This window comes from Bos indicus x Bos taurus, chromosome 16 (genome assembly GCF_003369695.1).
Source record: "Bos indicus x Bos taurus breed Angus x Brahman F1 hybrid chromosome 16, Bos_hybrid_MaternalHap_v2.0, whole genome shotgun sequence".
Classification (NCBI taxonomy): domain Eukaryota; kingdom Metazoa; phylum Chordata; class Mammalia; order Artiodactyla; family Bovidae; genus Bos; species Bos indicus x Bos taurus.
The window spans coordinates 1,364,778-1,508,956 of NC_040091.1; the positions used below are offsets into that span (position 1 = coordinate 1,364,778).

At 39.5% G+C, this 144,179-nt stretch overlaps 3 protein-coding genes across 5 annotated transcripts; all 3 read left to right on the top strand.

Annotated features, from left to right (window-relative positions):
* The first annotated feature begins 15,282 nt into the window (after positions 1-15,282).
* ZC3H11A (zinc finger CCCH-type containing 11A) lies at positions 15,283-60,163 on the top strand. 3 transcript variants are annotated; one of them, XM_027564187.1, is made up of 19 exons: positions 15,302-15,445; positions 21,372-21,425; positions 22,764-22,823; positions 29,651-29,850; positions 30,943-31,062; positions 38,304-38,427; positions 39,525-39,728; positions 39,852-39,968; positions 40,243-40,323; positions 42,517-42,627; positions 43,432-43,494; positions 44,768-44,866; positions 46,385-46,453; positions 51,996-52,499; positions 53,313-53,392; positions 55,243-55,573; positions 56,104-56,270; positions 56,697-56,764; positions 57,180-60,163. In XM_027564187.1, exons 4-19 carry the CDS (start codon positions 29,797-29,799, stop codon positions 57,436-57,438), a joined length of 2,451 nt encoding a protein of 816 aa, XP_027419988.1. In that variant the 5' UTR covers positions 15,302-15,445; positions 21,372-21,425; positions 22,764-22,823; positions 29,651-29,796; the 3' UTR covers positions 57,439-60,163. The 3 variants fall into 3 exon arrangements, with proteins under 3 accessions (XP_027419990.1, XP_027419988.1, XP_027419989.1); XM_027564188.1 differs by lacking the exon at positions 21,372-21,425 and having other exon boundaries at positions 15,359-15,445; XM_027564189.1 differs by lacking the exons at positions 21,372-21,425; positions 22,764-22,823 and having other exon boundaries at positions 15,283-15,445.
* On the top strand, positions 16,025-21,448 carry ZBED6 (zinc finger BED-type containing 6). The gene has a single exon (XM_027564186.1). It carries the CDS (start codon positions 17,227-17,229, stop codon positions 20,167-20,169), a length of 2,943 nt encoding a protein of 980 aa, XP_027419987.1. The 5' UTR covers positions 16,025-17,226; the 3' UTR covers positions 20,170-21,448.
* Positions 60,164-69,747: 9,584 nt separating the features above from the next.
* On the top strand, positions 69,748-75,768 carry SNRPE (small nuclear ribonucleoprotein polypeptide E). Its single transcript, XM_027564190.1, has 5 exons — positions 69,748-69,880; positions 70,604-70,630; positions 72,094-72,156; positions 73,082-73,160; positions 75,552-75,768. Exons 1-5 carry the CDS (start codon positions 69,827-69,829, stop codon positions 75,605-75,607), a joined length of 279 nt encoding a protein of 92 aa, XP_027419991.1. The 5' UTR covers positions 69,748-69,826; the 3' UTR covers positions 75,608-75,768.
* Positions 75,769-144,179: the final 68,411 nt, after the last annotated feature.

The window sequence follows — 144,179 nt, forward strand, 5'->3', positions numbered from 1 at the left end:
CCTGGAGTCACCACATCTAATTAATTCATAGTCAAAGCCAAGGCAATGAATGAAATAACACATGGAGACAATACAGAGTGAGAAAAGATGGGAGTTGAGGACTGAATCCTACGGAATATCAACTAAACGAGAGATAGTGAAGAAACCTACAAAGGAACTAGAAACCAGGCAGCCAGAGAATTTGGAAGGAAATTGAGATAAGATTTTGTCCTTTAAACCAGGGCAGGAGGAGTTTAAAGAAAGAGAAAATGTTGAGTGAGGCCAAATGATTGCATCATGATTAGGAGTTGGACAGACCCAGGTGTAAATCCTAGCTTTCCCAGTTACCAGCAATGACACCTTGGACACACACCAAACTTTATAAGCATTTGCAAAAAAAGATGAATAATATTACTTACCTAATAGAGTCATTTGTTTTTGTTGTTCAGGCGCTTATTTGTGTCTGACTCTTTGCGACCCTATGGACTGCAGCACGCCATATTTCCCTGTCTTCACCATCACCCGGAGTTTGTTCAAACTCACGTTCACTGAGTTGGTGATTCCATCCAACCATTTCATCTTCTGTCATCCCCTTCTCCTCCTGCCGTCAATCTTTCCCATCATCAGGGTCTTTTTCAGTGAGTCAGTTCTTCCCATCAGATGGCCAAAGTATTGGAGTTTCAGCTTCGGCATCAGTCCTTCCAATGAATATTTGGGGTTCATTTCCTTTAGGATTGAGTGGTTTGATCTCCTTGCAGTCCAAGGGACTCTGAAAGGTCTTCTCCAACAACACAGTTTGAAAGCATCAATTCTTCAGTGCTCAGCTTTCTTTATGGTCCAACTCTCATATCTATACTTGAACACTGGAAAAACCATAGCATTGACTAACATGGACCTTTGTTGGCAAAGTAATGTCTCTGCTTTTTAATATGCTGTCTAGGTTTGTCATAGCTTTTCTTCCAAGGAGCAAGTGTTTTTTAATTTCATGGCTGCAGTCACTGTCCACAGTGATTTTGGAGCCCAAGAAAATAAAGTCTGTCACTGTTTCCATTGTTTCCCCATCTATTTGCTATGAAGTGATGGAACTGGATGCCATGATCTTAGTTTTCTGAATGTTGAGTTTTAAGCCAGCTTTTTCACTCTCCTCTTTCACCTTCATCAAGAGGCTAGTTCCTTTTCACTTTCTGCAATTAGGGTGGTGTCATCTGCATATCTGAAGTTATTGATATTTCTCCCTGCAATCTCAATTCCAGCTTGTACTTCATCCATCCTGGCATTTCACATGATGTACTCTGCATATAAGTTAAATAAGCAGATGACAACATACAGCCTTGATGTACTCCTTTTCCAATTTTGAACCAGTCCATTGTTCCATTCCTGGTTCTAAATGTTGCTTCTTGACCTGCATACAGTTTTCTCAGGAGGCAGGTCAGGTGGTCTGGTATTCCCATCTCTTTAAGAATTTTCCACAGTTTGTCATGATCCACATAGTAAAAAGCTTTGGTCAATGAAATTGAAGTAGATGTTTTTCTGGAATTCTCTTCTTTTTCTATAATCAAATCTTGCTTTTTCTAGAATATAAATCTTGCTTTTTCTATAAACAGATGTTGGCAATTTTATCTCTGGATCCTCTGCCTCTTCTAAATCCAGCTTGTACATCTGGAACTTCTTAGTTCACATACTGTTGAAGCCTATCTTGAAGTATTTTGAGTATGACTTTGCTAGCATGTGAAATGAGTGCAATTGTGCGACAGTTTGAAATTCTTTGACATTGCCCTTCTTTGGGACTGGAATGAAAACTGACTTTTTCCAGTCCTGTGGCCACTGCTGAGTTTTCCAAATTTGCTGACATATTGAATGCAGTGCTTTAATAGCATTAACTTTTAGGATTTCCAATAGCTCAGCTGGAATTCCATCACCCCCACTAGCTTTGTAGTGATTCATCCTAAGGCCCACTTGACTTCTCATTCCAGGATGTCTCATTCTATACAACCACTATTGTGGCTATCCAAGTCACGATGGCAAGAATACACAGAAGAACTGTACAAAAAAGATCTTCACGACCCAGATAATCACGATGTTGTGATCACTCACCTAGAGCCAGACATCCTGGAATGTGAAGTCAAGTGGGCCTTAGAAAGCATCACTACGAACAAAGCTAGTGGAGGTGATGGAATTCCAGTTGAGCTATTCAAATCCTGAAAGATGATGCTGTGAAAGTGCTGCACTCAATATGCCAGCAAATTTGGAAAACTCAGCAGTGGCCACAGGACTGGAAAAGGTCAGTTTGCATTCCAATCCCAAAGAAAGGCAGTGCCAAAGAGTGCTCAAACTACCGCACAATTGCACTCATCTCACACGCTAGTAAAGTAATGCTCAAAATTCTCCAAGCCAGGCTTCAGCAATATGTGAATCGTGAACTTCCAGATGTTCAAGCTGGTTTTAGAAAAGGCAGAGGAACCAGAAATCAAATTACTAACATCCACTGGATCATGGAAAAAGCAAAAGAGTTCCAGAAAAACATCTACTTCTGTTTTATTGACTATGCGAAAGCCTTTGACTGTGTGGATCACAATAAACTGTGGAAAATTCTGAAAGAGATGGGAATACCAGACCACCTGACCTGCCTCTTGAGAAATTTGTATGCAGGTCAGGAAGCAACAGTTAGAACTGGACACGGAACAACAGACTGGTTCCAAATAGGAAAAGGAGTATGTCGAGGCTGTATATTGTCACCCTGCTTATTTAACTTATATGCAGAGTACATCATGAGAAACACTGGACTGGAAAAAACACAAGCTGGAATCAAGATTGCCGGGAGAAATATCAATAACCTCAGATATGCAGATGACACCACCCTTATGGCAGAAAGTGAAGAGGAACTCAAAAGCCTCTTGATGAAAGTGAAAGTAGAGAGTGAAAAAGTTGGCTTAAAGCTCAACATTCAGAAAACGAAGATCATGGCATCTGGTCCCATCACTTCATGGGAAATAGATGGGGAAACAGTGGAAACAGTGTCAGACTTTATTTTTGGGGGGCTCCAAAATCACTGCAGATGGTGACTGTAGCCATGAAATTAAAAGACGCTTACTCCTTGGAAGGAAAGTTATGACGAACCTAGATAGCATATTCAAAGGCAGAGATTACTTTGCCAACAAAGGTCCATCTAGTCAAGGCTATGGTTTTTCCTGTGGTCGTGTATGGATGTGAGAGTTGGACTGTGAAGAAAGCTGAGCGCTGAAGAATTGATGCCTTTGAACTGTGGTGTTGGAGAAGACTCTTGAGAGTCCTTTGGACTGCAAGGAGATCCAACCAGTCCATTATAAAGGAGATCAGCCCTGGGATTTCTTTGGAAGGAATGATGCTAAAGCTGAAACTCCAGTACTTTGGCCACCTCATGTGAAGAGTTGACTCATTGGAAAAGACTGATGCTGGGAGGGATTGGGGGCAGGAGGAGAAGGGGACAACAGAGGATGAGATGGCTGGATGGCATGACTGACTCGATGGACGTGAGTCTGAGTGAACTCCGGGAGTTGATGATGGACAGGGAGGCCTGGCATGCTGTGATTCATGGGGTCACAAAGAGTCGGACACGACTGAGCGACTGAATTGAACTGACCTGAACTGAAGTCATTAGTATCTTTTGTACAGTTCTTCTGTGTATTCTTGCCACCTCTTCTTAATCTTCTGCTTCTGTTAGGTCCCTACCATTTCTGTCCTTTATTGTGCCCATCTTTGCATGAAATGTTCCTTTGGTATCTCTAATTTTCTTGAAGAGATCTCCAGTCTTTCCCATTCTGTTGTTTTCCTCTATTTCTTTGCATTGATCACTGAGGAAGGCTTTCTTGTCGCTCCTTGCTATTCTTTGGAACTCTGCGTTCAAATGGGTATATCTTTCCTCTTATCCTTTGCCTTTCACTTCTCTTCTTTTCTCAGCTATTTGTAAGGCCTCCTCAAATAACTTTTTTTTTTTTTTTTTGCATTTCTTTTTCTTGGGGATGGTCTTGATCACTGCCTCCTGTACAATGTCATGAATCTCCATCCATAGTTCTTCAGGCACTGCATCAGATCTAATCCCTTGAATCTATTTGTCACTTCCACTGTATAATTGTAAGGAATTTGATTTAAGTCATACCTGAATGGCCTAATGGTTTTCCCTACTTTCTTCCATTTAAGTCTGAATTTTGAATAAGGAGTTCATGATCTGAGCCACAGTCAGCTCCCAGTCTTTTTTTCACTGACTGTATAGAGCTTCTCCATCTTTGGCTGCAAAGAATATAATCAATCTGATTTCGGTATTGACCATCTGGTGATGTCCATGTGTAGAGCTGTCTCTTGTGTTGTTGGAAGTGGGTGTTTCCTATAACCAGTGTGTTCTCTTGGCAAAACTTTGTGATTAAATTGGATAATGTATACAAAACTGTTAGTACAGTGCCTGATATACAATAAACTCATTAAATGCCTATTTCTAATAAGAAGAAAAATAAACACTGAAAGAAATTTATTCAATTTAAAACTAATGACTCTATCACAGTAATTTCAGAGAATCCATGCAGATATAAATCCAAATTAAGTATACTGAGGAGTATATGAGAGGAGAAAAAGGATTGAAGGAATTCGATATTGAAGATAAAATGATAAAACAGGTGTTTCAGAGGGAAGCAAGGAATTGAGCATAATGTTCCCTTACACCCCCACCAAAGACTTTTCAGAAAATAGAATGTATATATTATTAGGCTTTGGGGGACAACTTGCTCTTGTTCTTTAGTTGCCAACTCTTTCACAACCCCCTGACTGTCTGTAGCCCACCAAGGTTCTCTATCCATGGGAATTTCCAGGCAAGAGTACTGGAGGGGAACAACTTAGAGAGGGACAAATTAAAAATATAAGACATAACTTGGGTTGGAAAAATTAATATTGTTAAATGGCCATTCTGCCGAAGGCAATCTACAGATTAGGTGAGATCCCTGTCAAATTACCCTTGACATTTTCCACAGAACTAGAACCAATAATCATAAAATTTATATGGACCCAAGAAACACCCAGAAGTGCCAAAGCAATCCTGAAGAAGAATAAAACTGGAGGCAGAAACCTCACAGACCTCAGACAATACTGCAGAGCGACGGTAAGCAAAGCAGTGCGGTATTGACACAGAAACAGACAAATGGATTAAAGGAACAGGATGAGAGCCCAGCAACAAAGCCACACGCCTGCACTCAAGTAAGCTTCTACAGAGGAGGCAAGGGTATACAGTGGAGAGAAGACAGTCTCTTCACCAAGCGATGTTTGCAAAGCTGGACATTTGCATGGGAATCAATGAAGTGGTAACATACCCTCACACCATACACAAAAATAAACCCAAAATGGCTTAAAGACATGATACCATAAAACTCCTAGAAGAGAGCATAGGCAAAACATTCTGACATAAATCATATCAATGTTTTCTTAGGTCAGTCTCCCAAGGAAAGAAATAAAAGCAAAAGTAAACAAATGGAAACTAATCAAATTTGCAAGTTTTGCACAGAAGGGAAACCATAAACACAACAAAAAGACAACATACAGACTGGGAGAAAATATTTGCAAATGATGCAAGTGATAACGGCTTAATTCCCAAAACATACAAACAACCCATACAACTCAATAACAAAAAAGCAAACAACCCAATTGAAAAGTGTGCAGAAGACCAAAACAGACATTTACCCAAAGAAGACACAAACAATCAATAGGCCCATTACTACGTGCTGCATCACTTATGTCCGACTCTTTGCAACCCTAGGGACTACAGCCTGCCAGGCTCCTCTGTCCATGGGATTCTCCAGGCAAGAATACCGGAGTGAGTTGCCACGCCCTTCTCCAGGGGACCTTCCCAACCTAGGGATTGAACCCGTTTCTCTTATGTCTCTGGCATTGGCAAGTGGGTTCTTTACCACTAGCACCATCTAGGAAGCAATAGGCACATTAGGAGATACTTAACATCTCTAATTATTGGAGAAATGCAAATCAGAATGACAGTGAGTCAGAAATTACAGTCAGACCATATCACACTGGTCAGAATGGCTATCATTAAAAAGTCCACAAATAACCAATGCTGGTGAGGGTGTGGAGAAAAGGGAACTCTTCTACACTGTTGGTGGGAATTTAAGTTGCAGCCACTATGGAAAACAGCATGCAGGGTCATTAAAAAACTCAAAATAGAATTGCCATATGATCCAGCAATCCCACTGCTGGGCATATATCTGGAGAAAATTATAATTTGAAAAAGTACATGGACCCCAATGTTCATAGCAGTACTATTTACAATAGCCAAGACATGGAAACATCTTAAATGTCCATTGACAGACGAGTGGATAAAAAGATTGTGTGTGTGTGTGTGTGTGTGTGTGTGTTGGAATACCACTCAACCATAAAAAAGAATGAAATAATACCATTTGCAGCAACATGGATGAAACTAGAGATTATCACACTGAAGTGAAACAAGTTACAAAAAGAAAGACAAATACTGTGTGATATCACTCATATATGGAATCTAAAATACGACACAAATGAAATTATTTATGAAATAGAAACAAACTCACAAACATAAAAAACAAACTTACAGTTACCAAAGAGAAAAGAGGGTAGAGGAGGGGTAAATCAGCAATTTCAGATTAGCAGATACAGACTACTATGTACAAAATGGGTAAACAGCAAGTCCTACTGCATAGCACAGGGAGCTATACTCAACATCCTGTGATAAACTGCAGTGGAGAAGAACATGAAAAAGAGTATGTATGTATACGTGTAACAAACTCTTTGCTGTACTCTAGAAATGAAAACAACATTGTAAATCAACTATAGTTCAATAATTTTTTTTTAAAATACAAGACACAAGAGGTGGCCATGAGTAAGGTCAATACGGGACCACTCCTTGATACTCCCATTGACTCTTATTGCCATTACTCCTGCTGAACATTACCCCTAGTTTAGGCTTTATGAAACACAAGTCTGCAAATATCACGTCCTCGGCTTTGTTGTCCCTGTTTCAAAGCTATCAAGGAATTCCTGTGGTCCAAGGAATATTATTGAAATGTCTTCCCAACATTCAAGGCCCTCCATAATCTTGCTATGTCTACAATGCTATATGTATACAATCCCTATAATCTGTAGACTTCCCCAGCTGAATTTCTCTCCTAGCTCCTTCAGGGATCCCCTTAACAATGTCTTCACTTACCGCTTGCTCTGTCCTAATTGAAGGTCAGCTTATACCTCCAGAAAGTCTTTCCTGGAATACTACACTTTTCAATGATCCCCTCTTCCTTTCTAACTCTCCTAGAACTAGAGTGACAAGCCAGGCCACGAAGTGAGTTTTTTCTTTGTTTCATTTTAAGCAGTGTAATTAGAAGTTTTCACATAAAAATCTGAATTTTTGGCTTCTTTTGAAAAATCAGGCCTTCTCTCCTGGCAAGTCTGGACTGGAGTTGAATGTAAAGTGGGCCCGTCATCTAGGGTGTGCATTCTTAAGTTTTATTTTTATACCTGGCTCATCACTCTCATACACACTTGTGCCTGACTCATGTAAACATTTGAGTTTGTAAACCCAAGTCTAAACTGTAGCCGGACACTTGGTGTACAGTTCAGTTCAGTTCAGTCGCTCAGTCGTGTCTGATTCTTTGCGACCCCATGAATCGTAGCACGCCAGGCCTCCCTGTCCATCACCAACTCCAGGAGTTCACCCAGACCCAACGCCCATCGAGTCAGTGATGCCATCCAGCCATCCCATCCTCTGTCGTCCCCTTCTCCTCCTGCCCCCAATCCCTCCCAGCATCAGAGTCTTTTCCAATGAGTCAACTCTTCGCATGAGGTGGCCAAAGTACTGGAGTTTCAGCTTTAGCATCATTCCTTCCAAAGAAATCCCAGGGCTGATCTCCTTTATAATGGACTGGTTGGATCTCCTTGCAGTCCAAGGGACTCTCAAGAGTCTTTGCCAACACCACAGTTCAAAAGCATCAATTCTTTGGCGCTTAGCCTTCTTCACAGTCCAACTCTCACATCCATACATGACCACAGGAAAAACCATAGCCTTGATTAGACAGACCTTTTTTGGCAAAGTAATGTCTCTGGTTTTGAATATGCTATCTAGGTTGGTCATAACTTTACTTCCAAGGAGTAAGCGTCTTTTAATTTCATGGCTACAGTCACCATCTGCAGTGATTTTGGAGCCCAAAAAAATAAAGTCTGACACTGTTTCCATTGTTTCCCCATCTATTTCCCATGAAGTGATGGGACAGGATGCCATGATCTTCGTTTTCTGAATGTTGAGCTTTAAGCCAACTTTTTCACTCTCTACTTTCACTTTCATCAAGAGGCTTTTGAGTTCCTCTTCACTTTCTGCCATAAGGGTGGTGTCATCTCCATATCTGAGGTTATTGATATTTCTCCCGGCAATCTTGATTCCAGCTTGTGTTTCTTCCAGTCTAGCGTTTCTCATGATATACTCTGCATGTAAGTTAAATAAACAGGATGACAATATACAGCCTCGACGTACTCCTTTTCCTATTTGGAACCAGTCTGTTGTTCCGTGTCCAGTTCTAACTGTTGCTTCCTGACCTGCATACAAATTTCTCAAGAGGCAGATCAGGTGGTCTGGTATTCCCATGTCTTGAAGAATTTTCCACAGTTTCTTGTGATCCACACAGTCAAAGGCTTTCGCATAGTCAATAAAGCAGAAATAGATGTTTTTCTGGAACTCTTTTGCTTTTTCCATGATCCAGTGGATGTTGGTAATTTGATGTCTGGTTCCTCTGCCTTTTCTAAAACCAGCTTGAACATCAGGAAGTTCACGGTTTACATATTGCTGAAGCCTGGGCTGGAGAATTTTGAGCATTACTTTACTAGCGTGTGAGATGAGTGCAATTGTGCGGTAGTTTGAGCATTCTTTGGCATTGCCTTTCTTTGGGATTGGAATGCAAACTGACCTTTTCCAGTCCTATGTCCACTGCTGAGTTTTCCAAATTTGCTGGCATATTGAGTGCAGCATCTTTACATTTCTCATGTTTCCTGGAAAAGTTCCACATGGAACTTTTATGCCTACTTGGGATTCCCCACAATGCCTAGCACAGCAACCTAAACATAGAATATTTTGTATAAGATAAATGGGGTCCCATCACTTCATGGGAAATAGATGGGGAAACAGTGGAAACAGTGTCAGACTTTATTTTTGGGGGCTCCAAAATCACTGCAGATGGTGATTCCATCTGCATTTAATTCCATAAAGTTAAAAGATGCTTACTCCTTGGAAGGAAAGTTATGACCAACCTAGACAGCACATTAAAAAGCAGAGACATTACTTTGCCAACAAAGGTCTGTACAGGCAAGGCTATGGTTTTTCCAGTGGTCATGTATGGATGTGAGATTTGGACTGTAAAGAAAGCTGAGCACCAAAGAATTGATGCTTTTGAACTGTTGTGTTTGAGAAGACTCCTGAGAGTCCCTTAGACTGCAAGGAGGTCCAACCAGTCCATCCTAAAGGAGACCAGTCTTGGGTGTTCATTGGAAGGACTGATGCTGAGGCTGAAACTCCAGTACTTTGGCCACCTCATGTGAAGAGTTGACTCATTGGAAAAGACCCTGATGCTGGGAGGGATTGGGGGCAGGAGGAGAAGGGGACGACAGAGGATGAGATGGCTGGATGGCATCACTGACTCGATGGACATGAGTTTGAGTGTACTCCGGGAGTTGTTGATGGACAGGGAGGCCTGGCGTGCTGTGATTCATGGGGTCGCAAAGAGTCGGACACGACTGAGCGACTGAACTGAACTGAACTAACTGAAATGGGAATGAGAACCTAATCTGCCTTTTCTTAACTAACCCATCACCCAACAAAACTACAGTTATCCCATTTCAAAAATAAATTCCAAGGAAAAAATTCTGTACGTGGAAACAAGAAAGCACTGAGAGTGAGGAGGGGAAGGCAGTCCTAGAAACGTTGATTTCAGTGATACCAGCTCTGTCTTGCAGCTGGAGCAAGAGGTTTGAAATTTATCCGTTGCAGTTAGCAGATATTTGTGACTCTTATCAAGGCTTCAGGCTAGGAGACTCTGTTGATTCTTATTTCCTCACTCAGGTCAGATGGTTGAGACTCAAAGGCGGGAAGAAAAAGAGCAAGGATGATGGATAGTGGTGATCAGAACTGCTTATATGGTAGTTCCTCTCCCACTTTATTCTCTAATGTGGGAAATACAAACAGAGGGCTATTGCCAACTTGTACAGCGTACAGAGTTGATTAGAGCTTCAGGGGAGGGACAGGCCATGATTTGAATCCTGATCGTATGATGCCACAGTCAACACATCCTAACACTATGCCAAGAAAGGAGGATTTGCCATGAAGTTAACAAACTTTAACCTTCAGGACCACTTCCTTGCACAACCCCTTTTCAAGGCTCTGGGCAAGGCCTTAGCAATGTGCTCATACGATCATTATAAAATTCTATAAGTAAAGTATTCTCATAGCAATGATTAAGATCCCTGTATACTTTCACTCAGACTCTCTCTCCAATACCTTCCCCCTGTTAGACATTTCTGGGATCTGCTAAGAGGAAGTTGAGTTGGGATACAAATATTTTGAATTGTATTTATGTGGTATACAGTCATTTTCACTTAGAGTCATTGCCACACATGTAAATGTAGAAATGGCTCTCAAGAATGTCTCTATTACCTGCTATGTAGACTCATTTGGCGTTATGGCCCATAGTTGTAGGACCAGAGGTCACATCTTGATATAAGTGGCATGTAGATTGTGGAGGAGAGACAGGTTTGAAAGTTATGCAATCAGAAGTTAATTTTTGGAAAAATCTTCCAATCATCACATGTGAAAAATTTCTAATGGAGGATTCAGTTATCATTAACACATGATACAATAGCAAGCATTCAAGATAATAAGCTCTGTCTCCTGTTATTCATATCCCACTCCCCTCCCACATTATGTCAGTATTGATCAATAAAATACAGAAGAGGTGGTGGCATGTCACTTCCAAGGCTAGGTCAGGATACCCATTGCAGCTTACACCTTCTGTCTCAGTCTCCCTCTTTCTCGCCTTCTTTCTCTCTCTCTCAGGAAGGAGCCAGAAGCCCATAAGATGAGCTGCCTGGTGGAGTGGTCCATATGGTAAGAAACTGAGGTCCCCTGTTAACAGTTACATGAGAGAATTTTGAAATGGATCCTCTAGCCTCAGTCAAGTCTTCAGATGACTTGTAGAGATGGCTGACAAATCAATCACCACTTTATGAGAAAACCTGAGCCAGAACCACCCAGCTAAACTGCTCCTGAATTAGTGACCCACAGAAGCCATGGGGTGATAAATGTTTGTTGTTTTAAGTCAGTAAATTTAGGGATAACATATATAGCAATAGATAACTAATATATCTACCAAAAAGGACTCTTCTCTCTTGGCTAAGAATATATTAAATAATTCAATATTAACTCTACAAAGTTTTAGTGCTTATATATGTAAGAAACTTGATAGAAGTTTCCCTAAATTTGACAACAATCTAAAATTGTCACCAATTTCACCAGTAAGTTATGAAATACACTTTTCTAAACTATCATGGATAAAAACTATTTTTATTAAAAATGCCAGCGTGAGGGCTCCCTGGTGGCACAGTAGATGAGAGTCTACCTGCCGATGCAGGCAACAGGTGGATTTCTGGTCCAGGAAGATTCTACATGCTGTAGAGCAACTGAGTCCGAGCATCACAATTACTGAGCCCGCGCTCCAGAGCCCGCGAGCCACAACTCCCGAGCCTGCGTGCTGCACCCACTGCAGCCCAGGCGCCTAGAACCTGTGCTCCGCAACAAGAAGAGCCACCGCAGCGAGAAGCCCGCGCACGGCAACGGAGAGTAGCCCCCACTGGTGGCAAATAGAGAAAGCCCCTGTGCAGCAAGGAAGACTCAGCCAGCCAAAAAAATAAAATAAAATGCCAGAGGGAAGACCGGTCTACTTTTACACTCTTTATAGAAGATATTTTAATACTTTTTTTATAAAAAGAAGATACTTTTAATCGAAGATATTACAAAATTGTCATATGAAAAGACAAAGACTATGTAGCTAAACATATAGAAAAATCTATTATAGAAGATTATAGAGTCTATTGGTTAAAAAATGACTTTTTTAGTTTGTAGTGTATATGGTTTAAGATCATTTTTATATGCAGTTTATTGTTCCTCGTCTAAATAAATGTTCACTTTTATTTTATTCTTTTTTTGGCTGTGCTGGGTGTTCATTGCCACGAGGTCGTGTCTCTAGCTGTGGCAACTGGGGGGCTACTCTCATTGCAGTGTCTTCTCTTCTTGTGGAGCACACGCTATAGGGCGTGAGGGCTTCAGTAGTTGCTGCACGTGGGCTCAGTAACCATGGTTCCTGGGCTCTAGAGCATGGGCTCAATAGTTGTGGTGTACATACCTACTTACTCTGCTGTATGTGGGCTCTTCCTGGATCAGGGATCGAACCTGTGCCTCCTGCATTGGCAGGCAGATTCTTTACCACTGAGCCACCAGGGAAGCCCCAAATAATCACTTTTTAATCTAATTTTCTCACAGTTGTGTCCAACTCTGAACAGTCCAAATCCCATGGACTGTGACTGTTCATGGAATCCTCTAGGCCAGAATACTGGAATGCATAGCCTTTCCCTTCTCCAGGGGATCTTCCCAACCCAGGGATCAAACCCAGGTCTCCCACATTGCAGGCCACATTGCAGGCAGATTCTTTACCAGCTGAGCTACAAGGGAAGCCCAAGAATACCGGAGTGGGTAGCCTATCCCTTCTCCAGGGGATCTTCCCAACCCAGGAATCGAACCCTGGTCTCCTGCATTGCAGGCGGATCCTTTACCAACTGAGCTATCAGGGAAGCCCAGAGGGCTAGGCTACAAAACCTTTGCTCTGACACTGGACACCGTAAAATGTTTCATCAATTATTTACTAAAGAGGTCTTTATTTACTAAAGAGGTCTAAAAATTGAATTTCATTTAGAATCAAGCGGGGTGGGGTGTGAGTAGAGAAAATCTGGCATTGTGCCTTTGGTCTAGATAATTTAACTCTTTTTAACAAACCAAGAGCAAGCCCACATTCACCCCCTGGGAATTCTGTTTGTATATATGGAGTTGGGTGGGGGGTTCTCACCTGGACTTCAGAGGATCTCCTAACTGGTTCTCCCTCTTTCTAATTGCCCTAGCCTTAAACTTCTGACCCCTTCAGTGTCCCTAATACTCCATTATTTTTCCTTCCCGCTTTGGGAAAAACTAAATAATCATGATTATTTCCATCAAAAAGGAACTAGGGCAGTTTACTGCAAAAGCGACTTACTGTGTTACCAGAGCTGCTAAAAAAGAATATGGTAGGCCTCTAAGAATTGATGACCATTAAAAGATAAAGCTATATTGTAAAGGGGGGTGGGGTGGGGTGAGGGTGGGGGAAGCAAGTTGCAAAACAATATGCATAGTTGTAGCCTGTTCTTATCCTAAAATTACTATATTTCATTCATTCTAAGATACACACACATACTATCAAATTTTAACATCTCTGATCAATGGTCTATCAGTTTAATTGGCAGTTTTTTCTCTTAGAGGTCTAGAAAATAAAATACATAATCAATGATACCTTAGATTTGATGAAATACAACAATTGTTAAAGAACAAAACTTGAACTAAATAAGTTTAAAGATGAAATTTACTTTATTCAACGATTCATGAACCAGACAGAAGACAAATAGAAGGACAGAGTTGTACAAAATGGAAGTTTTGCTAAGAGGAAATAGAAGCTTTTTTACAGGCAGAAAGAGGGTAGGACAAGGAAGTTTAAAGTGGATTATTTGGGGAAGTTTACCTTTCCTTTGAAAGGTGGGTGGAATCTTAGTAGGCAGATTGCCTCACTAGTGCAGACCAGGACATTTCAGACTGATTGGTTTAAAATGTCTCACTCTTGGGAGAGGCCAAAACTACCTTAGGTATTAGGTCTTGGTGGTGCTTAGCATAAGTGACCCCATTTGGGGGCTCCTGCTTCTTTTTTAACACTGTATATAGCACACTAATCAGACCAGGATGCATCTTGAAAGCCCTAGTCTGGAAAACCCTTCAGCTGTTTAGAAAGCCTTCTATTAAACTGAAAAACCCTAGGTGTTGAGGCACAAACAGAAACTGGTTACCAAGAACCTGCTTGTAGGGCTGGTTGACATGGCAATCAGAGGATTGTCATGTAAGGGAGTGATTGGGGCTGGAATTCTAATGTGGCTTCTCACTTTGAAAGCAGATAAACGTCCAAGTGTGAAGAGACTCAACACCCTTCTGACCTGATTCATGCCCAGTCCTGGACTGGCTGGGACTCTCACATTAAGCTGGTAGCTGAAGGAACAAGACCGAGAGGAAATAAAAGGTGCCTGTAGTCTCAACTGCTTTACCATCAAAGGGTATCCTTTCTTAACAGCAGGACTGTATCCTTTATCCAAGTTCAGTAGAATGTTATCCTAAGCAAGTTCTGTTGAGCTTATAACCCTAGGGGGATCTTGGGTTCCTACTATATTAGTGTAATATATTCAAATGTATTCGCATACAAAAAAGTTAGAATACAGGATAAATTAATGAGAGATTATTTCTCAGGAATGAGATTAATAGAGATCTAAACTTTGTACTTTTATATTTCCCTATTATTACCTTTAAAAAAAACTCACTTAAATTATACCTTTATAATCGAAGAAAAAAGGTAAAGATATTCCATTGGGAAAATAAGGTTAATATTAATAATTAAGTGGGTAAGCAACGGATGTATTTCCTTTTCATATCTTAACCCTCAACTTTCTAATGAGCATGAATTGTTTTTTCCAATACGAAAATTTGTTTTAAAAAATAAAACTCCCTTCAAACACATTTCACTTCTGCAAATAAAAATAAAAGCACAAATTCTTCAACATCGCAGGAAAAAATTGTTTATTTCTAAATCAAATTTACACAGGATTTGGATTTATTCATTAAGCAAACACTGGTGAGAATAAACTGAGTGCCTACTGTCGGCTTAAAGAAAACTCTCGCGGCTTTCTCGCTTATTATGTCAATTTGATTTTAAAAATCTGTTTTTAATAAAAGACAGTTTCAAGAAACCTGTAACTTTCTAAAACTTCTAAAAGATAAGGGATGCTGCGGCTTAGCGCCTCCCGTCTCACGTGACCCTCCCAAACGGGGAAGCCATCTTAAGCATCGCCTCATAGAGGAAACTACATCTCCCAGAATCCTTACGGCTTGCGTCGTGCTGGCACTTTTACTGGCAGGGTCTTAGAGCTGAGCCTGTAGCCGGGCGCCATCTTTGACTCTGGCAGTCTTGGATTTCTGCTGGTGTTGCTGCTGAGAAGACGGCGGGCGGCAGCGGCTAAGAAAGAAGAAAGACGTGGCAGCAAGCGGGAGTCGGGGATAGTGTCGACGGTTCGGTAAAGTTTCTGTTCTCTGGTAACTAAACCCGTTTTTTTGTTTCCCGGGTGGCTTGGGGCCGGGGAGGTGGGGGAGAGGGCGAGGGGAGTGGCCGTGGCCTCCCCTCGCCCCTGGGTCGCGGCCTAGCCCGGAAAGTCAGAGCGGGTCCTTAGGTTTTGCGGTAACGACCCACTCCTCCACCTTCCAGCGGCCGCCGTCGCCAGGGTGGGCTGGGAGCCCCAGGTTCCCGCTTCCAGTTCCCGTCCACCCTGCCCCCACCCCGCCCCCGCCTCACTTCCCCCACCCCGCCCCCGCCTCACTTCCCCCACCCCCACGGCGCCTGCTCCTTTCCCAACCTTCTTCCCCTCCCCCACATCCGGTGTTGGCGAAACTGGGATCCTGGAGCAGCCCCTGGAAACAGACTTGTTACCCTCCTCCAGAGGAGAACTGATACTAAATCGGTTTCTTCGGGGGCGAGAGTTTCCCTAGTTTAGCGGACCCCTGCTGCGTAAATCGGATTGAGTGCTAGGAGCTGATTTTACCTACTCTCATTCCTCTCTAGGGCCCCACTACTTGGGAGATTTTCTCAAACTCCACACACAGAAAGCCACCGACCTTATTCCGGTATCCTACACCCCTTCCGTACTTTAATTACACTTCCCACCCCCAGCCCTCAGCATCGGAATCAAGAACAACAGGGACACTTCCGTTCTCCTTGTGGGATTGATGAAACCGTAATGAAGAACACCCCCTAAACTCCCATAATCGGTGCGGATTCCTATGGGGAAGGCTCATATTGTTGACATCTTCCAGCCCTTGGTTCTGGACCTTGAGAAGGAGGCTGAACTAGTGATAGCGATGTTTTTTAGGGTAAATGTGTGTAGGTACTGGGGGAAGGGGAGGGATCAACCAAGAAGGCATGAGAATGGTTTAAAGCTAGTATTTCATTTTTTGCTGCTTATATAGAGTCAAACTTAGGAGTTACTCGTTTATAGGCTGTACAGCTTCTCCAGTCTAAACATGTCTGAAAACCAAGCATGGATTAACTCTTGATACAAAAAATAAATTGAAAAATCGCTTGTGAGTAAAATTTTAAAGTTTTACTCTCAAAGCTTTTTTTTTTTTTTTTTGCTGCCCATATTTTTAAAAGAACTGTGTTACTGTTACTGTTTTAGAGTTGAAAGGGCTCAAATAGCATTTTGCTGTTAATGACCAGTATGTGGAGTCTGATTTAACTTTCCAGAATTGACGTTTTGAGTTATATTGCCAAATTGCAGCCCTAAGTGGTGAATGTTGAATGATGCACTATGTTTTTGTTTAAATGAAATTTACGGAAAATAATTAAGTTCATATAGAATTAGGGGAAATTGATGTTGCTATCCTGAGGCAGCATTAAAAAATACATATTTTAAAAGCTGAAGACATTTCAAGGAGGTTTAGTTTTTGTTGAAAGAGAAAGAACATGGACCTGAGATTTAAAAGACCTGGTTTCTAGCTGCTACTTATCAACTTTATTACACTGGGAAAGTGGGTCTCCGTTCTTTTTCTATAAACATGAATAAATTGGACTATTTGAATTCAGAACTCAAAAAGTTGGAAGGGATCTTAAAGCCCTCTATGAAAAAGTTTGGGAATGTTCTCCATTGCTGTCATTTTTCCTCCAAAAATAACCTGGCTTGGAAGTCATTGGTCCAAAGGGAATTTGACTCCCCATAGAAATTGGAGAAAAGGTAATGCAAGTAGAGAGGAACAGCTGTGTATATGTTTGAGGAGTAAACTCACTAACAGATTCTGGTACGAATTTTGGAGACTTAAAAAGGATGAGTGTATGTACCTTAAGTGTACCAGTTTCCTCACTTTCTCCTGGTAGAAGATGTAGCACTTTTAGTGGTGCTGGGATTCTGGGGTGTGTTCCTGTTACTTCTAATACAGATGAAGAAGATGTGGTAGAGGGCAAGATGGTAGCAGAAGGAATGGATAAAGAGGCAGAATTGCCCACTAAAAAGAAAAGAAAGAAGGGTTTGCGAATTAAGGGGAAAAGGCGGCGAAAGAAACTGATCCTTGCGAAAAAGTTTAGTAAGGATTTGGTATCTGGGAGGCCAGTTGCAGATGCCCCTACTTTGTTAGCTTCTAGTGCCCCTGAGCAGGATGAAGAAAGTCTGTTTGAAAGCAATATAGAAAAACAGATCTATTTACCGAGTACCAGAGCCAAGACCTCCATTGTGTGGCACTTCTTTCATGTGGACCCGCAGTATACCTGGAGGGCTATTTGTAACCTCTGTGAAAAAAGTGTTAGTAGGGGTAAACCAGGCAGCCATCTCGGGACATCTACTCTTCAACGACATCTGCAGGCAAGGCATTCACCTCACTGGACAAGGGCCAACAAATTTGGAGTTACAAGTGGAGAGGAGGATTTTACTTTGGATGCACCTTTATCTCCCTCTTCTGCTGGAAGCAGTGGAAGCTTTGAATATATCCCTGCTGATCCATTAGATAATGCAATGGGTAAGAAACGTGATAAATCAGTATCTGATGCCCTGAGGGCACAAAGAGGGAGATTTCTCATTAAAAGTAACATTGTCAAGCATGCCTTAATTCCTGGAACAAGAGCCAAGACATCTGCAGTTTGGAATTTTTTCTATACTGATCCTCAGCACATCTCAAGAGCTGTGTGTAATATATGTAAACGAAGTGTGAGCCGGGGTAGGCCAGGTTCTCACCTAGGAACTTCAACACTTCAACGACACCTGCAGGCCACTCATCCCATCCATTGGGCAGTTGCCAACAAAGACAGTGGTGCAGTTGGAAATGGATTAGATGAAGCTGAAACTGAGAGAAATGATCTCTTGAGTGACAGTTTGCATGGAGAGAGGTCTGCAGGCAGCCAAGATGTAGCAGCTGAGCACCTTAGTGACTCTGATTCAGATGAACCTCCTGTATTAGAGGTTGAAAATAGAAGATCTGAGAGTCCTACTCCTGTTGCAGAGCAAGACACTCAAATGCATGCACAAGAGCAAGAAACAGCATACTGTGAAAATTCAACCCCAAGTCAAATAAGTCAGGCAATTATTCAAATGATTGTGGAAGATATGCATCCTTACAACTATTTCTCAACCCCAGCCTTTCAGAGGTTCCTGCAGATTGTGGCCCCTGACTATAGGTTACCGTCTGAAACTTTCTTTTTCACTAAGGCTGTACCTCGATTATATGATTCTGTCAGAGAAAAAATTTTCTTAACTTTGGAGAATGTTCAGACTCAAAAGATCCACCTGACTGTGGACATATGGACCCATGACCCATCCACTGACTATTTCATTGTGACTGTACACTGGGTCTCTTTGGAAACTACACCTTCTTTCAATAATGGCAGGATCCCCAACTTTAGAAGGTGGGCAGTTCTTTGTGTAACAGGTTTAGCCAAAAACTGTTTGATAACCAACATTTTACAAGAATTAAATGACCAGATTGGTCTGTGGCTTTCTCCTAATTTCCTCATCCCTAGCTTCATTGTTTCTGACAGTTCTTCTAATGTAGTACACGCAGTCAAAGATGGCGGTTTTACCCACGTACCATGCTTCCTGCGTTGTTTAAATATAGTCATTCAGGACTTTTTCTGTGAGCACAAAAGCATTGAGAACATGTTAGTGGCTGCCAGGAAAACCTGTCATCATTTTAGTCATTCGGTCAAGGCCCGTCAGATACTGCAAGAGTTCCAAAATGATCACCAACTTCCATGGAAAAATTTAAAACAAGATGAAGCTGGCCATTGGATTTCTACCTTTTATATGTTAAAATGGCTCTTGGAGCATTGCTACTCAGTTCACCATAGTCTTGGTAGAGCCAGTGGAGTTGTGCTCACCTCCCTTCAGTGGACTCTAATGACATATGTTTGTGATATTCTTAAACCATTTGAGGAGGCCACCCAGAAAGTGAGTGTGAAGACCATAGGATTGAATCAGGTGCTACCCCTCATCCATCATCTACTCCTTTCCCTGCAGAAACTCAGAGAAGATTTTCAAGTTAGAGGTATTACTCAGGCCCTCAATCTGGTAGACAGTTTATCTCTGAAACTTGAAACTGACACCCTACTAAGTGCCATGCTCAAATCCAAGCCCTGTATCTTGGCTACTTTGTTAGATCCTTGCTTTAAAAACAGTTTGGGAGACTTTTTTCCTCAAGGTGCTGATTTGGAAACTTACAAGCAGATCCTTGCAGAAGAAGTTTGTAACTATATGGAATCTTCACCAGAGGTCTCCCATATTGCAACTTCAGAAGGTTCTGGCCCCTCAGCTATAGTAGGAGCTGATTCATTTACCTCATCTATAAGAGAAGGCACCTCCATTTCAGGATCTGTTGATTGTTCAGCTGCAGATAATGTTGCCATTGGAGGCAAAAGCTTCATGTTTCCTTCTGCTATGGCAGTGGTGGATGAATACTTCAAAGAGAAGTATTCAGAGATCTCAGGGGGTGATGACCCTTTGTTTTATTGGCAGAAGAAGGTGAACATATGGCCAGCTTTGACCCAAGTTGCCATTCAGTATCTGAGCTGCCCCATGTGTAGTTGGCAATCTGAATGTGTCTTTACTGCAAATAGCCACTTCCATCCAAAGCAGATCATGAGCCTGGACTTTGATAATATAGAACAGCTGATGTTTCTGAAAATGAACTTGAAAAATGTTAACTATGATTATTCTGCATTGGTTCTAAGCTGGGATCCTGAGAATGAAGTTATTCAAAGCAATGAAAAAGAAATATTACCTTAATTTCTTTTTCCTTTCTCCATTTAAAATGGGCAACTTATTGCTATGTTAGTGTATCCTAATTGCTATAATTGTTATATGTAGTTATACTAATTATTCTTTATGCACTATCTGGGGAAACCTGAAAACAGAAAGGGCAGAAAATTCCTCAGAGGTAATACAGTATCGACAAAGTGAAGATTAAAGATTTCATAGTAGTAATTCAGTAAGCTATCACCTGAAATTTTGTTTGTACCAATTGAGAGGGCAAAAGAGATATTTTAATTAGAAAAATATAGTGCAGCATTGAAAGGCCTTAGGCTATTTCTGGCTGGTAGATTGAACTAGTAATTGGTTTTAAATTAAAATTTCTCTCAACTTGGGAAGGTTGATTGCTGTGAAACCAATAAAATAGAGAAAAGGCAGGACTGTATAGTCCATGGGTTCGCAAAGTCAGATGGAGCTGAGCGACTTTACTTTCATACTAAACTGATATATCTCCCCTCCCCCCCACCAGTATTTTTCTATTTCTTTAAAAACCCTGATTCATACTTACAGCTTGGCAAAAACAAAAGTTGACAAAATTGTTTTATACTTTGGAATTTCTAATTGCCTCCTCATACTGGTCAATTTTACAATTTCAACTTAAGCGTGATAGAGTTGCCCTTTATATTTAAGATTGGTTCTATATAAAATGGAAACATTAGAAAACAATTAGGAAAAAATACTTTTAGTCTTTGAATTGCCCTATTTAACTTTTATTGTAAATACAATAAAAGATTATATAGGTAGTTTTATATAATTTATGGGTAAATGACAAAAAATTTACAGAATTGGAGAAGATTAAATGGGAATAGAAATGAAAGCCCCATGAGCATACTGTGACAAAACCAGTATCCGTTTCCCAAAGAATGTTTCTCTGAGTTTAAGTGATCGTAAATGTCTTCTTAAAAATTACACTGAATGACCCATAATACTGTATTCTTAACTGTGAGATTATTTTGGCCTTAACTCTTACTTCAAAATAAGCAGTCAGTATTTTCATGTGTTAGTAATCATTGCCTCACTGGTAAAATGAAAGAATTGATCTCAGTTGATCTTGTCCCTTTCCACTCGGAGAGTATGTTTTTGTGATCGAGTGGGAGGCCAGTTATGATGACTTTTAGTAAAAGTTTCAGACCAAATAACTAATGTAAGATCCCAATTTTTCCTTTTTTTCATTTTAGATTTGGGGATATTCCCTGCCCAAAAATTTCCTGGAAAATTGACTAGTATTAAGTGTGAGTAAAAGGTGTCCACTTTTTTTAAAGTTTTGATTTTAGTTTTGTCTTGGATAGTATTTGGCAAGATTTAGCCTAGAAATTATGTAGTATTTATTACATGAGAATCAAATTGCTTTGTTACTGGGCTGGTTTCAAAATCTAGAACTCATTTCTATGTATCAAAATCGCTCTTCATTTTTGTTTTTTTTTGAAATTCTTAAATGGTAAATGTACCATTGTGAAATGAAATTTGAACTCCCAAAGTTTACCCTTTTACTAAATGGAGTAAATGGATAATTACAAAGTCTTTAGTTGTAGCCATCACTAGTAAAGAATTTGGAACTAGATTGCATAAGCCTTTGCAGGGCCACTATTGAATGTCATGCCAGTGACACTGGTGTTGTAAAAGAAGAAAAAAAATCTTCCCTTAGATAGAAACTTCCTGTATTTTGACAGTGCCAGTTCAGGATGGCTATAATGCTGCTCTGCCTTCTACAGCTTGCTGCACCACTCTGTAGTTACTCTGTAACTATACATTTCTATCTTTTTTGGTTAAACACTCCCTGAAGATGATAAAAGATGATGTGACAATATACATACATCCATATTATACACATTGATATATGTGTAAGGATTTCCCTTCATTTTTATTTTGTCGGCTGGGCAAAATTTAGTGTAACATTAAAATACTTCATGATACTTTGGTATAAGAGGAAATTCACTATTTTTATAATGACCCAAATTTAAAGGCTTTTGTAGTGTATTTTAAAAGGGAAAACTTACCCAGATGTTTTATTTCTACACATTTGTGTACGTGTGTGTGTGTTTATAAGCCAGTTAGTATATATGTATATGTATATTATACATAAAACACTATATTTTTACATACAAGTATGTTTTTATTATACAGATAATAAAGATGGGGGAAGGTTTCTGTTTTTTTCTTAATAGGTGAAGAAATCTTGAAGACCAGAAATTGGATCTTATTGAATTTTGGTGTTTTTTTTTTTTTTTTTTTAATTTTTTCTTTCTTTTTTCTTTTTAAATTAATTGTTCGGCTATGGAAGATTGATCTTTTTTCTTTTTAATAATCCTTTGAATCTCAAGTTCATTTTTATATGAACTCTTTTTTTGTTGTTTTTTTTTTTTGTTTTTGAGGAGATAACTAACCCTAGCTGTCTCCAGTTTGACAAAGGTTATTTGAATGGACTTAAACTCTCAGTAGTTGAGAGATATTTTAAAAACACATCCTGTGTTTGAATTGTGGCTGAGAGGTTTCCTTGGCAATGTGAGGAGGAAAATTCTTTCTGCCTCATTATTATTAATTCATGGATTGAGTGTTGGTTCGACCTACAGGCGTAATAAATTGGAACTCAGTGAAGACCCAGACATTCCTGTTGAGATCAACCAGCTAATGTAAGTGTGGAAATGGGTTTGTTTTTTTTTTTTAATCATTAAAGGGGTAAACATTTTTGTAATTTACAGCATAATTTTCCTGAACCAGTAAGAAATCAAAAAGATAGTTGTCAACACATTATTTTTTTCTTGTAATTGTTTACAAGTTTTGGGGTTTTTTGATAGAAATATCACTATCCCTTCTTTTTTTCTTGATAATATGTACTTATAATAAAAGTAAAAACAATACAGACAAGGTGGATTCTTCCTGTAATTCTGCCTCCTCAGAGAAAACCACCATGAACAGTTCATCATGGCATAGTTCCGTGTCCATACTCAGAGCTTTGCCTCACCTCTTTTTAATGACTGTGTTTGTTGCTTTATAAAAATGGATATGCAATAATTTAATATATCCTTCATTGATGGACATTTGAGTTTTTACCATTGAAAACAAAAATAGCCCCTGAAAACAGCTATATATATATATATATACACACACACACACACACATATATGTGAACTATTTCTTTGAACCAGTTCTTAAATGTGAATTTGTAGAATTGTTATAATTCTCTAAGGAGGTTATACCAATTTACTGTATTAGTGAAGTCTTTTTGATTTTTAAAAGTTCTTAACACACCCCTTTTAGTGAAGGTATTAATCCTTGGCCATGTTGCTGATCTTCTGCTGTACGAAGGGTTTTCATTTTATGTAGTCACGTCTATGAGTTTTGTCTTGGTTTGTAACTTTGGTATCATGTTTAGGACAGGTTTTTTTCATCCTGAGCTTACTAAAAAAAAAAAAAAACCCATTCATTTCTTCCCAGTACTTAAGTGTTTACATATTTTATATTAAAATGTAATCTAAGGATTGTAGTTACATGACATTGCCTGTCTTCCTCGCCTTAACCATTGTCAAAAATGCTTTTTAGCTCCTCATAGTTATGAATTCAGAATCTTTCTTACGTGGTCCTTTTAGTGAGTTACAGCGTCTTTGTCATCCTTGCTTTTGTTCTCCTGAAACCTTTTTTGTATGATATAGAATTTATTTTTTTCAAATGGATGGCTAATTTTTTTGTTGTTGTTAATTTCAAATGCCACTTTTTCCAGAAATTGCCTGAATTCTGTTTATCTTGTACTCATTCATTTGCCAATATTACATTTAAATGTTATATTTCTCACCTGTGGTAATTACAGGAAGCCCAGGGCCCTCTCATTCTTCTTAAGATTTTCTTAGTTACTCTAAGTAATTTTGCAGTCTGTCAGTTTCCAATAATAAAGTATCATTGAGATTTTGAATTGAATTGTATTCAATCTACTTAAGATATTTAGGGGAAAAGTAAACTTCTTTAAGCCTCTACTCCATTATCTCTCCATTATCCAGGTCTTCTTGTGCCTTAGTAGTTTAATAGTTTTGGTTTTGTTTCTAATTTGATGGGGTCTTTTATATTTCTTTGTTTTCTTCCTATATATTTTAGTTTTATGGTGACTAGGACTCTTGTTATCATCTGAATGATTGTTGTTGGAACATAAGAAATTTACTGATTTTAAAAAATATGTTAGTTTTTAAAATTTATTTAATTGATTGTTAGATTGTATAGTTTGCAAGCCTGTAATCTACAGATACTAAATTTTTTGCTTCATCCTTTCTAATCTTGGTACTTTTTTCCCTTATTGCATGCATTGAACTCTGAAACGGTGTTGGACGGTAGTACAGACAGGCTTTTTTTTCCCTTGAGTGATTTACTTGTAATGTTTTACCATGTCACATATGATGATAGTTTCTGATCAATTAGTACACTTATGCTAAGAAGGTTCCTTGTAATTTACAGAGTTTTTATTGGGAATAGATGTTTGTAGCTTCTTTTAAAAAGCCATTTTAACTTTTAAAAAACTACAGTTTTAAATATTTTTTCACCATTTTTCTGTTCTTGAAATCTTAAGATACTGCAGAGTTTCCTTTTTTAACCCCTGTTTATTCTAGTAATGAATTTCCTAATGTTAAACCATTCTTAGTTCTGGAATAAACCTTCTTTGATCATGTTTTGTTACTCTATTGATATACTATATGGTTCAGTTTATTTAGGATTTATCAGCTGTATCATAAATCAGACACCCCCAAGTAGTTGCTTTAAAACTTTTTAAAAAAATAATGAGAAAATGCCTTTTCATTGTTTTGTTCTTTTTCTATTTATTTTTTCTAATTTTTTTTTCTGAAGTTAGACCGCTTCCTTTAGTAATTTTTAAAAGAATATGTGGAGTACATATATGATACATATTTTATGAGACTTTCTAAAACTTTCTTCCCAGTCCTGAGCTTTTCTTGAAATGTAATTTGAAAAGCTCAATCTAGAGTAATAATATCACCTTTAAATTCTGGATATTTTGTCTTTTGAAATTTTAGAGATTCAAATAATGTGTCAGATGTCAAGTCTGATTTTCTTTCCTTTGTTTTCAGTCTGCTTTTTCCTAGAAGTCTGTATAATTCTGCTTTACCATTGGAATTCAAAAATTTCACCATTATATATATGGTATATGGTGAAGTAGTGATGTCTTTAAAGAACATTTCTGCCTGGCATTTGATGAATCCTTTAGTTAAAAGACTTAAGTTCATCCAGTTTAGGGAAATTTCTTTGTATTGTTATTTTATTATCATTTCTACCAGTTCCATTCCAACCTTATATAATTTTCATTGTGTAGAAATTGAATCTTCTGGAATTATTTCCATGTTATGTATCTTTCCTCCCACATTGGCATCTTTTTGCATTCTGGGGAATGTCCTGATAGTGATATCCTATAATTCAGTTTTGTCTTTTTCATCAGTGTTTATTCAGATTTTTATTTATCTTGGGTACTATTTCTTTTTTTAAAAAAAGGGAATGTGCACCATGGTTTTGGACTTTGTCTTATGTAGTAATAATTACAGTGAATTTTTTACCTCTACATTTTTGGGGGCTATTTTCTTGCATAGCAGTTATAGCCTTCCCCCCACCCCCCAGTGAAAGTTTTAGAAGTTCAGTATGTAAAAGGGATATATGAAAGAACTGTTCTATTTAAACATTAGTAATGTGATGCATATCTATTCAGGATTCAGTCTCTCCATGCCTTGCCTTGCCTACCTCGGGGTGTTTTACAGAATCGATTTTGAAAAAATGGTGGGCAGGGGGGTGGGGAGTACAACTCATGCTATTCTACTATTTCATAAATCTCATTTTGTTTGATTAATATGTAGCAGTCTTACTGAAACCAACAACAGTTCATTTATGTTCTTTGGGATGTTGATTTCAGGGATGAAGGGGACACCAAAGCCTCCTTTCTGTTGTAAAATGTTTCCTTTCTTTTCTGACTAATACTTTTTCTTTTTGTGTGTGTCATTGTAGTGAATTCCTAGAGACTTGATCCCATTGGAGGCAATTTTTTAGTTTTTATTTTATGTTGTAGTAGAGTTGATTTACAATGCTCTGTTAGTTGCAGGTGTACAGCAGAGTGATTCAGTTGTGCGTATACATATATCCATTCTTTTTCAGATCCTTTTCCCATATAGGTTATTACAGAGTATTATAATATTCTGTGCTATACAGTAGGTCTTTGTTGATTATTTATTTTACATGTGGTAGTATGTATATGTTAATCTCAAACTAATTTTTCCCACCTCTAAATTTTCTTTCTTTTCTTTGGCCGTTCTGCTTACAGAATCTCAGTTCCCCAACCAGGGATTGAACTCAGGCCATGAAAGTGCCAAATCCTAATCACTGGACCCTCAGGAAATTCCCTCTCTCCCTCTGATTTTTAAAGTTACCTTTTGGTGTACCCTAGATGGTGGAATGCATTCTCTTTGTGGTCAGAGGAATGTTGGTAGTGGACTGGTGAAGTAGTGTTAAAGACCCAGTCCTTGTTCTGTTCTGTAGCATATCAACAATGGTCAGGTCAGTTAGGGTAGACTTGAATTCTCTGGTACATCTGTGTTTCATCATATTAGAAAATATAGTGTTATTCTCAGCATAAAATAATAAATAGCCACCTGTAATCCTACCACCGTGACTATAACTACTGCTAACATTTGATCTATATTTTTCTAGCTTTCTTCCTGCTACTATATCCTCACCAGCACTTGGTGGTATCAGTTTTTGGATTTTCGTCAGCCATTCTAAAAGGAATTTGCAACTCCCAGTGATACTGAGTGTCTTTTCATATGCTTGTTTGTCATCTGTATATTTTCTTTGGTGAGGTGTCTGTTTAGATCTTTTGCCCATTTTTAAATTAGTTTTTCTTTAACTTATTTTTTTGGCTGTGCCGCATGGCATGGGTGATGGGATCTTAGTTTCCCACCAGGGATCAAACCTGTGCTCCCTGCGTTGGAAGCGTGGAGTCTTAACCACTGGACCACTGGGGAAGTCCCTGATTTGTTTTTCTTATTGTTGCATTTTAAGGGTTCTTTGTATATTTTGAATACCAGTCCTTTATCAGTTATGTGTTTTGCAGAAATTTTCTCCCAGTCTGTAACTTGGCTTTTCATTCTCTTAATAGTGCTTTTGAGAAGTGGAAGTTTTTAATTTTAATTAACTCCAACTTATCAATGGTTTCTTTAATGGACTGTACATTTGGTGTTATGTCTAAAAAGCTATCACCACACCCAGAATCAACTGGATTTTCTCTTGTTTTATTCTCTAGGAGTTTTATAATTTCACATTTGTGATCCATTTTAATTTTTGTGAAAGGTTTAAGATCCCTGTCTAGATATATTTTTTTGCATGCAGGTATCCTCTTCTTCCAGCATTGTATGTTGAAAAGACTGTCCTTTCTTCTTTGAAATTGCCTTGCTTCTTTGGCAAAGATCAGTTGACTCTATTTTTAATGTATATTAGTTTCTTAGGGCTTCCATAACAAAGTACCACATACCTGGGTGTCTTAAAGCAACAGAAGTTTATTATTCACAGTTTCGCAGGTTAGAAGTCTGAAAAGGTGTTGACAGGGTCGTGCTCTCTTTGAAACCTGTAGGGAAATGATCCTTCTTTGCTTTTTTAGCTTCCGGTGTTTGCTGGCAATCCTTGTCATTTCGTGGTTTATAGAAGCATCAGTTTTTGAACATGTAGGTTTCTAGGTGTTTTTTCGTTGTTAGAAGATGGTGATGAACTTTCTTAGGCACTATTCTTTTGCATATTTGTTGAATATTAGTTCAGTTCAGGCGCTCAGTCGTGTCTGACTCTTTGCGAGCCCATGGACTACAGCACTCCAGACCTCCCTGTCCATCACCAGCTCCCACAGTTTACTCAAACTCATGTCCATTGAGTCAGTGATGCCATCCAACCATCTCATCCTCAGTCGTCCCCTTCTCCCGCCTTCAATCTTTCCCAGCATCAGGGTCTTTTCAAATGAGTCTGTTCTTCGTATCAGGTGCCAAAGTATTGGAGTTTCAGCTTCAGCATCAGTCCTTCCAATGAATTTTCAGGACTGATTTCCTTTAGCATTGACTGGTTGGATCTCCTTGCAGTCCAAGGGACTCTCAAGAGTCTTCTCCAACACCACAGTTCAAAAGCATCCATTCTTTGGCACTCAGCTTTTTTTATAGTCCAACTCTCACATCCATACATGACCACTGGAAAAACCATAGCCATGACTAGATGGACCTTTGTTGGCAAGGTAATATCTCTGCTTTTTAATATGCTGTCTAGGTTGATTATAACTTTTCTTCCAAGGAGTAAGCGTCTTTTAATTTCATGGCTGCAGTCACCATCTGCATTGATTTTGGAGCCCCCAAAAATAAAGTCTGTCACTGTTTCCACTGTTGAATATTAATCTCAGGATAAATTCTGGAAATGGAATTGAAAGCCATAGGATATTTAAATTTTGAAGGTTTCGTGTGTGTTTAGTAACATAACTCTTCTAACCTAGGTTGCTGAGTCAAAGGCTGGTTTTACCATGGCCTGCTATTCTTGGATTAGGAATTGTTAGTGGAAAATGTGAATTTGATTCATCTTAATTTCAAGTTGTAGATCAGTGTTTCTCTTTTAAGATCTTTTTGTTTTGTTTTGGCCAAAAGCTTTTGGTATGCGGAACTTCCCCAACCAGGGACCAGTTCCACACTCTGGGTGGTGGAATTGCGAGTCTTAACCACTGGACCACAAGGGAAGTCCCCAGATCCATGTTTCTGAAACTTTATCCTCTGATGTAGGGGTTTGTAGAAACCCCTTCCAGATTCTGACATGTGCTCTTGTCATGTATTTTTACTTCTGTAGAAGCTTGCTTTCTTGAACCCTTTAGTGTGAGAACTATGGTATGGCAAGAACTAAGGGGAGAGGGAATGCTGGTCATTCTGCATAAGCACTATTTTAGGGATAAGCCCGGAGAACTTCTTTTGCTCCTTTTGTGTAATTGGTGTGCAGCTCTTCGGTCATCTTCATTGTATTAGCTCGCTCTACAGATTTTTCAGGGGTAGTGGTTCACCAGCTATTCCAGTGAGATAGTTTTTTCCACATACTTAGAATTATATACTTTGGAAATAACAAAAATGCTTGTGAATAATTAGATGAAAAAAGTCTAGTTTGTCAGAAATACAGATTTAGCAAATTATCTTGTGTAAAATAGTCCAAGTTAATAATCTAAACTGCAGATCATTTGTTGAGTATATAATGCTTACATAATTTATGGTGAAGCACCATAGAGAATGCAAAGAAAGAAGCATGGCTGTTTAACAAAAATTTTGCATTGTAGATGAGAATATACAACATTCACAGATTAAAATATGAATCAGAATTTTCATAAGGCTCTGTTCATTGGTCAGGGTGATTTGGAGAAGATTGTTGAAAGAATTTACCTGAAATATTTTCATTCATTGTCTTCTCATTTTAGGATTAACATTTAAAAGACGATTTCTGTGATTGACTTGTCTTTTGGAAGATTAAACCCATATCAAGAGGACTTGGAGCTGGTCCTCGCCTAGAGGAAGCAGTGGCTTGTTTTCAAAAAGCCACTTCTCATCTAAGGATCTACTCAGCATGCCTAATCAAGGAGAAGACTGCTATTTTTTTTTCTATTCTACTTGTACTAAAGTAAGAATTAGCATCTCTAAATCAGTTCTTTCTATGATTTCCCTAATAAAATTGAATAAAATTTTCCCAGCATACCAAGGTGTCTTTTGTGTTTTGCTCAATGTTTATTATCTGCTGTCAATTTTTCGTAAAGGATAGCATTCCTAAGGGAATTTATTGCTCATCGTTTTTTTTCCTGTTCATTTTATGTTCTCCATACTCCAGAAGTAAAAAGATAGCATTTAGTCATCATTCGGTGTTCTTATAGCTATAATCAGTCTGTTCAGGGTGCTTTTAAGGAATTAGGAACACTTGACTGTGGCTTGCTAACTTTGATCTTTATCTAGTGAATTTACTTTGTAGTAAATGAATGGGTGGATTGTATTGTATTTATAGAATTGTCGTGGACTGAATTTGACTTCTCCCTTCAGATTTCCTGCTGAATCCTAAAGCCACTTTTCTAAATATGCTTTTGCAGGTTTATTAGAGCTTTTTTCTTTGTTGGAGCTTCGTGCTTTTCAGCTTGTTTCTTCTGCAGCTCCATTTAGATTTATCTATTATTTTCTGTTATTCCTTTGTGACTAATTCTATACATGTGTTTTTTTTTTCCCCCAAGTATTTTTCTTAAATCATTTTGGTACTATATTTTAAATTGTTAGTTTTGAGCAAAGCTTTAAGTAACAAGTTGCACAACAGTAGCATTTTGTTTCAAATAGTAGCATTGTATGAAATTTATGGTGAAACATGGAATTATACTTAAATTCTAATTACTTTCTAATTTTCCATTTAAAGCTAGTTATACAAGTCAGGATATATGAAATAGTTTTGAAGATTAACTGTAAAACATATTTTTTAAGGGTACCTAATATTCCCACTTGTATTTTTGAACCCCGTCTCTCAGCTTGTGTCATTCATGTTGTCAGATCAGATAAAGGATAGGTTTTAGGAAATTAAACATTTCTTGACCTCTGATTGTTCTTACCATCCCACTTCAGTTGTTTTCTCCCTGTCTCTCCCTGTTTGTCTAGGTACCGAGAACTTTACAGTGAGCGTTTTGCCTGGGGGCTGGTTTGATCCCACAGTTCTTTTCTGTATTATTCCTTCTGTTCACAGGGTGACAGCTGTCCATTCCGTCACTGTGAAGCTGCACTGGGAAATGAAACTGTTTGCACATTATGGCAAGAAGGGCGCTGTTTTCGACAGGTGTGCAGGTTTCGGCACATGGAGATTGATGTAAGTCTTCAGTTTGTGTTTTAGTAAGTAGTCTTGTGTCCTGATGGGACAATAAAAAATGTGGCAGTAAAAATCATCTTATGTAACATGTGGGTTAAATTCTTTTTTAATGACCTAGTGAAATTTCTGTCATTAGTGAAATGTTCACTTAATATCGAGATGCTTTATGGTATGAATTAGTATCATATTTCATAAAGGCCGTTTGGTAATTTTGTCTAAAGTGAAAATCATATATGTATATTTAGGTAGTGTTTATATTTCTGTGTTTATTTTAAAACAGTCTGAACTTAGAGAAAAGTTGCAAATATAGTATGAAACTTTCCACTAAACCATAACTGTGATAAACCATCAAAATTAGAATATTAACGTTTATATATTACTCTCATTGAATCCTCAGATCCCATTCAGGTTTTGCCCTTGAATTGGTAATGTTCTTTATTGCAATAGGAGTGAGTCCAGAATCATGTGCTGCATTGAGTTTCATAGTGATTTGGCCTTCTGTCTAGAACAGTTGATCAGTCTTTTCTTGCCTTTCATTGACCTTGACATTTTTGGTCGCTATAGGACAGTTATTTTGTGTAATGTTCCTCCCTTTGGGTTTATCTAATACTTCCTCATTGCTAAATTCAGATCTTATATTTTTGGCAGGAATATCACAGAGGTGATATTCTTCTCACTGCTTACCATTGAGTGGTGTACAATTTTAATTATCCCATTACTGATGTTAACTTGCATCACTTCATTAAGGTGGTAGCCACCAGATTGCTTCACTGTACATTTTTTTTTTTTTTTTTTTTGTAATTATGTTTTGGAAAGGTACTTTGAGACCTTGTAATTATCCCATTTCATATCAAATTTTGAATGAAATTTTTTTTTCCAAGTTTTTATGTGTGGTCTCAATGATTTCCTGTTTTATTCAGTGTGTTATATGCCATTACTATCATTTTTTCCTCCTCAGATTGATGTTTGGCCAATAAGAGCCCTTAAAGCTGATTTTTGTATCTTTGTGATGTTTCCGTCCTTCTTTGAACACGTCTTCACTTTCTGGCCTAACAAGGTTGTCCAGGTCCACATGCTCTACTCGTTTGCCCCCCCCCCCGCCCCCCTTCGGCTCATCCTCTGACAACACTAGACCCCCAATCAGGAAGACCCTGCCTTCCTCACCCTGCTTAGTCTCTGATGCCCCTTCTAGGCTGACCTCCATGAGTACACCCTCCTCACCCTATCATGAGATTGCTTCTGCACAGAAGCCTTCCTACCCTTCTCAGGCTCCAGCACTGTGCTGGCTATCCTCCTACACAAATGCTTTGCTAACCCTGACAACTTGTGCCAATTCTACTTCATCCCGTGGATGCCTTCCTCATCTCAGTCAGCCTCTACCACTGTGCTCTGGGCCACTTGCCCTTCCTCTCCCAGCATCTGTGCCTACCTCTCTCAGCCTCACATAATGACTTTTGAATTGTTTGAGAAGGGGTGGGGAAAGAAGAAAGAGCCTAAATACGCAGTTTGTAGGTCTGGGGTTACGTAGCCACTCCATTCTGGTTTCAGCTGAGTACCTGGTGGCTCAGTGCTAAAGAATCCACCTGTCTGTGCAAAAGACGTGGGTTCGATCCCTTGGTCAGGAAGATCCCCTGGAGAAGGAAATGGCAACCCACTCCGGTATTCTTGCCCGGGAAATCCCATGGACAAAGGAGTCTGGTGGACTGCAGTCCGTAGGGTTGCAAAGAGTTGGTCATGACTTAGCAAATAAATAACATTCTATTCTGTCTTCCACATAGATTCACTAAGTACGTTCAGAAAAAGAAATGCTCTTGCAACTTTTAAAAAATCATGCTGTAACATTGCAAGCAGAGTAAACTGGCACAACTCTTAGGAACGCTGTGCCAGTCTCTAAGAACATATATTAGATTGCTGCAGATGTAATAGCGGTTTCAGACTGCAAATTTTAAATCATTATAACTAGCTCGAAACACACCTTTATTAATCAAAATAGAATTAATTACAATCAACACATTTTGCCAATGAGAAATAAATTGCTTCGGGATTTGATGAATTCTTGGAAAACATTTTCTGCATCCTGCTGGTTGTGGAAGCCTTCACCATGCAAAAAGTTGTCCAGATGCTTGAAGAAGTGACGGTTGGTGAGAGGTCAGGTGAATATGGTGAATGAGGCAAAACTTCATAGCCCAATTTGTTCAATTTTTTGAAGTGTTGCTTGTGCAATGGTTGGGCGTTGTTGTGGAGAAGCATTGAGCCCTTTCTGTTGATTGGTGCTGGCTGCAGATGTTGGAGTTTTTTGTGCATCATGTTGATTTGCTGAGTATACTTCTCAGATATAATGGTCTTACCGGGATTCAGAAAGCTGTGGTGGGTCAGACTGGCAGCAGACCACCAGTGTCCATGACCTTTTTTTGGTGCGAGTTTGGCTCTGGGAAGTGCTTTGGAGCTTCTCCATCCAGCCACTGAGCTGGTCATCGTCAGTTGTATAAAATCCACCTTTTGTTGCTCATCCCAGTATGATCGAGAAATGGTTCGTTGTTGCATAGTATGAGAGAAAACAACACTTCAGAACAGTGATATTTTTGATTTTTGGTCAGATCACGAGGCTTCCACTCTTCAAGCTTTTTCACCTTTCCAATTTGCTTCAAATGCCGAACAACCACAGAATGATCACCTTTGAGTTCTTTGGAGGATCGACTTGAATGATTACTCTCAGTTGGTCATTGTCAACTTCTGACCAGCCACTCTGATCCTCATCTTCAACGCTTTTGTCTCCTTTGCAAAATTTCTTGGACTACACTGCACTGTATGTTTGTTGGCAGTTCCTGGGCCAAATGCATTGTTGATGGGAGTTGTCTCCACTGCTTTATTGACCCATTTTGAACTTGAATAAGAAAATCCCTTGAATTTTCTTTTTGTCTAACATCATTTCTCTAGTCTAAAATAAATATAAAATAAACAGCATGTAATAAGTCATTAGCAGAAAGACATAAAGTGAGAAATGCACATTAAAATTATGTGTAACGTAATCACATTTATTTAAGAATATATTCCAGTATGAAACAGCAACTTTCAACAATGGAAAAACCGCAATTTTGCATCAACCTAATACATTTGGAAATCTCTAGAAAACTCAAGGGACTTAGCATATGGTTGATGCATGCATTCATGCATGCATGTGTGTGTGCTCAGTCGTGTCTGACCTCTTGTGACCCCATGAACTGTAGTCTGCCAGGGTCCTCTGTCCGTGGGATTTTCCAAGAAAGAATACTGGAGTGGGTTGCCATTTCCTCCTCCAGTGGATCTTCCCGACCCAGCGATTGAATATCTATCTCCCACGTTTCCTGCATTTTATGTGAATTCTGATTTATTACAGTGATAGAGTAAGGATACACTGATTATAGACGACAGCCGTAGTCTGGAGTTATTCATATGTGTGTTTCTGTTACGATCTCTGCATGAGGGTTCACAAAGAACACACACTTCTCCCAAAGGTGAAAACGCAGCAATACATGTGCATGTTTTGCTCTGGGAAGCCCATTATATGGGGCTTCCCCAGGGGCTTAGTGGATAAAGAATCTGCCTGCAATGCAGGAGACTTAGGTTCAGTCCCTGGGTCCTTAAGGGACAGAATTGGTTCCGTATTTGTTAGTTAAATACTTACGGTAGTTTTATAGTGCATAAACTATGGCAGATGATGAGCATTCACTGTGTATCTTTGGACCAGCTGTATATCTTTGAACCATGTGTTATATATATGGCTTTTTTAAAAGCTAAAGAAATAATCATGTAGGAGAATGTTACTATGAGGGTGTGTTGCTAAGTAAAAATGTACAGAATTACATGGAAAACCTTTCTTTTAAATGTGAATCAATACATTTTACAGTTTTTTTTTTTTTTTTAAGAATTCTATATCAAAATAAGTGACTCACTGTGTAATGGCATAATAGGTATTAATTTTATTTTCCAAGTCATCTTTATTGTTTGTGTATTACTTTTTATTTTGAAATAAAATTCAGTAATGGTATTAAACATGTTAAATAAATGTCCTGTGACTTCAGTTTAAAGATAATGCTATCATATCCAGTAATTTGAAGGTTGCTTTTAGGAAAGAAGCAAAGACAGATCCAGGAGCAGGGAAGATTGGCATTAGGTGCTACCTCAAGAAATAATTAGATAGTTGTTATTTTAAAGAGCAATGGTAGCTTTTTTTTTTTTTTAACATTTATTTATGCATTTATGTATTTATTTATTTGGTTGCATTTCCCTGGTGATAACAGTGGTAGCACCTGGTAGCTTCATGGGTTTCCCTGGTAACTCAGCTGGTTACAGATTCAGTCTTGAATCTGCCTGCAATGCGGGAGACCTGGGTTCGATCCCTGGGTTGGGAAGATTCCCCTGGAGAAGGGAATGGCTAATCACACCAGTATTGTGGCCTGGAGAATTCCATGGACTGTGTATAGTCCATGGGGTCCCAAAGAGTTGGACAGGACTGAGCGACTTCATTTGGTTACTTGGGGTCTTTGTTGCTCCTCATGGGCTTTCTCTAACTGCAGTCAGCGGGGCTACTCTTCATCACAGTACACGGGCCTCTCGTGCGGTAGCTTCTCGTTGCAGAGCACAGGCTTCAGTACTTGCAGCACATGGACTCAGTAGTCATGGCACATGGGCTTAGTTTGCTCCACAGCACGTGGAATCTTCCCAGACTAGGGATTAGACTCATGTTCCCCGAATTAGGTGGATTCTTACCCACTGTACCACCAGGGAAGTGCAGTTGTAGCTATTATACCTAACTTTTAAGGGTAACGGGATACTAATAAATACTATAAAGTTCTTTCAAAGACTGAGTTATTTGCCATACTTTTTTAAAACATGTGGCAGTAAGTGCAGGGCATAATTCTTTTACATTGTTGTTGCTCAGTCTCTCCATCGTGTGTGACTCTGCAACCCCATGGACTGCAGCATGTCTGGCTTCTCTGTTCTTCACTGTCTCCCAGAGTTTGCTCAAACTCATGTTCATTGAGTCAGTGATGTCACCCAACCATCTCATCCTCTGTCATCCCCTTCTCTTCCTGCCCTCAATCTTTCCCAGCATCAGGATCTTTTCCAGTGAGTTGGCTCTTTGCATCAGGTGACCAAAGTATTGGAGCTTCAGCATCAGTCCCTCCAGTGAATATTCACAGTTGATTTCCTTTAGGATTTGACTGGCTGACCTCTTTGCTGTCCAAGGGACTCTAAAGAGTCTTCTCCAACACCACAGTTCTAATGAATCCATTCTTCAATGTTCAGCCTTCTTTATGGTCCAACTCTCATATCCATACGTGACAACTGAAAAAACAATAGCTTTGACTATACGAACCTTTGTTGGTAAAGTGATGTCTCTGCTTGTTAATACACTGTCTAGGTTTGCCATAGCTTTTCTTCCAAGGAGCAAACATCTTTTAATTTCATGGCTGCACTCACCGTCTGCAGTGATTTTGGAGCTCAAGAAAGTAAAGTCTGTCACTGTTTCCATTGTTTCCCATCTATTTCCCATGAAGTGATGGGACTGGATGTCATAATCCTGTTAGTTTTTTTGAATGTTGAATTTTAAGCCAACTTTTTCACTCTCCTCTTTCACTTTGATCAAGAGACTCTTTACTTCCTGTTCACTTTCTGATTAGAGTGGTATCATCTGCATGATTTTTCTCCCGCAGTCTTGATTCCAGCTTGTGCTTCATCTAACCTGGCATTTCACATGATGTACTCTGCATATAAGTTAAATAAGCAGGGTGACGTAATTTTTACCAAATTACCTTTGAGAGATGTTGAACTAGTTTACATTTCTGTTACCAGCGTGTGGGACTCATGATTCTTCCACATTCCTACCAACACAGTGTATTATCAATCTCCCAGTTATAGCAGATATTGGAATCATTGCCCTTCTTGATACCTTTAAGGTTCTTTCATTTCAGGCATTGTTTCTTTATTTATTTCTTCCATATTGAAAAATGGAAGTTTTTGAATAGTACTGTTGTTCGCCTTGAAATTTAAAGCTTACGCTGCTTTATTATGAGAGATCTAACATAATGCAGGTTATTAATCAGACATTAATTACTTTTCAGAAGTCCTTATCGGGACTTTTTTTTTTGAGTTATATAGAAATGTGCACAAATCATTATCTTACATGTTGAGTTTTCATTGAGCGAGTGTACCTAATAGACCAGCACCCAGATCATGAAATAGAACATTTCCAACCCTGTCTTCCCCCTTTATCTCCTCATTGTCATTCACCACAGTCCCAAAACTAGTCACCATCTTGACCATTCTGCCATAGTAAAGTTTTGACTGTTTGGTTTTTCTGTAAATAGAATCATACAGTGTGTGCTCTTTTGTCTGGCTTCTTTCATTTTGCTCCCATAGTATTGTTTATTCCCTCTCATTACTGGATAGCATTGTATTTTATGAATATACTGCAAAGTATTCCAGAATGTATATACTGGAATGTATCCATTCTAGTGTTGCTGTACATTTGGTTTGTTTCCATTTTGGAGCTCTTTTTAATAGTGTTGCTTTGAAATTCTTTATATACATCTAATATAATGTCTGTGTTAGAACTAATATGTATTTCTCTTGGACATATATCCTGTGATCCAGCAAATCATTCTATTCTTGTTTTCCTTGTTCCCTTTTATAAAAGCAAGGTAGCTTGGGAAGGAGACCTTTTTAGTGTGTTACATGAGCCTTTGAGAAGTCACGAATGGGAAGAATTTTTTTATCCAAATCTTGAACTCTCAGCTTCAGATAACAACTGCAGTTTATTGACTCTTCTATTGCTAAGTGCTTCTTGTACATTATTTCATTTATTTCTCATAAGAACCTGATTAGATAGCTACTGTATTCCCATTTTATAGCTGAGGAAAGTGAGACTAAGAGGTATTATTTGTCTGACGTTACATGGTCAGTAAGTAATGTGATAGAGAATCAAACACTATTATCTTGGACTCCATAATCTTACCTACTATATTACTCCCCTTTTCTAAATTATGGACATTTAAGAAGAGGGCAAGGAGAAAGAACAGCAAAGTTCTTCCTGCTCTTTGATTTCTCCATCATGCTAGGATATGTCACTTTCAGCAACCCCTTTTCCTCACACTCAAAATCATTTCACATGCCTCAGATTTTTTAACCTTGTGTGAACTTTGTCCAGAAAACACGACCAAGTGAATACAGGTCATACTGATGTCTTTTTCCTCTTACAGAAAAAACGCAGTGAGATTCCTTGTTATTGGGAAAATCAGCCAATGGGATGTCAGAAACTAAACTGTGCTTTCCATCACAACAGAGGACGTTATGTTGATGGCCTTTTCCTACCTCCAAGCAAAAGTGAGTTTCGTTTTTTAATTTTAAAAGGCTAGTTGCTGTATAATGAACACCTACGTGCATACTTTATAGAGTACACACTTACAGAGTACATTGCCGTCTCTGTAGTCTTGTGAGAAAGCAGTTTTATTTTCACTTCAGATGAGGAAACTGAACTTTATTACGGTTAAACGACTTGTGCACAGTCATAAGCCAATAAAGTAGCAGTCATGATTAAAACTTTGTTGACAAAGCTGTGCTGCTTCACAAATGTTTCTTGGCATGACAGTTTAGGTTGTTTAGCTTACGTCATTTCCCATTTTCTTACCATGCTTACAGAGATTTTTCAAAAGAAACTTGATTGTCCAGGCCAGGGGTTGGCAATCCTGGTCTTTGACCTGTATTGCAAAGTAAAATTTTATTGAAATGAAGCCCTGCCCGTTTGTTTACATATTTTCTATGGCCAAATTTTGTGCTACTGCTGCAGAGTTGAGTAGTTGAAACACAGATCTACAAGGCTAAAATATTTACTGTATACTTCTATATATTAAAAAACTTGCTTATCCTGCTCTAGGGTATAATCTAAAATAAAACTCACACTCTGTCAAAAGCTAGTATTTATTTCCATTTAAAATAATTTCCTAATGGAGTGATCAGCCATTTAAAAGCCACATCTGCTGTGTGATTAAAATCTGATGGCTGTATATTTTTATCTTCTTTAAGGGGAAAAAAGGCTCACTCCTTTCTGATTTGATTCAAAAGTATTACCCACTGTCTCTTTAAAAAGCTGTTTCTTGATCCTACAGTCTAGAATTTCAGTATTAAAATTTAATGTCTAGAATGTGTAAATAATTACTATGCATCTAGCTTTTATTCTCTGAGTGCCTACTTTGTGTTTACATGGAGTGAATAGTTTTTAGCTAGAAGCCACATTTTCCCTCCTGGAAGTTTAGAACCTAATTGGGAAAATGGGGAAATTAAAAATTAAATTAAATTTTTAATTAAAAGAGATAAATTAAAAAAGACAGTGCTCAAATCACCAAGCTTATTATAGATAATTGGAGTTTTTTGATGAATTGGAGCTTTTTTCTTTTAATTTATAACTAATTTTTTATGTCTAGCTGTGTTGCCCACTGTGCCTGAGTCGCCAGAAGAGGAAGTGAAAGCTAGCCAGCTCACAGTTCAGCAGAGCAAATTATCTGTCCAGTCTAATCCCTCTCCTCAGCTGCGAAGTGTTATGAAAGTAGAAAGTTCAGAAAACGTTCCCAGCCCTACACACCCACCTGTGGTGATCAATGCTGCAGACGATGATGAAGACGATGATGGTAAGCTTTAGCTCTTTCGTTAGGACAAGTAAAAGATCAGGGTAACTTAGTGAGTTAGCATCAGACTTGAAGCTCTACATCTGTTTTTTAATTGGAAATTTGCCTTAAATGTTGACAATATAGATCAGTTTTCTGAGGAAGGTGATGAAACCAAAACACCTACCCTGCAACCAACTCTTGAAGTTCATAATGGATTACGAATGACTTCTGCCCGGAAACCTGGGGTCAATTTAAAACAAGGTAAGAAGGGGCTATTTTGAGGCTAGTTTCTGCTCATAAATCTTACAGCACTATTGAATATGTCCAGACTGTCTTAAATACCTTTGAAATTTAATTCCTAATTACCAGCACCTCCCTCTTCCTTGTGGCCATTACACTTACTCACACACACACATTTACATATACTTTCTCGTATTCATTGAGAAGACATTTGAATGCCAGCTGTGTATGTACAAATAAAATGCAAGGGTAAAATGGTGCTAGTTCCTCACGTGGTTGCTATTTGTATTCCTAGGTGAAAGTTTGAATTTTGGAATAAAAACCCTTGAAGAAATTAAATCAAAGAAAATGAAGGAAAAATCAAAGAAGCAAGGTGGTAAGTTTTCAGGAGTTTTAACATGGAGAATTGAATGTTTCTAGAGAAGACTAAAAAGACACTTGGCACCAACTAAAATGAGCAAATAGATTTTGATTTTTGTGGCTTGTTTAAATTAAAACATAGTCTTATTTAAAACATAGTTGCTTTTTTAAACCGTTGCAGCTGTGTTTCTGTCCCTAACTATTCAGAGATAGGCACGTACAATAAAAAACCTGAAAGAACTTGTTTATTTTGAGAAATATAACTCTAAAGAATAGCATATAAACTTTTTTTGGCCACATTGCATGGCTTGCAGGATCTTGGTTCCCTGACCAGGGATTGAACCCATGCACCTTGCAGTGATAGCTCAGAGTCCTAACCACTGAACCTCCAGGAAATTCCCTAAACTATTATTAAAAGAGGAAAGACTTTATTTTGTAGTAGGTTAATTCTTCCTCAGGAACTGCTAGAATTTTCTTCTAGCGCTTGCCTTAGTCTGGTTGATCTGTATTTCCAACCATAAAAATATTAGGTTAGTGCAAAAGTAATTGCGATTTTACATTGTTGAACTTTGCTGTTTGATACTGGGATACATTGCTAAATAATGTGTGTTATACATCATTTTAATGTTCATTTCTGAGTTTGTTCTAGTGACTTATTACTTGCTATGTATTTTATATTTATTTTAGACTAGGGAAATGGTTTTAGACAAAAAGCACATTCAAGTGATTTTCTTAAATCATGTTCAAAATGAGTCATAAAGCAGCAGAGTCAGCTCTCAACATCAGCAACACATTTGGCTCTGGAACTGCTAACAAGCATACAGTGCAGTGGTGGTTCAAGAAGTTTTGCAAAGGAGACTTGAAAATGAAGATCATAGTGGACAGCTATCAGAAGTTGACAGTGACCAACTAAGAGCAGTCATTGAACCTGATCTTACAGCTACATGAGAAGTTGCCAAAGAACTGTGTTGATCATTCTGTGGTCATTCGGTGTTTGAAGCAAATTAGAAAGGTGAAGAAAGTTGCTAAGTGGTAACCTTATGAGCTGACCAAAAACCAAAAAATCGTCATTTTGAAGTGTGATCTCCTCTTATTCTACACAATGACAACGAACCATTCCTTGATCATATGTAACACATATGTACACATTCCTCGATCACATATAACAAAAATTGGATTGTACATGACAACAGGCTGTAACCAGTTCAGCGGTCAGACTGTTAAGAAGCTCCAAAGGACTTCCAAAGCCAAACTTGCACCAAAAAATGGTCACGGTCTCTCTTTTGTGGTCTGTTGCCAGTTTGATGCACTCCAGCTTTCTGAATCCCAGTGAAACCATTACATCTGAGAAGTATGCTCAGCAAATCAATGCCTGCAGCTGACTTTGGTCAGCAGAAAGGGCCCAGTTCTTCTCCACAACAACGCTTCAAAAGTTGAACAAAATTGGGCTGTGAAGTTTTGCCTTATCTTCCATACTCATTTGACCTCTCGCCAACTGATAACCACTTCTAAGCACCTCGACAACTTTTTGCAGGGAAAATGGTTTCACAACCAACAGGATACAGAAAATGCTTTTCAAGGGTTCATCAAATGCATGGGTTTTTACACTACAGGAATAAACTTATTTCTCATTGGCAAAAAATGTAATAATTGTAATGGTTCCTATTTTGATTCGTAAAGATGTGTTTGAGCCTAGTTATACTGATTTAAAATTCATGGTCTGAAACCGCAATTACGTTTGTACCAACCTAATAGATATCGTGTGAAATGTATTTAGAAAGAATCAGAGGATTGGTTCTAAGCGCCTTGTTGAAGCTTGTTCTGCAGCGACTTTGGAGTTCCATTTTGCAGACGATTGAGTATGGATGGAAAGAACTAGATTGACACACCTGATGGGGTGTGCTTCTGAGGTTAGGGTTAGTGTAACGTTAGCCTCACTCGTAAGTAAGTAAAAGTAGATTGAGTGCCCGAGGAACTCAGAACAGTTTATATTTTATTTTCACATTGTGCCAAAGGCAGACAAGAGATGAGATTATCTCCCTTTCCCTACTCCCATTTCACTGTAGGCAAACAGGAACAGAAAGATTGCTTGGCTTGTAGTCCAGTGGTCTGTATTGGACTTACCTGGTCTCAAAAAACAAAACTTCTTGATTTATGATAGCTTCATTTTTCATCGATTATTTACTGTTCGTTGACTTTCTTTATTTAGAAGGTTCTTCGGGAGCTTCCAGTCTTTTACTCCAGTCACAGCCCATGCCAGGTCCTGAAAAAGAGAATGTCCGGACTGTGGTGAGGACAGTAACTCTCTCCAGCAAGCAAGGTGAGGTACAGGTAGATCTGAGCAGCTGTGAGTTCCTACTTTTAAGTGGGAGAGCAGAATCCTTGGGTTTGGTGTATTGGTGGATTTGCAGGGAGATTTTGAGTATGTTGATTGGATAGAAGGATGAGAATTAGTGCATTTGACTCTACTGTTTAAAAGGTTGAAATTGTTACCATGCAGCTTTCATATTTATATATTTAAGTTTTACATTGTTTATTTTATGCAATGAATTTATTGACTGTCCATTATAGATAAAGAACTATAATAAACCCTTTCATTTAGAGACAAGTGTAAAAGTCTTTTCCTCTAGTAGTTTTTAAGTCTAATAAGGAATATGACAGAAGTAATTATAGTATGCAGATACATTTAAATGTTTGTGTCATTCAGACAACAACAAAAAAAAGAGCTCACTTCTTGCTGGATCAAGGAAGGTTATAGAGGAGAGTTAGCAGTGAAGTAAAGTATGATTTTATTTAACATATGGATGTGCGCAAGCAAAAATATAGCTTGGGTTTTGTAACCAGTTGGTTAGATACAGCGTGTCTTTGTGTTCTTGGTTACTGTTAATAATTAGGACTGTGTTGCTGCTTCCTTTGGACTGTTCATTTGGTTATTTGAATTATTACTCAATAGGTTGATTTTTTTTTCCTCTTTAAATGTCAGTAGTCTTTATTTCTCAAGACTAAGAAGATCTGATTTCCAAGAGACTTTATTAATATCAGAGCATACTTTGTATCCATTAGTAGTTACTGAATACAGGAAAAATTGGATAATGATAGAGAAATTCTGTTTTTGCCATTTTAGGGGATGAACCTCTGGTAAGATTGAGTCTAACCGAGAGACTGGGGAAACGAAAATTTTCAGTAGGTGAGATAAGTTTTATGCGTATTCTTTGTTTTCTGCTTGCTTGTGCATTACTTGATATCTTCTCTAAAATTCTCCTTATACGGATGCCCAATCAGTGTTGATATTGACTCCCTTGTATTTCTGGCTGAAAGCATGTATAAAATCTTTTTATGTTTTTAACATGTGCAAAGTCATACAGATTTAAAATTCAGTTAAATTTATTAGTGCTGTTGTGTACTTAGGGGAAGTATTTTACCAGGTAACTCAATTATTGTGCAGTGACTGTAGTGTGTCTATCTCAAGAGAGTTATTTTGAAAATCTTAACTGACATCAGAGCTTCTTTCATACTCGTTTAAAATGTGCTTATGCTTATGAGGTCTTACCTGTTTTGTGTTTTGTTTTATACCATTCTTGCTGCCTGAGAAATTTTAGGTAAAAAATTATGGAAATAATCTCTTAATAGCAGCATATGTGTTAACTTTGTGATTTTTTGGTTGTATATTTAAAGTATAAATAAGAGGAGACAGAAAAGTATACTCTGTATAGGGTCTTTAAAGTTTTTACAGAACCCTGCTAAGGTTTATCTTCAGTTAAGCTTTATCTTCAGTTAACTATCCAAAGAATAGTTTTTTAAGACTTCTGATATTTAAATAGCTTGTATTGACCAGTGTAATGTAATAAACCAGGAGTTAGGAATCTTGGTTTAGGTCCTGGCTCTATCACTGACTGACTGATAACTTGGGGGTAAGATACAGCATCTTTCATAATCTTAGCTTTCTTATCTGAAATTGAAGAAAGTGGGGTTTTGGCCTTTGGAGTCTTGTTGTCACAGGAAATTTTTAAATTTTATGGTTCTTTTGCTATACTCCTAATCATCCCAGTTGCATTTAATCACAGAATCTACCTAGATTTCAGCAGTTGGCCAGTTAAAGAGTTTTTTGTGCATGAAGATTTTTTTTCCATATATCCCTAAATCTTGAATTTCAGCTTGAATCAGGATTTATAATCCTCCATTTTTAGTTTTAATTATTTGGTAAATGTTAATTTGTGCTTTCTAATTTTTTGTCTTCCTTCTCTTTTTTCTGGTACATTTTTATTCCTTTTCTAACATTGAGTTATAAGGAAGCTAGAAGGTGAACATCATATACATGCATCATATACTTATCTCATATACATGCATCATATACTTACATCATATACATGCAGAAAACTTGCAAAATTATTCTGTATTGTATTTCTTGACCTTGCTGAAAGTTGACTTGAAATGTTAAGCTGAGTTCCCTCTGTTTGTAGGTGGTGACAGTGATGCTCCATTAAAGCGTAGCCTTGCACAGAGGCTAGGGAAGAAAATTGAAGCTCCAGAGGCTAACACTGACAAAACACCAAAGAAAGGTACCTGTGTTCTAATGCACTTTGTGTGTGTAATCCTGCTGCTTGTCTCTTGTAATGTTAACAGGTATGGTTTGTCGTTCTTTTTGCTCAAGTAGATTAGATTATTATGTTCTCATGTCGGTTTTTTCATTCAGCAAACATTTGAAGGTTTACTCTGCTAGATCTTAGGTCACCATTGGGTAAAAAACACCCTCACAGTCTTCAGGAGCTTGTAGTCTCATGGTAGATAGGAATACTTACATATATTGTGATAAATTCTGTGACAGGAAGTGCACAGTGTTACGGGAGCACATAGGAAGGGCACCTGATCTCACCATCTGTCAGGGTCAGGTTCCCAGAGGAAGTGATGTTGACACTCAGACCTGAAACATGGTTTATCCAGGTAAAGTTGAAGGGTTAGAGGCTGAGAGTGTAACACGTGCAAGGCACAGAGCTCAAGGGACTCACTTGTGGCTGAATCAGAATTGGAAAGAAGAGCATGACAATGGGAGAGGATGAAGGGACTGCTGGTCATACAGAGTCTTTTAAGCCTAATATGGCTTAAAATATTAGAGAGTTTGGGCTTATCCGAAGATAGTAGCAAACAATGGGAAGGTTATTAACAAGGATCAGGGTGCCCAGATTGGCATTTTGGAACCACCACCCTGTCTAAGATATGGAGAAGAGGGTTAAGAGTGTTCTCCAGAAAAAAAAAAAAGTGTTCTCCAGGAAGGAGTTAGCAGGCTTTCAACGTAATACAGGCAAGAGGAGGTAGTGGCGTAGATTTAGTGTTGTAGAAGTTGGTATGAAGAAGCGTGGACTAATTTAGAGGTAGTTGGGAGTTAGAATGATTTTATAGTTGAAGTTTTATATATGGAAAGAGGTAAGTGGTTAGATTTTAATTTTTTCCCATTGTATGACATGCAGTTGAAACAGTGGTGTTAAGTACTAAATAAATAAATAAGGTGTTTTTTCCTTCTTGTATTTAGTTTTAACTAAATACAAGATATTTAGTTAAGATAAGAAATTTCTTTCCACGTCTTCCCTAGCACAAGAGGCTTTGATAAATAGACCATCTCGTTTGGTCTATATTCTTTCTTACATTCTCAGACCTGTAAACAGAAGTTACTTTTTTTCTTTGCAATCAAATTTCCTTTCCTGTTGCCTATTAATTACATTGAAGACTCACAGCTAAAGAGCGTATTTCAAAAGGCAGGGTACTTTTTGATGCCAGTAAGATTTCAGAATATTGTACAATAGCAAAACTACGCCCGGAAATTAAGTAGTATTTGCTTTTCAATGTAAAGAGGTGACTTTTTTTTTTTTTGAGCTTTCCAAAGTGCTCTAGAGAATCCGTGATTTCCTATAAATCTTATCTGTACTGTGAAGAAGACAAGTTTTTTAAGACCTAAAGATATTTTTCAAAAGCATTTTCCTTAGAAAACAAGTATAATAAATCTGATTTGTAACCTTTGAAAAAGATTTTTGATCTCTAAGAAGTCTAACTTTTTTTTTAAATCTTTTTCCTTTTTTAAACAGTCCAAGTTTCCAAGTCTCTGAAGGAGCGATTAGGCATGTCAACTGGTCCAAACAGTGAGGAAGCAGCAGGTAGGTAAACCCTAATGCCAGCTCCTGATAAGTTTTCCTTACTTTAAGAATCTTTTTCTCCAGTTTACCTTTTGACTTAGGTTGAAGGTTATGGGGTTTTTTGTATGTGTATGGGTTTGTTTGTTTTTTAAGTAATATTTTTCTCACTGGTATGAATTCTCTTTTTGTGGTTAAAGATAGCAACATGATTTTTATTTTTATGATAGCAGTAATAACTGGAAACTAGAAACAATCTATTCAACAAAAAGGAATTAAGATAGTTATGTGTTAAAATAGTTGCTGTCATGAAAAGTCATATTCTGAACAATAACGATATGGGAGACTTAGCCCCCTTGTTTTGAATGAAGAGAGGTTATGAAGGAACACATAGTGCTTTTGACTTAGAGCAACATAAACTTTTTTGGTGAGAGGTGGGTAATAAAGTTTATTTTCTTATTATAGAAACATATTCCTCAGAAAATGTCCTTATGTATGAGATGATTTCCAGTTTTATAAAAATAAAACTAAATGCCTAGAAAGAAAAATACACCAAAGTGTTAACATTGGTTTTTATCTGGGTGTTGATAAAAAATTACTTAAAAGTAATTTTAATTTTTAATTTGAGTAATTTTAATTTTCTTCATTAATTTTCCTCCTGTGCTCTAATTTTTATTGTTGTTCGGTTGCTAAGTCATGTCCAACTCTTTGTGATCCCACAAACTACAGCACACCAGGATTCCCAGTCCTTCACTATCTCCTGGAGTTTGCTCAAATTCCTGTCCATAGAGTCAGTGATGCTGTCTAACTGCCTCAACCTCTGCCACAGTCTCCTTTTGCCTTCAGTTTTTCCCAGCATCAGGATCTTTTCTATTGAGTTGACTCTTCGCATCGGTTGGCCAAAGTATTGGAGCTTCAGCTTCAGCATCAGTCCTTCCAATGAATATTCAGAGTTGCTTTCCTTGAGGTTTAATTGATTTAATCTCCTTGTAGTCCAAGGGACTGTCAAAAGAGTGTTCTCCAGCACCACAGTTCAGAAACACCAGTCCCTTGGCTCTCAGCCTTCTCTATGGTCCGTTTCTCACACCCATACATGACCACTGGAAAAACCATAGCTTGGACTATACGGATCTTTGTCAGCCAGGTGATGTCTCTGATTTCTAATACATTGTCTAGGTTTGTAATAGGTTTCCTTCCAATGAGCAAGCGTCTTCTTTAATTTCATGGCTGCAGTCACCGTCCACAGTGATTTTGGAGCCCAAGAAAATAAAATCTGTCACTATTCCAGTTTTTCCTCTTACATTTGCAATGAAGTCATGGGACCAGATGCCGTGGCCTTAGTTTTTTGAATGTTGAGTTTTAAGCCAACTTTCTCACTCTCCTCTTTCACCATCATCTTTAGTTCCTTGTCATTGTCTGCTGTTGGAGTGGTATCATCTGCATGTCTGAGGCTGTTGATATTTCTCCCAGCAGTCTTGATTCTAGCTTGTGATTCTTTCTCCTTTAAGAGTTTTCTGTTTCTTCCTGTTATGCTGGGACTCTGGTATGATAGATCTAAACATGGATCTTTTTGTTCATTATGCTTAGTGTTCAGTGGGAGTTTTGAATCTTTAAGGACTTAATTTATTAGTTGTAGAAAATATTCCTCTGACTTCTGTAAGTATGTCCTCTCCACCCTTTTATGTTTTCTCTTTATGAAATTCTTACTAGATGTGGGAACTTTCGGACGTATACTCCACATGTCTTAACCTTGCCTTCATGCTTTCCATTCCTTTGCTTTTTGCCTCACATTCTGTTACTTTTGCTTGGCTGTTTTCTGGATTAAGAATTGACGTACTTTTTCTGTGAAGGATTCGATGGTAAATATTTTAGGCTTGAGGTCCACAGCCTCTCGCTGCAACTGCTCTTCCACTAATGTGAAAGCAGCCATTTGCAGTATATAAATAAATAGTATGGCTGTGTTCCAGTAAAGCTTTATTTATGAAATATAGATCATGACCAGGTTTATTTGCTGACCCTATTCTAGATGGCTGATTTTCTACTGGCCTTGCAGTGTTTTGATTTTTTTGTTTGTTTGTTTTTGGTTAGATTTATTTTGTCACTTGGATTTTTATTTTTCAAGAACTTTTCTTACTTAGTTCTCTGATTTGTCCTTTTCCATAGCTTGATATCTCGCAGTTCTGAGGTGTTTGTTTGTTTGTTTGTTTTTTAATTTGTTGAAGTATACTCGATTTACAGTGTTGCATTAATTTCTTCTATACAGTAAAGTGATTTAGTAACACATATATACATATCCTTTCCATTGTGGTTTATCATAGCATATTGAATATAGTTTCCTGTGCTACATGGTAGGAAGCACTTTGTTATTTATCCATTCTGTGTGTAATAGTTTGCATCTCCTAATCCCAGGCTCCCTGTCCATTCCTCTTCTACCCACGCCTGCACCCTCCCAGCCCCTCCCAGGCAGAGCCACAAGTCTGTTTTCTGTGTCTGTGAGTCTGTTTCTCTTCTGTGGGTAAGTTCATTTGTGTCATATTTTAGATTACATACACAAGTAATAGTGCATCAGTCCAGTTCAGTCGCTCAGTCGTGTCCGACTCTTTGCGACCCCATGAATCGCAGCATGCCAGGCCTCCCTGTCCATCACCAACTCCCGGAGTTCACTCAGACTCACGTCCATCGAGTCAGTGATGCCATCCAGCCATCTCATCCTCTGCCGTCCCCTTCTCCTCTTGCCCCCAATCCCTCCCAGCATCAGAGTCTTTTCCAATGAGTCAGCTCTTCGCATGAGGTGGCCAGAGTACTGGAGTTTCAGCTTCAGCATCGTTCCCTCCAAAGAAATCCCAGGGCTGATCTCCTTCAGAATGGACTGGTTGGATCTCCTTGCAGTCCAAGGGACTCTCAAGAGTCTTCTCCAACACCACAGTTCAAAAGCATCAATTCTTCGGCGCTCAGCCTTCTTCACAGTCCAACTCTCACATCCATACATGACCATAGGAAAAACCATAGCCTTGACCAGACGGACCTTTGTTGGCAAAGTAATGTCTTTGCTTTTGAATATGCTATCTAGGTTGGTCATAACTTTCCTTCCAAGGAGTAAACGTCTTTTAATTTCATGGCTGCAGTCACCATCTGCAGTGATTTTGGAGCCCCGAAAAATAAAGTCTGACACTGTTTCCACTGTTTCCCCTGTTTCCCCCTCTATTTCCCATGAAGTGATGGGACAGGATGCCATGATCTTTGTTTTCTGAATGTTGAGCTTTAAGCCAACTTTTTCACTCTCTACTTTCACTTTCATCAAGAGGCTTTTTAGTTCCTCTTCAGTTTCTGCCATAAGGGTGGTGTCATCTGGATATCTGAGGTTATTGATATTTCTCCCGGCAATCTTGATTCCAGCTTGTGTTTCTTCCAGCCCAGCGTTTCTCATGATGTACTCTGCATATAAGTTAAATAAGCAGGGTGACCATATACAGCCTTGACGTACTCCTTTTCCTATTTGGAACCAGTCTGTTGTTCCATGTCCAGTTCTAACTGTTGCTTCCTGACCTGCATACAGATTTCTCAAGAGGCAGGTCAGGTGGTCTGGTATTCCCCTCTCTTTCAGAATTTTCCACAGAAGGCTGAGGGCTCATAGAATTGCTGTAGTAGAAAAGCCTTGGTTTACTTTCAGAGAGCAAGTAACTGTTTTCTAGCTTTGCTTTTCCTTTTCTCCCTCATCTCTCCTTTTTTTGCTTGGCATTTGGGAAAGCCTGAAATTTCCATGTTTTACTTCTCTTCCACCCAACATCGTTGTAATGTGCTTCCTTTCCCTACAGAGTCTTCTCTTTTTAGAGAGCAATTCTTAGGAGAAGGTCTTCACTGACTCAACTGTTCTGAAAATCATGCTTTATTTCTACCACTGTTAGTTTTCATACTAGTTTGGCAGATTTTTTTTGTCTCTTTGAGAAAGAACAGATCTCACTCCTATACTTTTATCTGTTCTTCTGTTTCTGTAATTTCAGACATCTTTCTGTCTCAAATTTCTCAAGACTTATGTTCTGCCACTGGCATCCTTGTTTTCCATGGCTATTGTGGGTTTATTCTTTTAATGTCTTCTCTGTTGTTTTGATGAAATTTTGTAGTATAGGCAAATGGGGTCTCTGTCGCCATTCATGTACTTAAAGTGATAATTTTGAGATCAGACTACCGTCTTGAAATGGAAGAATTTTTATTTAAAAAAACCTTAGAAATATCAGTGAGTGAATGCTTCCCCTGTAATAGGTTCTATACTAAAACAAATATAGTCACTGTTTTCGTGATGTGGAAATATAAGCAGTTATTGTACTGTGTGATCAGTACCATGATCAGAGAAACAGACTAGACTGGAGGGTGTCAGGTTCTGAGCTGAGCTCACTCTAACTAGGCAGCAGCGGAAGTGTGCCCAGTAGGGACTGTTCATGTAGAAAGGACAGCATTTTCAAAGATTCAAAAGATGAGACAGAATGTGGTATGTTTAAGGTTATAAAAGATATTTTTTGTTTTTGGTGTTTCATTAAAAGGTATTATTTAGTATTAAATATGTGTGTGTATAATTTCCATATTCTTATTTTTCTCACATTACTTCATTATTTCTTTCTTTGACCCCTGCCAAATATGAAATTTGCTCTTTAGTTTAAACACATAAAGAATGATTAATGTATTTTGAAAAATAACTCTTCAGTGGCATGCCAGTCTCTGGGCCTTTTTCATTTTTCTTCTGTCTTAACCTGTTTTACCTCCTTCTCACTCTTTAAATATCACTTAAATATTACTTACTCTGCAAAGCTTCCCTTAACCAAGCTTTGGATGTTCTTGCTGTATACGTCTACATAGCATTATATAGTTGCCTTCAACTACATGGATTTGAACTGTGTGGGTCCTCTTATATGCAGATTTTTTTTTTCCAGTATAAGTACTTACTGTAGTACTACCCAATCTATGATGGTTGGTTGAATCCACAGATGCAGAACCATGGATGCAGAGCCCAGTTGTAAAGTTTTATATGGGGGTTTTCAATTGCACAGGATTCAGTGCCCAGATAATCCCACCCCAATCCCTGCATTGTTCAAAGGTCAACTGCACTTCTTTTATCAAAGCTGTTATTATTAGCACACTTTGTTGTTGCTTAATTATTGGTTTGTCAGACTGCAGACTACATGTGTGGGCAGTTTGTGTTTTGCTTACCATTATATTTCTAGTGTAGTATCTGGCAGATGTTTGTATCTATCCATGAATGGAAGAACTAACTTATTCTTTTTAGTAAGATTTATAATGACAACCCTCTCCAACTAGTAAAAGGCTTTCAGGATCCTCAAGAATAAACTTCTGAATAGATATCCAGATCAGTCATTTTTGCCGCCTCCATGTTTTCCTTGAGGACCACTATCTAAAATTGAGGTTGAAACTAACGTGCTTTTGTTCATTTTAATTTCTTGCCTAAATTATACGACTCTTATTGGACTCTGTCCTGACCCAAGAATAGAGAGATCGTAAGTTGTTAAGAGATGAACTCCACATACAGTGATTTGTTTTCCCCCCATGAAAACAGAGAAAGTTACTAAAGTTGGTGAGATTCATGTGAAGACATTAGAAGAAATTCTTCTTGAAAGAGCCAATCAGAAACGTGGAGAATTGCAAACTAAACTCAAGACAGAAGGACCTTCGAAAGTTGATGATTCTACATCAGGAGCAAGAACCTCCTCCACCATCCGAATCAAAACATTCTCCGAGGTCTTGGCTGAAAAGAAGCACCGGCAGCAGGAAGCAGAGAGACAAAAGGGCAAAAAGGACGTGAGCTGTGTCAAGCCAAAGACTGACAATGAAATGAAAAAAACAGTGATTTTGCCACCCACTGTAGCCAGCAGAGGACAATCAGAGGAACCTGCAGGTAAAGCAAAGTCTATGCAGGAAGTGCATATCAAGACGCTGGAAGAAATTAAACTGGAGAAGGCTCTCCGGGTGCAGCAGAGCTCTGAGAGCAGCACCAGCTCCCAGCCTCAGCCTGAGGCTATGCCAGCGGCAAAACGGCTTCTCCGGATCACTAAGAAAACAGGTAACAAAAGAACTTGATCTGTAATACCTTTTCCCCAGATAATATTTCAAATGGCAGTATTCCACACAATATTCATAGGATTTCTGTGAGAATTTTTTCTTTACTCAGATAACTTTGAAAACCACTGGATTAAAAGAAATTTTACTGGTCCAGTGGTTAGGGCTCTGTACTTACACTGTAAGGAGACACGGGTTCCATCCCTGGTTGGGGGAGTAAGATCCTGCAAGCCACATAGCACCCCGCTCCCCTCTCCCCGCCACACACACACAAAAAGTGAAGCTGTTTCTTTATAGCAGTTTATATAGAGCTTTGATGTCTTAATGTGCATTTTGAATCTGTATGAGAACTAAACAGATTTTGTCTACAGTTTTATTTGCCCTGTCTTTATTCTTTAAAAAAAATTTTTTTTTATTGATTGCTTTATTTTTAGCGGTGCTGGGTCTTCATTGCTGCATGCGGCTTTCTTTAGCTGTGGTTAGCAGAGGCTGCGCTAGTTGTGTGCGTGCTGCCGCCTGTGGGTGGCTCCTCTTGTTGCAGAGCACAGGCTGCAGGGCGCTCAGACTTCAGTAGTTGTGGCATTCAGGCTCAGTAGTTATCATGGGAGCTTAGTTGTTCCCAGGCATCTGGGATCGTCCCCAGGTCAGGGATTGAACCCGTGTCTCCTGCATTGGCAGGTGAGTTCTTAACCGCCTCATTAAGAGGATACCAGAGGAGTCCTTGTTACTTTTTTGAAGAAAAGTTTTATTTAACTTCATCTGTTATTAAATTGCAGCATGAATGAAATTATTAATGGTGCTTTTAATGTGAATGTAGGTATAAAAGAAGAGAAGAAACTTCAAGAAGAAAGTGATGTTGCTTCTCAGAGCAGTGTTTCTAGAACAGAAGCTAAAAAGGTGGGTTTATTTAGATTGATTTTATAGGTTTGTCCATGGCAGGCAAAGGTTAGATGAATGATAAGTGTTCTTTTAAGTTTCTGTTTAATACTTCACTGATATATCTTTCACTGTGCTTGTAATTTTCCTTCAGAGTTTTCTGTACTTTTATGTGTATCAATATTTAATGCCTTTTAAGTTGTTTTTGAAAAGTGTTAGTTGCTCAGTCATGTCCCACTCTGCAACCCCACAGACTGTAGCCCTCTAGGCTTCTCCATCCATGGGATTTTCCAGGCAAGAATACTGGAAACTTTTTAATTGGCCATTAATATTTTTTAAAGTAAGTTTTTCCCCTGCCTTTCAGAGTAATGCTGCTCATTTGTAAAACTAGGGATTTTCTTTTTTAAGAATGAGTAACCCCTTTATTCATTCTGGATTGTAGAATAATTCTACAATCCAGATGTTACCACAGTTAGTTTTTTTATGCATTTCTTTCAGGCCTTTTCCTTTATTAAAAAAATATTTACCTGTTTGGCTGCCTCTGGTGTTAGTTGTGGCTTGCAAGGTCTTCATTTCAGCATGCAGGCTTTTCGTTGCAGTGAGTAGGCTTCTCTTCAGCTGTGGTGCGTGGGCCCTGGGGCTCAGGGCTTTCAGCAGCTGTGGCGCATGGGCCCCGGGGCTCAGGGCTTTCAGCAGCTGTGGCGCATGGGCCCCGGGGCTCAGGGCTTTCAGCAGCTGTGGTGCATGGGCACCGGGGTTCAAGGCTCTCAGCAGCTGTGGTGCGTGGGCCCCGGGGCTGAGGGGTTTCAGCAGCTATGGTGCATGGGCACTGGGGCTCAGGGGTTTCAGCAGCTGGGGTGTGTGGGCCCCGGGGCTCAGGGGTTTCAGCAGCTGTGGTGCGTGCGCCCCGGGGCTCAGGGGTTTCAGCAGCTGTGGTGCGTGGACACCGGGGCTGAGGGGTTTCAGTAGCTGTGGTGCGTGGGCACTGGGGCTCAGTGGTTTCAGCAGCTGTGGTGCTCAGACTTAGTGCCTGCCCCCCCCCCCACCCCCGCACGTGGACTCCTTCCCCAACCAGGGATTGAACCCACGTCCTCTGCATTGGAAGGCAGATTCTTCTTAACCATTGGACAACCAGGAAAGTCCCTCAAGCCTTTGCTTTATATATTTATGTATGTGAATGTGTTTAATGTTTAACTCATATTTAGAACATAATTGAGAACTCTACAGTGTATCATTTTGCAGCCTACTTTACCATATTAATAATTCTTTCAGATGATAGCTTTTGCTGGTCATTTAGTGTCCTGTTACACAAATATAGTCTGTTTCTGAACTAGATTGTTTTACACAATTAAGATGGTGAACATCTTTGTACAGAATCTTTGAGCAAGTGTCTGATTAGGAAACATTTTGTATTAGACTTATGGTCAGGATTGTCTACCTATAGAATTTGGGTTTTTATTGTTCCACACATCTTCAATCTTTTACCTTGAGTTTTCTACTTAATAGAGGACTTCCCTGGTGGCTGAGACAGTAAAGAATCCGCCTGCAGTGTGGGAGACTTGGGTGCAGTCCCTGGGTCGGGAAGACCCCCTGGAGACGGAGATGACTGCCCACTCCGGTCTTCTTGCCTGGACAGTCCCACGGACAGTACAGTCCATGGGGTCGCAAAAGAGTAGGACATGACTGAGCAACTAGCACTTTCACTTTCACTTCTGTTTAATATAAAATAAAGAGCAAAAGCTCTTATATTCTGGATCGTATCTAGAAACTGCTTGACTTAGATGTTAGCCTGTTAACTTACAAATAATAATTATCATACACATTGTTAGAGGTACTGGATTTTTAATTCTGTCATTTAAATTTATCCATAGGCTTCAGATGAGACCACAACAGTTGGCATCACTAAAATTCAAGACAAGAGATGTAAGACAGTGAGAGAAAAGTATGTGCCCAAATTGCCAGAGAAGGGAACCTCACAGAAGGAAAAATCAATTTTGACACCCCTTCGGGGAGATTTACTCTCTTACAGTACCGAGTTAGCTGAGAAACCAGTGCTCACCACCATGCTAGGCATCACACGGCACCTGACTAAGCGGCTTCCTTCAAAGTCATCCCAGAAGGCAAAGGTAGAAACCTCAGGGATTGGGGACTCAATATTGAATGTGAAATGTGCAACACAGCCCTTGGAAAAACGAAGTAAAGGTGAGTATTTTTACTAGTGCATCTTTCTTTAGAATTTCAAAGTTACTGAGTTTCGGTGACTGCCTGGCAATAATTGGGTTGAATTTCATTTGCCTTTGTTTACTGGTCACACAGGTGGATAGTGATATTTCTGATAATTCTGTTTTTAAAAGACAAAAAGACTAGATGAGTTCCTTTCTCACAATTTAAAATTGATCTTTATAAAGCTTTATCTAAAACTTTCCATGGTGCATTTTTTCCCTCTGGTTTTGAAGGAGAGAAACACTGGGAAAATGAAGAGCAGTAGCAAATTCAAAAGCCATTGAAATGAATTGCTTCATGGAATAAATATGTGTGTGTGTGTGTGTTTATGGCTGTGTGTAGTACATATTGCTGATGGGTCATCTTTAATCTGGCTTTCTTGTTTGGTTGGTTTTTAAATTATTTGTGATGTTACTGTTGCTGAGAAGGAATTTTGATATTCCAAATTTTATTCTCCATGTAAAAAGGGGATTATTTTAGCTTTTAATCAGATATTTTCTGTCTTGTAGCTAAACCTAAAGTGAATGTGAAGCCATCTGTGGTTAAAGTTGTCTCATCACCCAAATTGGCTCCAAAACGTAAGGCGGTGGAGGTCCACCCTGCTGTCATTGCAGCTGTGAAGCCACTCAACTCCAGCAGTGTCCTGCTGGAAAGCTCAGCCAAAAAAGCAGCTGTGGTAAGAAGTGGATCAACTCAGGGGCGCTTTGGTCTGTGTGATAGGAAAGCAAGAAAGATTCTTTTTTAGCTCTCTCTATTACGTGTAACATCTTCTGTCACTTCCTAAGTATTTTTTTTTAGTTGTTCAGGTAGTTACTATATTTTATATTTACAGCTTAGGGGTTTGGGGTTTTTTTTAAGCCTAATTATAATATTTTGCTTATTTGTACATTCTGTCTTTGGATTATTGATTCTTGGATCGATCCTTAGATTCCTAGTCTTAAAGAATGGTAGACATGATTCTAGTGAAAAAAAGTGAAAGTCGCCCTGTCGTGTCCAACACTTTGCAACCCCATGATTCTAAGAAGGCAGCAAAAAAAAATGAATCTGCTCAAATTTAAAAGTCTGACTTTCCCACTGAGTTACCTTACTCTCACTTTTGTAGGCTATTGTCCCACTTCTCTCTGAGGACAAATCAGTCACTGTGCCTGAGACAGAAAAACCTAGAGACAGGTAATACCTTGCACTTCTTTTTAACCAACCTTTAGACCACTATTACCATTTTTGTTTTCTAAAGAATAACACTGCTAGATAATTTGAAATATTTACAATTTAGCTACATCTAAGTACATCTGTTAAACTTCAAATTAACTGCAAAAAACCCTGATATTCAGGGTTGCTGTTCTCTTTTGGTGCTATTGTTTGTATTTTGCCTGTATTATTAAAAAAATGTTTTTAAACACCTATCTGAATTCTCCTTTAAAGGGTGAAACTGGTTTATCCCAAATCAGTAAAACAGTTCTTTATCTGTTTTCTCAAAAACAACTCTTCACTAAAATTCTTTGTGTACCTGGGACCAGGTGATCCGACCTGCCAACCATTGACAAAGGGCAGTTATCTAATAACCTTTGGGGTTTTTTTCTTACAGTTTTGTACTGCCTCCAGCCCAGTCCTCTTCAGAGCCTCCCCCCCCGGAAGTATCTGGCCCTTCCTCATCCCAGATGGCCACAAAAACTCGCCGACTCAGCTCTGCCTCAACAGGAAAGCCCCCACTTTCTATGGAGGATGATTTTGAGAAACTAATATGGGAGATTTCAGGAGGCAAATTAGAAGCTGAGATTGACCTGGATCCTGGGAAGGATGAAGATGACCTTCTGCTTGAGCTGTCAGAAATGATTGATAGCTGAAGGTGGTAGTAGGACATTTAAAGCAAAACAAACAAAAAAACTCACCAAAAAACTGGACTTAGTTTCATCTATTATAACATTTATCCAAAATTATGATTTCTTTAGTCTAGAATTTGCCCCAAATCAGAAGTGTACGTCTGAATTATCCACATGAGTCCTGGATTCCTTGGGGTCAGATTTTTAAATCCCTTGGTAATCATTTTGTCCATTTGATACCATTGTTCAGCATCTTTGAGAAAAAAGTTCTGTCTTACCCCTCTCTCCACAAAAAGACTGAGCGGGAGACCTAAGTGAAAGGGTGCAAGAAAACTTAGTGACTCCTTGAGGTGTTTGTCAGTTTTTACCTTTTTTCCCTTTATTGTATAATTTCTTTTATGTATTGTCTTAATGTACCTATTGTTAACCTGAGTTCGAAAAGGGTGAAGACAGCTGCTACCATTAAGGACCAAATTTCATGCCACCACTAAAAAAAAAAATCCACTCAGTCTGTGTTAAATTGTATGTCTTTTTAAAGGTATTTGGAGACTTCAACTAAGCTTTTAGAAACAGCTGAGCAGCTCAGGAAACCTGTAATTTGGACATAACTTTTTGGACCTGATTTTCATGCTTCTGCTCTGTAAGCCTCTGAAGGGCAATAGCTAATTTATTATTACTGTAATTTTTTAAGGCTTTAAAGTGCCTCAGGGGTCCTCTGAAACTAATTTTCTATTTCTGGGGTTCCCTGGATTCTTAAAAAGAGATGGTGACATAATGATTACAGGAATTTATTTTTTAGCACGAAAGTTGTCCCTTCTCTTCTTTAGTACTTGCTTCCTTACTAGTGCTGTATTATCACAGGGATAAAAATTGGTTAATTTTTTTCATTTCTGATTCTCCTTGCAAACTCCTCTTGCCCAGTATTTATTTGGTGCCCTTTACCCACCTGAGGGGGAAGAACGAGCTCACTCAAGCTGCCATTATTTATCCATGGACTACAGCAGTACCCAGAATTGTACTGTAGCAGGAGTTACCGAGATGCTCTGGGGGTGTATTGTATGCCTTCCGGTTTTCTTCATTTCTGAATTGAGTTTTCTTTTCTTGATGTTGATCTCCTTCATATCACCTCAAGGTTTAGACTTGTGAAGGAGGAACAAGTACGATGGGGATAATAGTCTTGAAAGGAGACATATTGTACATAATCAAAAGGAAGAGGAAAGGACCTGCCCGTTTTGATACTTCGCTGTAGGTGGCCAGTTTTGTTTCTCAAAAGGAAATCTGACCCACCTGTCATGTTGGCTCCTAAGGAACTGCTGTTGTAAGCGGCTCATCAAGAGTTGAACCTCATGTAGCCTTGTTGGGAATATGAAAAGGAAGAAAGCCACAGGACTGCCCATTTCAGTCTTGGGAAGATCTGGATGATTCTACACAAGCAAAAATGACTTGAAATTTATGTATAGATACTTATCTACCAGTCCATCTTCAGCTGACTGAATGTTGTCTAATAGCCCTTCTCCAAAGCAGGGGTGAAATGTTCTGGTTTCACCACAGATTTTCTACTCATTTCATGTGTGGAATCGGCTTGTAGATTCCAGGTCCCTTTTGTATATAACCTTTATTCTTTTGCTTTTAAAAAAAAATTTTGTTTCATATTTAAAGCCTTGTGTTAGTGATTCATGTTCACCATTATTTGAACAGTTTGCCATTACAGCAAGATAAATACTTATTTGTGTTTTAAATAAAACTGGTGTAGGAATGTCTTGATGTTGTGAGTTAAGTAGTCATACATCACTTCGGGCTGAGATCTGCCTCAGTAGAGGCTCAATTAGAATGTTGTTGAACCTTTGTGTACGTGATCCAATCTCACAGATTCTACTTGTCTTTAGAAACCTTTTACAAGGATATGCTGCCAAACTTCCCACATGTGAGGATTTTTTTCTGACAGTGATGCTTACCCATTATTATTCTAACTCAAGTAATGTCATTAATTCTTTTTAAAAAAAGGGGGTTTAGAAGCGATCTCAGGTGGCTTCAATAATTTAGAATTTTCAAGCATGAAAGCATATATGAAATTTTTAGTTGAGGGAAGTCCAGTTTTTTGTTATGGAAATACACATAAATTTGTTAACCACCAAAGAATATAGGCCTTCCGAGATGGCACAGTGGTAAAGAATCGCCTGCCAGTCAGTGCCTGGGTTGGGAAGATCCCCTGGAATAGGAAGTCACAACCTGCTCCAGTGTTCTGCCTGGAAGATTGAATGGACAGATGAGCCTGCTGGGCCAGCGTCCATAGGGTTGCAGAGACATGACTCAGCACACACACAACATTAATTTTATCACATAGTCTAAAAGTCTTCCCCAACAAGTTGAATCAACTTTTCACAGAAAGCAAAAGATTGCATATTCAGTTTTGAGTGATGATGGTTTTCAATTTCAACAGGAAAAAGGTCCAAATGTACAATTTGGCAATAGCCAGAGATTTCAGAATAATGTGCAGCTTGTGTGTTTGTGTCAATAAATGATCCCTCAAAGTTCTGGCCTTAACCTCAAATTCCAGCGGTCCTCTCTCATGTGGCCAGAACATAGTTTATGTTCCTCAGGGCCAGTCTGTGGTCAGTGTTTAGATACAGTTTCAGAAATAAAGCTTATTCTCCATACTGATCAAAGTTTTATGATCCTTTTCGAAAATTGTGGCTTCATTTTGCCAGACTGTTTCTGCAGTTCTTTAAAATAAACTAGCTAACGTGTACTGAGATGTACTGAGTACTTCTTACGTGCCTGTGAATTCACATATCTATTTCAACACTAATCCTAGACTGCATTGGAAGATTACTGCTTTTTATCCCCACTGTAGTGTCAAAATCAGTATTTTCAGATATAACAATAAGAAAGTATATTTTTATGTGCAGTTGGGTTTGATTTGTTGAACCTTTGAAGAACTTGCTTAAATCAGATCTTTGAAAGCTGCTGAATAAATATATGGAAGTACCCACAGGTTATACATCTGACCATATTAATAATTCTCTAAACTCGTTGAATTTTTGAAGTAAAGCTACAGGCATCAATGCAAAAATACTTAATATCTTTTTAACATTTTACAGTAAAAGGGTCAGAGTATAAAAATGGCCCCAAATAACAGCAATTAAGAATTTATGTTTTTACCCAAATAGGCAAAAGCCCAAGGTGGCTCCATTCTTTTCAGGCTAAAAAAACAAAAAAAACATGTATTTTTAAAAACAGGAATCACTAAGTGGGCCCATTAGTAAAGTTTGCTTGGATATGACTGGGAAGGTGTTGCTGCATTGAAATCAGTGGGAATGAGCAAATAGTGGGTTAAAACTCAGTATGCCTGTTCCTGGCTTTTTGTTCTAGATTCTGTGACTGACTTGTCTTCAGATAGGAAGACAACAGCCTGTTAAGATGAAGGGTAAACTCACCCAGTGTTGAGAATGCAGAGGTGGAAAAATGCTCCAGTAAAAGATTATTGTAGGACTCCTGGTGGTCCAGTGGTTGAGACTACACACACCATCCGGGAACCATCTATAGATAGCATCATCCATTTAATACTTAGACCCACTTCATTCCTGTTACTTTTCCCTTAAAAGTATTTCAGAGCTGGGCTTTGCTTCATAAATTCACTACACACTTCCACTGCAGCAGGCACAGGTTTGATCCCTGGTCAGGGAACTGAGATTCTGCATGCCATGGCCAAAGAAAAATCGACTGTTGGCTGAATAGACATGACTGAGATAAGGCATTGGATGGAGGAAGAGAAGCTTCAAGGAAAAAGAGAAGTGAAATAGAAGGATCCCTTCCCTGGTAGGTGTATTTGTTAATGAGTTCACTTATTTGGCTTGAGAGGTCAAGGAAGATAGTCAAGTTTAGAAAAACTGAGGAAACGTGAAAGAAATACATTGGCGTAACTGCCACAGAAGTATTTTAGACTACCCTCCCTTGAAGAGGCTCAAATTAGAACACAGATTCTTACCTCATTAAACACTGCTGGCCGTTAAGGACAGAGAATTTAGGAAGCAAACCCCAGCTTTGACATACTTTTAAGGAAAAAGTAACAGGAATGAAATGGGTATAAGTATTAAACGGATGATGCTATCCATAGATGGTTCGCAGGTGGTGCAGTGGTAAAGAATCCATCAGCCAGTGCTGGAGATGCAAAAGATGTGTGTTCAATCTCTGGTTCAGGAAGATCCCCTGGAGTAGGAAATGGCAGTATTCTTGCCTGGAAAATTCGACGAACAGAGGAGCCTGGCAGGCTACAGTCCGTAGGGATGCAGAGTCAGACACCACTGAGCAGCCGAGCACACAAAAACAAACATCTATAGAGAGGATGATGAGAGATCAGTGAGCTCCAGACTGGTCAGAGCAGGTTTCCTTGTGATATTAGGTCTGGAATTTTGTATAGTTCAGTAAAGGAGATGATTTGGCTGTAAACAAAGCCAAAAATTTGAGCAGCTAATGTTTGTTTTTAATGATCTCTGATCATCCCATTGGTAGTCTCAGAGTCTGTCTTGTCTTATTCTTGCTCAGATTGCTGACAGCTGTTCCTGGCCAAAGAATAAACTTTTTTTTTTTTTTAAAAAGGATCTATTTTAAATGTGAATTGGAGTCACTCTGCTCATAAAATCCTCATGTGCCTTCCTCTTCCCTCCAAAATTAAACTCAAGTGCCTTAGCACAGCATGCAAGGCCCTGTTGTACTAGCCTCTTCCATCATTCACCCTTCACTCTCTACACGTGTAAAACTACTGGCAGTTGACTTCCCTTGTACACTAATCTCACTGTTTGCCTTTGTTAATGCTGTCTTCTCTTTTCTCATCTTTTTTTCTGCTAACTCCTACATACTATACGACTCGCGGATTACCTCTCCCTATACCCTGCTCTCCCTCTCCCAAACTGGGGTCTGGTGCCAGTCTTCTAGGCACTTACTTTGTTTAATCTTCATTGTTTTAAAAGTACCTGTCCATCTTCCTCAGCAGAATATGCACTGCTTCAGATAGAGGCTCTTACTAACCTATATATTCTCAGCACCCAGTACCGATCTGGCTCTGAGAAGAATGCCACAGCCTGGGTGGCTTAAACAACAGAAAGGTATTTTCTCACAGTTCTGGAGGCTAGAATCCCACCATCATGGTGTTGGCTAGTTTGGTTTCTTCTGAGGCCTTTCTCTCTGGCTTGCAGATGGTCCCCTTCTCACTGTGTCCTCATACGAGGCATAGTCTTCCCTCTATGCCCATGTCTGTGGCTTTTATTTATACTTATTTATGGCTGTGCTGGATCCTCGTTGCTGAGTGTGGGTGTTTTCTAGGTTCAGCAAGCAGGGGCCACTCTGCAGTCGTACGAGGGCTTCTTGCCGTGGCTTCTCTTGCTGCAGAGCTTTGGCTCTAGAGCCCATGGGCTTCAGTAGTTGGGGCACGTGGTCTTAGCTGCCCCATGACGTGTGGAGTCTTCCCAACCCAGAGATCAGACCCCAGTCCCCTGCATTGGCAGGTGGATTCTTAACCACTGAACCACCAGGGAAGTCCCACGTGTCTGTTTCACTCTCTGTAGAAGGACAGTAGCGACCTTGGATTAGGGCCCACCCATGGGTGTGTGCATACGCACTCAGTCATGTCCGACTCTTTGCAACCCCATGGCTCATCTGTCCATGGAATTTTCCAGGGAAGAATATTGGAGCAGTTTACCATTTCCTTCTCGGGGGGATCTTCCCAATCCAGGGCTCAAACCCACAACTCCTGAATCTCCTGTACTGGTAGATGAGTTCTTTAACAGCTGAGCCACCAGAAAAGCCCACCCATATAACCTCATATACCTGAATTTCCACTTTAAGGACCTATTTCTAAGTAGTCACATTCTAGAGGCACTGGGCATAGCTTCAATACATGAATTTTGAGGGCCAAACTTCAGGTCATAACAGAAAGCATTCAATAAATACTGCTGAATGAATGAAAAAGTTCTTGACCCATTTCAGGGGCTATTGATCTTTGCTAGACTGCCCCTATCTCTTCCCAACCCCATTCTTTGTCATGCTTCATTCAGCAAGCTGTGAGTCTTCTGGTTGAGATGCAAGAACTTTAAAGTGAGAGAAAGGATATTCTTTTTTTTTTTTTTTTTCTAACTTTATGTCTCTGTGGGCCAGTTGATTTGCAGATACCTGAAAACTTAAGAACATCATGACTAGTTGGAACACACAAAAGGAAACAAATGTGCCATAGTACTTTTCACTGATAAGTTCATTGAACCAGTGATAAATTCATTCACAAGTTTCAAAATTCAAAATTTTAAACAGCAAAAGTCCTCCCTGCTCCTGACCCAGCTCCCCGCTTCCCCAAGACCAGTTCTGTTTCTCAGGTATTCTAGAGAGATTTTAGGTTCATATAAGCAAATATATTTCTCTCTAATATTATATATAAAACATATCATCTTGCTTTTTATTATATCATGAACAGGCTTAAATTATGAATTACCAATTGATGACAAATCCTGTTTCACCTATACCCATACCAGCTATCCACCCCCTGTTCTGGCCCCCAGGACTAGGGCTAGAGTTAGGTGAGCAGAGTGGGCATAATTTAAGGGAGCGCTCACTCTCAGAGTTGTGCTTGCGCATGCAAGTGAGATGACTTAAATTTTGCTCCTTAGGCTTGCCCCATCTGAGATCCAGCTTTGCTGGCTCTGCTAAATTATTTTGAAGTAAACCTCAGATACATCATAGCTTACTTTTTATCTTACTGTATATTAGATATCTTTTCATATGAGGACACAAAGATCTTCAATTTTTACTATAATTGCATACATAGTATTACATTCTATGAACATGCAATAATTGAGCTAATTCCTATTGATAGACATTTAGGTTGTTTCCCATCTTGGTATTTTAAACAATGCTGCAATGATTATATCACATATGTAAGTTTATTTTATGATTAAATATCTAGAAATGGAGCTTAATAATTTATATTGCCACCACTTTTTGATCTTGGCCAGCCTAGTCAGGGAAAACGACTTCTTGGTAGTTTAGTTTGCATTTCTTTTCTAATGAGTGAAGTTGAACCTCTTTTCCTATGTTTGAAGAAATTTGTATTTCCTTTGCTAAAATTGCCCATTTTTATTTTGGGTCTTTGTATCAGATGAGAAATGGCTGCAAATTCTTTAGTGCACTTCTTTAAAGTGGGCTTTAGGGACTTCCCTGGTGGTCCAGTGGCCAAGACTCCCAGCTGCCAATGCAGGGGGCCTGGGTTCAATCCCTGGTCAGGGAACTAGATCCTGCATGCCACAGCTAAGACTGGCACAGCCAAAAAAAAAGAGAGAAAGATGGACTCTGTTTTTCCAGCCCTTGAATCTGGCCTGGGGGTGAACATTATATTAGTTCTCAACCTGGCCTTTCAGGGTACCGTTAGCTTCAGTCTTGGCTTCTCGGAGCCTTGAGCCCCCATATAATAAAGCATACCTCACGGCCAGAGAGATCATGTGGTGAGGCCCCAAGGCTACATAGACATGGAGGCTGATTCAGGTGGGGCCAGTCTTCCAAATACACATGCCAAATCCTTAGATACACCTTCTGAAGCAGAAAAATCACCCAGCTGAGCCCTATTCAAACTCTTGACCCACTAAGGTCACAATTTTTTTTTTTAAAAGGCTGTTTTAAGCCATTAACCTTCGTAACATTTCTTACACAGTAATTTTTTTTTATGTATTAGTAAAATTACCCATTTGTTTGATGTAGTATAAACATACTTTTCCCAGATCTTCTCATTTTGCTTATTTTGATAGCTTTTTATTCATGGAAAACTATATAATTTTTATATAATTGAATGTATTACTTTTCTTTTCAAAACCAATTAGAGCATACAAATGAGTAAAATACAAATTTTCAGAACAAGAGAGATGAACTATCTATGATTAAACTAGATGAACTACAAAGAAATTAAAACCAAAGAAAACTAATGCCTGTGTACTCAGTCGTATCCAACTCTCTGCAACCCCATGGACTAGCCCACTAGCGCCTCTGTCCATGGGACTTTCCAGGCAAGAATACTGGAGTGGGTTGCCATTTCCTTCTCCAGGGAATCTTCCCCACCCAGGGATTGAATCTGAATCTCCTGCATTGCAGGCAGATTCCAGGGAAACAAAACTAAAAATTTCTCAAAGACTCAAAATTTGAACAAATAGCCACCGTGTACTTAGATTTAAAAAAATTAATTCTAAGTTGTTCTGGGTTTTATATAATCACAGTAAAAATACCAACAGGACTTTTTAAAATTAGGTAAGTTTATTCTAAAGTTTTAAGGAAAAACAAAAATAACTGGAAAAATTCTATGAACTTTTTGTCCTGCCAAATAAAAATAACAATGATACTAGTCTAAATAGACACTAAGATCAACTGAACAAAATATAAACTCTATACATAAAAACACATACCTACACACACACACTTGATATACTGTAAATGTGGCATTTAAAATTGAATGAGGAACAAAGGGTTATTTTATTTTGTTTGTAATAGTGATGGACAAGTGGATAGCCACCTAGAAACTTTAAAGTTGTATCAGTTCTAGGATATACTGGTATAAATTCTAAATGGATCAAAGATTTAAATGGAAAATGGCAAAATCACTGAGAAAAAGTAAATCTCTTCTCATGGGTTATATGAGTCAACTGACTGGTTGTAAGGATCAATCCTTAAAAGTTAGGAATCGTGCCTTCAGAAATAGGAAAATGTAAAAACAAGTAGCTAAGCATTTCTGCATCTGAGATCAGACAGGTATACTGGTGTGTTCTATTCACACTGTCTTCAAATTCAGCAAATCTCAACTTTTCCACATGTTTTCTAGGTCCTTTTAAAAAATGACTTTCATGTCCTTTGATCTCACATTTTTATGAGGTTGTTATTACTATTATCCTCTTTAAACAGAAGATCTTAAAACTGAGCCAGGACTCTGTGGGGCCTTCCAGGTGACAGACCCCTTTGTATCCTTTTCCTCTTATTTATAGAAAAGCTTTAACCTCCTAGGCCTTCCCTGAGTGTCTAAGAGTAAATTTAATTAGAGAAGTGAGAAAATGCAGAAACAAAGGAAAACAGTCAAACAAGACAAAATAATGATAGTTTAGCCATGAAACAGAGTCAAGGGCTATAGATAATATCCTGAGCCATATCTTTGAGTTGTTTTGCAGGTACTAAAACTGCTAACTACCTCGTGACCATGAACACATAGCCTTCAGACTGGCTGGGGCCTGAAGATTTTAATACTGACCCCTGTGACCTCAGCTGGTTACCTAACCACCCAGTGAGAGAACTGTGCATGAGCTGACCATGTAGCCTCAACCTTCTCCCTTACTTTGTCTTTAAAGATCCTCTCGTAAAAGTCACCGGGGAGTTTGGGTCTGTTGACAGCGAGCTGCCTGTTCCCCTGGCTGTCCTTCACCACGAACCAGTGTCAACAGCTTGGCTTTACTGCTCCTCCTCGGAGCAGACCCAAGTTTGGTTTGGTAACAATCTCAGTTAAACAAGTTACGATTCTGCTACTTGCAGAAGTGTGTCTAAGTGGTGTCTAAGTGGTGTCCCCTTGGACGAGTCCCTTCAACTCTGAGTTTCAGTTTCCTCATCTATAAAATGGATATTCCAGTTAAAGGAAATTTCTGCCAGCCCACAGCCCAAGTCCGACCCCTCCCCTCCAGTTGTGTTACCCAGGAAAGGATAAGTTGGAAGGCTGAGACCTTAATGTGTACACACCTACACTACTTCTTCATTGGATCTTTAACGCCATGAGGAAGGAACATTTTTATCTCCATTTTGTTAATAACTTAAGCCAAGACAGGGCAAGGGTGAGTAACATTCTTGGTCACACACTATAAACGTGCAGGACTTGAGCCTAGAAATCAGGTTTTAGGGTTTTCATTCAACATTGATCCTCCGCTGCCACCTAACAAATAGCTCTCCAAAAAGCTGATGAGAGTGGAATCAGTTACTGGAGTAACCACAGCACCCGGCTTTGAAATCACATCGTCTGTGGCCCAAAGTGTCAGCTGCGGGAGCCCTGAGTTTGGGCTTCTTGGCGGCCCTACCCTGTCCCCCATGACGCAGCTGTTAAGCCTAAATCCCAGAGGAGCAAGCATTAGAAAAACCTCTGAAGCACACCATTTCAGAGGAGGTAACGCAAAAAAGCAAAATGGCTGTCTGGGGAGGCCTTACAAATAGCTGTGAAAAGAAGAGAAGCGAAAATCAAAGCAGAAAAGGAAAGATATAAACATCTGAATGCAGAGTTCCAAAGAATAGCAAGAAGAGATAAGAAAGCCTTCTTCAGCGATCAATGCAAAGAAATAGAGGACACAACAGAATGGGAAAGACTAGGGATCTCTTCAAGAAAATCAGAGATACCAAAGGAATATTTCATGCAAAGATGAGCTCAATAAAGGACAGAAATGGTATGGACCTAACAGAAGCAGAAGATATTAAAAAGAGATGGCAAGAATACACAGAAGAACTGTACAAAAAGGATCTTCACGACCCAGATAATCACGATGGTGTGATCACTGACCTAGAACCAGACATCCTGGAATGTGAAGTCAAGTGGGCCTTAGAAAACATCACTACAAACAAAGCTAGTGGAGGAGATGGAATTCCAGTTGAGCTATTCCAAATCCTGAAAGATGATGCTGTGAAAGTGCTGCACTCAATATGCCAGCAAATTTGGAAAACTCAGCAGTGGCCACAGGACTGGAAAAGGTCAGTTTTCATTCCAATCCCAAATAAAGGCAATGCCAAAGAATGCCCAAACTACCGCACAATTCCACTCACCTCACACGCTAGTAAAGTAATGCTCAAAATTCTCCAAGCCAGGCTTCAGCAACATGTGAACCGTGAACTTCCTGATGTTCAAGCTGGTTTTAGAAAAGGCAGAGGAACCAGACATCAAATTGCCAACATCCGGGGATCATGGAAAAAGCAAGAGAGTTCCAGAAGAACATCTATTTCTGCTTTATTGACTATGCCAAAGCCTTTGACTGTGTGGATCACAATAAACTGTGGAAAATTCTGAAAGAGATGGGAATACCAGACCACCTGATCTGCCTCTTGAGAAATTTGTATGCAGGTCAGGAAGCAACAGTTAAAACTGGACATGGAACAACAGACTGGTTCCAAATAGGAAAAGGAGTTCGTCAAGGCTGTATATTGTCACCCTGTTTATTTAACTTATATGCAGAGTATATCATGAGAAACGCTAGACTGGAAGAAACACAAGCTGGAATCAAGATTGCCGGGAGAAATATCAATAACCTCAGATATGCAGATGACACCACCCTTATGGCAGAAAGTGAAGAGGAACTCAAAAGCCTCTTGATGAAAGAGAAAGTGGAGAGTGAAAAAGTTGGCTTAAAGCTCAACATTCAGAAAACGAAGATCATGACATCCAGTCCCACCACTTCATGGGAAATAGACGGGGAAACAGTGTCAGACTTTATTTTTCTGGGCTCCAAAATCACTACAGATGGTGACTGCAGCCATGAAATTAAAAGATGCTTACTCCTTGGAAGGAAAGTTATGACCAACCTAGATAGCATATTCAAAAGCAGAGACATTACTTTGCCAACAAAGTTTCGTCTAGTCAAGGCTATGGTTTTTCCTGTGATCATGTATGGATGTGAGAGTTGGACTGTGAAGAAGGCTGAGCACCGAAGAATTGATGCTTTTGAACTGTGGTGTTGGAGAAGACTCTTGAGAGTCCCTTGGACTGCAAGGAGATCCAACCAGTCCATTCTGAAGGAGATCAGCCCTGGGATTTCTTTGGAAGGAATGATGCTAAAGCTGAAATTCCAGTACTTTGGCCACCTCATGCGAAGAGTTGACTCATTGGAAAAGAATCTGATGCTGGGAGGGATTGGGGGCAGGAGGAGAAGGGGACGACAGAGGATGAGATGGCTGGATGGCATCACTGACTCGATGGACGTGAGTCTGCGTGAACTCCGGGAGTTGGTGATGGACAGGGAGGCCTGGCGTGCTGCGATTCATGGGGTCGCAAAGAGTCGGACACGACTGAGCGACTGATCTGATCTGATCTGAACGCGGGGGAACGATCCGGCTCATAAAACCGACTCAAAAGCGAAGTCGCGATGGGCAGCCGCGGTCGCCGCACAATCGAAGCCGCGCTCCCCCTCCAACCTCCCTCCAGGTGGCGCTGCAGGACCAACCCGCCTTCCGAAACGGAGTCGCCGCCGTGCGGCCTCCCCGGGATGCTCTGGAGCACCGAAATAACCGACTCCTGTGGCTAGAGAGGTATTTCCCAGGAACCGCCCACGTCGCCGCCTGAGCACCACGCACTTCCGCTTCCGGCTCGTTGTTCCGGAAGTTGCTTTCTGAGAGAGAGTGTGGAGCACTGTGGTGCTTGTGAGCTTCCAGCATGGCGTACCGGGGCCAGGGCCAGAAGGTGCAGAAGGTGATGGTGCAGCCCATCGTATCCTGCTCGATGCTTGAGCAGTAGGAGCTTTGGGCCGGGAAATGAGGGGCGAAGGAGGAGACGGGGTAGGCCCGAGGGAGCGGAGTGCGGCCGCTTATCCCATGAGCCCCTGGGGCGTCCGAGGCTAGGAGAAAGCGCGGGGAGTTGAAGAACCAGTTATGGGCGGGAGGTAGGCTCGGGCAGACCCTGCGTTGGAGAATGCGGTAGTGGTGGGGTGAGCGGGGAAGACGATTTTAATTATATACTGACTGAAAGCGGGTGTTACTGCTTTCCACCGGGAGGGAGACCTCGGCGCGGAAGAAACTCCAGGAAGATGAGAGTGGGAGCTATTCCTTTATAGTATTTAGTGATGTCCTAATGGGTGTTTGGACTTACCAGGTGGCTCAGAATCCTTCTGCCGATGCGGGAGACGGGATTTTTGATCCCAGAGTGGGGAAGATCCCATGGAGAAGGAAGTGGCAGCCCACCCAAGACTTCTTGCCTGGAAAGTCCCATGGACAGAGGAACCTGGGGGGCTACAGTCCATGGGGTCACAAGAGTGGGACAGGACCTAGCGACTGAACAGCAACAGTGGGTACCTAGTTGGGCACTTTCTTTGCCTAGGCACAGAGTTCGCGTTCAGAAAAATGAGATGCGGGTAGATTTAACGAGTTCCAGGAAGCAGAGTCTATGCTTTGCGTGTGGTTTTTTTTTTTTTTTTTTCCTTAACTCCTGCTGCAGAATCTCATCTTCAGATACTTGCAAAATGTAAGTTGTTGTCTGTTTTGTTATTTTTAAGTTAAAGGTGAATTTATTTGGCTGTTTGTATCATCCTGTCTGATCATTGTTCTAGAGCCAAAAAATGAAACTGGAGATTGGGAGGGCACTTGAGGAGAAGGAGTGCCAGGAAAGCTCTAATGTGACAAAATGGTATGTAGCCATGCCATGAGCTTCCCTGGTGGCTCAGACGGGAAAGAATCTTCCAGCAATGCAGGAGACCCAGCTTGGATTCCTGGGTGGGGAAGATCCCCTGAATGGCAACCCACTCCAGCATCCTTACCTGGAGAATTCCATGGATAGAAGAGCCTGGAGAGCTACAGTCCATGGGGTCTCAAAGAGTTGGTCATGACTGAGCCCCTAACACAGCCATGCCAACTCCAAGCATGCAAAGAACTGTGTTGTTACTACTTTGCAAGACCAAAATTACTAATTTCGAAAAGTAATTACTGGCTGACATGATAGCGGCACTTGGGTATTGGTACTTTCCTTGGGATTATGGCAAGAACATTGGAACCTTTCCATGGCACCTCAGGATGAGACACTGGAAGAAAATTTCTGTCAGCTTTTACTAGGTCATAAGGTGGTGTGCTGAGCACTTTGGGAGGTGGAGACACACTTATCGATAGAAAAGACACTGGAAAAGGAAGATTGGAGGGATAGGTTCAGAGGATTTAGTGAACCCTTTCACTAAACCCTTTCACTCCCTTTCCTTTGGACGGATTTTTATCAACTCAAAATTTGATCTGGCAGAGCAGAGTATTTATCCCTGAAGGAAAATGTGTTTCCTGTGGTTCTGACAAATTTTAGTATGTGACAACTTAATAGAAAAGCATTAATTTCAAGCCGTTGTAATTTTTAATCACAGGAGTTGAGGGTCTCACTCCTGGTTATTAGGGCTTCCCAGGTGGCACTAGTAGTAAAGAACCTGCCTGCCAGCGCAGGAGATGAGAAGAGATTCGGGTTCCGTCCCTGGGTCAGGATGATCCCCTGGAGGAGGGCATGGCAACGCACTCCAGTGTTCTTGCTTGGAGGCTCCATCCCTTGGATAGAGGAGGCAGGCTACAGCCCATGGGATTGCAAAGAGTCGGACACAACTTACGCGTTCCTGGTTATTAGGTGTGAGACGTGGAAAACTGAGACGCTAGAGAAGACTGTCTTGCAGCTGGAGTTTGCTCTGGTAGATAAGAAAGAAGCCCCTTTTGCTATCTTGTCACATTTTCACTCTAAATGTACAGAGACTATAAGCAAAAGAAATATGATTGAGTCTCAAAAACACAGGAATATTATTAGTTCCAGTGTAGCATTTATTAAGTGAGAATGTTTCATGGTAAGTAACTTGTCTTGGCTTTTATTTGTCAAAGTTTTTTAGGAGCCGTATTTGTCTGTTTGACCAAAGTGGTTGGATTTTGTTCACTTAGTTCTTAACATTTCTGTTTTTCTGATTATTTCAGAGATCGCGGATTCAGGTGTGGCTTTATGAGCAAGTGAATATGCGGATAGAGGGCTGTATCATTGTAAGTCATGATATTTTACCTCAGAGCATGTTGTTCAAAGAAAAAAATTTCCTAAAAGATGGCCAACAGAGCAATATACAAAAAAATCAAAGACCCAACCCACGAAAAGTCCTTCAGGACTCACTGTCCTTGTCTCATTGTTCTACTTAATAGGGATTAGGTAATTCACAAAAGAGAGGGAAAATTAATTTTATAAAATATTTAAACAATGATATTAGTCTTTAAAGGAGGGATCATAAATAAAATGAGGAGGGAGAAAGATGAGAATTCTTGGTTAGTGATACCTGAATAGAACTGGATGTCCAAGGTAGCAGAGTAATTTAAATAATGTTTTAAAGAAAGAAAATATGGGTGGAAGTGTTATACTAAGAGTCTGGTATTTCTTTGAGACAGTGTAGTAGATTCCGTCGGTAATCTCCCCTTCCCCTGTTTGTTAGTTGAAAAAACAAGCTCGGTGGTTGGTAGTGATAGTGTATTTGTGGGAACATGGGAAAATTAATATATGTACGCACAGTGTACTGAGTAGGTTATAAAAGATGTGAATGATGACTTTTTGGCATAGTTAATGAAGTCTAAAGTCCCCAAAGTTCCAGAAGTAATTTGAAGTACATTCCCTCTTTTGTCGTTATTTAAAAAGAGACTTAGGGAGTTTCCTAGTGGCAAAGTAGTTACGATACCAGGCTTTCAATACTGTGGCCTGGGTTCAATTCCTGGTTGGGGAACTAAGATCCTGCAAGCTGTGTGGGGCACTCCCCCTCCCAAAAAAAAAAAAGGAAGGAGAGGCTTGAGATGTGGTGTTTCAGCTGGAAGATCAGTGGAGAGATGAATTTCTGAATTTGGTGTTTTTATATATTGCCATATTAATTTAGAACGGTTTGGATATGATTTTACATGAAGATGACAGTCAATTGACTTATTTTTCTAGGGTTTTGATGAGTATATGAACCTCGTATTAGATGACGCAGAAGAGATTCATTCTAAAACAAAGTCAAGAAAACAACTGGGTAAGAATATAGATGGCCTCAAAGAATTATAGAAATTTTTATTCACTTGCAGAATTGAATGAATTGCAACTCATTTCATGTTTAAATTTAGTTTGTATATGAGAAATTATTTGGGAGAGTAGTGTATTCTTAATCATCTTTTGCCACTTATTGTTTATCTCACTCCATTTCTACTTCTGTCTCTCCAGTTGGGAGCTTTCACCAAGGTTACCAAAGACTAATGGTGTTTAATCTAATGGTCCCCATTTTATTGAGCTCTAAATGGCATTTGGCTCTGTGATACTATAGTCAGCTTTTCACTTTTCATTACTAGTTGTTCCTTTTTGAGACTTCTATATATTCATTCTTTAGGACCCAGCCATTAAATGTTTGAGTTGCTTAAGTCTTGGTTCTCAGTCCTCCTGTCACTCAATATTATTTCCTAGGTACTCAAGACTACACTAACAGTTATATTTATATGTTGACTTGCAAATGTACATTTGTAGCTCTAGACCTCTCTCAGCCTCTTCAGTATTTCTACTTGGATGTCTCAAAGGCTCCTCAAAATTAGCATATCAGAATCAAACTCAGTTCCAATGCCTGACACACGATTTAGAGCTATATTAGTGTTTCCTGCCGTAGTAAATGGGACCAGTTCTATTCAGTTTACTAATAAATTTCTCTGCAACTCCAATTTGCTCTGCAGACTCCAGTCATCTTTTTAAAACACTGGCCTGAATTTGTTATCTCTTTGCTTGAAATCCTTTGGTGGCTTCCTGTTGCTCATAGGATAAGAAAATCTTTAATATATCCTTCAAAGTCCTTCATGATCTGGCTTTACCTCCCTCTGCTCATTTTGTATCACTCTGTACTTCATTTTCTGAGGATCATCCACACTTCTTTCAATTCTTGGAATCTGCACATTTGTCTCATCATAAATTTTTGTGTATGCTGTCCCCTGTGTCTTTGGGACTCAGGTCAGGTACCACTTCCTGCGAGGGTTAGGTTTTGTTTTGCCTGGGGTGGGGATGGAGGGAGGGTATGCTGTGCTGAATTTGTAGTAAAACGTTCATTATTGGGGTTGTTAATGTCTGCCACTGGACCACATGCTCCACTAGTGCATGAGTCCTCTCTGTTTTGCTCCCTAGTGTACTTAGTGCGTGCCACATAGTAGAAATTTTAAAATATTTGAATAGTGAAGTCAGTTTCTTGACCCATGTTCTTTAGGATTTATGGCTTCCTCAAGGTTTAAATAATTTCTGTTAAAATTGCATTAAGTTGAGGTTTATTTAGGCATTTTGTCTTTAACTGTTTAATGCCCCAATTGACAGCTCACTAGTATTTTTAAAAGTGGTAGTTTTCAAGTGCCTCTTTTTTCCAGTCCCTGAGGATTCTCTTGAGCCTTATCTTAGCTGTGTGCAAAGTAGATTCTGGGAGTGGTATAATGTTTTGCTTAGCTTCTTCCTGCCTAGGCTTTTTGAAAACCTGGATTTTTCAAATATAAACGTGTCTTATCAGGAAGTGCAAGCTCACCTTACTGACATTATTTATAAATTATTTGCAAAGTATTGATTGCTCATGGTAATATCAACTCTGTAAAACAGGTTAATATTACTTCTTGTGGAATTGCTGATGGTGTTGATTAACATTTCTCAAAGTGTTCTATTGAACACCAGTATTCCTGCAGATATTTATAGATATTTCTCAGGAAGAGTGCCCTTTGCTCAAACAGATTTAGACAGTGTTAGGTAAAACTCAAACAAGTTTGTATATCACAGAATGAAATCCTTATTAAGAACTCTTAAGAATGAGGTTATAGTATGCTGCTGCTAAGTCGTTTCAGTCGTGTCTGACTCTGTGCGACCCCATACATGGCAGCCCACCAGGCTCCACTGACCCTGGGATTCTCCAGGCAAGAACACCGGAGTGGGTTGCCATTGCCTTCTCCAATGCATGAAAGTGAAAGTGAAGTCGCTCAGTCGTGTCAGACTTTTCTCAACCCCATGGACTGCAGCCTCCCAGGCTCCTCCATCCATGGGATTTTCCAGGCAAGAGTACTGGAGTGGGTTGCCATTGCCTTCTCTGTATAGTATGCTGCAGTTCCTAAAAAATTCATTTCTCAGCTTCTGCAAAATCAGCTTTAGGAAATGTTGGGATAGTTCACTTAGTCTGCAGACACTGTACTTTTCATAAAGTAACATTTCTCTGCCTTCATTAGGTGATTGTTGGAAAAGTGCATATGGTCTGATATGCACAGCCTTTCAACATTGGAACATGTCACATAATTTCACAGACGAGAAAGCATTTTTAGAATCACTCAAGAACGACCTAAAATTCTGAAGCTAAAAGTTACAGTTTTCTGAGTGACTATTAATGGCTTTTTTTTTTTTTTTTTTAAATTTTGTGTTGCAGGTCGGATCATGCTAAAAGGAGATAACATTACTCTGCTCCAAAGTGTCTCCAACTAGAAGTGACAGATGAAGTGAGAAATTGTTTGGCAATACCGTTGGTTTTTTTAGGTGTCCTTTGTTAGAGATGTAGTTCTAAAACATGTATTCATATTGTTCTGCTCACCCTTATGTTATTACCAGATGACAATAAATGCTGTGGGACTGTTTTTATCAAAATATTTACCTTATTTTTTCTATCCAGTTATAGAGTTTTTACACAATGTCACCGTTAGCTGTTAGTGTTTATTTTAAAGTTTTCTGAGGGATGGCACTTGCCCTGAACATTTCTGTGAAAAACATTCTGTTTTTCACAGAACTGGGATTTGTAGATCCTTAAGGCAAAGACTAGGAATTCTGCCTGATGTGACTTCTGATACTGGGTGGTGTAGCAGGGGAGCGTTCACAAAAGTAAAGATTATGGTGCTAATATATGTTTTCATCATCAGTTCTAATTCTGGAAGCTGGGACACCAGGGCTTCTAGCCACATTATGTTGAGAACATTATAAGGGCTCAGTATCTGCTTAGCACTCTGTTAGAGTTACTGTGTGAGGTCTTTGTGTATTTTATCACTAAGATCAGAATGTGAGGAATATTTGGATACAGACATAGAATGAAGGTTTTAATTAAAAAGGAGTTCTGTTAAGAGTTAACCAGAGGGAGACTTTGTGAGATTGGTAATCTGAAAAAGACCCACAGGAAACACTGGTTAACTGTTAACTACTGTTAAGCAGAATAATAGAATGTTAGTTGAAGAAACACCTCTCATACTCTTATCTCCAAGGATTTTGGTTCCTCCCCCAGTAATTGCTTATTTCCTAATTAAATTATGTCATTAGTTCTCGCTTCCCCCAATATATCAGGGTTGTTCTGATTAGAATTCTAATAACCATATTAAATGGTTATTGAATATCTGCTATTAATTGAATACATATGTGAAACAGACTGACAAACATAGCCTCAATACCAGGTACTAAGTATTATTTAAGTTGAATCTTGAAAGATGAATAAGACCTGCCTTAAATTCTGATAATGGGCAGTGTTACTAAGGGTAGCTGAGGAAGAACCAGAAAGTCCAGTTCTTGTTTTTCCAAGTGCCTGTGAGGGTGATACAGAACTTTTCTTTAAACTGAGTAAAAGAATCACTTTGTGAGGTAGAGAAGATTTGTAGGTGAGCGTAGAAATCAGTCCAACTTAGAACTTGGCATTTTAGCTGTCCCACTCTATTTAAAGTTGTGCCTTTTTGGTCATGTTTTCTAAATAAAGGGCTGGTTTAGCTCTTTTAACATGTCTTAAGTTGGAAATTCAATTGAACCTGCTATAGCATGCAAAGAAAACCTCAAGCAGCAGAGGGAGTTGCAGCCCTGAGACTGCTTCAGCCTTTCTGGTGAAAAGCTTTTTGAGAGCAGAGCAAAGACCTCCCTGCAGCTTTCTTGGCACCAAAATAGCTGAGAAGAAGGATAAAAGCTGGAGCAACATAATCCCTAAGAAAACCCGCTGGCTGCTTTTTCTTTTCCCCATGCTGCCTTTCTGACCTGCCCACCCTATGTAAGCAAAGCTGTTCCTGCTGTGGGTTATTCTGAGTGGCTCAAGACATGGAAGTGTCTATTTTTGACAGAGCAAATGATGATAGTGAGAAATAAAGGTACAGTGAACTTAAAATTGAGCTCTGTATTTAGAGATCCCTGCTTGCTTTCCTGCTGTACTGGAGCCTGTGGTGTTTGCTTTTTAAGTGGTACTTTTCCACAATCTGCAGATCTTTTCTTCCAACCAGAATTTATATTATAGGCATTGCTCTCTGCTTCATTAAGGTTATTCGTATGTGCTGCTGGGAATCTGTTCTTGACAGCTCTTGGTATTTGAGCAGTTATTTTTCTGAAATGGTTGGTTTCTGAAGGGGTCTTGCTAACCACTCAGTAACTCATAATATTGTTGAAGTGAAGGATGGGAGGACAATAGCCTCTGAGACAGTAAGTGCTGATTCGGGCCTGACGTTCGTAGTAAGCAGGGGGAAAGAAGGGTCAGAATAGTTGGAAAACACTGGAATTCTGTATATGCAGGCACCAGCTGTTCTAGAGTCACATTTGTCAGTTTCAGGATTAGAGAGTGGGTCTCTAATTTAGACTAAGGCATTACTGCCCAGGAAATAACAACAGGCATTTGCCTAATAGCACCATCTCCTGTTATTGGTTGATCCAGGATCTTTGTCCTTATTAATTATTCCTTAATTTATTATTCCTATTAGAACTAATCATAACCACATAGGAAAAAAACACATCCAGTGAAATTTTTAAAACTTCAGACTACACGGAAAGATGTAGAGCAGAGAACAAATCCCCCCTTTCCCCATCAATGTTCTCCATGAAAAACCACGGTTAGGAGTTGGATGCCTTCTGAGCTCTTTTTTAATATGTATAGCTTGGTTTCTCATTTTGGTATTTGTACTTTAAAATTTCTTTTAATTAAAAATTTTAACTTTGGTAAAATATACACATATAATATTTGCTATCTTAACCATTTTAAAGTGTACAGCTCAGTAATGTTAAGTATATTCACATTGTTACACAGTCAATATTTGGAACTTTTTTATCTTACAAAAATCAAAACTGGACCCATTAAACAATAACTTGTCACCCCTCCCTCCCCTGAGCCCCTAGTGACCATCATCCTTTCTGTTTCTGAGTTCGATTAGGTACCTCATATAAATAGAGCGTGTAGAATGTGTCAGGATTTCCTTCCTTTCTAAGGATGAATGGTATTGCGTGTATGTATACCATATTTTGCTTATACGTTTAACTGGCAGTAGGCATTTGGGTTGCTTCCACTCTTTTACTTTTGTAAATTATGCTGCTGTGCATCTTTGAGACTCCACTTTCAGTTCTTCTGAGCATATGCTTACAATTTTTTTTGAGGAACCATCAAACTATTTTCCACAGCATCTTCACCATTTTACTTTCTCGTAAGTAGTGCACAGAGGATTCAATTTCTTCACTTCCTTGGTAAAACAACTTTTTTAATAGAGAAGTCTGTGACGTTTTCGGCCAGGCAGGCCACTTGAAGGGGATGAAGCCAGAGGAGTGGTCCTGATGCTGACCTGGCTGTGTAGGTGACTGTGTGAAGGTCTTGCCCTTGTAGATGCCCACCATGCTGCCCGTCTTAGGTGGGATGGCGTGTCCTGCAGGTGTCTTTGCCACCTCAGGCTTCTCCTTGGGTGGTGCCTCCTCCTCGGCCTTACATAGGTGCTGTAGCAGGGAGTGCCGCTTCCTCGCCAGGCCTGGCTCAGCAGTTGCTGGGGCCTGCACAGCTGTACCAGCTCCTCGGAGGGCAAATTGCAAAAGGGCTGATGCTTCTGCTACACTTGCGCAACCTTGTGGATTCTTCTTGGAGGAACAAAACTTGCTTTTGAGAGCAGTCATCCTAATGGTGGTTGTGAGGTTGTGGCTTTGGTTTTCATTTCCATAATAATTAGTGTTGTTGAGTGTCTTTTCATGTCTTTATTGGTCATTTGTATGTCTTCTTTGGAGAAATGTCTTAAATAAAGTGCTCTTCCCATTTTTAAATAGGTTATTTTGTTGTTGTTCATTTGTACTAGTTCTTTACGTATTCTTAAGTGATTTGCAAATATTTGCTGCCTTTTCACTCTGTTGATTGTCTTTTAATACACAGTTCCAAATTTTGATGCAGTCCAGTTTATCTGTTATTGCTTTTGTAGCCTTTTGGGGAGGGGGTTAGGGGCTTGCCACACAGCTTGTGGGCTCTTAGTTCTCCGACCAGGTATTGAACATGGGCCCTTGGCAGTGAAAGTACCAAGTCCTAACCAGTGGACCACCAGGAATTCCCTGTTGCCTTTGTAGTGTCATGGGTATCTTCATCTATGTACACATGTTCTTTGCAGCTTCACTGTTACCAACAAAACTTGTACCTAGTTCCATGTTAAACAGCTGTGATGTATTCTAATATATGAGTCTCAATTTAAGTAGTCACATCCTATTGATAGGTATTTTAGGCTGCTTCTTATTTTTTGCTGTTAAAAAAAAATTGTAATTGACATTTTTATGCCTGTTTTTGTCCACTTAACATTTCCTGAGATGAATTCTTAGAAGTGGAATTGCTAGATCACAGGATATGCACATTAAAAAAAACTCTGTAGGTATTTTTAAATTGCCTTCCAAAGTACTTGTGAGAAAATTGTTTTCCTCATACCAGGCAACCATCAGGCAGCAGCATTAATGAAACGCACAGGCTTATTGTGAGGATACTATGAGATAATGATTGCCAACATCCTAAGGATGCCAGAGGAGAAAGATGGAAGAATTTGATCTTTGATGAATTTGCACCACTGAATGAATCAACTCTGAAACTTCCCTGCCACCTAACTTCTTATATGAGAGAATAAAATTCCTGATTGGGTTTTCTGTTACTTACAGCTAAAGCATTGTAACTGAGTACAGTGTCAGAACAGGGTTACTTGTCTTCAGTACCTCTTAAACTTGGAGGGGACTAGTTGTTTTACTGAAGATTTGTCAAATGCCGTAGTTGAGAAGGTTGGCAAACTTGGACCTATATGAGAGAATACAAATGAAGTGATGTGACCGATGTTATTTTGTAAAACAGTAAACTTCCTTAGTTAAAATAATTTCTGAGAAAAATGCTATTGGATCATCATGTCTGGAGAAATTACTGTCTCTGGAATATTAGCAGAGTACCCTCATTCCCAGGGCCATCTGAGTTTGAGATGTTTTGCTTGGCTGAGAATTGAAGAGGAGTGAGGGAGAATTATTAATAACAAAAAAGTGCTTCCTTTTGATGAACTGTGTTACTAAAGCAGAGATGGTAGGAGTAGAGTGGGAAAGGGAGGATTTTCCCAAGAAAAGCTTTATTCTAATCATATACTTGGTAAGGTGAATTTGGGAAGATATGGCTTCTATTTTACCAATGTCAGCTTTTATTAAGATGTTGTGTGTTAGACATAGTGAAAAAATTTTAATTTAGTCCTTGTCTTTGGGGAGCTGGGAAAGCAGTGTGGTAAAGAGGGAAAGGTGACCTTGGTAGTCCACATACCTGGCCTTAAATGCCAACTTTAGAATTATCCAGACATCTCAACCTCAGTTTCACCAGGTTGGTGGAAGACCTATCAAGCCTCAGGAATGCTCAAGAAGTAGTCTTTGTCTCGTTAGAAATGATACTTATTTGTCTAGTTATAAATGTGGATAGTTTTGTAGTTTAAAAGATTTACTTAGGAATGTGTGAGGAAAGGTAAACTTGTTCTACATAGAGCAAGACACGTCACAACTTTTCCATAAAGATTTCAGAATCAGCTTGCCAATTTCTGTTGAAAAACTCTACTGGGATTTTGGTTGTGATTATTTCGTGCTGTAAATAATTGTGGAAGAATTGACCATTTTCCGTTGATAAACATGGTCATTCAGTTCAGTCGATCAGTTGTGTCCGACTATTTGCAACCCCATGGACTTCAGCATGCCAGGCTTTCCTGTCCATCACCAATTCCTGGAGTTTACTCAATCTCATGTTCATTGAGTCAGTGATGCCATCCAATCATCTCATCCTCTGTCATCCCCTTCTCCTCCTGCCGTCAATCTTTCCCAGCATCAGGATCTTTTCCAGTGAGTCAGTTCTTCACATCAGATGGCCAAAATACTGGAATTTCAGCTTCAGTGTCAGTCTTCCAATGAATATTCAGGACTGATTTCCTTTAGGATTGACTGGTTGGATCTCCTTGCAGTCCAAGGGACTCTTTAAGAGTCTTCTCCAACACCACAGTTCAAAAGCATCAGTTCTTCAGTGCTCAGCTTTATTTATGGTCCAACTCTCACATCCCATACATAGCTACTGGAAAAACCATAGCTTTGACTAGATGAACCTTTGTTGGCAAAGTAGTGTCTCTGATTTTTAATACACTGTTTAGGTTTATCATAGCTTTTCTTCCAAGGAGCAACTGTCTTAATTTCATGGCAGCAGTCACCATCTGCAGTGATTTAGGAGCCCAAGAAAATTAAGTCTGTCACTGTTTCCGTTTCTCCATCTGTTTGCCATGAAGTGATAGGACCGGATGCCATAATCTTAGTTTTTGCATGTGGAGTTTTAAGCCAGCTTTTTCACTCTCCTCTTTCACATTCATCAAGAAGCTCTTTAGTTCCTCTTTGCTTTCTGCCATAAGGGTAGTGTCATCTGCATATGTGATGTAATTGATACTTCTCCCTGCAGTCTTTTTTTTTTTTTTTCATCCCTGCAGTCTTGATTCCAGCCTGTGCTTCATCCATCCTGGCATTTCCCATGATGTACTTTGCATATAAGTTAAATAAGCAGGGTGACAATATACAGCCTTGACGTACTCCTTTCTCAATTTGGAACCAGTCCGTTGTTCCATGTCTGGTTCTAACTGTTGCTTCTTTACCTGCATACAGATTGCTCAGGAAGGAGGTAAGGTGGTCAGGTATTCCCATCTCTTTTAAGAATTTTCCACAGTTTGTTGCTATCCACACAGTCAAAGGGTTTAGTGTAGTCAGTGAAACAAAAGTAGATGTTTTTCTGGAACCCTCTTGCTTTTTCAATGATCCAGTGGATGTTAGCAATTTGACCTCTGGTTCCTCTGCCTTTTCTAAAACCAGCTTGAACATATGGAAGTTCTCAGTTGACTACTATTGAAGCCCAGCTTCAAGGATTTTGAGCATTCCTTTGCTTGTGGGTGAGATAAGTGCATTTGTGTGGTAGTTTGAACATTCTTTGTCATTGCCTTTCTTTGGGATTGGAATGAAAACTGACTTTTCCAGTCCTGTGGCCACTGCTGAGTTTTCCTTGCGGCATACTGAGTGCAGCACTTTCACAGCATTATCTTCTAGGATTTGAAGAGCTCAGCTGGAATTCCATCACCTCCACTAGCTTTGTTCGTAGTGATGCTTCCTAACGCCCACTTGACTTCACATGGCCAGGATGTCTGGCTCTAGGTGAGTGTTCACACCATCATGGTTATCTGGGTCATGAAGATCTCTCTTCTGTAGTCCTTCTGTGTATTCTTGCCACCTCTTCTTAATATCTTCTGCTTCTGTCAGGTCTCTACCATTTCTGTCCTTTATTGAGCCCATCTTTGCATGCAATGTTCCCTTGGTATCTCTAATTTTCTTGAAGAGATCTCCTGTCTTTCCCACAGGCTGTAGTCAGTGGGCTCAGTACTTGCAGCATGTGGGCTCTAGGCCATGCAGATTCAGGAGTTGCTGCTCGTGGGCTCTAGAGTACAGTCTCAGGAGCATGGGCTTAAGTTGCTCCACAGATCCTGGATCAGGGATCAGACCTGCATCCCTGCATTGACAAGCAGATTCTTATCCACTGTGCCACCAAGGAAGTCTCTTTTTAGATTTCTTATATCATTTTTCTGACATTCTCCACATCTTCCGTATTTTTTGAGCATTGTGAATTAGATTTTGTCTTGTAGGTCTGCAATTAGGTCTTTCTCAGGGATAATTTTTATTGACTTAGTTTATTTCTTTCAATGGGCTATACTCTCTTGTTTCCTTGCGTGCTTTGTGTTTTGTGGCATCGTTGTTGAAAATTAGATATTTGAATCTAATAATGTTATCCCTGGAAATCAGATTCTCCTTCTTACCTGAAGTTTTTTGTTGTTACTATTTAATTGTTATGGGTTGTCTCTGTTCCAAGGATCAGCTGCAGGTTTAAATTTAAGGTCTTCTCAGTTCTTTTTTGAGCCTGTACACTTTCTAATTTTTCCCATATATATATTTGGTTTTGAATGTCCTAGTCTTTTGATGTCTGGCTGCCAAAATGGGAGAAAGAGAAAAATGAAAGGGAGGGAGAAAAGGGCACTGACACTTTAAATCCCTTACAAGGTCCCTTCAGCCATAGGAGAGGAGGCTTACAACAATGGGTGGAAGTGCAACAACAATGGCCCGCCTAGCAGCTATCACCAGTTAGAATATGACTTCCCAGTATCTGGAGGACAGTCCTTTTTACCCATCCTGGATGTACGCAGACTGCATCAGGAACATATGCACAGCTGCCTGCCTTGGAGATGGATTGTCCTGTGCTAAGAGCTGAGACTGACCAAAAATAACCATAGTTTACCTTCCAAGCTTTCCTCCGGAAGTTGTAAACCTTCAGTCAATTTCAGAATTTTAAGATAGATATGTCAGAGGAATTCTGCCAGTTGTAGTCTTAAGTGGGGAGAGATTCCTAGTGTTTCCTGCTCTGCCATCCTCCCAGAATCCTCTCTTATTTTTTAAAGGCAGTATGATTGTTTTTCAAAGACAGTAAAAGGGCAGTATTTTGTGAGTTTGTTCCTGAGCTGAAATTCTTGACATATCGCTTCCTGTTGTGAAATCTTTTTATGAGAACTTCACCAATGTTTTTATTTTGAGTGTGTGTGGAGATAGAGAGGGTACATGCATAAATACAATGGGGAATTATATGATATGTAGCTCTTCATAAAGTTCTGAGACCTGTGCTGGCCAGTACAGTAGCTGTTGAGCACTTGAAATGTGGCTACTAAGTCCCTGGTGGCTCAGACTGAAGAATCTGCCTGCAATGCTAGAGACCAGGGTTCGATCCCTGGGTGGGGAAGGTCGCCTAGAGAAGGGAGTGGCTACTCGCTCCAGTATTCTTCCCTGGAGAATTCCATTGACCTAAGAGCCTGAGGGGTACAGTCCATGGAGACACAAAGAGTTGGACATGGTTGAGTGACTTTAAAAAACCAGATTTTTAATTTAGAAAACTTTCATGTGTAAGTGGAACAACCTTGCTATGGAAATCCACTTTTTCAGCTAAACGTTTAATGAAACTCAAAACATATCAAGTATTACTGATAAGAATAAATTCTGTTTTCTATGTACATATTGAATGTACTATGAGTGTATTATACCCATCAGATTTTGATAATTACCCCCAAAATGAAGAAAAATATTAGTAAGTTTTTATATTTATTACATGTTAATGTTTTGGATATAATGGATTAAATAAAGTACATTATTATAATTAATTTCACTTTTTAATTTTTTCACTACTTAGGAAACTTTAAATTACATATATGGCTTGTATTGTATTTCTTTTAGACAGCTCTAGCCTAGATTGTAAGTAACATGAGTTTACAACACCATTCCTGTGGCTCTCCAGTGTTGTAAATACAGGAAAAGTGGTAGCTCTGTAGAGTTATTGACACTAGAGGGCTCGGTGTTGGAAAAATAGGAAAGGAAGCCTGGAAAGCTAATGCAGACCCAGCTGGTTGGAAGAAGAACGTGGGCACTGGGAAGGTTTATTGCGTGAAAGCAACTGTTACCCATTTAAAGTATGAACTGAGTACACGGTTATCTCTACATTGCTATGTTTTCTGCTTTCAGTTTAAAATCCAAGAAAGTAATTTATTTTTAAAAAATAAACATGAAAGTTGAAAAATAAGGCTAAAATTAATACGACAAAATGATTAAATATTAAAATGAAGAGGACAGAATTAACAGATAATTTAAAATTCAAAAGGAAAACATACTATTCTAAATCAGGAATTTAAACATTATATCCATGAACCCTCCCTTCACCAATTTTAGCTACAGAAGCTAGTGAACCTTGCTACAGTTAAAAGTAGGGGGGAACATTCATTTTTGGGGGGAATACAGTTAATATATTGGAGTTACAGAGGAATTTATGTACTCTCACAATACTTGCATAATTATCACTGCAAAAAGAAAAAAATCACTAGGTTTCTTAATCAGGTTGGAATAAGAAGGACCGCATTTGTCTTCTCACCAGAAACAACAAAAAATCTGGACAAAATTTATATGAAGCAGATTTCAGACACTGGACATCTGGCGTTTCAGGATAGTGATCTGTGAGGAAGGGAAAACCAAATGAGAAGAGCCATATAACTGGCCATAATCTCTGGATAGATTTCAGGTATAATGGGCAGGTATCCAGGTGGAGACCAGGAGTCTCTTAAGTTGAGAAGATGGAGACAAGAATCTGAATCAGTTCAGTTCAGTTCAGTCGCTCAGTCGTGTCCGACTCTTTGTGACCCCATGGACTGTAGCCCACCAGGCTCCTCTGTCCATGCGATTCTCCAGGCAAGAATACTGGAGTGGGTTGCCATTTCCTTCTCCAGGGGATCTTCCCAACCCAGGGATTGAATCCAGGTCTCCCACATTGCCAGCAGACGCTTTAACCTCTGAGCCACCATAGTTAGGTTAATCATGTTCCTGTTATGGTTTGCAATTGTAATTATCTTTTTTTTTTTTGTCTGGCTATTGATTGTGAAAACTGATAAATATCTTTCCTGTTGTGATTATGTAACTATTATTCACTTAATACCACTGTATCATGATTGGTCAATAGAGAAATAATAGAATTCTGTATCACCAAAACTATCATTTAATAGAAAACCTGAAATCACTTTTTAAAATTCAGATGTATATCAGAATTATCTTGGAATTTTTTTGAAAAATACAAATGCCCAGATACTGCTTTTTTTCCTCCAAAGCTCCAGATATGTTTCTAATGAGCAGCCATGTTTAGAAACAACTGGACTATATGATGATCTTTTACTTTTATCCAGTTTGTTTCACTTTTTCTATTTCATATTCAGTGCTCCCATTTCAAGTGGTTTATGTTTTCCAATTTCTCCATCTCTTCTTTTTTTCTTAATGTTCTTTCTCAAGCCTTTATCAAGCATAGTAGAAAAGCTTTTGTACACATAAATATAAATAGTATGTATAATATATATATTTTAGAAAACTTAGGAATTTTTGCCTAACTAAAAAAATTATGACATTTTCATTCCACTTGTTTGACTTAGTATGAATAGAATGCTAGATTTCTAATTTAAAGATATACATATGCAACAAGCAACAAAGTTTTACTGTATAGCACATACAGTAACTATGTGAACAATCAGTTTCAGTTCAATTCAGTTCAGTTGCTCAGTCGTGTCCAACTCTTTGTGCCCCATGGACTGCAGCACTCCAGGCTTGCCTGTCCATCACCAACTCCCGGAGTTTACTCAGACTCACGTCTATTGAGTCGGTAATGTCATCCAACCATCTCATCCTCTGTTGTCCCCTTCTCCTCTTGCCTTCAATCTTTCCCAGCATCAGGGTCTTTTCAAATGAGTCAGTTCTTCGCATCAGGTGGCCAAAGTATTGGAGCTTCAGGTTCAGCATCAGTCCTTCCAATGAATATTCAGGACTGATTTCCTTTAGGATTGACTGGTTGGATCTCCTTGCAGTCCAAGGGAGTCTCAAGAGTCTTCTCCAACACCACACTGTAGTCAATAACTTGTAATAACCTATAATGGAAAATAATCTGAAAAATAATATATATGTGTATATGTATAACTGAAACACCTTCCTGTGTACCTGAAACATTGTAAGTCAATTCTACTTTGATAAAATATATAAATTAAGAAAAAAAAAAGTGTATGACATTAGGACAAAGACCAGGAAGAAGGAAAGGGAATTTTCAGGGTGTAAGATTCTTACCCTGTATATAAAGTGATGTATTAGTGGAATGTAGTATATAATAATTTAAAGATTGGTATATAAGATAAATCCTGAAGCATTCACAAAAATTGTAAGAGTGATAAGCTAATAGAAGACATATAATAGAATCATCTGGAATCATCTGGGGACATGCCCAATCTGGGGACTTCCCTGGTGGTTCAGTGGTTAAGACTCCAGTTTCTAATGCAGGGAATGCAGGTTAGATCCCTGGTTGGGGAACTAATATCCCACGTGTTGGGAGGCAACTAAACTTAGCACCACAAGGAAGAGCCCATGGCCACAGTGAGAGACCCTGCATGCTGCAGCTAAGACCCGACAAAACCAGAACAATTCCAATCTAAAAAAGGGATAAAGGGAAGAAGGAGAACTGAGACAAACTGAAAACCAATAGCAGGATGAAAACACTTCTACCAGTCAATAATTGTGCTTCATAAAAATGGTCTAAACACCCCAATTAACATCGAAACGGATTAGAAGAGTAAGACACAGTTACATGCTGCTAATCAGTGGTTTCACTTTAATAAATGGTTCAAATAAGTTAAATGTATTAATAAATTAGTGGGGAAAATGCCCTCCTACTTCTAATACAATATAAAGAAAGTTGGAAAGCCTGTGTAAAGAGCAAAGTAGAGTTCAGAATAAAGCTTATTACCGGTGAAAAGTTAATCTTGTTATAAAGATCAGAGGGTCAGCTCTGTGGAGTTGACAATTCTACATGTTTATGTTCCTACATATTTATGGTACAGCTTCAAAATACATGCAAAAGCTGACAAAACGGTGATGGGAAGCAATATTCATAATTATAGGCAGATTTCAACACTTCTCAATAACAAAACATACAGAAAACACATGAAACTAATATAATTTTATATGTCAAATATATCTCAATAAAAACAGAAAATAAGGGTATATAAAATTTGAACCATGCTATCAACCAATTTAATGTAATTGACATTTACATAGTACTCAGTAGCAGCAGAAAACAGTTTTTCCAAGTGCACAAAGGACTTTTTATCAAGCTTGGTCATATTCTGGGCAATAAGTATCAGTATATTTAAAAGGATTAAAATCATGCAAAGTATTTTTGGCAATAAAATTAAAATTTGACAGCAGAACAGTTTCTGAGAAATTTCCAAATATTTGGAAACTAAACACACTACATCCCCCAAGAAACAACAAGGAAACAAAAAGGGAAATTAGGATTTTGAACTGAATGAAAAGTGAAAATACATCATACGAGAATTTGAAAGGTACGACCAAGGCAGAACTCAAACAAAAATTTATAGTATAAATGCCTGTACTTGAAACATCTCAAATCAATAATCTAAACTTCCACCTTAAAATAGAAAATTAGTGTGTGTGTGTGTTCAGTCATGTCTGACTCTTTGCGACCCCCCGCCAGTAGCTGGCCAGGCTCCTCTGTCCGTGGAATTTCCCAGGCCAGAATGCTGGAGGGGGTTGCCATTTCCTTCTCCAGTGCATCTTCCCAAACCAGGGATCAAACCTGTGTCTCCTGCATTTCCTACACTGGCAGGCAGATTCTTTACCACTGAGCCACCTGGGCTAGAAAACAAGAGTAAGTAAAAATACTCAAAGTAAGGAGAAGAAAGAAAATAATAAACATGAGAATAGAAATCAATGAAATTGCTAAACCTCTAGCTAGACTGATCAGGAAAAAAGATGACACATTTACCAATATACCAGTAGCATTTGAGTTTTTTGTTTTTGTTTTGATTACCTGATTTTTAGGATCTTAGTTCCCTGACTAAGGATTGAACCTGTAGCTTGGCATTAAAAGCACGGATTCCTAACCACTGTACCAGCAAGGAATTCCTTCAAAAGCAGAACTCTCTAATCCAACCTCTAATCCTTCCAAAGGATGGCTTTACTAGTGAATTACACTATACGTTTAAGGAAGGGAAAAAAAAAAAACCCAATTCCTTACAAAGTCTCCCAGAAAATTGAAGGGAATAGAATGTTCCCTTACTCCAGGAAACCAATTAGTATAATTTTTCACACTACAAACTTTAAAATAAAAAATGTTATCTCCTCAACACTTGCACAGAAAAACACTGATAAAATACAGCATCCATTTCTGACAATTATTCAGTTGTTACATCGTGTCCGACTTTGCAACTCCATGGACCGCAGCATGCCAGGCCCCTCTATCCTCACTATCTCCCAGAGTTTGCACAAATTCATGTCCATTGAGTTGGTGATACTGTCTAACCATCTCATCCTCTCCTGCCCCCTTCTCCTTTTGTGTTCAGTCTTTGCCAGCATCAGGGTCTTTTCTAATGAGCTGGCTCTTTGCATCAGATGGCCAAAGTATTAGAGCTTCAGCTTCAGCATCAGCTTCAGCTTCCAATGAATATTCAGACTTGATTTCCTTTAGGATTTACTGGCTTGATTTCCTTGCAGTCCAAGGGACTCTCAAGAGTCTTCTTCAAAAGCACAGTGCAAAAGTATCAATTCTTTAGCACTCAGCTAGGCTGAAGCCTACCTTGAAGGATTTTGAGCTGTACCTTCACTTCAGTTCAGTCGCTCAGTCATGTCCGACTCTGCGACCCCATGAATCAGCAAGCCAGGCCTCCCTGTCCCTCACCAACTCCTGGAGTTCACTCAAACTCATGTCTATCAAGTCGGTGATGCCATGCAGCCATCTCATCCTCTGTCGTCCCCTTCTCCTCCTGCCCCCGATTCCTCCCAGCATCAGGGTCTTTTCCAATGAGTCACCTCTTTGCATGAGGTGGCCAAAGTACTGGAGTTTCAGCTTCAGCATCAGTCCTTCCAAAGAACACCCAAGGCTGATCTCCTTTAGGATGGACTTGTTGGATCTCCTTGCAGTCCAAGGGACTCTCAAGAGTTTTCTCCAACACCACAGTTCAAAAGCATCAATTCTTCGGCGCTCAGTTTTCTTCACAGTCCAACTCTCACATCCATACATGACTACTGGAAAAACCATAGCCTTGACTAGACAGACCTTTGTTGGCAAAGTAATGTCTCTGCTTTTCAATATACTATCTATGTTGGTCATAACTTTCCTTCCAAGGAGTAAGTGTCTTTTAATTTCATGGCTGCAGTCACCATCTGTAGTGATTTTGGAGCCCAGAAAAATAAAGTCTGACACTGTTTCCACTGTTTCCCCATCTATTTCCCATGAAGTGATGGGACCAGGTGCCATGATATTCATTTTCTGAATGTTGAGCTTTAAGCCAACTTTTTCACTCTTCTCTTTCACTTTCATCAAGAGGCTTTTTAGGTCCTCTTCACTTTCTACCATAAGGGTGGTGTCATCTGCATATCTGAGGTTATTGATACTTCTCCCGGCAATCTTGATTCCAGCTTGTGCTTCTTCCAGCCCAGCGTTTCTCATGATGTACTCTGCATATAAGTTAAATAAACAGGGTGACAATATACAGCCTTGGCATACTCATTTTCCTATTTGGAACCAGTCTGTTGTTCCGTGTCCAGTTCTAACTGTTGCTTCCTGACCTGCATATAGGTTTCTCAAGAGGCAGATCAAGTGGTCTGGTATTCCCATCTCTTTCAGAATTTTCCACAGTTTCTTGTGACGCACACAGTCAAAGGCTTTGGCATAGTCAATAAAGCAGAAATAGATGTTTTTCTGGAACTCTCTGGCTTTTTCAATGACCCATCGAATGTTGGTAATTTGATCTCTGGTTCCTCTGCCTTTTCTAAAACCAGCTTGAACATCAGGAAGTTCACAGTTCACGTATTGCTGAAGCCTGGCTTGGAGAATTTTGAGCATTACTTTACTAGCGTGTGAGATGAGTGCAGTTGTGCAGTAGTTTGAGCATTCTTTGGCATTGCCTTTCTTTGGGATTGGAATGCAAACTGACCTTTTCCAGTCCTGTGGCCACTGCTGAGTTTTCCAAATTTGCTGGCATATTGAGTGCAGCACTTTCACAGCATCATCTTTCAGGATTTGAAATAGCTCAACTGAAATGCCATCACCTCCACTAGCTTTGTTCGTAGTGATGCTTCCTAAGGCCCACTTGACTTCACATTCTAGGATGTCTGGCTCTAGGTGAGTGATCACACCATCGTGATTATCTGGGTCTTGAAGCTCTTACCTGACTACCATGCAAAATGGGTGTAATTGTAGTTTGAACATTCTCTGGCGTTGTCTTTCTTTGGGATTGGAACGAAAACTGACCTATTTCAGTGCTGTGGCCACTGGTGAGTTTTCCAAATTTTCTGGCATACTGAGTGCAGCACTTTAACACATCATCTTTCAGGATTTGAAATAGCTCACCTGGAATTCATCACCTCCACTAGCTTTGTTTGTAGTAATGCTTCCTAAGGCCCACTTGACCTCACACTCCAGGATGTCTGGCTTTATATTAGTGACCACACCATCAAGTTATCCATTAAGACTGTTTTGTATAATTCTTCTGTGTGCTTTTGCCACCTCTTCTTAATCTTTTCTGCTTCTGTTAGACCCATACCGTTTCTGTCCTTTATTGCACCCATCTTTGCATGAAGTGTTCGCTTGTGCCTGTCTTTGCATGAAATGTTCCCTTAATTTTCTTGAAGAGATCTTGTTTTTCCCATTCGTTTTGTATTTCTTTGCATTGTTCACTTAAGAAGGCTTTCTTATCTCTCCTTGCTAGTCTCTGAAACACTGAATTCAGATGGGTATATCTTTCCTTTTCTCCTTTGCCTTTCACTTCTCTTCTTTCCTCAGTTCTTTGTAAAGCCTCCTCAGACAACCACTTTGCCTTCCTCCATCTCTTTTTCTTGGAGATGGTTTTGGTCACTGCCTCCTGTATAATGTTATGCACCTCTGTCCACAGTTCTTCAGACACTACCATATAATAATGAAGGATTTGATTTAGGTCATACCTGAATTGCCTAGTGGTTTTCCCTACTTTCTTCAGCTTAAGATTCACTTTTGCAATAAAGACCTCATGATCTGAGCAAAAGTCAGCTCCAGGTCTTTTTTTTGCTGACTATACAGAGTCTGTCCATCTTCGACTGCAAAGAATATAATCAATCTGATTTCATATTGACCATCTGATGCTGTCCAAGTGTAAAGTCATCTCTTGTGTTGTTGGAAGAGAGTGTTTGCTATGACCAGTCCGTTCTCTTGGAAAAACTCAGTTGGCCTTTGCCCTGCTTTATTTTGTACTCCAAGGCCAAACTTGCCTGTTACTCTAGGTAACACTTGACTTCTTACTTTTGCATTCCAGACCCCTGTAATGAAAAGGACACCTTTTTTTGGTATGAGTTCTAGAAGTTTTGGAGGTCTCTATAGAACTGATCAACTTCAGCTTCTTTGGCATGGTGATTGGGGCAGAGACTTGGATTACTGTGATGTTAAATAGTTTATCTTGGAAATGAACCAAGATCATTCTGTTGGTTTTGATATTGCATCCAAGTACTGCATTTTGGATTCTTTTGTTGACTATGAGGGCTGCTCCATTTCTTCTAAGGGATTCTTGCCCACAGTAGTAGATATAATGGTCATCTGGATTAAATTTGCCCATTCCTGTCCATTTTAGTTCACTGATTTGTGAAGATGTCGATGTTCATTCTTGCCATCTCCTATTTGACCATGTCCAATTTACCTTGATTCATGTACTTAACATTTCAGGTTCTTATGCAGTATTGTTCTTTATAGCATCAGATTTGACTTTCACCACCAGACACATCCACAACCAAGCGTCTTTTTTGCTTTAGCCCAGTTCATTCTTACTGTAGCTGTGAGTAACTGCCTCTACTCTTCCGCAGTAGCACATAGGACACACCTTGACCTGGGGACTCATCTTCTGGTGTCATATCTTTTTGCTTTTCCATTCTGTTCATGGGGTTCTTGGGGGAAGAATACTGAAGTTGTTTGCCATTCCCTCCTCCAGAACTCTTTACTAGGACCCCTCCATCTTGGCTGGCCCTGCATGGCATGGTTCATTGCTTTAGTGAGTTATGCAAGTCTCTTTGCCATGACAAGGCTGTGATTCATGAAGGGGATAAAATCAATTATACTTACATAATCAATTACACTTACATATTAAGCACACCAAGTTTATTGAAATCAGATTTAATTGACAGTCAAATAAATTGTAATTTGACTATATTTGGTTAAACTGCAGATGATTTTAGACAGAAAAATATTATGTTTCAATGGATATCAAATTCTGATTCTGTTAATTGAGGTCTGTAATTACTGTCTAAGTTTCATCTCCCAGATATTTCCTTGTTGTCATGCTACATATTTGTAAAGGTTAATTGAATTATTAAGAAACTACTATAAGCTTGTTTCTAAAGTTATTGCTGCAATCTATCTTTAAATGAAGATTAAATGCCTCATGCCCTGTGACCAGGTTCTATCAAAAATTGAGTTATTGTGTTAACTGAACAATGACCCAATACTTAGGAATAAATTCTGTAGTAAAATTGTCATAAAATATGACTACTCATGACATGCAATACTGCTTGCGGCTAAAGCACAATGTACAGTGTTTGTATAACGGTTCAGTATCATTGATAAAATGCCTTTAAGATGTTTCCCCAATCAATATACCTCTGAGCTTGCTCATGATATCTGATTAGTTTTCTCCCAATATGGATAACTAGGCAAATGTATAAATAAAATGTAGGCCTACCACTGAGAAACAAATATTTAGACCTTCTAAAGGATTTAAAAACAAAAAGGGAAAATGATTTTTAAAGATTTTCACATATCGAGGCATGTGAAACTTTGGCCATGGAACCCTATCATCAATAAAATTTTCAGCAACTGGTTGGGTCCCTCACTCTCAATTGTGACCTTTGTGATCTTAATGTTTGTATTGGTCTCTGTCTGTTTAACCTTTTGGTCAGGTTTGTGTCTTCTAGGCTTCAACAGTTTCAAATAAGACTCAAGGTGGCTCAAGGACTTCAACCCCTTCTATCAGAGGGTAACCCAGATCCCTACAGGTCCCCGGAACAATCAGCAGGGGACTTCTACACCTTTAGAGTAAGCCAAGTTCCGTGGGTCTGTGGCCCCTGTCCATCAGGAAGAAGTTTCAAAATAAGAGACCTTCAACCCCTTAACCCTTAAGAATAAGGGGTGTAAAATCCCTCAGAGGAGGATGAGGCAGGCTGGGACCTGACCCTGGGTCCCTTTGCTGCAGTGCTTGCCCCTGGACAAATGTCTCCTCCAGCAACAGAATGAGGGTGTATAAGGGACTGAAAATACCTGCATACATGAGCAGTTGGGGCAAATTATGAGCAACAAGATACAAAGAGACCAAAAATCCAACAGCCCCTTCTGAGGTGTCAGGAGTAAAAGTAGTTTATTACACATAATCCCTGAACACAGCACCATTAATGGATGACACAGACCACCCATACATCTCCCAAGCCACCCATACAGTCTGATCCCTAGACTCGTACCCACCCTCACCTCACTTAAGGGACCAGCTAGAGGCCCAGTGGTTGGGATTCCATGCTTCCCCTGCAAGGGCACAGGCTCAGTTCCTGGTTGGGGAGCTAACATCCCACATGCCATGTGGCTCGGACCAAACAAAAGAAAGACCAGCTTGCCCCACCCCATTATGGAATAAGCAAGGGAAGCTATTACTTAGTTCTCTCATAAGTCCCAATAAAGCCTTGCCTGACTTTCTCTTTCGGCCTGTTATCAATTTTGATTGATTCAAGTCCTAGAACCTAAGTAGATAACACTGAGAGGAAATATAATTCTGTTTACTCTTTTAAAAAAATTGAGGTATACACTCTGCAGGGAACATTGATAATAGAGGATGCTATGCATGTATATGGCAGGGATTATATGGGAAGTTTCGGTATTGTTGTTATTGTTTTAGTCATCAAGTTGTGTCCGACTCTGTGACCCCACAGGCTCCGCTGTCCATGGGATTTTCCAGGCAGGAACACTTGAGTGGGTTGCCATTTCCTTTTCCAGGGGATCTTCCCAACCCCTGTCTCTTGCACTGGCAGGTAAATTCTTTACCTCTGAGGTACCAAGGAGGCCACAAATTTCTGTATATTCCCCTCAAATTTGTTGTGAGCCCCAAACTACAAGAGTAGTTAAGTTTAAAATATTGAGGTACAGTTGGTGGAGAAGACTCTTGAGAGTCCCTTGGACAGCCAAGAGATCAAACCAGTAAATCTTAAGGGACATCAACCCTGAATATTCGTTGGAAGGACTGATTCTGAAGCTGAAAATCCAGTATTTTGGTCATCTGATGCGAACAGCTGACTCATTGGAAAAGTCCCTGATGTTGGGAAAGATTGAGGGCAGAAGGAAAAGAGGGCATCAGAGGATGAGATGGCTGGATGGCATCACCAGTGCAATGGACATGAACTTGGGCAAACTTCTGGAGATAATAAGGGACAGAGAGGCCTGGCATGCTGCAGTCCATGGGGTTGCAAAGAGTTGGACACAACTGGCTGACTGAACAACAACAAAACAACATAGTTGACGTACAATATTATGTGAGTTTCCAGGTATACAACATAGTAATTCACAGTTTTTAAAGTAACACTCCATCTGTAGTTTTTATAAAATGTTGGCTATATTCCTTGTGTTGTACAATACATTCTTAAAGCTTTAACTTTATTTACTCTTGATCTCTCTGTCTTTATTCCTGACCCTGTGTTCTTATTTTTGTTTCTGGTTCTTGGGTAAACTTGGTTCTAGTTCTGATTTGCACATATTTGATAAGCTATTCTCAACAGCAACAATTGCGGGTCTGATTTTCTAGCCTGAATATTTGGTTATATTAGCATGATAGGAGATTATACCCTGTTAGTTAATGATCACAGAATGTGGTTTGTTACACTTTTCTGTTTTGAATGCTTTCCTATTAGAAGGCAATGGCAACCCACTCCAGTGTTCCTGCCTGGAAAATCCCATGGACAGAGGAGCCTGGTAGGCTGCCGTCCACGGGATTGCACAGAATCGAACACGACTGACGCAACTTAGCAGCAGCAGCATTAGTGACTTACACCGGAAAGGTGAATATTCATTTGAGATCAGGGCTGTTGAGATTTTGTGTGCTGTGTTCACTTTGACCCATAGCTGCCATTGGTCTTCCCTGGTGGTTCAGACAGTAAAGAATATGCCTGCTTTGCTGGAGACCTAGGTTCAACCCCTGTGTTGGGAAGATTCCCCTGGAGAAGGGAATGGCTATCCACTCCAGTATTCTTGCCTAGAAAATTTATGGACAGAGGGGCCTGATGGGCCACAGTCCGTGGGGTCACAAAGAGTCAGACACGACTGAGTGACTAACAATAGCTGTCTTTATAGAACTAAAGCTGTAAGCTTTCTATGGGTCTCTGTGTCTATATGAGAAAATTCTTTGCCTCTCATATGATTTTGTAACATTTTCTTATCTCTGAGTCTATTAATAAATGACATTCTTCCTTGACACAGCACAAAGCCACCACACTAGTTGTTCCTTTTTATCTTGTCACCTCTTTAATGTTTTTAAAAAGGTTATGTATGCTGATGTGCACTTGAATATGTTTATGTATATGTCTCCAGTATTTTGAATTGTTTACAGTGGAAGAGGATGAAATTGCCTAGTAAAATACAGGATACCAGTTTAATTTGGAATTCATAAAAACAATTTTTTTGTATGAATATGTCTAAAATTCAAATTTAATTGGCATCTTGTTCTGTCATTTGTTAAGTCTGGCCTCCCTGGTGGGAGGTACAGTCAATCCAAATAACCTAGACTATCATTAGTAGAAACAAATATATATACATATATATATATATATATACACACACATATATTTTTCAAATTCTCAATCTTTGGGTAGAAATTTTAGACATTTAAATTTATAATTTTTAAAGAGATCATTCTTGTTTTTCTATTTTTAAAAAATATTTATATATATTTGTTTATTTAACTGTGGGAGTCTTAGCAGAATGCAGGATCTTCAGTTTTCATTGCTGCATATAGAATCTTTTAGCTTTGGCATGTGGAATCTAGTTCCATGACCAGGGATTGAACCACGGTCCCCTGCATTGAGAGCACAGAGTCTTAGCCATGGGACCACCGAGGAAGTCCCAGTTTTTAAACACAGTATCTCTAGCTTTTATCCATTAAGTAGAATATTGGCTCATGATTTGAAATACACTTTTTAAAATTAAGAACTGTGTAAAAAAGGATTATCCTTATCAAACAGATGTCTGGCCTTTGTACTTCAATACTGGGAAGGTGATCTCTAGCTCCTAACTGATAAGACTATCCTGCCTTATAGAAGTGTTTTTGTTTGTTGGGGGCTTTGACCACCAAATAGTTTAACAATGTTATTTATGGGCTTTGGGCCACGCTATTAGTTCCAACTTCTAGAAGAACTAATGTTAGCATAATCTTGGAAGGGACGGACAATAAAGCCATGTGGGCAGTAAGTGATTGAGCCCTAATAAAAATTCTAGACACCAAGGTCTCAGGTGAGCCTTTCTAGTTGGCAGTACTCCATACATGTCACACATTGTGACTAGAAGAAGGGGATACCATACATGACTCCAAAGGGAAAGGATGGCTGAAAACTGCATTTGGACCCTCCTTGGGCTCTGCCCATCTCTTCCCATATCTGATTTTGGTTTGTATTCTTTCTTTGTAATAAACTGTAGCCATGAGTATAAAAGCTTTAGGTCGGTTCTGGGTCCTTCTAGAAAATTATCAAACTGGAGGATGGCTTTTGGACCCCCCAAATTAATTAGTGAGTTAGTGAGACTAGTCTTGTGAGCTCTTGTCCCTGAAACTTTACAGTTTTGTTAACTCTGGGTTGATGCATCTGTACTGTTAATGAGAATGTTGTTGATTTTATTTTGCCTTCTTTTCAAACTTCTATTGAAACGATCAGTAAGTTTACCTTATCTGATATAGCTTTTAAAATATTAATCTGTCATCAGAGGTGGGTCCAAGGCTTTGTGAAAGCTGAAATATTTACCCCTCATTTTATCTTTAAAGCACTTTCTTGCTTTTGGCACTAAAAGATGCCTCAGCACTATCTTGTGTTTTCCCTACCCAAGCCCTGAAATCCCATTTCTTCAAGGAACACTGGTTCTTTTCACGGGAGAATGGTATTCAGAAACCAAGATCTGGGCTCAGGTGTGCTCTTTGCTACTGGGATGTCAGTGCTTCTTGACTATTTCAACAAACATAGCCCCACAAAATTGCTTTCTATAAATTTATATTTATATAGAGTTATATAAATATAAATTTAAGTTAAAATATAAATATATTTATACAAATGTAAATTTATATAAAGTTGTATTTATATATAAATATGAATGGGCTTCCACGGTGGCTCAGCAATAAAGAATCTGCCTGCAATGCAGGAGCTGCAGGAGACAAAGATTTAATCCCTGGGTCAGGAAGATCCCCTGGAGAAGGGCATAGCAACCCACTCCTGTATTCTTGCCTGGAGAATCCCACAGGCAGAGGAGCCTGGTGGGCTACAGTCCATGGGGTTGCAAAGAGTTGGACATGACTGAAGTGACTTAGCATGCACATACACATATATATAGTTGTTTATTTGATTATTTTTAATAAACTTTTAATTTTGAAATAAGCTTAGATTTAAAGAAAAGTTGCAAAGATAGTACTGAGAATTCCTACATGGCTTTTGTCCAATTTTCTCTAGTGCTTACATATTAGGTATATTTGTCAAAACTAAGGAATTAACATTGTTACATTATTATTAATTAAACTTTTAATTTTATTTGAATTTCACCAGTTTTCCCACCAATACCCCATTTTTTGTTGTCATGGGATCTAATCCAGGATATCACATTACATTTAGTTGTCCTGTCTTCTTATTCTTTTCTGGTATAATTATTTTTTTAACTCATAAATAATTCCTTCATTTAATACTCAAATAAATTGTCTCATTGTTTCATTTTAGAGGCTCAAAAGCATTCAGTGACTTTTCCTGGTTCATATTGCTATTGAGTTGCTCAGTAGGGACTTACTTGGCTTTATCTGATTGCAAAGACTATGTATACTCTAACCACTCTACATGCTACCTCAGGAGCTGTATATGAAAACCCCAAACAAGTACAAAATGAAGGAACTAAGGAACTACCCTGAGTTTAAGTTAGAACAAGTGCCATCTAGGAGTCAGTGACTTCCAAGCTCACCTCTCTAGCCCACATGTCCACTGTGCTCCAGAGCATAGGTGGGATTGGCCCCGCTGGCCAAATTTAACTATTTGGCGATCTCTTGGATGGCCTGTGGGATCTTGACTCAACACGTCTGAAACGGGATTCATGGCCTTCCTTCTCAAAGCTTGCCTTCTGGTTCCTTCTTTCCCAAATCTGGCTTCTGATGATATAAATGTGGAGTGGGGGCCATAAGGAGTCATGGGAACATGAAGGCACGGGAAAACATTCACATGAATAGGAGTAATTCTAGAACTGATGCTACTGCTAAATCGCTTCAGTCGTGTCTGACTCTGTGAGACCCCATAGACGGAAGCCCACCAGGCTCCCCCGTCCCTGGGACTCTCCAGGCAAGAACACTGGAGTGGGTTGCCATTTCCTTCTCCAATGCATGAAAGTGAAAAGTGAAAGGGAAGTCAGTCAGTCGTGTCCGACTCTTAGCGACCCCATGGACTACAGCCTACCAGGCTTCTCCATCCATGGGGTTTTCCAGGCAAGAATACTGGAGTAGGGGGCCATTGCCTTCTCCAAATTCTAGGACAGAGAGAAGATATAGACTTCTTCTATATCTATCCGAAGGAAAGAATCAGGGATCTCTAAGCAAGAGTGAAATGGGTTAGACAGTTGATGAGTGGCTGAAGTATGCTCAAAGGGTGAGAGTGAGGTACCAGAGGGTCTATTCTCAAATTCCTTAACTGCCCCAAATTCCTTCTTGCCTTTGGTTTCTGTGAGATCACATGACTTTACTAAGTCCCTGCTATTTCTGAGCACAAGTAACCATGGCTCACTTGCTATAAATCCCCAGTACTTTGAGATTAATGGAGTGTGCTAACCCTCTCAATTCTGACCACCCAAATAACACAATCGGAACCTTACGCAGTTGTAAAAGTGTGGCACATTGTTACCTTCTCAAGAGGCTCACAAGGAGGGTCTTAATTCAGGGTATCACTAATTTTCATAGGATTTTACAGTTTCTCCTACTTCCCTTGCTCTGGGTGGTGAAGTGGAAATTGTCAGGTGCACTTGAATTCCAGCACTCTTTTTGTTGTTTACATCAGAGTTTTTTTTTAAAATGATATAGTAAAACAACTAAACTATTTCTTCTTTGAGAAAATAATAGAAAGTTATTTAGAGGAAGTGTTATTTTTTATGTATGGCTATGTGATTAAGAACACAGATTCTACAGTCAAATCCTAGCTCTACTAAATCAGGGAATGACCAAGATAGTGGAGTAGAAAGACCTTGAGCTCACCTCCTCCCATGGGCAACTATTTATACCAAAATTATAACTATTTACACAACACCTATTGATGAGAAAGACCAGAATACTAGCAGAAAATATTGCACAACTAAAGATGTAAAGAAGGAACCACAATGAGACAGACAGGAGGGCTGGCAGTGCGGTATAGTACATACCCATACCCCATGCCAATGACTCACAAATGTGAGGATAATTACAGTTATAGAGATTCTCCCCAAAGAGTGAGGAGTCTGAGCTCCACATCAGGCCTCACCCAACAGTGAGCAGGCATCAGCTCTCGGACCCTTTGGGCCCCAGCCCTGTTGGCTAGTCATCAGACATCAGCCCTAGGACCATCACAGTCCAGCAGCCTGCCATGTCAGGACCCAGCCAATCCACCAACAGTCCAGCACCAACTTTGGAACATGTTAGACCCTTCAACCAGCCACCTCAGAATCCATCCCCAATAGCCAACAGCTGACACCAGCTTTGAGACAAACTGGACCCTGTAACCAATCAGGAAGCAGCATTGCCCGCAGTCAGGTCAGCGTTAGATCCAGGACACCCAGTCCCACAACTACTCACCACAGAACCTGGCTCTGCACACCAGTGGGTCAACACTAGCCCTGGAAACCACTCCCGCCACCCAAGGCTCTTCAGCCAGCCTCCTCATGACCTGGTCCTGCCCACCAGTGGCTGGAAGGTTCCACATAAGGTAGGGACTGGTAATTATTGGGCCAGGGGCCAGTCACACATGCCAGACTTCCCACAGTAGTCAGCCTGTTACAACAGAAGGACTCATGCAGCCCACATCGGGGGCACCCATATAACTTGATGACCAGAAGGGAGAACACTACTGGAACCTATAGGATGTCTCCTAAAAACACCACTTCTTCAAGGTCAGGAAGCATAACAAATACACAGAAATAAAAATAGCAAATTAGGCAAAATGAGGCAATAGAAGAGTATGTTCCAAACCAAGGAACAAGGTAAAACCCAGGAAGAACTAAGTAAAGTGGAGGTAGGCAATCTACCCAATAAAGAGTTCAAGGTAATGATTGTAATGATGCTCAAATAATTTGGGAGAGATTGGAGGAACTGAGTGAGAAGTTAGAAGTTTTAAACAGAGTTAGATAATATAAAGAAGAACCAAACAGAAATAAGGAATATAATAACTAAAATAAAAATACACTAGAAGGAATCAACAGAGGAACAGTTCAACTAGCTGGAAAACAGAGTAGTGGAAATCACTGAAGTGCAAACAGAAAAAAAAAAAAAAAGTGAGGACTGTAGGGGATATATATATATATATATATATAGCCTCCCAGGTGGCACTAGTGGTAAAGAATCTGCCTGCCAATGCAGGAGATGTAAGAAATGTGGCTTTGATCCTTGGGTTGGGAAGATCCCCTGGAGGAGGATATGGCAACCCACCTCAGTATTCTTGCCTGGAGAATCCCATGGACAGAGGAGCCAGGCAGGCTGCGGTCCACAGGGTCACAAAGATTCACACACGACTGAAGAGACTTAGCAGGCATATACATACACACATATATATACACACACACATATATATAGTTATGACTGATTTATAATGTTGTATGGCAGAAACCAACACAACATTATAAAGCAATTATCTTCCAATTAAAAAAAAATTTTTTTAAAGAAATGACAGTTTGAGACTTCCCAAAAGAAGAGAGAGAGAAAGAAGAGAACATATTTGAGGATATAATAGCTGAAAGTTTTCCTAATCTGGAAAAAGAGACATCCAGATCCAGGAAGCACAGACAGTTACAAACAGAATCAACTCAAAGATAGCCACATCAAAATACATAGTAATTAAAATGGCAAAAATTAAAGATAAAGAGAATATTAAAAGCAGCAAGGGAAAATCAACAAGTTACATACAAAGGAACTCCATTAAGGCTATCAGCTGACTTGCAGAAATTCTGCAGGCCACAAGGGAGTGGCATGATATATTTAAAGTGATAAATGGGGAAAACCTGCAATCCAAGAATACTCTACCTGGCAAGACTTTCATTCAGATTTGATGGGAAGATCAAAAGTTTTACAGAGAAGCAAAAACTAGGAGAGCAGCACCAACAAACCAACTTTACAAGAAGTGTTAAACTTCTCTAACCAAGAAAGAAAAGATCACAAATAGAAATATAAAATTATGAATTAAAAAATCTCATTGGTAAAGTCAAATAGGTAGTAAATGTAGTAAGTCAGCTATGCATAAAGGTAGAGGAATGTTGACAGACAAGTAATAAAATCACCTATATCCATGACAAATAGTTAAGGAATACACACACACACACACACACACAAAAGATGTAAAATATGATATCAAAAATAGCAAACATGGGGAGGGGGAGTAAAAGTGTAGGACTGGAAAATGTGTTTGAACATAAGAGATGAACAGCTGAAAATAATCATGTATGTATATGTAGATTTCTATATATAAACTTCATGCTAACACAAACCAAAAATCTATAATAGATACCTACACACACACAAAAAAGAGAAAGGAATCCAAACATAACACTGGCTACTCATCAAATCACAAGAGAAGAGAGTAAAAAAAAAAAAAAGAAAGGAGTAAAAAATAACTACAAAAACAACCCCAACAATTAATATAATGGCAATAAGTAAATAACAATAATTTATCTTTTTAATTTTTTATTGGAGTATAGGTGCTTTACAATGTTGTGCTAGTCTCTACTGTACAACAAAGTGAATCAGCTATGTGTATACATATATCCCTTCTTTTCTTAATTTCCTTCCCATTTAGGTTAGCACAGAGAATTGAGTAAAGTTCCTTTTGTAATACAGTAGGTTCTCATTAGTTATCTATTTTCTGCTGCCGCTAAGTCACTTCAGTCGTGTCTGACTCTGTGCGACCCCATAGACAGCAGCCCACCAGGCTCCCCCGTCCCTGGGATTCTCCAGGCAAGAACACTGGAGTGGGGTGCCATTTCCTTATCCAATGCATGAAAGTGAAAAGTGAAAGTGAAGTCGCTCAGTCGTATCTAACTCTTAACAACCCCGTGGACTGCAGCCCACCAGGCTCCCCCATCCATGGATTTTCCAGGCAACTGGAGTGGGGTGCCATCGCCTTCTCCTATCTATTTTCTACATAGTATCAATAGTGTATATATGTCAATCTCAGTCTCTCAATTTATCCCTCCCCTCTTTGCCCCCTTTGGAGTCCATACATCTGTTCTCTACATCTGTGTCTCTGTTTCTGCTTTGTAAATAAGATCATCTATACCAAGAGCACCAAAATCACAACTAGCTGTTGAAAACCATTGACAGGAGGATGCTCCCAACACAGGAGTATCTAAATATATAAAGCAAATGTTAACACATTATTAACTAGAGATGTATTATGGCCACAAGCATTAGTTTCTGCAAAAATCCCCTGGTCAATAATGTGTTAACAAACATTAAGAGAGAAATTGAGAGTAACACAGTAATATTGGAGGACATTAACATCTCACATACATCAATGGACAGATTATCTAGATAGAAACTGATAAAGAAACGTTGCCTTTAAATGGTACATAAACATTATACATATAAAACATTAAATATATATAATACATTATATATAAAAAACATTCTTTCCAAAAGCAGCAGAATATACATTATTTTCAAGTGCACACAGACCAGTCTCCAGAATGTATCACATGGTAGGCCACAAAGCAAGTTTTGGTAAATTTTAAAAAACTAAAACCATGTCAAGCATCTTACCAACCACAATCTTACGTGAGTAGAAATCAACTACAAGAGGAAAACTGCAGAAATCACAAACATGTGGAATCTAAACAATATACTACTAAACAAAAAAATCACTGAAAAAAACCAAAGAAGAAATTTTAAAAATACCTGGAGATGAATGAAAAGGGAAGCACAATGATCTAAAATCTATGGAATGAAGCAGAAGCAGTTCTAATTGGAAAGTTTATAGTGATACACACTTACCTCAGGAAATAAGAAAAATCTCAAACTTTACACTCTAACTTTACACTTAAAGGAACTAAAAAGAGGAGAACAAACAAAAATCCAAACTTGGTAAAAGGAAAGAAATCTTTATGCTTTATTTATTTACTTCAGAGCAGAAATAAATGAAACAGAGGCCAAAAAGCCATAGAAGCAATCAATGACACTGAAGAGCTGATTCTTTGGGAAAAAAATATACAAAATTGATAAACATTTTTGCAAGATTCATCAAGAAAAAGAGAGAGGGGCCCAAATTAATAAAATCAGAAATGTAAAAGAAGCTATAATCAACACCAAAGAAATAAAAAGGATCATAAGAGACTAAAAACAATTATTTGTCAATAAAATGGACAACCTAGAAGAAATGGACAAATTCCTAGAAGTGTACAGTTTCCCAAGACTGAAACAGAAAAAATAAAAAATATGAACAGATCAATTTCATGTAATGAAACTGAATCAGCAATAAAATTTAAAAGTCCCAACAAAAAAAGTTTAGGACCAGATGACTTCACTGGTAAATTCTACCAAACATTGAGTTGGAGTTAAGACCCATCTTTATCACACTTTTCCAAAAAACTGCAGAGAAACTGCAAATGTGTTCTATGAGGCCAGCATCACCCTGACACCAAAACCAGACAAAGATATGCAAAAGAAAATTAAAGGCCAATATCACTGATGAACACGTATGCAAAAATCCTTAGCAAAATATTTGCAAGCTGAATTCAACAATACATTAAAAGGATCAAACACATGATCAAGTGGGATTCATCCCAGGGATGCAAAGATAGTTCAATATCCACAAATCAATGTAACACACCATGTTAACAAACTGAAATATAAAAATCATTTGATCCTCTAAATAGATACAGAAGGAGCTTTTGACAAAATTTGGCATCTGTTTATAATAAAAACTCTCCAGAAAGTGGGTATAGAGGGAACATACCTCAACAAAATAAAGGCCGTATATGACCAATATCATACTCAACAGCAAAAAGCTAAGGATCTTGTTCCTCTAAGATCAACATTCAAAAAACGTAGATCCTGGAATCCAGTCTCATCACTTCATGGCAAATAGATGGTGAAACAATGGAAGCAGTGACAGACTTTATTTTCTTGGGCTCCAAAATCACTGCAGATGGTGACTGCAGCCATGAAATTAAAAAAGATGCTTGCTCCTTGAAAGAAAAGCTATGACAAACCTAGACAGCATATTAAAAAGCAGAGACATTAGTTTTCTGACAAAGGTCCATATAGTCAAAGCTATGATTTTTCCGGTAGTCATGTACAGATGTGAGAGACCGTAAAGAAGACTGAATGCCAAAGAATTGCTGGTTTTGTGCTGCAGTGCTGGAGAAGACTCTTGAGAATCCCTTGGACTGCAAGGAGATCAAATCAGTCAATCCTAAAGGAAATCAACCCTGAATATTCACGGGAAGGACTGATGCTGAAGCGGAAGGAAGATTCAATATTTTGGCCACCTGATGCAAGGAGCCAACTGATTGGAAAAGACCCTGATGCTGGGAAAGATTGAAGGCAGGAGGAAAAGGGGATGACAGAGGGTGAAATGGTTGGGTGGCATCATCAACTCAATGGACATGAGTTTGAGCAAACTCTGGGTGATGGTGAAGGACAGGAAAGCCTGGTGTGCTGCAGTCCATGAGGTTGCAAAGTCAGACACAACTGAACAATTGAACAACAACAAGATCAAGAACAAGACACGTACACCCATTCTCACCACTTTTATTCTATCAATATTGAAAGTCCTAACCACAGCAATCAGACATGAAAAAGAAAAAAAGTGGAAAGGAAGAAACGAAGCTGTCCCTGTTTCTAGATGATGTATTATACATAGAAAATCCTAAACATGCCGCCAGAAAGTATTAGAGTTCATCAACATTGCAGGATACAAAATTAATATACAGAAATCTATTGCATTTCTATATATCAACAGTGAACTATCAGAAATTAAGAAAACAATCCCACTTAAAGCTTCATCAAAAAGAATAAAAGACCTGTACTCAGAGAACTATAAAACACTGAGGAAAAAAATTAAAGATGAAGCAAGCAGATGACTGGTAAAACTAACATTCTTAAAATGACCATAATACACAGGCAATCCACAAATACAATGCAATCCCTGTCAAAATACCAATGTCATTTTCACAGCACTAGAACAAACATGGAAACACAAAAGATCCTAAATAGCCAATGCAATCTTGGGAAAAGAAGAACAAAGCTGGAGGTATCATCATGCTCCTTGATGTAAAACCATACTACAAAGCTATACTCATATATACTCATGTATATGAGTATACATATGTAAACTCAAAGCTATACTGACACAAAACCAGATATATAGATCAATGGAACAGAATAAAGAGCCCAGAAATAAAACTACACTTCTATGTGCAATTAATCTATGACAAATGAGGCAAGAATATACAATAGGAAAAAGACAACCTATTCAATAAATGATGTTTGGAAAACAGGAAAACTACATGCAAAAGAATCAGATTGAACTGCACTCTCATACCATGAACAAAAATAAGTTCAAAATGGATTGAAGATTTAAATGTAAGACCTGAAACGACACTTCTAGAAGAAAACACAGGCAGTAAGCTATTTGACATTGGTCTTAGTAATATTTTTTGGATATAACTCCTCACATGAGAGAAACAAAATCAAACAAGTGGGACTATATCAAAATAAAAAGCTTTTGCACAGTAAAAGAAAAAGACCACCTATTGAAGGGGAGAGGGTATTTGCAAACAATATATCCAATAAGGGGTTAATATTCAAAATATACAAAGAATTCATACAACTCAGCATCAATAAAGCAAACCACCAGATTTTTAAAAAGTGTATAGAATTTGAATAGACATTTTATGAAGACGTACAAAAGGCCAACAGGCACGTCAAAAGACACTTTACATCAGCAAGTCAAACTCACCATGAGATATCACTTTACACCTGTTAGAATGGCTATCATCAACAAATAACAAGTGTTGAGGAGGATGTGGAGAAAAGGAATCCCTTCTGTTGTTGGTGGGAAGGTAAATTGTTGTGGTTATTATAGAAAACATATGAAGACTCCTTTTAAAATTAAAAATAGAACTCCATATAATGCAGCAGTTATTGGAAGAAAATGAAGATACTGTTATAATTAGAAAAGATACATGTACACCTATGTTCATTGCAACAGAGATATGTTGCAACATACAACAACAAAGAGATGAAAGCAACCTAATGCCCTTCAATAGGTGACTAGCTAAAGAATATGTGGCTAATATATCAAATGGAATATTACTCCTTGATATTCATTCTTTGAATGAATGAAATCTTGCTATTTGCAACAACAATGGTTGGACCCAGAGGTGTTATGCTATGTGAAACAAGTCAAAAAGAGAAAGGCAAATACTGTATGACTTCACATAAATGTGGACTCTAAAAAACAAATTAAAAAGCAAAGCAGAAACAGAGTTATAGATACAGAGAACAAATGGATGGTTGTCATAGGGAAAAGGAATGAAAGAAGAGAAGTAGGTGACAGAGATAAAGAGGCACAAATCTTGCAGTTGCAAAACAATTGATTCATGGGTGTAAAATATATAGTGTGGGGAATACAGTCAATAACTATCTAATATCTTTACATATGATAAGTAGACTTATTATGGGGATTGTTTCGAAATGCATAAACATATTGAATCACTAACAACTAACATAGTGTTACATGTCAATCATACTTCAAAAACAAACAAGCAACTCATAGAAAAAGAGATCAGATTTGTGGATACCAGCATTGGCAGATGAGGGGAGGAGGGAATTGAAAAAAGGCAGTCAAAAGGTCGGACTTCCCTGGCGGCTCAGTGGTAAAGAATCCACCTGCCAATGCAGGAGACGCTGGTTCAATCTCTGGGTAAGGAAGATCCACTGGCAACTTGAGCACCCTTGCCTCGGAAATCCCATGGACAGAGGAGTCGGGCAGGCTATAGTCCATGGGACTGCAGAGTCAGACACGAGTTAGTGACTAAACAACAACAGCAAGTCAAAGGTACAAACTTCCAGATATAGATAGGTAAGTACTTGTGATGTGATGAACATGATAAATGTAACTAATACTGTTGTTGTTCAGTCGCTTAGTTGTGTCCAACTCTTTGTGACCCCGTGGACTGCAGCATGCCAGGCTTCCCTGTTCTTCACTATCTCCCGGAGTTTGCTGAAACTCATGTCCATTGAGACGATGATGCATTCAACCATCTTATCCTCTGTTGCCCTCTTCTCTTTTTGCCCTCAATCTTTCCCAGCATCAGGGTCTTTTCTGATGAGATTGCTCCTTGCATCAGGTGACCAGAGTATTGGAGCTTCAGCTCCAGCATCAGTCCTTCCAGTGAATATTCAGGATTGATTTTCTTCAGGTTTGACTGGTTTGACCTCCTTGGAGTCCAAGGGGCTCTCAACAGTCTTTTCCAACACCACAGTTCAAAAACATCAATTCTTCGGTGCTCAGCTTTCTTTATAGTCCAACTCTCACATCCATACATGCCTACTGGAAAAACCATAGCTTTGACTAGACCGTCCTTTGTTGGCAAAGTAGTGTCTCTGCTTTTTAATATGCTGTCTAGGTTTGTCATAGCTTTTCTTCCAAGGAGCAAGTGTCTTTTAATTTCATGGCAAAAGTTACCATCTGCAGCGGTTTGTTTCCCCATCTATTTGCCATAAAGTGATGGAACTGAATGCCATGATCTTAGTGCTTTGAATGTTGAGTTTTAAGCCAGCTTTTCCATTCTTCTTTTTCACCTTCATCAACAGACTCTTTAGTTTCTCTTTGCTTTCTGCCATTAGGGTGGTGTCATCACATATCCGAAGTTATTGATATTTCTCCTGGCAATCTTGTTTCCAGCTTGAGCTTCACACATTTTGGCATTTCACATGATGTACTGTGCACATAAGTTAAATAAGCATGGTGACAATATACATCCTTGACATACTCCTTTCCCAATCTGGAACTAGTTTGTCATTCCATGTCCAGTTCTAACTGTTGCTTCTTGAGCTGCATACAGATTTCTCAGGAGGCAGGTAAGGTGGTCTGGGATTCCCAGCTCCTCAAGAATTTTCCATAGTTTATTGTAATCCACACAGTCAAAGACTTTAGCAATGAAGCAGAAATAGATGTTTTTCTGGAATTCTCTTGCTTTTTCTATGATCCAGTGGAGGTTGACAGCTTGATCTCTGGTTCCTCTGTCTTTTCTAAATCTGGCTATACAGCTGGAAGTTCTAGATTCACGTACTGTTAAAGCCTAGCTTGAGCCTTACCTTGATAGCATGCAAAATGAATACAATTGTGCGGTAGTTTGAACACTTTGGCATTGCCTTTCTTTGGGATTGGAGTGAAAACTGACCTTTTCTAGACCTGTGGCTACTGCTGAGTTTTCCAAATTTGCTGACATGTTGAGTGCAGCACTTTAACATCCCTTAGGATTTGAAATATTCAACTGGAGGAATTCCATCACCTCCACTAGCTTTGTTCGTAGTGATGCTTCCTAAGGCCCATTTGACTTCACACTCCAGGATGTCTGGCTCTAGGTGACTGATCACACCATCGTGGTTATCTGGGTCATTAAGACCTTTTGAATATAGTTCTTCTGTGTATTCTTACCACCTCTTCTTAATATCTTCTGCTTCTGTTAGGTCCATACCATTTCTGTCTTTTATTGAGTCCATCTTTGCATGAAATGTTCCCTTGGTATCTCTAATTTTCTTGAAGAGATCTCAAGTCTTCACTCTATTGTTTTCCTCTCTTTCTTTGCATTGTTCACTTAAGAAGATTTTTTTAATCTCTCTTGCTATTCTTTGGAACTCTGCATTCCAGTGGGTATATCTTTCCTTTTCTCCTTTGTCTTTAGCTTCTCTTCTTTTCTCAGCTATTTGCAATGCCTCCTCAGACAACCAGTTGCCTTGTTACATTTCTTTTTCTTGGGGATGGTTTTGATCACCATCTCCTATACAAGGTTACTAACCTCTGTCCATAGTTCTTCAGGCACTCTATCAGATCTAATCCCTTAGAGCTGTTTGTCACTTTCACAGGATAATCATAAGGGATTTGATTTTGGTAATACCTGAATGGCCTAGTGGTTTTCTCTACTTTCTTCAATTTAAGTCTGAATTTTTCAATAAGGAGTTCATGTTATATGAGAAAATTGTTAAGAGAATAAATCTTGAGTTGTCATCGCAAGGAAAAATATGTTTTTTCTGTTCTTTAATGTTATATTTATTTGAGATGATGGCTGCTCACCAGGGCTTCCCCGGATGCTCAGATGGTAAAGAATCCACCTGTTGCGCAGGAGACCTGGATAATCCAGGAAAATCCTCTGAAGAAGAGAATGGCTACTCATTCTAGTATTCTTGCCTGGAGAATTCCATGGTCAGAGGAGCCTGGTGGGCTACAGTCCATGAGCTCGCAAACAGTCAGACACAACTGAGTGACTAACAATGCTAACTAAACTTATTGCGACAATTATTCATGATTTATGTCAGATCATTACGTTGTACATCTTAAAATTGTGCAGTGTTATATGTCAATTTTATCTCAATAAAATTGGAAGGAAAAAATTCAAACTCTGTTAGTCGTGTCTTTTGGGCATGTTACTTAAGAGGGGTGCCCTGGTCTAGGTGGATCTCTGAATCTGTGGCCGTTTGGCACATTGGTTGGCCGCTGGATGATCTAAGGCGACCTCACTCATATATCTAGTAGTTTTCAGACTGCTAGCCAGATCAGTAGAAGTGACTGTGGACAGGGTCACCTGTCTCTTGTCACCCATCAGTCTTATTTGGTCGTCTTTCAGTGGCAGCTTGAAGTTCAAAGAGCACAAAATAAGTTCCGCTACACAAAAACTTCATTATTCCACTTATTTCTTGTTTGCTAAAGTCCAAATCAAATAACAAAGAAATAGAGGAAAACAATAGAATGGGAAAGACTAGAGATCTCTTCAAGAAAATTAGAGATACCAAAGGAACATTTCATGCACAGATGGGCTCAATAAAGGACAGAAATGGTATGGACCTAACAGAAGCAGAAGACATTGAGAAGAGGTGGCAAGAATACACAGAAGAACTGTACAAAAAAGATCTTCATGACCCAGATAACCATGAGATGTGGGGGTTTTTTTAATTGAATACCAAACTGTGAATGCAGAGAACAAAACTCTTTTTAGTCTGGGCAACGAACTAATGAGAGGCAATAACATGATCAGTTCCAGAGAATACTTGGAATTGGGAGGCATTTGAATTTCAACCAGCCAGAGAGAGCAGAACTTTTTAAATACCTGAGGCATTTAGCAGAGACTCCAGAGTAATGAATACTATGAAGTGAAGTGAAGTTGCTCAGTCGTGTCTGACTCTTTGCGACCCCATGGACTGTAGCCTACCAGGCTCTTCTGTCCATGGGATTTTCCAGGCAATAGTACTGGAGTGGATTGCCATTTCCTTCTCCAGGGGATCTTCCCAACCCAGGGATCGAACCCGGGTCTCCCGCATTGTAGACAGACGCTTTACCATCTGAGCCACCAGAGAAGTCCTATAGACCCCCTCTAATGATGCTTCAAAACAAATCTTGAAAGGATCCAGAAATTTGACTGTCAGCTAAAAAGAAATTAACATTTTTTAAAAAAAGGAATAAAATCCATTGCTCCACATTGAAACATCCACTGTGTCCAGCATTCAATTAAAAAATATTAGTTTGCAGAGAAGAAAAGGTGACCCATACTAGGAGAAGGTGGTCAATAGAAGCAGAACCAGAAATGACAGGAATGATGGAATTAGTAGCAAGGAATTTTAAATTTATTTTAAGTATACTCAAGAATTTAAAAGAAGTTAATATGAAGAGATAAATGGAAAATTTAAGGTGAATCCGAATCTTTAAACTCCTCTTCAATACTTACAAAAAACTACAGAGCATTTCAACTCCAACCATTTCCTTCTGAACTTATGTGCTAATACTGCCATGTATTTTCATTTTAATCTCATTTTTTAAAAAATTTCTGGAAGCATTGTTATTTTTATTTTATGTGGCTGATGTTTAAATTGTCCTATATATTCACCGTTTTATTCTTATTATGTTCTTTCATCTTACACCACCCATCTGTTCTCACTTTCTTTCTACCTAAAGCAAACATTCTAGAATTTCCTTTAATGAAGAGCTATGGTGACTAACTTCCTGCTTTTGTTTGAAAAATATCTTTATTTACCTTCATTCTTAAAAGATGTTTTCACTGATCATAGAATTTCAGGTTGACAGTTATTCCTTTCAGCACACTGAACACTTTAAAAACATTGCTTCACTATCTTCTAGCTTCAGTAACTTCCACTGTGGCAGTTGATAAATCCTATGTATATTATTCTAATTATTGACACATGTGAGAGTAATCTCTCTTTTTTAATAACTGCCCCAAATATCCTTTTTTGTTTTTCATTCTGTAGTTTCCCTGTTGTAGGTCTGGGCATAACTTTCTTTTTACTTGTTTCACTTGGTTTTCACTGGATTTCTTGGATCTATGAATTCTTTTCTTTCTTTAGTTGTAAATGTTGTTGGCCACTATTTCTTCAGTTATTGCCTCTGCCCCATTTTTCTCTTTCCTCCTTCTGGAGATTTGAAGTCATTATAGTATATCCTGAGATATATTGTTAGATTCTTTTTTTTTTTTTAATTGTTAGATTCTTACAATACAGCCTCCATTATCTTTTTTGTATTTATCATCTTTATCCTTTTTTCTATATTATTTTTTCAGATCTATCTTCTAGTCTACTATTTTTGACTGTGTCTAAGGTACCTCATATTCAAAAGCAGAGACATTACTTTGCCAACAAAAGTCCTTCTAGTCAAGGCTATGGTTTTTCCTGTGGTCATGTATGGATGTGAGAGTTGGACTGTGAAGAAGGCTGAGTGCCGAAGAATCGATGCTTTTGAACTGTGGTGTTGGAGAAGACACTTGAGAGTCCCTTGGACTGCAAGGAGATCCAACCAGTCCATTCTGAAGGAGATCAGCCCTGGGATTTCTTTGGAAGGAATGATGCTAAAGCTGAAACTCCAGTACTTTGGCCACCTCATGCGAAGAGTTGACTCATTGGAAAAGACTCTGATGCTGGGAGGGATTGGGGGCAGGAGGAGAAGGGGATGACAGAGGACGAGGTGGCTGGATGGCATCACTGACTTGATGGACGTGAGTCTGGGTGAACTCTGGGAGTTGGTGATGGACAGGGAGGTCTGGCATGCTGTGATTCATGGGGTCGCAAAGAGTCGGACACGACTGAGCGATTGAACTGAACTGAAGGTAACTCAGCTGATAAAGAATCCACCTGCAATGCAGAAGACCCCAGTTTGATTCCTGGGTCAGGAAGATCCTCCGGAGAAGGGATAGGCTACCCACTCCAGTATTCTTGGGCTTCCCTGGTGGCTCAGCTGGTAAAGAATCCACCTGCAATGTGGGACACCTGGGTTCAATCCCAGGGTTGGGAAGATCCCCCAGAGAAGGGAAAGGCTACACACTCCAGTATTCTGGCCTGGAGAATTCCACGGAGTGTATAGTCCATGAGGTCACAAGGAGTCAGACATGACTGAGTGACTTTCACGTTCAGAGATACATCCAGAAAATTTAAACCCATTCAGAAATTTTAAAATTTATTTATTACTTTTTTTAAAGTTCTTTTTTGTTTCTTTTCATATATGTTGGCTTTAAATCATATTTTCAATTTTCGTTTTTATTTCTAGAAATTTATTAAGTATACTTTAAAAATTTTCCTATTTGGTGTCTGGTAATTCCAACATCGATGTCTTTTCTGTCATTTCTGCTGACTCTTGCTCATGGTACTTTGTTTCCTGATAGTTTTGTGATTCAATTTTTGTTTTGTTTTGTTATTGCTGTTTTACTTTGAACTGATTTTTTAAAAAACACCTGTTTAGGAAGTTTGAATGCCTGAGATAAAGATGAGTTCCTTCAAAGGGATTTGCTTTTGCTTCTTTTGGGCACCTGAGGGCATCGTTGTACTAGGACGACTTTAAATCTAATACCTGGCTTTAGATTTTTTAAGTACCCAGGGTGTAAGTGTTTGGGCTGCAAACTTGCATTCAAGTTCTCTGTGGTTATTGACTCTTAGAGAATAAAATCTCTTCTTCTTCTCAACTTGCACAGGATATTGAGATGAGCAATTTTTGCTGTAGTCTCCTGGTGATGATAGTTGTGGTAGGGAAATGCATAATTCCTGATTTGTCTCACACTGAGAGTGTAACACTTTGAGGACTCATTTGTACTGGGTGGAGAGGGTGGTTGAAGAAGAATCTCCTAAATCGAGATTGCCTATTTTAGATGCTCCTGGGCTTTGAGTTCTAACTTGCATGCCATGCAACACTATAAATATTGAACCTTAAGCTCTTCCAGTTTTTCTAGACATCTTATTTCTCTCCATTCTCACTTTATATTTGAATATTTCATTATTCAAAATATACCCTCTTTCACATTTTAAAATCTCTGATATTAGTGTGCAGCTTAAATTGGTGGGACCCTACAGTCATGGTCAGCCAGGGTCAGCCATAACATAGATAAATACATTTTTTTATGTGTGTGTGAATATCAAAAGTGAAGCATCAAAACTTGCAGGATAAACATCAGTGGCTTAGAAGAAAATCTTGAGGCTGATAGTGAAACATATTTTAACCCCTAGGGATCAGTGTCTACAGAGAAAAGCTGTCCTCTTAGTGAACTAGACATATTCAGCAACATTCCTGAAACATAAGTCAAGCCGCCTGCGTGTTCAGTCATGTCTGACTCGTTGTGCCCCTGTGGACTGTAGCCCACCAGGCTGCTGTCTATGGGATTCTCCCAGCAAGAATACTGGAGTGGGTTGCCATTTCCTCCTCCAGGGGATCTTCCCAACCCAGGGATCGAACCTGCATCACCTGAGTCTCCTGGGTCTCCTGCTTTGGCAGATGGATGTTTTTACCTCTGAGCCAACTGGGAATCCTCAAAAATAAGTTATTACTGCATAATTACAAAGTCAAGCTTAAGAGTCCAGGATCAGTGGTTTTTCATTCTTTTAGGGATTATCTTCCGAGATAATACATTACCAAGGTTCTTGATGTCACAGAGCATTGATTGTGTGGAAAAGTAAGACTAATTGGCAGGTTTTAGACATAACTTCAGTGATTATAATATTAACACATAATATTAACATTTTACTTTTTACGTATGCCCGTACAAAAGAAGAGAGAAAGAAGTGTAGTAAAAGAAAGGGTCTCTTCTTTAGGACAGGGAAAAATTTGGCTTGTTCGTGCATTACCTCGTTTCTAGTGCTTTATGTATTTTCTTTCTCCTTGATTAGATTTGCCAGAGGCTTGTCTATTTCATAGCATTTATATAATGACATTATTTTTATTTTCTAATAATTTTTGTTTTGGTCTTAATTATTCCCATTCTTCCGTTTACTTTTGAGGAGTTTGTTGTTGCTTTTTTAAAATCTTTTTTCTCTGTCAAGATAAAATAATATATTAAACCTACATTTTCCTTCAAATACTGCTTTGATTTATTACAAAGATTTAGATGGCTGGCATTTCTTTAGTTTTTTAAAGAATAGTAGCTAATAAAAATTGCTAATATTTGCCACACACTTTTATAACCTACAGTGCACTCCCTTTTTATGTTTTCTCTCTCTTTTTGTCCACGTTCTTATTTGTGGCTATTTTCCAGGTGGTTAGGGGCTATTTATAAGAAAATACATATGCTGCTACTGTTCAGCTGTGGACGCACAATACAGCCCATAAAATATTTGACTTTATTGCCTTTAATGACAACTTTCTCCATGACCGAGGATGCTCAGTTTCTACACATGAACATGTGTAGGTATTATTGTAGAAAATAAAATCTGAAATAATGGTCTACATTATGAATATTTTAGATAGTCCGTGCAAAGGCATATATTATCTGCTTAACTTGTCCATGATATTTAAGTATTAAAATCTCTCATTATAATTGTGTTTTTATTATTTTCTCATTACAAACCTATCAATCTACATAATATATTTAGATGCCAAGTTGATCCATATCAATTATTTATTATTATATTTTCATTATTGACTACCTTTTCTGATATGCAGTAACTCCACCTGTCTTAGTGCTTTTTTTGCTCTAAGTTCTACTCTATCTGACATGGATATTGCTATCATTGCTTTCCTATTTTATCAGTTTAGTTTATCTTTGGCCATTTGCTGATGTTTAGCCTTCCTAGACCTTTTGACTTTTAAATACCCTGGTTGCTCAGTGGTGAGGAATCCACTTGCCAATGCAAGAGATGCAAGAGACACAGGTTCAGTCCCTGGGTTGGGAAGATCCTTTGAAGAAGGAAGTGACACCCCACTCCAGTACTCTTGCCTGGAGAATCCCATGGACAGAGGAGCCTGGCAGGCTACAGTCCGTGGGGTCACAAGAAGGGTTGGATATGACTTAGCAACTAAGCAGCAGCAATTAATAATATATTCTTTAATTTTTAAATAATTTATGCTGTTTTGCCTTCTAATGCAGGATGTCAACTGTTTACAGTAATTTTAATTGCTATGCTTGGTCTATCTTTCTTTCTTTTTTTTTTTCTTCTATTTTATGCTTCCTAACTTTTATTATTGTTTCTTCAGTTTTGCCTTTTAGTTTGATTTGTGTATGTTTGTCTTTTAAATCATTTTGCAAGATAAATTTAGCAGCTTGAATAGCAAACAGCTATCGTATCACCCGGTTTCGTGTCGGGAATCCGGATGTGTCCAGCGGGGCATTTCTTCCACAGGCTGTGTCAGGAGGCTGCAGCCCACTACCGCCTGGTAGCTTCAGCCTTTCGACAGCCTGACACAGAGGGGCAGGCGCTGCAAGCTGGCTTCAAGTTCATTCAGCGGCTGTTGTCAAAGGCCTTGGTGGCTTGGTTGTTGGAGGCCTTGCTCCTTACCTCATACACCTCTTAGCAGGACTGTTGATGACATGGCAGCTGGCTCTCCACAGAGCAAATGCTCCAAGAGAGACTGAGGATTCAAGATGGAAACCGCAATATCTTTATAACCTAACTTCCCAAATGACTTACTATCACTTTTGCTGTATATCCTATTAATCACGCAGACCAAGCCTAGGGTAAGCGGGAAAGAACAGCACAACAGTGTAAGTACAGGAGGCAGAGCCGCTGGGAGCTCTCTTGGAGGCTGCCTACCTCAAGCACCCTCTTTTTAGTTCTGCTGGTGAATATCTTAAGCCAAGAAACATACTTAATGCGATATTTACCTACTTTTAACTTTAATAAAAAAAGAATTTGCCTCCCAAATTATAGGATGAACAGTTTAGGACATTTGGCTTCTTTACCTTCTAACTCTCTCATGCTTTCTCATTGTTTATTAATTTACTATGAGGCTTTATCTGTCCTGAAGCACTTTTTCAGGACTTCCCTGTAGCTCAAAAGGTAAGGAATCTCCCTGCGATGCAGGAGACCAGGATTCGATCCCTGGGTTGGGAAGATCTTTCGGAGAAGGGAATGGCAACCCACTCCAGTATTCTTGCCTGGAGAATCCCATGGACAAAGAAGCCTGGTGGGCTACAGTCCGTGGGGTCGCAAAGAGTCAGACATGACTGAGTGACTCACACACACACACGAGGCTTTACAGCTTCTAAAATCAATCTCTCTTTGATATCGCTTCCTGATATCAATGAAGATGACTTGTCACTGTAGTTAATAGCACTGTTAGTCAAGTTTCCACTAGAGAAAGAGAACCAGTAGGAAAGAGGTATTAGTAAACTCATCGCAAGAGATGAACTTTTGTAATTGTAGGGACAGGCGTGAAAAGTCTAAAATCCATAGGGTCGGCCCTCGGGAATGCCAGGCTGAAATCCCTTGGTGAGCTGAATGTTCAGTCCTGGAGTGGAAGTTTGTCTCAATTCTCCTCTTATGAGCTTTTCGCTGATGAATTAGACCGACTCAGATTATTTAGAATAATCTCCTTTACCTTTACCTGTAGATATCGTAGTCAATTTCTACGAAATACCTTCAGAACAATACCTAATTTAGTGTTTGATTGAATAATGGGGTTAAGCCTAGCCAAGTTGACACATAATATAGCACTTATCCTCAAAATCACTTTTCTTCAAATAGTAGCTCTCAAAGCTTTTGGTGCCTTCAAAGACATCAAATACACAAGGCCTCATAAACACTTTGCCAAACTAATATTGCTTTCCTGGTCCATTTATTTACAAATGAAACTCATATTTGAAATAAATGTGTTTTTTTCCTCTCACTTTCCTTAAGTTTTGTTTTAATGGCAAAATAGAAAGCTGCTCTAATTTACAGAGAGCTTGCTTTTCTTCTCAGGTTGGAAGGTTTAGAATATTTCATTTTTATCAGTAATTTAATTTATTTATCCAAAGCCATGGTCTTGGTCTCTGCTAGTTAACTTTGATTTCTTCTGAACTTTTTTGTGTCTGATATCAGTTCTTTTAGGGGGTGAAAAAATATTCTTTTATACCTCGATTGATCACATCTGTGACTGTTTTTCTGTATTCTTTGAGACTTCTTTTATTCAAAGTTTGGTTCTGCCTTCCTCTTTCATTTTCTTTTAAAATCTACTTATATTTTTATTTCCTAATGCATTTCTCTAAATTATTTTTTGCTTCACTGATTCTACTTTTTCCTGTTGGATCCATTTTGCTTTTCACTGTTTTGCACAATTATCTGGCTTGCTAATGTGATAATCCAATCAGGTGTTGAATTGGTAAATGTGTGTGTGTTGCTCACTCAGTCCTGTCAGAGCCTTTGCGACCCCATGGACTGTAGTCTGGCTGTGCATGAAATTCTCCAGGCAAGAATACTGGAGTGGGTGGACATTTCCTTCTCCAGGGGATCTTCCTGACCCAGGCATCAAACCGGGTCTCCCACATTGCAGGCAGATTCTTTGCTGTCTGAGACACGAGGGAAGCCCAAATCGAGTCTCTGGGGTGATAAGTCACGGTCTTGTGCAGATAAGGCTAAGCAAAGGTGGGTCCAGATGCCTTTCCCTGTGTAGATGCAGAGAGTGTGTTAGTTGCTCGGTCGTGTCTGACTCTTTGTGGCCCCACCACCTATAGGCCAGGCTCCTCTGTCCATGGAATTCTCCAGGCAAGAAGACTGGATTGGGTAGCCATTCCCTTCTCCAGGGTATCTTCTCAACCCAGGGACTGACCTGGGTCTCCTGCATTGCAGACAGATTCTTTACCATCTGAGCCACCAGGGAAGCCCCAGAGACAGCCTGTGATTTGGAGAAAGTGTTAGTCGCTCAGTTGTGTCCAACTCTTTTGCAAACCCATGCAAGAATTCTCTAGACTGGATATTCCCTTGCATCTTCTTCGGGAATTAATTTTCAGCTCGTCTCTAACATAATTTTGTGTTTCTGATGGCTCAGCTATTTCAATGGTTGAGTTAACCATGAGATAACAGGCTATTATTATTTTTATAGGGCCTCTGTTAGTTTTGTGTGTACTTCTGCCTTTAATTTCTTGAGTGTTATTGTTGATACTGAAATTTCACTGTTTCAATGATTTGTTTCTGAAACGTAGTTTATTGGAAGCCTGGGGTCTGGGCACAGTTACTCTTTGTCATTTTTCAGGAAGCCCTAAGTTTTTCATTTTACTTTGTTTACTTTTGTTAATATTATAGCAGAATGTTTGGAATAGTAGCCCAAGAGTCAGGAGAATTCTACTTCATTGCCAGCTACCCTTCTAAATACCATATATTACTTAGTCTAGTTCCTTCATTTTTATTGGCTTTAATCTCATCATCTACAAAATGTGAAAAAGAAATTGTCCATTGCCTTTTAAGAGTGTCAGGAAAAATGTGAAGTTTTATGAGAAAGTAAGGATATTCATTCCTTTTAACAACATCAGGCTGAGGACAGGGCACTGAGAGTGGGAAAAGAGGGCAGGAATTTTGAAATATGTAAAGGAAATCACTCATTCACTCTGCATTTGCTTATCATATGTCTATAAGGCAGGTACTTTTGGAGTTATTTTATATAAGCTGTTTCAGACAATTCTCACAACCACTTTGAAAACTGGGTTTACTTTTTTTCACTTTACAGTAAAGAAACCAACACTATAGTAATTCAAATAATCCCAACTCTGTACCTTTTGAATTGTGGGACTTGAATAAATTCACACAACTCAAAAGGGACCAGAACTCAAATTTTTGAAAAATAGAATTTTTTCCTCTTCACTCTAAAGTGTTGATCTACTGTGAAGAAGGCACAGCAGCAAAACTGTGGCATTGGTAGGAGATGGGGTGCCCATACTGAAATTACTCCATTCATCCTTGTCTTTTTTCCTTCCACTTAAATTACAAACTATTTCAGGCAAACAGAAAATGCAGTGACAATTTAAAAGCAAGGTATTCATCACCCAGCTTGTCAAATCTTAACATTTGGCCATGTTTGCTTCAGATTTTTTTTTTAAAGAAATTAAACATTGGTATATATATATGTATTTATATAGATTTGAAAGTGTTAGTTACTCGGTTGTGTCCGATGTTTTGAGACCCCATGAACTGGGGCCTATCAGGCTCCTCTATCCATGGAATTCTCCAGGCAAGAATACTGGAGTGGGTAGCCATTCTCTTCTCCAAGGGATCTTCCCAACTCAGGGATCAAATCCAGGTCTCCCAAAGTGCAGGCAAATTTTTTACTGCCTGAGAATATAACTATATATATATCATTGAACCCACTTTGCACTCACTATGGTAAAATTCCTTCCTCTGTCTCCTCAGTGGTGTCCATTATGTTAGTATATATCATCTTCCTCCATGTCTTTATACATTTACTATATACTATAATATATGCTAGTGTTTTGCCTATTTCTAAATTTTATTTAAATGGTGTCACACAAAAGACAAATTGCTTTTCTATTCAAGATTATTTTTTATATATTAATATTTATTCATGCTGGCATATGTAACTAGTACATTCATTCTATTGAATTTCTTATGGAATTTATACCTCAATTTTTATTTATTTAAGGACCTATTGATGGACATTTATATTGTTAGCAATTTTCCATGTTACATCAATGCTGCAGTGAATATTCTTATACACTTCTCATTGTACACACACAAAGAGTTTTCTAGAGTAGATTTATTTATACCTAGGAATAGATGTTAATGGTGTGCAAGATCCTAGTTCTTCACAGCCTCACCACTACTTGTTTTTGTAGACTTAAAAAAAATTATTTTTTTGATCTGATGAGTATGAATGATCTGTTGTTTTAATGGGTATTTCTCATAGTAGAGATTGAATTTCTTTTCTGTGTTTTCCCTTTCACAGATTCCTTGTTCATATCTTTTGCTCATTTTTCTGTTAGGCTGTTTTTCATTTTCTTACTGTGTTATGGAGTTGTTTACATATTCTAAATACCAACCCCATGTCAATTATGTTTATTGCAAGTATATTCCCTTAGCATCTTGGCTTATTTTTCACTTTATTTATGGTGGCTTGTTTTACAGAATTTTTACATTATAGTACTTTAAAAATTGCTGTTTTTTTCCTTAAGGCTTCCACTCAATAAAAAAATTCTAGAATTTTCTCTTCTAAAAATATTAAAATTTTTCTGTTTGCATTTAGGTCTTGATCTGCCTGGATTTTTCTTTCTGTACATGATGTATTACAGATGTAATACAGATGTATTATAATTTTTTCAGTTATGGATTATTGATTTTTCTAACATTAATTTTCCAATAATTAATTTTTTGCTATACAATTTGTGGTGTCCCTTTGATCATATTTTACATATCTACACCTATCTCTCTCTTCCGATTCACTGGCAGCCTTGACAATTCCTATACTATTATCATGGTGTTCAGTATTATGTTTTTATTATAGGTCTTTTTTTTAAACATCACCATGACTTAAGTGGAAGTGTACACACTTTGACCCCACTCACTGATTTTGCCCACCCCCTTTCCCCCACCTCTGGCAACCACCTAAAGGTTTTGATATTTGGTGCATAAGTCCTTCTACTTTGTTCTTGTTTATAATTCTCCTGGCTATTTTTCACCTTTGAATCTTTCATGTGAAGGATTGCTGTTGTTCAGTCACAAAGTCGTGTCCAGCTCTTTGTGACCCTGTGGACTAAAGGACGCCAGGGTTTCCTGTTTCCTGGAGTTTGTTCAAACTCATGAGCATTGAGTTAATGATGCCATCCAACCATTTCATTCTCTGTTGCCTCCTTCTCTTCCTGCCCTCAATCTTTCCCAGCATCAGGGTCTTTTCCAATCATTTGGCTCCTTGCATCATGTGGCCAAAATATTGAAGCTTCAGCTTCAGCATCAATCCTTCCAGTGAATATTCAGGATTGATTTCCTTTAGGATTGACTGGTTGGATCTCCTTGCAGTCCAAGGGACTCTCAAGGGTCTTCTCCAACACAATTTGAAAGCATCAGTTCTTTGGCTCTTAGCCTTCTTTATGGTCCAACTCTCACACCCATACATGACTACTGGAAAAACCATAGTTTGGACTATCTGGACCTTTGTTGGCAAAGTGATTCTCTACTTTTTAATATGCTGTCTAGATTTGTCATAGCTTTTCTTCCAAGGAGCAAGTGTCTTTGAATTTCATGGCTGCAGTCACAGTCTGCAGAGATTTTGGAACCCAAGAAAATAAAATCTGTCACTGTTTCCATTGTTTCCCCATCTATTTGCCATGAAATGATGGGACTGGGTGCCGTGATCTTCGTGTTTTGAATGTTGAGTTTTAAGCCAGCTTTTTCACTCTCCTCTTTCATCCTCATCAACAGGCTCTTTAGTTTCACTTCACATTCTGACATAAGGGTGGTAATCATTTGCATATCTGAGATTATTGATATTTCTCCTGCTATCTTGATTCCAGCTTGTGATTCATCCAGCCAGGCATTTTGCTGGATGTACTCCGTATGAAAGTTAAGTAAGCAGGGTGACAATACACAGTTTTGTCATACTTCTTTCCCAAATTTGAACCAGTCTATTGTTTCATGTCCAGTTCTCACTTTTGCTTCTTGACCTGCATACAGGTTTCTTAGGAGGTAAGTAAGGTGGTCTGGTATTCTCATCTCTTTAAGAATTTTCCAGACTTCATTGTGATCCACACAGTCAAAGGCTTAGCATAGTCAATGAAGTATAAGTAGGTGTTTTTCTGAAACACTCTTGCTTTTTCTATGATCCAATGGATGTTGGCAATTTGATCTCTGGTTTTGCTGTCTTTTCTAAATCCAGCTTGTACGTCTGGAAGTTCTTGGTTCATGTACTGTTGAAGACTAGCTTGAAATATTTTGAGCCTTACTTTGCTAGCTTGCGAAGTGAGTGCAATTGTACAGTAGTTTAAACATTCTTTGGCATTGTCCTTTTTTGGAATTGGAATGACAACTAACCTTTTCCACTCCTGTGGCCACTGCTGAGTTTTCCAAATTTGCTGGCATATTAAGTGTAGCACTTAGCATCATCTTTTAGGAACTGAAATAGCTGAGCTGGAATTCTATCACATCCACTAGCTTTGTTTGTAGTATAAGTTCTACAAAATAAGTCTTCTGGGATTTTGTCTGGAATCTTTTAAAATTTTTGGATTAATTCAGTGCCATCTTACTTTCTTATTAACTTTAACATTGAAGTTTTCTATGAACATAGTATGTTTTTTATTTGATTTTATGTTTTAGAATTTCTTCCGTAAGATTTTTTGAAGACTTTTTCCTGTAGGTACCCTTCCCCACCCCTACTGAGGTAATAAGTACAGAAATAAGTACAGTAGCATGGATCTTGGGAATGAATAATTCAAAATATTCTGAAGAATAAGGAGAAAAAGTTTGTAAGACCTGTCCATTTGTTGATTCTTATGATGGCTTTGTACTGTGTCAACAGTAGCTAAGCTAGAGCTACATTTCCCATAATTTCCTTCCCTGCAAAGCTTCTTGGGTAGTATTGCCCACAAAAGAAGTTTGCATGACATTTTGAAGGTAGAAATGAAGGTCACTGTAGGGCCAAGCAGTTACGTAGTTCACACATCATATATCAGTTACTGACTCATTTTGTTGGTTTGAGGCTGGTACCAACCATCTCCCACTGGATATCCTTCATTCTCTCTGAACCCTGGGCCATGTGCATGTACAGGAAGTTTTCATATATGCTAAGGAAAGCCAGCCTTTAGAGTAGGAGTACGGAGGACACACAGTTCCATTCTGTCCTCACCGGTTGTTCTTGGTCTTTTACGTCTCCCACATCACATCTATCTCCTCTTTCCAACTGCTGTCCTCGCTGATCAGGCCTAGCACTCAACGCAAAAGCAACAGACTTACACAGACGGCTTAACGGTCCCCAGGATTGTAAAGACCCAACCCCCATAATAAATCCTTTATTCCGTCTCACTCCTAAGAGTATTCACCTCTAATCAAATCCTAACTGATATAATTTCCATTTCCCTAAATGAATGTCCCAGAAGGAATACTGGAAAATAGAATGAAGAAAATGATTAATCGCATACCATCTCTGAGGGATTGAGAGAACATCTTAAAGAATTCAGGGACAGATACAGTTCTTGTAATGAAATGAGTAAAGACTGTGGAAACTACAGTGGCTAGTGTCAATGGAAAAGAGTTTGAGACATACCTCCATAGCTCAGCACAGATCCAAAATCAATGAGCAGAAGTCAATTTGGGAATGCAGGATTTATTTGGTAGTTAACTTAGTTTTTCACTGTTAGTAATTTACTTTAGAAGCCCCTTAGTATAATGCCTGGAACAGTATGCATGCTCTCAACAAAGTGTTTTGAAATGAATTGAAATTAGACTGTCTATTCTTGGCAATATTGTGAGACTCGGTTTTGCCAAAATACCATTAACTAGGCCAATGAGAAATATTATTGCCCTGTGTTTGAGAGAGAAAATGAATACTTAAAGAGATAGTACAATATGGTCTCTTTTCATCTGAAAATACAGACTGGATAATAAAATCTCTGAATTTTGGAATAGGAAATAAATTTAACATAACCTTTGGTTCACATGGACTTCCCCAGTGGCTCAGATGGTAAAGCATCTGTCTACAATGCGGGAGACCTGGGTTCGATCCCTGGATCGGGAAGATCCCCTGGAGAAGGAAATGGCAATCTACTCCAGTACTATTGCCTGGAAAATCCCATGGACAGAAGAGCCTGGTAGGCTACAGTCCATGGGGTCGCAAAGAGTCAGACATGACTGAGCGACTTCACTTTCTCTTTGGTTTACAAACCGTTGAAGCCTAGCTTGAAGGATTTTGAGCATTACCTGTTTGAATTTTTTCCAAATGAGTCTAAAGGAGTTATTTAACTTGACAAAGTCAGTGGCAGTTTGTATCAGAATCATGTTCATAGAAATCTCAGTCCATTATTTACTTACTAAACAAACCTCTGTCTCTTCCGTGCAAAAATAGTTGGGTAAATTTATTTATTGTTGATTGAAAAGTTAAACTCAAGTACTGATAAGATCAGTTTCAAATTGATAAGAGATCTTTAAGGGTCCAGGCCTTACTTCATACAACAGTTTCTTCAGAAACCTGGATAAAGACCTATGAGAAATATTTGTATGAAATCATCAGGTGACATAAACTGTACTGTATTGACCAACACAGTTAGGATTCCAAATGCTAAGTAACAAGCTGTAAATTTACAGGGGTAATTGGAAAGTCTGGCATATACATTAAATATATATAATAAGCATAGGAAGGGAAAAACTTAGTTTGGTAACAGTTCAAAAGAAAAGGGCCTAACATTTTATAAGCCCAATGAATGATGCAAAGGAACTTAAAAAAAAAAAATGTTTATACAATCTTTGGTTGTAAGAAGATGGAGGAGACTTCCCTGGTCGTGCAGTAGATGGGAATCCTCCTGGCAAAGCAGGGGACACAGGCTTGATCCCTGGTCCAGAAAGATTCCACATGCCTCGAAGCAACTAAGCCTGTGCATCACAACCGCTGTGCCCGTGCTCTAGTGTCCCTGAGCCACAACCACTGAGCCCACTCACTGCCATTACTGAAGCCTCCGCCTCTAGAGCCTGTGCTCCTCAGCGAGAAGCCACCTACATGGGAGGTCTGCCCACTGCAGTGAGACTCGCCCCAACTCGCCCCAAAGAGAGAAAGCCCTGGAACAGCAGCAAAGACCCAGAGCAACCAAAAATAAATAAATAAGATGGAAGAAGAAACATTTGTTTTGTGGGTGTAGATACTGTACAATTTAAAGACCTGAGACACAGCTTTAAGCTATGAGATTTCTAAATCTTTTCCTAGAAATCAAGAGAAGCAAATGCATAGCTTGTGGGAACCCCTACTAAACTAGACCTTGCTTGCTTCAGATTCTTCCACCTCCTCATCGTGTACCTGCAGTGCTGTCTTCATATGTATAAAGTGTCTGTAGACCATCTTTCCCCTCTGATCACCTCTTTTTACAAAAATATTATTATTTGTTTGACTGTGCCTGGTGTTAGTTGAGGGACACGGGATCTTCTGTCTTTGTTATAGTGTGTGGGATCTTTAGTCGTGACTTGAGATCTAGTTACATGACCAGGAATCGAACCTGGGTCCCCTGCACTGGGAGCACAGAGTCCTGGCCACTGGACCACCAGGGAAGTCCCTGATTGCCTTAATTCTGTCTTTCATTCAAGCCTACCTTCAGTCCCACCCGTCTTTCAACTCTGTTCACGATAAACTTTCTCTTACTCTGAACTTCTTAGCATTTAATTTTGTTATTTAATCACTAAGTCATGTTACACTCTTTTGTGACCCTATGGACTGTAGCCCACCAGGTTCTTCTGTCCATGGGATTTCCCAGGCAAGAATATTGGAGTGGGTTACCATTTTCTTCTCCAGGGGATATTTCTGATCCAGGGATCAAACCTGCATCTCCTACATTGTCAGGCAGATTCTTTACCATTGAGCCACCAGGGAAACCCCTCCTTAACACCTACTTATTCTAGATCTTGGCTTCCCGGGTGGTACTAGTGGTAAAGAACCTGCCCGCCAATTTGATTCCTGGGTCAGGAAGATCCCTGGAGAAGGAGACGGCACCCCACTCCAGCATTCTTGCCTGGAGAATCCCACGGACACAGGAGCCTGGCAGGCTACAGTCCATGGGGTTGCACAGAGTTGGACATGACCGAAACGACTTAGCACGCATCCCAAATCTTATATCTTTTAGACTGTTGCTTTTGGTTAATGATAATTGTGATGATGATACGAGTGGCAGTGGCAATATATAAGAATTAGTTGAGAATGAGAAAATCTTGAGGAGAGGTGACTCATTTCTAAAAAATACAGTGCTAATTGTAAAAGCTAAAGAACGAAGTAATTTGGAAAAATCACTATTCTATTGTTGCTTTGAAATTTGGCTTTTTAAAAAATTTGTAAAATTATCTTATAAAGGGGCAACATATAAAGAAACTGAGTCCCAGTATGTTAAGTGACTTTGCCCAAGACCACTAAACAAAAGATCAATTTGATTCCGCGGTGTGCTAGGCCCTACACTATGTCTATCAGATAAGGCTCTTAGGAGTTTATGTTGTAAGAACTAGAAGCCAGCTTTAGCTGGTCTAAGCAGAAATGGAACTTATTTGGTCAACACATCTACTTAATATATATTTCTTGAGTGCTCACTATGTGCTAAGAACTTTTTTAGGCCCAGGGGATATAATAAAAAACAAAGGTCCTATTCTCAAGGAATTTACATTGTTGTATGGAAGATAAACAATAAACCAGTGCATAAATGTACCAAAGAAATAAAATAAAGAGGAATGATTCAGATTCAGAAAAGAAAATGATTTAGAAAAGAAAAATGGAGGGCTCCAGCAGAGGAAAGGATCTGGCAGAGAAAAAGATTGCTATCTTAAATAAGGTGGTCAAGGTGGCCTGTCTTCAGTTCAGTTCAGTCTCTCAGTCGTGTCCGACTCTTTGTGACCCCATGAATTGCAGCACGCCAGGCCTCTCTGTCCATCACCAACCCCCAGAGTTCACTCAGACTCAAGTCCATCGAGTCAGTGATGCCATCCAGCCATCTCATCCCCTGTCATCCCCTTCTCTTCCTGCCCCCAATCTCTCCCAGCATCAGAGTCTTTTCCAATGAGTCAACTCTTCGCATGAGGTGGCCAAAGTACTGGAGTTTCAGCTTTAGCATCATTCCTTCCAAAGAAATCCCAGGGCTGATCTCCTTCAGAATGGACTGGTTGGATCTCCTTGCAGTCCGAGGGACTCTCAAGAGTCTTCTCCAACACCACAGTTCAAAAGCATCAATTCTTCGGCACTCAGCCTTCTTCACAGTCCAACTCTCACATCCATACATGACCACTGGAAAAACCATAGGCTTAACTAGATGGACCTTTGTTGGCAAAGTAATGTCTCTGCTTTTCAATATGCTGTCTAGGCCTGTCTTATAAATAAGATTTAAGTAGAGACCTAATTGAGTGTGGAAGCAAGCCACGGTGGCCTCTTGGAGAAAAGTGCTCCATGCAGAAGGAACAGCAAGGCTGAAGGCTTAGTATAAGGAGTGTGCTCGGCATTGTGATGTACAGCAGGGAGGCCTGTGTGGTCAAAGCAGAGCAAATGAGGGAGAGAAGGGAAATAAGATTAGAAAGATAGCAAGCAACAAGCCAATCATCTAGGACTCGATATGTACTTTGAAATTTATTTTGAGTAAAATCAGAAATATGGGTTGGTTTTAATCAAAGGAGTAACAGGATCTGACTTAAGATTTTATTTTTAAAATATATCTATTTATTTATTTGGCTGTGCCAGGTCTTAGTTGGCAGCACACAAGATCTTCAGTCTTTGTTAAGACATGTGGGATCTAGTTCCCTCCCCAAGGATGGAACCCCAGCCCCCTGTATTGGGAACTGAGAGTCTTAGCCACTGGACAACCAGGGAAGTTCCCTGACTTAAGATTTTAAAAGACCACTGACTATTATGTGGAGACAGGACTGTACGGGAACAAAGATGAAAGCAGGAAGGCCAGTTAGAGGCTGTAATCCACTGAGGGATAATGGTGGCCCAGGCCTGGGGGTACCAGTAGAGGAGATGGGCCACTTTCAGAATTTCCTGATGAATTAGATACAGGGCTACAGAGAAGACTCACACACATCTCCAAAGTTTGAGCCTGGAAAACCCAAACCCTGAGAAGAAGAGTTGGATAGTTCATAGAATTTCCTGGAGACTCAAGCTCTGAAAATGGGCATATAATTAAAGAGGGGGGAGGGAGTCACAACCGCTGCAAAATCATACCATGGAGCTAGACTGATGAAGCCTTTCTTGCTGCAAGCTCTGGACATTGTATGCCATCCTGGCATGGAAACTAGATATTCTAGAATAAATTCTGTTTCCCTGCTTCTTTCTCTGCATTATTGTTTCCTGAGTCAAAACCCCAGGCTCAGATGGTAGGCAGCCACAAACACAAGGAACATCTGAGCAGCTATGTCTGAGCAGTCACTGAGGAAGGAAGCTACTGTAGCTCATTTAAGAGCTAGGTGTTTAAAGGAATTTTAAAAAACCAATCTGAGAGAATTTCATTCATAACTAAGAGCACTTCAAACTCTTCAACAGGAAGAGGAACGGTTGTGTTATCACTTGATGGCATGAAGTATCAGTAACAGACTTCCTTCTCCTTTGACCACTTGCTTCACCACAGCCCTGTGAGCCTGGGATTCTTACAGAAGCGAGGTTTGCTTTCAAGGCACCCAGGGCCCTATCTATGTATTATTTATCCTTCTTAATCATTGCAGCATCAGGGGAAAATGAAGCCTAACAACACTGTGATAATTGCTGAGAGAATCAAATGTACTTGAAAGCAAAGGGCTGTACCAAAGTCAGGCATTACTGAGCAGTAGTTTTTAAGAAGTTTTTTTTTTTAATTTATTTTTAATTGGAGGATAATTGATTTACAGTATTGAGTTGGTTGCTGCCATACAACAATGCGGATCAGCCATAAGTACACACGGGTCCCCTTCCTCCTGAACTTCTACCCACCCCACCCCATCCCACCATCCAGGTGTCACAGAGCACCAGGTTGAGCTCCCTGTGTCTCACAGGAGCTTCCCACTGGCTATCGATTTTACACGTGGCAGTGTATATATGTCAATGCTACTTGCTTTAAGAACCTCCACAAGAGCTTACAAACTCTTCCATGGAATTGTTGAAGGCCTTGAAAAACAAAGTTTGAAACCACTGGATAATTCAAAGAACACCAGATGGAATATCGAAAGACCAGAGTTGTCACTGTGCTGTTGGGGTTAATTTATTACATCCCCATAAAGTTTAATCTCTGTAAGCCCTAGTTTTTCTTCTATAAAATTGAAAATTAAAAAAATCACCATTTCACAGTGCTATCATAAGGATTAAATGAGAGAATGCACGTAAAACCTATCTGAAGGATGAATAAAGTTTCCTATGAAGTTAAAATGTACTCTTGCCTGGAAAATCCCATGGATGGAGGAGCCTGGTAGGCTGCAGTCCGTGGGGTCACTAAGAGTCAGACACAACTGGGCGACTTCAGTTTCACTCTTCTCTTTTCATGCACTGGAGAAGGAAATGGCAACCCACTCCAGTGTTCTTGCCTGGAGAATCCCAGGGACGACGGACCCTGGTGGGCTGCCGTCTATGGGGTCGCACAGAGTCAGACAGGACTGAAGTGACTTAGCATAGCGTAGCATAGCATGAAGTTAAAATAACTTACTTTCCACAGGCACAGGGAACCAAAAATTTTAAACCTAAAGCACTTAGGTACTATACCTGCGTTGCCTGGGACACTTCTGTCGTCCTGGAAGATATGGAGGCCCTCATGGTACCTTGCCTCAAGAATGTTACAACAGCACTGATGACAGGACCCAACTTGCAACTTTCCTGTCCCCATAATTTTAAACAGGCCATGAGTTGTCTGTGCTCTGGCCTGCGTTAATGCCTCGACATGTTAAGTTGGTGTGAATTGAGAGCTCCCAAGTGGAGGTGTTAACTTATGCACACCATTGTCATGAGGAGCCCTGCCTAGCTCTACTCAGAGATGGCTTGCTTGTTCTTCCTGTGCCTGGCAGATCCAGGTGCTGCTTTTCAATTTCCCCTGCTGCTGCTGCTAAGTCACTTCAGCTGTGTCCAACTCTGTGTGACCCCATAGACGGCAGCCTACCAGGCTCCCCCATCCCTGGGATTCTCCAGGCAAGAACACTGGAGTGGGTTGCCATATCCTTCTCCAATGCATGAAAGTGAAAAGTGAAAGTGAAGTCGCACAGTCGTGAAAGTGAAGTCGCTCCGACTCTTAGCGACCCCATGGACTGCAGCCCACCAGGCTCCTCCATCCATGGGATTTTCCAGGCAAGAGTACTGGAGTGGAGTACCATTGCCTTCTCCGTCAATTCCCGCACTGGGTCCTAAAGCCTCCCTCTCAGAGACGTGTCCCCAGCACTGGGTAAAAGCTGATTAGCTAGAAAATTCCCACCAGTCTTCTCTGGCAGCATAGGAGCCATTCTGTGGTTTGTGATTGAGTTACTTGGGGAGACCTCCTTTGGGTGGTCGCCTTTGTTTAGGACTCACTTAAGGCCCACAAATTGCTCTGTGGGCTCCTCCAAACTTCTCTTCTGTGAGTTAGGCACGGACATTTCCCCAGGTTTCCATGGTACTTCCTGCCTTGGGGAAATGCTCTCTCAGGTCTGACCACAACAAGAAGGATGAAACTTACAGGGCATCTGAGCCCTGTTGAAGACCTGGAGCGAAGTAAGAGTTAATGGAGGCAGGCCTTGGACACCGCCTGCTCAAAATGAGAAAAAGAGAGGAGAGTGTTTTCTGTGTGTGTGAGGCAGCAAGTAAGGTTACCGTGTCTATATTTTGGCATTGAATGTGAAAAATATTTTACAATTAAAATATATAATATATGTGAAATGACTTATGTATGAATTGTTTGTCTGGGACTCTTATAGTTCTGAACATGTGAAACAGGGAAAAGAGATGAAAGCAAGCCTTCTGACTTCCTGCATTTTAAAAATGAATACCCAGAAAATCTTTTGGAAGAGAACAGGTGGCTTTCAGTCTCTAAGCTTCATGGTGACTCATGGAATCCTCTTCTTTTGTCTTGTATACAGGAAGGGATTTGCTAGAAGGAAAGTTGTGAATATTTTTCACTAGACTTTGTTTTCCCATCTATGTTACATGCGTATTACTTTAAAAATCATGTGTAGCTAGGTTCTGCTATATAAGGTCAGAGACAGTGCCTGTCTTCTAAGGCATTAAGTACATCTGTAAAATAGGTGTACTTATGAAGTTCCAACCTGCAATAACAGAGAACCCAAACCAAAATAATGGTGAAGTAGGAGTAAGATCACTTTATGGGAAATAGATGGGGAAACAGTGGAAACAGTGCAGACTTTATTTTTGGGGGGCTTCAAAATCACTGCAGATGGTGATTGCAGCCATGAAATTAAAAGACGCTTGCTCCTTGGAGGAAAAGCTATGACCAACCTAGACAGCATATTAAAAAGCAGAGACATTACTTTGCCAACAAAGGTCCATCTAGTCAAAGCTATGGTTTTTCCAGTAGTCATGTATGGATGTGAGAGTTGGACTGTAAAGAAAGCTGAGTGCTGAACAATTGATGCTTTTGAACTGTGGTGTTGGAGAAGACTCTTGAGAGTCCCTTGGACTGCAAGGAGATCCAACCAGTCCATCCTAAAGGAAATCAATCCTGGATATTCATTGGAAGGACTGGTGTTGAAGCTGAAACTCCAATACTTTGGCCACCTGATGCTAAGAACTGACTCATTGGAAAAGACCCTGATGCTGCGAAAGATTGAAGGCGGGAGGAGAAGGGGATGACAGACGATGAGATGGTTGGATGGCATCACTGACTCGATGGACTTGAGTTTGAGTAAACTCTGGGAGTTGGTGATGGACAGGGAGGCCTGGCGTGCTGTGATTCATGGGGTCACAAAGAGTCGGACATGACTGAGTGACTGAACTGAATTGAACTGAACTGAGGAGTAAGATGTTTTCATGAAAAAGATTTTAGAGTTGAGAATGAAGAAAAACTTGACAAAAAATGTTAAGTGTTCAGTGTCCAGGGGAAGTGTCAGCTGAGAGGTGTCCTGGTAGTCGCTCTGCTGCTGCTGCTGCTAAGTCGCTTCAGTCGTGTCCGACTCTGCTACCCCACGAACTGTAGCCCACCAGGCTCCTCTGTCCATGGAGTTCTCCAGGCAAGAGTACTGGAGGGGGTAGCCATTTCCTGTCCTAAAGGAGAGGGAATTACAAGATCTATTTGAATAAAATTAATTCTTTATACTGTCTAGCCTCTAGTTTGGGAAAAAGACCGTTTTGATAGAGAGATGTCAAGGGCTTTTAGGGCCCTGGTGGGGTGAGTAAAGACGGTTGATTAAACAGTTCTCTTTCACTCTGACAAATCACAGCAGCACCGGATTTGTGGGGTACTAATAGGCTCACAAGATGCTGACTTTCTGGAGGTGGTTTCTGCTATGTGCCTCAGACCTGGGATTAGGTCACTTTGAAGGTTAATTGTCACATCACCAATCTGCAGCTGGAAGGGCCCTTGCAGATCTGGGAAACAAGATACCATCAAGGCTGGTTTGTGCAGAACATTGGGCCTTGCCATCAAGCAGGAGAAAGGAAGGCGAGCAGGGGGCTGCACAGGAAGGATGCCACCCAGGCAGGGGGGCGCTTACGTTCTTACACCCATCAGAACCTACATCTTTGTGTGGAGCAGAGACCACAAGTTTATACCCGTCACTCAAACTGAAGGTGATGCAGGGCCTCAATTATCCCGAATAAAGACATCACAAGGTGGTCAACTCTAAACTTTGCCCTTAACAAAGAAAAGAGCACTTGGAATTGGAGCCAGCTCTGGAGCTGATACATAGGAACTTTTTCTGGACACTTCCCTTTGACTTTATACTGCTTTGAACAATCCATTTGATTTATGACTCATGTGAAAATAAGACTAAACAAAAATTATTTACCAGACACCAGCAATATGTACAACATTATTCTAGACCGTGTAAGGACTGTTAAAAAAATTATGAAATCTGCATTTTTATACATATGCATACTTTCCAAAGTGTTTTCAGATCCTTGCAAGATTTTATCCTTATAACTTCTGCTTATCCTGTCCAGGGAGTGTTCTCATGCTAACTTTACCTTGTTATATTTATTTCAATATTTATATGTATGAATTTTTGAAGTTGCATGCATTTGTACTTGTCTCTCTATCTTTGATATATGTTTAGGTATGTGCATCTTATGTTAGACTGATTCTTAGAGCAGGTACCTTTATTAACCAGTTGCCCTAAAAGTTTCCTGAGGATTGGAACTGTTTTATCCAATAAATTGAGAGGCACAGTGGAGACAGGGGCTCCCCGGGAGCTTGGCAGTAAGGAACCCTCCTGCAGCACAGCAGATGCAGGAGACACAGTCTCGATCCCTAGGTCGAGAAGATCCCCTGGAGGAGGGCATGGCAAGACGCTCCAATATTCTTCCTGGGAAAATTCCGTAGACAGAGGAGCCTGGCAGGCTACAGTCAATGGGGTGGCAAAGAGTCAGACAGTACTGAAGCGGCTGAGCATACACACACAGAGGCAGAACCTAAGAAAACTTACTCACTTAAAAAACTTTACATATAATAAAAGTCACTATTTTTGTGAGTACAGTTCTATGAGCTTTGACAAATGTATGCAGTTATGTTAATACCACCACAATCAAGACATAGAACAGTTTCTCCCCCTGACAAATCCTTTCATGCCACCCTTTTATAGTCAATCTCTCCCAGCCCACCTCCACCCTCAACCCCTGATCTGTCTTCTGTCCCTATAATTTTGTTTATTTCAGATGTCATATAAGTGGAATCACACATATGTAGCCTTTTGATTCTTTCAGTTATCATGCCTTTGAGATCCTTCCATGCAATTGCATGTGTCAGGAGTCTGTTCCTTTTTTTGCTGAGTAGTGTTCCATTTCAGGAGAAGGCAATGGCACCCCACTCCAGTACTCTTGCCTGGAAAATCCCATGGATGGAGGAGCCTGGTGGGCTACAGTCCATGGGGTCGCTGAGAGTTGGACACGACTGAGCGACTTCACTTTCACTTTTCACTCTTATGCATTGGAGAAGGAAATGGCAACCGACTCCAGTGTTCTTGCCTGGAGAATCCCAGGGACAGGGGAGCCTGGTGGGCTGCCATCTATGGGGTCGCACAGAGTCGGACACGACTGAAGCGACTTAGCAGCAGCGGAAGCAGCAGCAGTTCCATTTCATGTATATGTCATAGTTTGATCATTCTTTCAACAACTAAAGGACATTTGGGTTGTTTCCAGTTTTTCGTGACAATGAATAAAGCCATCGTGAACATTTATGTGCAAGTTTTGTATGCACATAAATTTTCAATTCTCTTGGTTACATACATAGGCATGGGATTGATGAGTCATATAGGAACTGTATGTTTAACTGGAAAAGTAACTGTCTATGAACCTGAAGTTGTTCTAAAAATATAAAGCCTTTAATAAGAAAAAAAGATAAAGAAGGTGTCAAATTTTCCCATAGTAGCTGTTCCACTTTCTGTTCCCACCAGCGTGTGTGAGAGCTCTGCTTGCTATGTATCTTTGTCAGCACTTCTTACTGTCTGATTTTTAATTGTATCCATTCTGATAGGTGTGTGCTAGTTCCTCACTGTGGTTTAATTTGCTCCTGATAACTAATGTTGATCATCTTTTCTTGTGTTTATTTGCCCTCTACATGTCTTCTCTGGTGAAGTATCTCTTCAAATGTTTTGTGCATTTTCTTAATCAGCTTGTTTTATTATCAAGCTTTGAAAGTTGTTTATATATTATGGATAGAAGTCCTTTGTCAGATGTGTGTTTTTTTAAGAAAATTAAAACTTCAAGCTGGCTTAAATGACAAATCAGCTCACACAATTAGTTGTAAGATTCAGAGGTATAATGTGCAGACTTCAGGATCAGTGAAATCCAGTTTCTCATTATTTTCCTTTATTTCCACTCTGCATCCTGCTGTGCTAGCTTATCTTAGGCATAGCTTTTCTGATGGTGACAAAATTGCTGCAGTAATCCCAGATCTCACATCCCTAAACCACACTGTCCAGAAAGAGGGAGGGCTAGCTTAAGAATGAGAGATCTTCTTTAACAATAGCCCCACAAAACTCTGCGTGTCTCCTTGGCCTGAAATGGGTCAGGTGCTTATCATGAAGTAATCTCCATGGCCAAAGGAATGTCGTGAGCTGACTGGGTTAAGCAATGTGGAGGCAAACTTATGCCTTGAGGTCTCCTAGCATCTTTTGATCACCTTTTCCTTGTAGGGGATTTTCTGCCACTATGAGTACTATCTCCTCAAAAGAGAAGCCAATGTCTTACTGTTTCAGTGGCCCTTGTAGTTTTGGCATAGGCATGAAAGTGGGCTCACTAATCAGATGCTTCTGTGAGATATTTTGATTCTAAAGAGAGCAGGATGAGAAAACAAGGACCATGAGGGGTCAATTTTCTTACTAGGGACTTCCCTGGTGGTCCAGTGGTTGTGAATCCACTTGCCGGTACAGGGGACACAGGTTTGATCCCTGGTCTGGGAGGATCCCACATGCCATAGAGCAATTAACCCTGTGTGCCGCAACTACTAAACCCTTGCTCTGCAACAGGAGAAGCCACCACAGTGAGAAGCCCATGCATTGCAACGAAGGGTAGAGCCCACTCACTGCAACTAGAGAAAAGTGTGCACAGCAGTGAAAACCCAGCACAGCCCAAAATAAATAGATTAATTAATTTAAAAAAATTTCTTAATAAGGTGGCAGCAGAGGTCCAATCATTAATTTGTTAAGTGGGATTGGGCCCTAACTAAGTTAATCCATGTAAAACTAAGTCAGTAAGACCCTTGACTCATAGAACTATAAAGCTATGACCTCTGTGGATTTTCCTGTTTCTACTTCACTTGTTTCAGACTCCTAGACGTGTGAGGATTAGGATGCTTCTATCTCTGAGACATCTAGGGAAGGTGGAGGGAACCTGTGGGGTTAGGGACTTCCTTGGCTCTCCATTTTAAGTATTACTTTGCATCAGAGGTAAGGTTTTGCATAGGAAAGTTCCATGCAAAATGGGGATGGTGGAGGAATACTGGGAGAAAAGGAGATGTTACCTCGTTAATTGGAGAAGGAAATGGCAACCCACTCCAGTATTCTTGTCTGGGAAATGCCACGGACAGAAAAGCTTGGTGGGCTACAGTCCATGGGGTCACCAGATTCAAATATGGCTTAGTGACTAAACCATCACCACCACCAACCACCTCATTAATTTTAGATAAACCAGTGTGGCTGGAGGTTAGGAAATGGAGGCAGGAACAGCATATGTTTGAACTAGAGAGGGAAGCAAAGCCCAGGGCATGTTAGGTTTTATAAGGCATGTACCTCACTCAACCCTGTGACCTGAGTGTGAGTAGTGATGCCACTTACTCTGACAGGAAACCCTGGAGGCAGAGGTTGAGAGGAGAGAGCTCATAGTGAATGTGAGGCGACTGCCATATCCTGTCGGTTAGGCAATTGGATCTATGGATATAGAAGCTCAGAAGATATAGTCATAGGCAAATTGTTAACATGAAAAGGCACAGGGTGGGAATTTCCTGGCTTGCTTTATATATATGCCGTATGAGAGTGTATAATGAGTTTGACAGGTAGGCTTCTTGGTAGCAAGAGACAGAAATCCTATTTAACTACCTTGGAGAAAACCAAGAATTTTTAGAAGGATATTGGTATAATTGTGTGGTCAAGGAAGATTTGATGAACCAAACTACAAGAAGAACAGAAATGCATCTAGGCTAACGTAACAACTGAAATGGCAGACTTTGATAGCTTTTATAATTTCTTCTCTTTTCCTCATGTTCTCTTAAAGCTTACTGGCTTCCTCCATATGGAAGTCTTAAGACACAGTTATAAAGCGACACATGTCAGGTGGTCCCAGGCAACACGGTTTTCGTTGCTGTTCAGTTGCTCCGTCGTGTCCAACTCTTTGCATCCCATGGACTGCAGCATGCCAGGCTTCCCTGTACTTCACTATCTCCCAGAGTTGGCTGTAACTCATGTTCATCAAGTCGGTGATGCCATCCAACCATCTCATCCTCTGTCATCCCCTTCTCCCCCTGCCCTCAATCTTTCCCAGCATCAGGGTCTTTTCCAATGAGTCAGCTCGTTGCATCAGGTGGCCAAAGTATTGAAACTTTAGCTTCAGCGTCAGTCCTTCCAATGAATTTTCAAGGCTGATTTCCTTTAGGATTGACTGGTTTGATCTCTTTGCAGTCCAAGAGACTCTCAAGAGTCTTCTCCAACACCACAGTTCAAAAGCATCAGTTCTTTGACGCTCAGCCTTCTTTATGGTCCAATTCTCCCATCTGTACATGACTACTGGAAAAACCATGGCTTTGACTATATGGACCTTTGTTGGCAAAGTGATGTCTCTGCTTTTTAATACGCTGCCTAGGTTTATCATAGCTTTTCACCCAAGGAGCGAGTCTTTGAATGCCATGGCTGCAGTCACCCTCCACAGTAAGCCCAAGAAAAGACTCCAAGGAAACAAAGCCTGTCACTGCTTCCATTTTTTCCTCATCTATTTGCCCTGAAGTGATGGGACTGTATGTTTTTTGACATGGCTTTAAATGCAGGTAAACAAAGAGACTGACTCTCTTAACAGACACACCTTGAAAATCATGGACAAAAAATTACTAGCCTGGCTTGGGTCACACCTCTCCCTGGACCAGCTGACTGTGGAGTGTGGTGGGGTGGTGTTGTGCTGAAAGTTTTCACTTTGGTCTTAGGTTCAAAGGATTTGTTAACAAAATAAGCCACTTGTTATATACAAATAAATAATACAAATATTTATTAGAGAATTATAGAGCTCAATTTCAATATACTAACATTGAAAGAAAAGAGAAATAGAAACAGCAGAGGATACACCACCAAACTGGGTTTTGACCAACATCCAGATTTAGTCAGCTCTAGGAAGTCCCATGTCACAGCTCATCTGGAGTCCCAGCTGGGAAAAGGTCCCGGCAGCACATCTGCCCAGTTTAGCCTTCCTGCTTATAATCCCAGGATGGTCACAAACTGATATCATTATCAATCTGTGACCAAATTGCTGCTCTAGTTTCATGTTAATGCTATTTGTTTTGTTGTGTAAAACTTGGAATGTAGCTAAGCCTGGGGCTTGGTTGACTAGGCCCCCTCCAGGGGCTCAACAATCTCAGGATTTCTGTCCCATCTTACCTGTGGTTCTGTAAGTCTTGCAGTCACAGCAAGCAGTCACTCACAGTCACTCCAAGTCAGGGCAGTGTCCAGGGAGGTTAGAAGCACGGTCTGAGGGCTGCTTTGCTTTGTCTCTGAAGCCTAAACAAGACTATTCATTTAATTTCCCTAACAGGTGTTGGTGGTGTATCACATGGCAGAATAAAAACTAAACATTCTGTATCATGATTTTGGTCTAGCTATTCTGATAAAGATCCAAAATAACAATGGGTTAATTGAAATAGAAATTAAGTTTTTGCATGTAAATACCAGACTTCCCTGGTGGCTCAAACGGTAAAAAATCTGCCTGCAATGTTTGAACCCTGGGTTGGAGGAGGAAATGGCAACCCACTCCAATATCCTTGCCTGGAAAATTCCACGAACAGAGGAGCCTGGCAGGGCACAGTACAGAGTGACGCAAAGAATTGGGCACGACTGATAAATTTTACGGTACAAAATTTTACAGTACAAAAGCAAATATTTGTTAAGTATGAGAAAAAAAAAATCACAACAAATTACTGGACCTTTGGAGTTTTTACACATGGACATCATCAGATGGTCAATACCAAAATCTTTGCAGACAAAGATGGAAAAGCTCTATACAGTCAGCAAAAACAAGACCAGGAGCTGCTATGACTCAGATCATGAACTCCTTATTGCAAAATTCAGACTTCAATGGAAGAAAGTAGGGAAAACCACTACACCATTCAGATATGACCTAAATCAAATCTCTTATGATTATACAGTGGAAGTGACAAATAGATTCAAGGGATTAGATCTAATAGACAGAGTCCCTGGACAGAGGTTGGTGACACTGTACAGGAACTGCAAAAAGGCAAAATGGTTGTCTGAGGAGGCCTTACAAATAGCTGAGAAAAGAAAAGCTAAAGGCAAAAGAGAAAAGGAAAGATATACCTATTTGAATGCAGAGTTCCAAAGAATAGCAAGGAGAGATAAAAAAGACTTCTTCAGTGATCAATGCAAAGAAATAGAGGAAAACAATAGAATGGGAAAGACTAGACATCTCTTCAAGAAAATTAGAGATACCAAGTGAACATTTCATGCAAAAATGGTCTCAATAAAGGACAGAAATGGTGTGGACCTAACAGAAGCAGAAGATATTAAGAAGAGGTGGCAAGAATACACAGAAGAACTACACAAAAAAGATCATGATCTAGATAATCACGATGGTGTGATCACTCACCTAGAGCCAGATATCCTGGAATTCGAAGTCAAGTGGGCCTTAGGGAGCATCACTATGAACAAAGCTAGTGGATGTGATGGAATTCCAGTTGAGCTATTTCAAATCCTAAGGGGTGATCCTGTTAAAGTGCTGCACTCAATATGTCATCAAATTTGGAAAACTCAGCAGTAGCCATAGGACTGGAAAAGGACATTTTTCATTCCAATCCCAAAGAAAGGCAATACCAAAGAATGTTAAAACATAATTGCACTCCTTTCACACGCTAGGAAAGTAATGCTCAAAATTCTCCAAGCCAGGCTTCAGCAGTATATGAACCATGAACTTTCAGATGTTCAAGCTGGATTTAGAAAAGGCAGAGGAACCAGACATCAAATTGCCAACATCCACTGGATCATTGAAAAAGCATGAGAGTTCCAAAAAAAAATCTCCTTCTGCTTTATTGACTACACCAAAGCCTTTGACTGTGTGGATCACCACAAACTGTGGAAAATTCTTCAGGAGATGGGAATACCAGACCACCTGACCTGCCTCCTGAGAAATCTGTATGCAAGTCAGGAAGCAACAGTTAGAACTGGACATGGAACAGCATACTGGTTCCAAATCGGGAAAGGAGTATGTCAAGGCTGTATATTGTCACCCTGCTTATTTAACTTATATGCAGAGTACATCATGAGAAACACTGGGCTGGAGGAAGCACAAGCTGGAATCAAGATTACCAGGAGAAATATCAATAACCTCAGATATGCAGGTGACATAACTCTTATGGCAGAAAATGAAGAAGAACTAAAGAGCCTCTTGATAAAAGTGAAAGAAGAAAGTGAAAAAGTTGGCTTAAAGCTCAACATTCAGAAAACTAAGATCATGGCATCTGGTCTCATCACTTCATGGCAAATAGATGGGGAAACAATGGAAACAGTGACAGACTTAATTTTGGGGGGCGCCAAAATCACTGCAGATGGTGACTGAAATTAAAAAGATGCCATGAAATTAAAAGATGCTTGCTCCTTGGATGAAAAGTTATGACAAGCCTTGACAGTACATTAAAAAGCAGGGCACTACTTTGCCAACAAAGGTCTGTCTAGTCCAAGCTATGGCTTTTCCAGTAGTCATGTATGAATGTTAGAGTTGGACTATAAAGCAAGCTGAGCGCCAAAGAATTAATGCTTTTAAACTGTGGTGTTGGAGAAGATTCTTGAGAGTCCCTTGAACTGTAAGGAGATCCAACCAGTCCATCCTAAAGGAGATCAACCCTGAATATTCATTGGAAGAACTGATGCTGAAGCTGAAGCTCCAATATTTTGGCCCCCTGAAGTGAAAAACTGACTCATTGGAAAAGACCCTGATGCTGGGAAAGATTGAGGGCAGGGGGAGAAGGGGACAACAGAGGATGAGATGGTTGGATGGTACTGACTCAATGGACATGAGTTTGGGTAAACTCCAGGAGTTGGTGATGGACAGGGAGGCCTGGTGTGCTGCAGTACATGGGGTTGCAAAGAGTAGGACATGACTGAGTAGAACTGGACTGAACTGAACTTGGAATTTCAGGTCTCTTTCCTCTGAGATCTCTAGCCAATTTGCCAGGCTTGCTTCGTAATTGCAATGTTCTTTTTAGAGCACTTCACAACTCCCAGCAGCTGCCAGAACTCACCAAGCTTCAGGCAGGTGAAGCTTCAATCTGTGGCTTCGCTGGCCTCATGGTATATCTGCCTCTGTGCTGAGGTAAAGTTCTACTCCCTTTCAAGAAGAAAAGAATAGATATCCCACTAACAATCTCTCCCACCAGCTTATTATGCATAACCCTATAGGGCATTATTTGGATTTATGGGTAAGGGTTTCAGAAAAGTTACATCAGCCTAATACTGCGAGAAACTTTAATGCAGTCAATAGATATGATGGACAGTATTTAAATGTGTGGAATTATTTGTGCCTGGACGTAATTGAACCGATACCATTCACGAGTATGTCTTAAGGAGAATTTAAGCAACAGTTCAGTAGGGTTTATTTAGGTTAAATGAACTTTAAGTATAGTGAAACACAGAGGACATGGACTTCAGAGTAAAATAGATCTGGGATTGAGTCCCCATTATTCTTCTAGCTAGTAAAATGACAACGGGCAAATCGTTAAACTCTGAACTTCTATTTCCTTTTCTATAAAATGAGGACAACAAGACTTATTCTTCTAGTTTTCTATAAGGATTAACTGTGAATGGATTTAAAATATGCAAATAGGTGCATAATAATACATCTCAATATAAATTATTTTCCTCTCCTCCTGTTCCTTTCCAGTACCAAGATACTATGATCCTATATGGGATCTGACCTTTGTTTCGAAAGATAAAGAGGATTAAGATGAGCACGGGCTTCACTTGTGGCTCAGCTGGTAAAGAATCCGCCGGCAATGCAGGAGACCTGGGTTCTATCCATGGATTGGGAAGATCCCCTGGAGAAAGGAAAGGTTACCCACTCCAGTATTCTGGTCTGGAGAATTCCATGGGCAGTATAGTCCATGGGGTCGCAAAGAGTTGGACACGACTGAGTGACTTTCACTCAAGATGAGCACAGAGGGAGAGAACATTCTGAACAGAAAGACTGACAAAGTGATGTGTTAATTTCTCATTTTTGTCCAACTTTCCTTCTCCTTTTTAAGGTACTGCTCCTTTTCCAACCATAGTACAAGTAATTTGGAGGCAATTTATAAGTCACAAAACAATCCTTTTATCACCCAATTTCTCCATTCTTATAGTCATAATTATTCATACCTTGAATGGCAGAAGTAAATCTTCAAGCAATTTCTTGATGAAGGCAAGTAAGTATTCTATTTATGGAGCCCTAGCATATCCGAGAATACTTTTTTGTTGTCTTTACCCAGGAACATTCTTTGGGTATAAAATACTGTTTTGCAAATCTGTTTAATGTCTAGCTTAATAGAAGATAACTCATTCATTTCTGCATTCAATCTGTTGTGATATGTTGTAGTGGTTAGTATACATAAAGAAAATCTGGCCTCACACAATTATGAAAATATCGAAAGTGGAGAAGTATTTTTATATTTTAAGATAATTCAAAATATTCTTCTTTGATATTATACCAAAATTCAATGAATGGTACCTAAAGGTTTCCTAAAGGTTAATTGCATCATGAAACTGAAAACCACTTCAATAATTTC

Excerpts from the sequence above, each read along its gene's own strand:
- ZBED6 (XM_027564186.1), top strand. The coding sequence starts at position 17,227 with ATGAGTGTATGTACCTTAAGTGTACCAGTTTCCTCACTTTCTCCTGGT.
- ZC3H11A (XM_027564189.1), top strand. The coding sequence starts at position 29,797 with ATGCCTAATCAAGGAGAAGACTGCTATTTTTTTTTCTATTCTACTTGT. Across the intron at positions 31,063-38,303 it reads TTCGGCACATGGAGATTGAT|AAAAAACGCAGTGAGATTCC; the intron begins GTAAGTCTTCAG and ends TTCCTCTTACAG. Across the intron at positions 56,271-56,696 it reads CAGCCAAAAAAGCAGCTGTG|GCTATTGTCCCACTTCTCTC; the intron begins GTAAGAAGTGGA and ends TCACTTTTGTAG.
- SNRPE (XM_027564190.1), top strand. The coding sequence starts at position 69,827 with ATGGCGTACCGGGGCCAGGGCCAGAAGGTGCAGAAGGTGATGGTGCAG. Across the intron at positions 69,881-70,603 it reads AGGTGATGGTGCAGCCCATC|AATCTCATCTTCAGATACTT; the intron begins GTATCCTGCTCG and ends CTCCTGCTGCAG. Across the intron at positions 70,631-72,093 it reads TCTTCAGATACTTGCAAAAT|AGATCGCGGATTCAGGTGTG; the intron begins GTAAGTTGTTGT and ends TGATTATTTCAG.